General features: G+C 45.1%; 3 protein-coding genes across 7 annotated transcripts; all 3 read left to right on the top strand.

Moving 5' to 3' along the window:
- The first annotated feature begins 24382 nt into the window (after positions 1–24382).
- On the top strand, positions 24383–70457 carry STARD3 (StAR related lipid transfer domain containing 3). 5 transcript variants are annotated; one of them, XM_069751658.1, is made up of 15 exons: positions 24437–24500; positions 28400–28622; positions 51592–51855; positions 57939–58016; positions 60481–60558; positions 61811–61864; positions 62936–63053; positions 63211–63309; positions 63444–63598; positions 64455–64517; positions 64599–64694; positions 64877–64956; positions 65028–65132; positions 67168–67261; positions 68576–70457. In XM_069751658.1, exons 3-15 carry the CDS (start codon positions 51643–51645, stop codon positions 68681–68683), a joined length of 1341 nt encoding a protein of 446 aa, XP_069607759.1. In that variant the 5' UTR covers positions 24437–24500; positions 28400–28622; positions 51592–51642; the 3' UTR covers positions 68684–70457. The 5 variants fall into 5 exon arrangements, with proteins under 5 accessions (XP_069607758.1, XP_069607759.1, XP_069607760.1 ...); XM_069751659.1 differs by lacking the exon at positions 28400–28622 and adding an exon at positions 43398–43434 and having other exon boundaries at positions 24443–24500; XM_069751657.1 differs by lacking the exon at positions 28400–28622 and having other exon boundaries at positions 24383–24500.
- A 5761-nt stretch (positions 70458–76218) lies between these two features.
- LOC138664718 (melanoregulin-like) lies at positions 76219–102709 on the top strand. The gene is made up of 5 exons (XM_069751656.1): positions 76219–76730; positions 98107–98266; positions 99826–99916; positions 100493–100659; positions 102165–102709. Exons 1-5 carry the CDS (start codon positions 76651–76653, stop codon positions 102384–102386), a joined length of 720 nt encoding a protein of 239 aa, XP_069607757.1. The 5' UTR covers positions 76219–76650; the 3' UTR covers positions 102387–102709.
- Positions 102710–112979: 10270 nt separating this feature from the next.
- TCAP (titin-cap) lies at positions 112980–116941 on the top strand. Its single transcript, XM_069751655.1, has 2 exons — positions 112980–113292; positions 115426–116941. The coding sequence occupies exons 1-2, from the start codon at positions 113150–113152 to the stop codon at positions 115841–115843; spliced, it is 561 nt and encodes a 186-aa protein (XP_069607756.1). The 5' UTR covers positions 112980–113149; the 3' UTR covers positions 115844–116941.
- The last annotated feature ends 27238 nt before the right edge of the window (positions 116942–144179 follow it).

The raw sequence follows: 144179 nt of genomic DNA, 5'->3' as shown, positions 1-144179 counted from the left end.
CAAGTTTCAGCAAAGGGAGGCCAGACTTACTAAACAGACTGAGGATAGAAAAGGTATCTTTGCGGTCAGCACAAAAAACTACAAAAAGACCACGCAGAGTATGCAAAAAGACCCCCGCACCGACACACGGTGCGGAGGTGCCACTCTGCATCCCAGAGCTTCCAGTGTTATGAACAGGTAATTCAGAACCACAATGGACCTTGAAGTTCAGAGCACACAAAGTGACCTGACAATTATCAAAAACATAGGACGAGCTCTGAGACGTGGGAACTCTGCTGACCGCAATCCCTAATCCTATCCAGCCACACTAGAGGTAGCCGTGGAGCGCTCCTGACCAGACCTATGCGCCTCGAGCACAGCCTGAGAAACTAGCTAGCCCTAAGAAAGAAAAATAAGCCTAGCTTGCCTCAGAGAAATACCCCAAAGGAAAAGGCAGCCCCCCACATATAATGACTGTGAGTTGAGATGAAAATACAAACGCAGAGATGAAATAGATTTAGCAAAGTGAGGCCCAACTTACTGAACAGACCGAAGATAGGAAAGATTGCTTTGCGGTCAACACAAAACCCTACAAACAACCACGCAGAGGGGGCAAAAAGACCCTCCGCACCGACTAACGGTACGGAGGTGCTCCCTCTGCGTCCCAGAGCTTCCAGCAAGCAAGAAAAACCAATATAGCAAGCTGGACAGAAAAAATAGCAAATAAAAATAACACAAGCAAAACTTAGCTTATGCAGGAAGACAGGCCACAGGAACGATCCAGGAGAAAGCAAGACCAATACTAGAACATTGACTGGAGGCCAGGATCAAAGCACTAGGTGGAGTTAAATAGAGCAGCCCCTAACGACTTAACCTCATCACCTGAGGAAGGAAACTCAGAAGCCGCAGTACCACTCTCATCCACCAAAGGAAGCTCATAGACAGAACCAGCCGAAGTACCACTCACGACCACAGGAGGAAGCTTGGCCACAGAATTCACAACAGTATTCCCCCCTTGAGGAGGGGTCACCGAACCCTCACCAGAGCCCCCAGGCCGACCAGGATGAGCCACATGAAAGGCACGAACCAGATCGGCAGCATGGACATCAGAGGCAAAGACCCAGGAATTATCTTCCTGACCATAACCTTTCCACTTAACCAGATACTGGAGTTTCCGTCTCGAAACACGAGAATCCAAAATCTTCTCCACTATATACTCCAACTCCCCTTCAACCAAAACCGGAGCAGGAGGATCAATAGATGGAACCACAGGTGCCACGTATCTCCGCAACAATGACCTATGGAACACGTTATGGATGGAAAAAGAAGCTGGAAGAGTCAAAGGAAAAGACACAGGATTAAGAACCTCAGAAATCCTATATGGACCAATGAAACGAGGCTTAAACTTAGGAGAGGAAACCTTCATAGGAATATAACGAGATGACAACCAAACCAAATCCCCAACACGAAGTCGGGGACCCACACAACGCCTGAGGTTAGCGAAAGGTTGAGCCTTCTCCTGGGACAAAGTCAAATTGTCCACTACATGAGTCCAAATCTGCTGCAACCTATCCACCACAGTATCCACACCAGGACAGTCCGAAGACTCAACCTGCCCTGAAGAGAAACGAGGGTGGAACCCAGAATTGCAGAAAAACGGCTAAACCAAAGTAGCCGAGCTGGCCCGATTATTAAGGGCGAACTCAGCCAAAGGCAAAAAGGACACCCAATCATCCTGATCAGCAGAAACAAAACATCTCAGATATGTTTCCAAGGTCTGATTGGTTCGTTCAGTCTGGCCATTTGTCTGAGGATGGAAAGCCGAGGAAAAAGACAAATCAATGCCCATCCTAGCACAAAAGGCTCGCCAAAACCTCGAAACAAACTGGGAACCTCTGTCAGAAACGATGTTCTCTGGAATGCCATGTAAACGAACCACATGCTGGAAAAACAATGGCACCAAATCAGAGGAGGAAGGCAATTTAGACAAGGGCACCAAATGGACCATCTTAGAGAAGCGATCACAAACCACCCAAATGACCGACATTCTTTGAGAGACGGGGAGATCCGAAATAAAATCCATAGAGATATGTGTCCATGGCCTCTTCGGGACCGGCAAGGGCAAAAGCAACCCACTGGCACGAGAACAGCAGGGCTTAGCCCGAGCACAAATCCCACAGGACTGCACGAAAGAACGCACATCCCGCGACAGAGACGGCCACCAAAAGGATCTAGCCACCAAATCTCTGGTACCAAAGATTCCAGGATGACCAGCCAACACCGAACAATGAACCTCAGAGATAACTTTATTCGTCCACCTATCAGGGACAAACAGTTTCTCCGCTGGGCAACGGTCAGGTCTATTAGCCTGAAATTTTTGCAGCACCCGCCGCAAATCAGGGGAGATGGCAGACAAAATTACCCCCTCTTTGAGAACACCCGCCGGCTCAGGCAAACCCGGAGAATCGGGCACAAAACTCCTAGACAGGGCATCCGCCTTCACATTTTTAGAGCCCGGAAGGTACGAAACCACAAAGTCAAAACGGGAGAAAAACAGCGACCAACGAGCCTGTCTAGGATTCAACCGTTTGGCAGACTCGAGATAAGTCAAGTTCTTGTGATCAGTCAAGACCACCACGCGATGCTTAGCTCCTTCAAGCCAATGACGCCACTCCTCGAATGCCCACTTCATGGCTAGCAACTCTCGATTGCCAACATCATAATTTCGCTCAGCAGGCGAAAATTTCCTGGAAAAGAAGGCGCATGGTTTCATCACCGAGCAATCAGAACTTCTCTGCGACAAAACAGCCCCTGCTCCAATCTCAGAAGCATCAACCTCGACCTGGAACGGAAGTGAAACATCTGGTTGGCACAACACAGGGGCAGAAGAAAAACGACGCTTCAACTCCTGAAAAGCTTCCACAGCAGCAGAAGACCAATTGACCACATCAGCACCCTTCTTGGTTAAATCAGTCAACGGTTTAGCAATACTAGAAAAATTATTGATGAAGCGACGATAAAAATTAGCAAAGCCCAGGAACTTCTGCAGACTCTTCAGAGATGTTGGCTGAGTCCAATCATAAATGGCCTGAACTTTAACAGGGTCCATCTCGATAGTAGAAGGAGAAAAAATGAACCCCAAAAATGAAACCTTCTGAACACCAAAGAGACACTTTGACCCCTTCACAAACAAAGAATTAGCACGCAGGACCTGGAACACCATTCTGACCTGCTTCACATGAGACTCCCAATCATCCGAGAAGACCAAAATATCATCCAAGTATACAATCAGGAATTTATCCAGGTACTCTCGGAAGATGTCATGCATAAAGGACTGAAACACTGATGGAGCATTAGAAAGCCCGAATGGCATAACCAGGTACTCAAAATGGCCTTCGGGCGTATTAAATGCTGTTTTCCATTCATCGCCCCGTTTAATACGCACAAGATTATATGCACCATGAAGATCTATCTTGGTGAACCAACTAGCCCCCTTAATCCGAGCAAACAAATCAGACAGCAGCGGCAAGGGGTACTGAAATTTGACCGTAATTTTATTTAGAAGGCGGTAATAAATACAAGGTCTCAGCGAACAATCCTTCTTGGCCACAAAAAAGAACCCCGCTCCCAATGGCGACGATGACGGGCGAATATGACCCTTCTCCAAAGACTCCTTCACGTAACTCCGCATAGCGGCGTGCTCAGGTACAGATAAATTAAACAGTCGACCCTTAGGAAACTTACTACCAGGAATCAAATCGATAGCACAATCACAATCCCTATGCGGAGGTAGGGCATTGGACTTGGGCTCATCGAATACATCCCGGTAATCAGACAAGAACTCTGGGACCTCAGAAGGGGTGGATGATGAGATAGACAGAAATGGAACATCACCATGTACCCCCTGACAACCCCAGCTGGACACAGACATTGATTTCCAATCTAATACTGGGTTATGGACTTGTAGCCATGGCAACCCCAACACGACCACATCATGCAGATTATGCAACACCAGAAAGCGAATATCCTCCTGGTGCGCAGGAGCCATGCACATGGTCAGCTGGGTCCAATACTGAGGCTTATTCTTGGCCAAAGGCGTAGCATCAATTCCTCTCAATGGAATAGGACACTGCAAGGGCTCCAAGACAAACCCACAGCGCCTAGCAAACTCCAAGTCCATCAAATTCAGGGCAGCGCCTGAGTCCACAAATGCCATGACAGAATAGGAAGACAAAGAGCAGATCAAAGTAACGGACAAAAGAAATTTCGACTGTACCGTACCAATGGTGGCAGACCTAGCGAACCGCTTAGTGCGCTTAGGACAATCGGAGATAGCATGAGTGGAATCACCACAGTAGAAACACAGCCCATTCTGACGTCTGTGTTCTTGCCTTTCAGCTCTGGTCAAAGTCCTATCGCACTGCATAGGCTCAGGTTTATGCTCAGATAATACCGCCAAATGGTGCACAGATTTACGCTCACGCAAGCGTCGACCGATCTGAATGGCCAAAGACATAGACTCATTCAGACCAGCAGGCATAGGAAATCCCACCATGACATCCTTAAGGGCTTCAGAGAGACCCTTTCTGAAAATAGCTGCCAGCGCACATTCATTCCATTGAGTGAGCACGGACCACTTTCTAAACTTCTGACAATAAATCTCTATCTCATCCTGACCCTGACACAGAGCCAGCAAATTTTTCTCTGCCTGATCCACTGAATTAGGTTCATCGTACAGCAATCCGAGCGCCAGAAAAAACGCATCAATATTACATAATGCAGGATCTCCTGGCGCAAGGGAAAATGCCCAGTCTTGAGGGTCACCACGTAATAAAGAAATAATGATCTTAACTTGTTGAACTGGGTCACCAGAGGAGCGGGGTTTCAAAGCCAGAAATAGTTTACAATTATTTTTAAAATTCAAAAACTTAGCTCTATCTCCAGAAAATAACTCAGGAATAGGAATTTTAGGTTCTAACATAGGATTCTGAACCACCAAATCTTGAATATTCTGTACATTTATAGCGAGATTATCCATCAAAGAGAACAGACCCTGAATGTCCATGTCCACATCTGTGTTCTGAACCACCCTGATGTAAAGGGGAAAAGAAAGACAGAACACAGTGCAAAGAAAAAAAAATGGTCTCAGAACTTCTCTTTTCCCTCTATTGAGAAGCATTAGTACTTTGGGCCTCCAGTACTGTTATGAACAGGTAATTCAGAACCACAATGGACCTTGAAGTTCAGAGCACACAAAGTGACCTGACAATTATCAAAAACATAGGACGAGCTCTGAGAGGTGGGAACTCTGCTGACCGCAATCCCTAATCCTATCCAACCACACTAGAGGTAGCCGTGGAGCGCTCCTGACCAGACCTATGCGCCTTGAGCACAGCCTGAGAAACTAGCTAGCCCTAAGAAAGAAAAATAAGCCTAGCTTGCCTCAGAGAAATACCCCAAAGGAAAAGGCAGCCCCCCACATATAATGACTGTGAGTTGAGATGAAAATACAAACGCAGAGATGAAATAGATTTAGCAAAGTGAGGCCCAACTTACTGAACAGACCGAAGATAGGAAAGATTGCTTTGCGGTCAACACAAAACCCTACAAACAACCACGCAGAGGGGGCAAAAAGACCCTCCGCACCGACTAACGGTACGGAGGTGCTCCCTCTGCGTCCCAGAGCTTCCAGCAAGCAAGAAAAGCCAATATAGCAAGCTGGACAGAAAAAATAGCAAATAAAAATAACACAAGCAAAACTTAGCTTATGCAGGAAGACAGGCCACAGGAACGATCCAGGAAAAAGCAAGACCAATACTAGAACATTGACTGGAGGCCAGGATCAAAGCACTAGGTGGAGTTAAGTAGAGCAGCACCTAACGACTTAACCTCATCACCTGAGGAAGGAAACTCAGAAGCCGCAGTAACACTCTCATCCACTAAAGGAAGCTCATAGACAGAACCAGCCGAAGTACCACTCACGACCACAGGAGGGAGCTTGGCCACAGAATTCACAACATTCCAGCTAGCAAGGCAAAATCATGATAGCAAGCTGGACAAGAAAACAATGAACAACAAATAAACTTAGCAGGGACTTAGCTTCTGCCGGAGTAGACAGGTCACCAGAAAGATCCAAGAGCGAACTGAACCAGTACTAGAACATTGACAGCTGGCATGGAGTAACGATCTGAGTGGAGTTAAATAGAGCAGCCAGCCAAAGAATAAACTAGGTCACCTGTGGAAGGAACCTCAGAACCAGCAGCTCCACTCACAGCCACCAGAGGGAGTCCATGGACAGAACTCGCCGAAGTACCATTCATGACCACAGGAGGGAGTTCGATAACAGAATTCACAACAGTACCCCCCCCCCATGAGGAGGGGTCACCAAACCCTCACCAGAGCCCCCAGGCCGATCAGGATGAGCCAAATGAAAGGCACGAACCAGATCGGCAGCATGAACATCAGAGGCAACAACCCAGGAATTATCTTCCTGACCATAACCTTTCCACTTGACTAGGTACTGGAGTTTCTGTCTCGAAATACGAGAATCCAAAATCTTCTCCACCACATACTCCAACTCCCCCTCGACCAACACCGGGGCAGGAGGGTCAACGGAGGGAACCATAGGCGCCACGTATCTCCGCAATAACGACCTATGGAACACATTATGGATGGCAAAAGAAGCTGGAAGGGCCAAACGAAATGACACAGGATTGAGAACTTCAGAAATTTTATAAGGACCAATGAAACGAGGCTTAAACTTAGGAGAGGAAACCTTCATAGGAACATAACGAGACGACAACCAAAACAAATCCCCAACATGAAGTCGGGGACCAACACAGCGACGGCGGTTAGCGAAACGTTGAGCCTTCTCCTGGGACAATGTCAAATTGTCCACTACGTGAGTCCAAATTTGCTGCAATCTGTCCACCACAGAATCCACACCAGGACAGTCCGAAGGCTCAACCTGCCCTGAAGAAAAACGAGGATGGAAACCAGAATTACAGAAAAAAGGCAAAACCAAAGTAGCCGAGCTGGCCCGATTATTAAGGGTGAACTCAGCCAAAGGCAAGAAGGACACCCAATCATCCTGATCAGCAGAAACAAAGCATCTCAGATATGTTTCCAAAGTCTGATTGGTTTGTTCGGTTTGGCCATTTGTCTGAGGATGGAAAGCCGAAGAAAAAGACAAATCAATGCCCATCATAGCACAAAAGGACCACCAAAACCTCGAAACAAACTGGGAACCTCTGTCCGAGAAGATGTTCTCCGGAATGCCATGCAAACGAACAACATGCTGGAAAAATAATGGCACCAAATCAGAGGAGGAAGGCAATTTAGACAAGGGTACCAAATGGACCATCTTAGAGAAGCGATCACAAACCACCCAGATGACCGACATCCTTTGAGAGACAGGGAGATCTGAAATAAAATCCATGGAAATATGCGTCCAGGGCCTCTTCGGGACCGGCAAGGGCAAAAGCAACCCACTGGCACGAGAACAGCAGGGCTTAGCCCGAGCACAAGTCCCACAGGACTGCACAAAAGAACGCACATCCCGTGACAAGGAAGGCCACCAAAAGGATCTAGCCACCAAATCTCTGGTACCAAAGATTCCAGGATGACCAGCTAACACCGAACAATGAACCTCAGAGATAACTCTACTAGTCCATCTATCAGGGACAAACAGTTTCTCCGCTGGACAACGGTCAGGTCTATCAGCCTGAAACTTCTGCAGCACCCGCCGCAAATCAGGGGAGATGGCAGACAAAATTACCCCCTCTTTGAGAATACCAGCCGGCTCAGGAACACCCGGAGAGTCAGGCACAAAACTCCTTGAAAGGGCATCAGCCTTCACATTCTTAGAGCCCGGAAGGTATGAAACCACAAAATCGAAACGGGAGAAAAACAGCGACCATCGAGCCTGTCTAGGATTCAACCGTTTGGCAGACTCGAGATAAGTCAAATTCTTGTGATCCGTCAAGACCACCACGCGATGCTTGGCTCCTTCAAGCCAATGTCGCCACTCCTCGAATGCCCACTTCATAGCCAACAACTCTCGATTGCCAACATCATAATTGCGCTCAGCAGGCGAGAACTTTCTAGAAAAGAAAGCACATGGTTTCATCACCGAGCCATCAGAACTTCTTTGAGATAAAACAGCCCCTGCTCCAATGTCAGAAGCATCAACCTCGACCTGAAACGGGAGCGAAACATCTGGCTGGCACAACACAGGGGCAGAAGAAAAACGACGCTTCAACTCCTGAAAAGCCTCAACGGCCGCAGAGGACCAATTGACCACATCAGCACCTTTCTTGGTCAAATCAGTCAACGGTTTAACAACACTAGAAAAATTAGCGATGAAGCGACGGTAAAAATTAGCAAAGCCCAGGAACTTCTGCAGGCTCTTCACAGATGTAGGCTGAGTCCAATCATAAATGGCCTGAACTTTAACAGGGTCCATCTCGATAGTAGAAGGGAAAAAAATGAAACCCAAAAATGAAACCTTCTGAACTCCGAAGAGACATTTAGACCCCTTCACAAACAAGGAATTCGCACGAAGGACCTGGAACACCATTCTGACCTGCCTTACATGAGACTCCCAATCATCCGAAAAGACCAAAATATCATCCAAATATACAATCATGAATCTATCCAGGTACTTTCGGAAGATGTCATGCATAAAGGACTGAAACACAGATGGAGCATTAGAAAGCCCAATTGGCATCACCAGGTACTCAAAATGGCCCTCGGGCGTATTAAATGCTGTTTTCCATTCATCGCCCTGTTTAATACGCACAAGATTATACGCCCCTCGAAGATCTATCTTGGTGAACCAACTAGCCCCCTTAATCCGAGCAAACAAATCAGACAGTAGCGGCAAAGGGTACTGAAATTTGACCGTGATCTTATTAAGAAGGCGGTAATCAATACAAGGTCTCAAAGAACCATCCTTCTTGGCCACAAAAAAGAACCCTGCTCCCAACGGTGATGACGACGGGCGAATATGCCCTTTCTCCAAGGACTCCTTTATATAACTCCGCATAGCGGCATGTTCTGGCACAGATAAATTGAACAGTCGGCCCTTAGGAAACTTACTACCAGGAATCAAATTAATAGCAAAATCGCAATCCCTATGAGGAGGTAGGGCACTGGATTTGGGCTCATCAAATACATCCCGGTAATCCGACAAAAACTCAGGGACTTCAGAAGGAGTGGAAGACGAAATTGACAGCAATGGAACATCACCATGTACCCCTTGACAACCCCAGCTGGACACAGACATTGATTTCCAATCCAACACTGGAATATGGACCTGTAGCCAAGGCAACCCCAAAACGACCACATCATGCAGATTATGCAACACCAAAAAGCGAATATCCTCCTGATGTGCAGGAGCCATGCACATGGTCAACTGAGTCCAGTACTGAGGCTTATTCTTGGCCAAAGGCGTAGCATCAATTCCTCTCAATGGAATAGGATACTGCAAGGGTTCCAAGAAAAAACCACAGCGCCTGGCAAACTCTAAGTCCATCAAATTCAGGGCAGCGCCTGAATCCACAAATGCCATAACAGAGTAAGATGACAAAGAGCAAATCAGAGTAACGGACAAAAGAAATTTAGACTGTACGGTACCAATGGTGGCAGACCTAGCGAACCGCTTAGTGCGCTTAGGACAATCGGAGATAGCATGAGTGGAGTCACCACAGTAAAAACACAGCCCATTCTGACGTTTGTGTTCTTGCCGTTTAGCTCTGGTCAAAGTCCTATCACATTGCATAGGCTCAGGCCTCTGGTCAGAGAATACCGCCAAATGGTGCACAGCTTTGCGCTCACGCAAGCGCCGATCGATCTGAATGGCCAAGGACATAGACTCACTCAGACCAGCAGGCGTGGGAAATCCCACCATAACATCCTTAAGGGCTTCAGAAAGACCCTTTCTGAAAATTGCTGCCAGGGCACACTCATTCCACTGAGTAAGCACAGACCACTTTCTAAACTTCTGACAATATACCTCCGCTTCATCCTGACCCTGACACAAAGCCAGCAAGATTTTCTCTGCCTCATCCACTGAATTAGGTTCATCATAAAGCAATCCAAGCACCAGAAAAAACGCATCTACATCACACAATGCAGGATCTCCTGGCGCAAGGGAAAATGCCCAGTCCAAACCAGTGCGACCAATCAGCGACATTGGGGCGGGATTTAAATCCCGCTTCCCTGATTGGTCACGCCCAGCCGACGCGACCAATCAGCGACATTGCCACGGGATTTAAATCACGCTTCCCTTATTGGTCGCGCCAAACCGGCGCGACCAATCAGCTACATTGGCGCGGGATTTAAATCACGAAGCGCGATTGGTCTCGCCGGCTGGGCATGACCAATCAGGGAAGCGGGATTTAAATCCTGCAGCAATGTCGCTGATTGGTCACGCTGGCTGGGCGTGACCAATCAGGGAAGCGGGATATAAATCCCGCGCCAATGTCACTGATTGGTCGCGCCGGTTTGGCGCGACCAATCAGGGAAGCGGGATTTAAATCCCACGGCAATGTCGCTGATTGGTCACGCCGGCTGGGCGCGACCAATCAGGGAAGCGGGATTTAAATCCCGTACCAATGTCTCTGATTGGTCACGCCGGCTGGTCATGACCAATTAGGGAAGCGGGATTTAAATCCTGTGCCAATGTCGCTGATTGGTCACGCCGGCTGGGCGTGACCAATCAGGGAAGTGGGATTTAAATCCCGCGGCAATGTCGCTGATTGGTCGCGCCAGCTGGGCGTGACCAATCAGGGAAGCGGGATTTAAATCCCGCGGCAATGTCGCTGATTGGTCACGCCGGCTGGGCGCGACCAATCAGGGAAGCGGGATTTAAATCCCGCACCAATGTCTCTGATTGGTCACGCCGGCTGGGCGTGACCAATCAGGGAAGCGGGATTTAAATCCCGCGGCAATGTCGCTGATTAGTCATGCCGGCTGGGAGCGACCAATCAGGGAAGCGGGATTTAAATCCCGCAACAATGTCTCTGATTGGTCACGCCGGCTGGGCGTGACCAATTAGGGAAGCAGGATTTAAATCCCGCGCCAATGTCGCTGATTGGTCACACCGGCTGGGCGTGACCAATCAGGGAAGCAGGATTTAAATCCCGCGCCAATGTCGCTGATTGGTCACGCCGGCTGGGCGTGACCAATCAGGGAAGCGGGATTTAAATCCCGCGGCAATGTCGCTGATTGGTTGCGCCGGCTGGGCGTGACCAATCAGGGAAGCGGGATTTAAATCCTGCGCCAATGTCGCTGATTGGTCGCGCTGGTTTGGCGCGACCAATCAGGGAAGCGGGATTTAAATCCCGCACCAATGTCTCTGATTGGTCACGCCGGCTGGGCGTGACCAATCAGGGAAGCGGGATTTAAATCCCGCAGCAATGTCGCTGATTAGTCATGCCGGCTGGGAGCGACCAATCAGGGAAGCGGGATTTAAATCCCGCACCAATGTCTCTGATTGGTCACGCCGGCTGGGCGTGACCAATTAGGGAAGCAGGATTTAAATCCCGCGCCAATGTCGCTGATTGGTCACGCCGGCTGGGCGTGACCAATCAGGGAAGCAGGATTTAAATCCCGCGCCAATGTCGCTGATTGGTCACGCCGGCTGGGCGTGACCAATCAGGGAAGCGGGATTTAAATCCCGCGCCAATGTCGCTGATTGGTTGCGCCGGCTGGGCGTGACCAATCAGGGAAGCGGGATTTAAATCCTGCGCCAATGTCGCTGATTGGTCGCGCTGGTTTGGCGCGACCAATCAGGGAAGAGGGATTTAAATCCCGCGGCAATGTCGCTGATTGGTCGCGCCGGCTGGGCGCGACCAATCAGCGAAGCAGTGGGACCGGAGCATCGCAAGCTGCAGGGCCGGTCACTTCCTGATTGCAAGGGAGTAGGAAGCGGCCGGACTGTGTCGGTCACTCCCAAGAGTGCATTGCGGTCTCGCGAGATGATGACGTAGCGGTCTCACGAGACCGCATGTCATCATCTCGCAAGACCGCAATGCATGGACCCGAGCGTCGCGAATAGCGAGAAAGGCCTGGGCTGCATCCGGGGGCCGACGGACGGTGAGTATATGATTATTTTTTATATTTTTTAATTATTTTTAACATTGGATCTTTTTACTACTGATGCTGCATAGGCAGCATCAATAGTAAAAAAGCTGGTCACACAAGGTTAATAGCAGCGTTAATGGAGTGCGTTACACCGTGGTCCATTAGCGCTGCCATTAACCCTGTGTGAGGGCTGACTGGAGGGGAGTACGGAGCGGGCACTGACTGCGGGAAGGAAGGAGCGGCCATGTTGCCGTAGGACTGCGCCGGTCGCTGATTGGTCGTGGCTGTTTTGCCGCGACCAATCAGCGACTTGGGATTTCCGTGACAGACAGAAGGACAGACAGACGGAAGTGACCCTTAGACAATTATATAGTAGATAATCACAGCTGTATCCAGCATTACAGCTCAGTCCTATTTATTGCTTTTAGTTGCAGACCAAGAAAAGCCGCTACTTTACCTATATAACTGGATCTCGTAGATAATGAAGGGATTGAGACGACCAAAGGCTATGGAACCTCATTCTGATGCTCCATAAACTTTGCCTACAGCCACTTTTGGTTCCGCTGTGCAGTACGAGACCCAGTGACTCTGAAGAGCGGTGACATCAGTAACGTCATCGCTCTTCAGATATTCCAGGTCTTGCGCTGAGCTCGGCGACTGTGAAGAGCGGTACTGTTAGGCCTCTTTCACACTTCAGTCTTTTGGCGTCAGTCACTACCGACATAGTGACGGATTGACGGATCCGTCACAATTTTTGCGAAAACGGTTCTAACGGATCCGTTTTTTTGATGGATCCGTTACTTGGGGGTTGTCTGGGACAAGTATCTACTTTTTGGAGCATGCGCAATTGAAAAAACGGATTGGGGCGACGGATCCGCCGAAAAAACTGTTGCGGCGGATCCGTCGCCCATAGGCGGCCATTCTATGGAATGGCGGACGCGACGGATCCGTCGCGATCCGCCATTTCGGCGGTGACAAAAAACGTTCCAATGTCCGTCTATTTTCAGAAAACGTCCGCCAAATTTCGACGGATCCGTCGCATGGCGGATGGAACGGACAACCATCCGTCACAATCCGTCACTAATGCAAGTCTATGGGAAAATAACGGATCCGTCAAAAAAAAATGACGGATCCGTTATTTGAGGAAAATGGCGGTTTTAGACTGATGCCAAATAACTGAAGTGTGAAAGAGGCCTTACTACCGTCACCACTCTTCATAGTCACTGGGTCTCGCCAGGTCTGGGCTAGTAGTGTGGGTGTCTGCTAGACACCTCTCCATTACTTACACCAGGGATTGATAGCAGCTGACATTACGCAGCTGACATCAACCCTAAAAATCATTACACATACCAGAATTAAATGCTCTGGTCGCTGGGAAAAGCAGTAGAGTTAGCGCTATTGCCAGGCGCCGGGTGCTAACTACAACTGTCATCATCCTTGCCTGGTCTCCCTGCGAAGCATTTCTGCTGTATTTACATGTGCTGATCTCAGGTCACTAAACGAGTGTGATCGACAATACTGAAGTTGTTCGCTTGTTTCCCTGCCTCTTTACACCAACTGAGAAAGAATGATGGGGACAGAACAATCACAGTTAGATCAATCTGTCCCCATACAGTATCATGTTATCAGCAGCACAACTACAGTTTACACCAGCGATGTGCTGCTGAGAACAAGGATTTCTGTTCCCACATAAACAATCCAATCACTCGATGAATAGGCAGCATTTTGCTTGTTTAGTATAATACACCCCATAGTCCTCCATATATTATAATGTGCACCTCAGTCCTCCATATAGTATAATACACTCCTCAGTCCTCCATATAGTATAATACACTCCTCAGTCCTCCATATAGTATAATACACTCCTCAGTCCTCCATATAGTATAATACACTCCTCAGTCCTCCATATAGTATTATACACTCCACATAGTCCTCCATATGGTATAATACACTCCTCAGTCCTCCAAATAGTATAATACATTCCTCAGTACTCCAAATAGTATAATACATTCCTCATAGTGCTCCATATAGTATAATGCCCCGCCATTGACATCCATGTAGTACAATTCACTTCCCATAGTATAATGCACCCCATAGTTCTTCATATAGTATAATGTATTCCCCATAGTCCTCGATACAGAATAATGCAGCCCACATATAGTATAATGATGCCACGCCAGAGTATAATGCAGCCACCCCACATAATATATTGTAGCCCCCTGAGTATAATGTAACCCCCAGAGAATATAATGCAGCCCCCTCATGTATAATATATGGTAGCCCCCTCATAGAGCTTAATGCAGCCCCCCATAGAATATAATGTAGCCCCTCCATAGAATATAATACAGCACCCCATAGAATGTAATACAGCCCTCCCACATAGAATGTAATGCAGCCAGCCCCCATAGAATGTAATGCAGCCAGCCCCCCATAGAATGTAATTCAGCCAGCCCCCCATAGAATGTAATGCAGCCAGCCCCCCATAGAATGTAATGCAGCACAGCCACCGTAGAATGTAATGCAGACAGCCCCCATAGAATGTAATGCAGCACAGCCCCATAGAATGTAATGCAGCACAGCCCCCATAGAATGTAATGCAGCACAGTCCCCATAAAATGTAATGCAGCACAGTCTTCATAGAATGTAAAGCAGCACAGCCCCTATAGAATGTAATGCAGCCAGCCCCCATAGAATGTAATACAGCACAGCCACTATAGAATGTAATACAGCACAGCCCCCATAGAATGCAATGCAGAACCCCAATAGCCCCCATAGAATGTAATGCAGCACAGCCCCCATAGAATGTAATGCAGCACAGTCCCCATAGAATGTAATGCAGCACAGTCTTCATAGAATGTAATGCAGCACAGCCCCTATAGAATGTAATGCAGCCAGCCCCCATAGAATGTAATACAGCACAGCCACTATAGAATGTAATACAGCACAGCCCCCATAGAATGCAATGCAGCCCCCCAATAGCCCCCATAGAATGTAATACAGCACAGCCCCCATAGAATGTAATACAGCCCCCCCAATAGCCCCCATAGAATGTAATACAGCACAGCACCCATAGAATGTAATACAGCCAGCCCCCATATAATGTAATACAGCACAGCCCCCATAGAATGTAATACAGCACAGCCCCCATAGAATGTAATGCAGCCCCCCAATAGCCCCACAATCCAGTTATCACTCAGTGATATATTTAAAAAAAAAAAAAAGACACTCACCTCTCCTCTTGCCCCGCGCTGGTCCTGGCTCCGGTCTCAGCAGCTGCAGTCTACCCGGTCACACAGCAGGCGCGTGATGATATGACGTCATCGCGCACCCGCAGTGTCAGCGCCAGGCAGAGCGGGGAATGATGCGAGAGGGAACGTCAGCAGACGCTCTCTCCTCCATCATTGCATTCAACTGTACCGGCGTCATGGCAGGCGCGGTACTGAATAAGGTGCGCACCTCTGACTGGGGAGCACAAAGAGAGAGCAGCATGAAAATTATGTCAGTGCCCAGTTCCCCCCTAGCATCACTCCCCCTTGGTGATGCACTAATTAGGAGACCCCCAGCCGGCCAGTGGTCACTAGAGGGGAGGGGTCCTACGGCCACTCCTACAGAGGTTAAATCCAGGTGTCCGGCCGGGAACCTCCTCTTTTCCTCCCAGCGGACACCTGGAAGCTTTTGTCCCACCCTCCCTCCCCGTTTAAGGGCTAGTGGCGATACTAACCGGTGTGATAATGTAAATTTGTAAATTCTATTTCAATATTTATAAAAATAAAAAAAAATGTGTATATACGTATGTAGATATAACTAACCATAGGAATCTTTATTAAGTCACAGTGGAAGAAGCGGAGCAGGGCAAAGGTCGTAACCGCTCGTTGGGCCAATTCCCCTGTCGATCACGGACAGGAGCTCGGCGCGAGCCGCCCGTTACAATATGTAATTGCCTTTCTCTGCTTATTTAATTAATAAACTGTGACCGACCTGTTCAACCCACCTAGAACTGTGTGTGTTTCATTACGGGAGTGATGGGAGGGGGGAAGGCACTGGTTACGACACCCAGGTCTCCACAGTCTAGATGCCAGTATAGTTGAATGCGGCGCCGTTGGCGGGGGGGGGGGTGAGTCGTCGGCGGCGGGGGGGGGGGGGGTTGGGTGATTAGGCGCTGACGAGCGGCCCACGACTGCCACCGGCCCTTCTGGCATTTGCAAGAACTGCCCGATGGCCAGTCCGGATCTGCTATACGGTATGATATCCACAACAACCTTGCAATAAATAGTATGATCACCACCACAACCCCTAAATACAGCTCTAACAAAAATTAAGAGACCACCACATCAAAACCCTGTCATGGGCAGCCCAATCTCCAGATCTGAACCCCATTGAAAACCTCTGGAATGTAATCAAGAGGATGATGGATAGTCACAAGCCATCAATCAAAGAAGAACTGCTTACATTTTATGCGCCAGAAGCAGTGTGAAAGACTGGAGGAAAGCTGCCAAGACGCATGAAAGATGTGATTAAAAATCATGGCTATTCCACAAAATATTGATTTCTGAACTCTTCCTGAGTTAAAACATTACTATTGTTGTTCCTAAATTATTATAAACTTGTTTTCTTTGCATTATTTAACCCCTTCATGACCTTGGGATTTTCCGTTTTTCCGTGTTCATTTTTCGCTCCCTTCCTTCCCAGAGCCATAACTTTTTTATTTTTCCGTCAATATGGCCATGTGAGGGCTTATTTTTTGCGGGACGAGTTGTACTTTTGAACGACATAATTGGTTTTACCATGTCGTGCACTAGAAAACAGGAAAAAAATTCCAAATACGGTGAAATTGCAAAAAAAGTGCAATCCCACACTTGTTTTTTGCTTGGCTTTTTTGCTGGGTTCACTAAATACTGACCTGTCATTGTGATTCTCCAGGTCATTACAAGTTCATAGACACCTAACATGACTAGGTTATTTTTTATCTAAGTGGTGAAAAAAAATTCCAAACTTTGCTGAAAAAAAAAGCGTCTCCATTTTTCGTGATCTGGGGTCGGGTGAGGGCTTATTTTTTGCATGCCGAGCTGACGTTTTTAATGATAGCATTTTGGTGCAGATACGTTCTTTTGATCGCCCGTTATTGCATTTTAATTCAATGTCGTGGCGACCAAAAAAAACGTAATTCTGGCGTTTCAAAATTTTTTCTAGCAACGCCGTTTAGTGATCAGGTTAATGCTTTTTTTATTGATAGATCGGGCGATTCTGAACACGGTGATACCAAATATGTGTAGGTTCAATTTTTTTTTTATTGATTTATTTTGAATGGGGTGAAAGGGGGGTGATTTAAACTTTTATATATTTTTTTTTTTTCACTTTTTTACTTTTTTTTTCACTTTTGCCATGCTTCAATAGCCTCCATGGGAGGCTAGAAGCTGGCACAACACGATCGCCTCTGCTACATAGCAGCGATCTGATGTTCGCTGCTATGTAGCAGAATTGCAAGTGTGCTGTGAGCGCCGACCACAGGGTGGCGCTCACAGCTACCGGCGATCAGTAACTATAGAGGTCTCAAGGACCTCTATGGTTACAATGTACAAGCATCGCCGACCTCCGATCATGTGACGGGGGTCGGCGATGCGATCATTTCCGGCCGCCCGGCCGGAAGCAGTAGTTAAATGCCGCTGTCTGTGTTTGACAGCGGCATTTAAGTAGTTAATAGGCGCGGGCAGATCGCGATTCTGCCCGCGCCTATTACGGGCACATGTCAGCTGTTCAAAACAGCTGACATGTCCCGGCTTTGATGCGGGCTCACCGCCGGAGCCCGCATCAAAGCGGGGCTTGTGACCTCGGACGTACTATCCCGTCCAAGGTCAGAAAGGGGTTAAGGTGTGAAAGCACTGGGTTTTTTTTTATTTTGACCATTTTTCTTTGTCAGAAAAAAAATACAAAATGTATTGTTTGGAAATTCGGAAACATGTTGTAAGAAGTTTATAGAATAAAAGAACAATTTACATTTTTACTAAAAAATATACCTATAAAGAGACAAATCAGACAAACAACATTTTGCAGTGGTCTCTTAATTTTTGCCAGAGCTGTATATTATTTTGTGATTTTTTTTTTTAGCCTTTTACAATTTTTTTAAACTTTTTTTTTACTTAGCCCCTCTATGGGATTTTCACCTTCAGCACTCTGATTGCAGTTATAAGTGAGGAGCAGGAGCATTGCTATGTTTCATAACTGACAGTGCTCCACTGCATGACCTAACTAACTTGCTAGTCCTGGTGACCCGGATGTCATCATGACGACACTGGGTCACCATGGCACGGATATAACCCTCAAGATGATATCGCGGGGGGGGGGGGGGCGCCGATCGGAGAGCAGAGGGAGCCCCCTCTCCCTGCCTTCTAGTTCTAATTGCTACGATCAATATCGATTGTGGGATTTAATGCTTAAATTGCTAAGAGTGGTGCGGGCGCCCCTCCACTTAGCAGTAATCGCGTGTGCACAGCTTCTGTGCGCAAAAAATTGCCTGGATGTGCCCATACGTACAAGTTCGGGAAGTATTTCACAACCTGAAGGTATGGATACGTCTAAGGTCGTCAAAGGGTTTTTCAATGTGGGAGAAAAGTGTTGAGAAAGTGCTGAGTGGATTAAAAAAAACAATAACCTCATAAATCCCCCTCTAATTCTGCTCTGTCACCACCTGGATCTCCCAATGGTCTCTACTTACTGGTTCCATCACACAAGACATGTAATGCCAATCAACAACCGCATGGGGACCCCTATCAGATAGGATGAGGCAAGTCTTCCTCCTGGTATTTAGTAGTATTAACTTTGCTTGAGGTGTAAGAAGGTGAAGTGTTTCCCACATTTCCCTTGAAGACGCGTATTGCTATAAAGGCCCCTTCACATTAAGCGACGCTGCAGCGATACCGACAACGATCCGGATCGCTGCAGCGTCGCTGTTTGGTCGCTGGAGAGCTGTCACACAGACCGCTCTCCAGCGACCAACGATGCCGGTAACCAGGGTAAACATCGGGTAACTAAGCGCAGGGACGCGCTTAGTAACCCGATGTTTACCCTGGTTACCATGCTAAAAGTAAAAAAAACAAACACTACATACTTACCTACAGCGGTCTGTCCTCCAGCGCTGCGCTCTGCTTCTCTGCACTCCTCCTGTGCTGTCTGGGAGCCGGAAAGCAGAGCAGTGACGTCACCGCTCTGCTTTCCGGCTCACAGCCAGTACAGGAGGAGTGCAGAGCACAGCGCTGGAGGACAGACAGCGGTAGGTAAGTATGTAGTGTTTGTTTTTTTTTACTTTTAGCATGGTAACCAGGGTAAACATCGGGTTACTAAGCGCGGCCCTGCGCTTAGTTACCCGATGTTTACCCTGGTTACCAGTGAAGACATCGCTGGATCGGTGTCACACACGCCGATCCAGCGATGTCTTCAGGGAGTCCAGCGACGAAATAAAGTTCTGGACTTTATTCAGCGACCAACGATCTCCCAGCAGGGGCCTGATCGTTGGTCGCTGTCACACATAACGATTTCATTAACGATATCGTTGCTACGTCACAAATAGCAACGATATCGTTAACAATATCGTTATGTGTGAAGGTACCTTAAGGTGCTGAACCATGGTTGGAAGCATAGGACTCTTGCTTGCTGGACTGTTTTGGTGCTGCTGTTGGGCGATGAGGAGGCTCCTACGGTAGTGTGCTGGGCTGTGTTGAGACAGAAAAGCTAAGAGAAAGCTAGAGTGACTCCAGGTAAAAAGAAGAAGAATGTGTGATGATGTATCACGTCGTAACTGAAACGACCACGAAGATGAATGCATATTATCTTCTGTATATTGTTCTTCAGAAGTTATTTTTCAATAAAATTATGTTTATTAATGGACCATGGCCTCTCTTGTTGAACTCTGTAACACCTGGTCCTGGTTGGCTGAAAACAACAGCACCATGTGGTTTGCAAGGGTGTCTCACCATCACAGCTAAAGTCCATACACTCAGCCAGGTCCCCAATTTTCATGTAACGTGATGGGGCGTAAATCAAAAGTACCTCGCCCACGGTCACCGAGGGGAAGACTCGGGTTACATGGAAGATCGTAACCAATATGTCATTTAAGATGGCACCAAGCAGGGACTCTAAGATGGCAGTTAGTGATGCAACTTTGGGTGAAGAACTCGCCCATCCTGGGCGTAGAGGACATGAAAGGGTGCGAATGATCGGCAAGCCCTCCCGAGGTTTCGCCTCCAGAAGGGAATGTCAGTCCGCAATAAGAGGTGCTCACCTAAAGAGGGTGAAGTGGAAAAAGAAGAACATCGTTAAAGAAGGGGGGAATTTAAGAAGGTGGAAGTGTTGCACACGCTTTCCCCTGAAGACATGTGTATTGCTATAATGCTTTATGATGTTTGTGTGTTTGACAATGTGCATTGTTATGTGCTGAGGTTGCATTATGCCCAGCAGCAAAGGTAAAGGTACCTTCACACATAACGATATTGTTAACGATATCGTTGCTATTTGTGACGTAGCAACGATATCGTTAATGAAATCGTTATGTGTGACAGCGACCAACGATCAGGCCCCTGCTGGGAGATTGTTGGTCGCTGAATAAAGTCCAGAACTTTATTTCGTCGCTGGATCTCCCGTGGACATCGCTGGATCGGCGTGTGTGACACCGATCCAGCGATGTCTTCACTGGTAACCAGGGTAAACATCGGGTAACTAAGCGCAGGGCCGCGCTTAGTAACCCGATGTTTACCCTGGTTACCATGCTAAAAGTAAAAAAAAACAAACACTAGATACTTACCTACAGCCGTCTGTCCTCCAGCGCTGTGCTCTGCTCTCCTCCTGTACTGTCTGTGCGCCGGAAAGCAGAGCGGTGACGTCACCGCTCTGCTTTCCGGCTCACAGACAGTACAGGAGGAGAGCAGAGAAGCAGAGCGCAGCGCTGGAGGACAGACAGCGGTAGGTAAGTATCTAGTGTTTGTTTTTTTTTACTTTTAGCATGGTAACCAGGGTAAACATCGGGTTACTAAGCGCGGCCCTGCGCTTAGTTACCCGATGTTTACCCTGGTTACCGGCATCGTTGGTCGCTGGAGAGCGGTCTGTGTGACAGCTCTCCAGCGACCAAACAGCGACGCTGCAGCGATCCGGATCGTTGTCGGTATCGCTGCAGCGTCGCTTAATGTGAAGGGGCCTTAACACATTATGATATTTGTGTGTTTAACTACAGTATTTGCATTGTTATGTGATGAGGTTGCGTTATGCCCAGCAGCAGAGATTTAATAGGGAGAGATAAGGATAATTGTTTAAACTGTGATGCGACTGCAGTGCAGTGTAGCGTAACCTCCACCAAGGGGTGCTGGCGAGGGAAGAGAGACCGCACACTCACAGCGCAGCAACACTGAGCAGCTACAAAGGTGTCACAGGTAACGAAAGAGAGGTCAGACGAGCGGAGTCAGAAACTGTCAGGAGCAGAAGTACCAGAAGTAACAACAATGCACAAAGTCAGAGACAAGCCAGAAGTCAGAGCCAAACGGGAGTGCGGTATCCAAAACGTGAGACGTAAGACGAAGTCGGGGTACAAGCCAGAGAGTCAAAGCCGGTCGGGGAACGTGGTATCAGAGACGGAAAACAAGAGGTGGGGTTCAGAGATCAGGCCGAGTCATACACTGTAGGGAAACAACCAGACGAACACTAAATTGGGGATAGGGAACGGGTTTAATACAAATACAGGAAGTCAGAGGCAGAAGGATCACAATGGTATACGGGGCAGCTGCTCTAGCCTAGAGGCATGGACTATCACTGACGCTGACCAGCAGACTGCAGAGGACCTAAAAAGCCCAGCCAGCTCCAAAATTAGGCCGAGGGGATTAACCTCCGCATGACCAGTCCAGAGAGATGATAGCAGAAAACAAACCCCGAACTGGATCATGACAAGAACTAGCCCACATTGGGAAGGGCTAAAGTGAAAATACAAGAGAAAGGTTCCTATCAGGGGTCAGATAGGGATGAGCCTGCAGCAGTAGCAGACCACAGATCTGATTGAGGAGCAGAACCATATGCAGTGGGTGCCCTGTGGTAAAAGAGAGTCGCAGTCTGAAGTAGGGTCAGCGTAAAAGGGAGGAAAAAAGTATCGGTGCCTGGGGCAGGAAGCCTAGCGGGACGGTACAGAGTTGTTTGTCAGCCAGGTAATGGGACGGAGAAGGAAGGACAAGCGACACAAAAAGGAAAAGCCCTGTATTGTGGTCCAGAGGCATCAATAGAGGTAGAAGCTAAGTAGCAGCCATATTGGCATAGAAAACTCTCCTAAGGGGAGTAAGGTGCTGAACCATGGTTGGAAGCATAGGACTCTTGCTTGCTGGACTGTTTTGGTGCTGCTGTTGGGCGATGAGGAGGCTCCTACGGTAGTGTGCTGGGCTGTGTTGAGACAGAAAAGCTAAGAGAAAGCTAGAGTGACTCCAGGTAAAAAGAAGAAGAATGTGTGATGATGTATCACGTCGTAACTGAAACGACCACGAAGATGAATGCATATTATCTTCTGTATATTGTTCTTCAGAAGTTATTTTTCAATAAAATTATGTTTATTAATGGACCATGGCCTCTCTTGTTGAACTCTGTAACACCTGGTCCTGGTTGGCTGAAAACAACAGCACCATGTGGTTTGCAAGGGTGTCTCACCATCACAGCTAAAGTCCATACACTCAGCCAGGTCCCCAATTTTCATGTAACGTGATGGGGCGTAAATCAAAAGTACCTCGCCCACGGTCACCGAGGGGAAGACTCGGGTTACATGGAAGATCGTAACCAATATGTCATTTAAGATGGCACCAAGCAGGGACTCTAAGATGGCAGTTAGTGATGCAACTTTGGGTGAAGAACTCGCCCATCCTGGGCGTAGAGGACATGAAAGGGTGCGAATGATCGGCAAGCCCTCCCGAGGTTTCGCCTCCAGAAGGGAATGTCAGTCCGCAATAAGAGGTGCTCACCTAAAGAGGGTGAAGTGGAAAAAGAAGAACATCGTTAAAGAAGGGGGGAATTTAAGAAGGTGGAAGTGTTGCACACGCTTTCCCCTGAAGACATGTGTATTGCTATAATGCTTTATGATGTTTGTGTGTTTGACAATGTGCATTGTTATGTGCTGAGGTTGCATTATGCCCAGCAGCAAGGAGTTTACAGGGAGACATAGGGTTAATAGTTGGGACCAATCCAGAGTGGGAAAGGCTAAAGTGAAGGGACAGCAGAGAGGTTCCTGTCAGATAGGGATGAGCCTGCAGCAGTAGCAGACCTCAGAGTGGCATCAATAGCGCGAGACGCTAAGTAGCAGCCATATTGGCACAGAAAGGGCGTAAGATGCAAACCGTGGTTGGAAGCATAGGACTCTTGCTTGCTGGATTGTATTGGTGCCGGTATTGGGGGACGTCCTCGTCTCCTGACTCTCAGTAGTGTTTTGAGCTGTGTTGAGACAGACGAGTTAAGAGAAGCGGAAAGCTCCAGGAAGAGAGGAAGAACGTGTGATAATGTGCCACGTCATTCCTCAGACGCCATTTTTCAGAAAATATGTGTGTTTATGGACTATGGCCTCTCTCATTGACCTCGTAACACCCGAAAACATCGGCCCCATCCACACCCAGCCAGGATCCCCATTATATAGTGTGCAGGGGTGTAACACACGAGTACCTCGCCCACGGCTACGGCCACGTCACAGAGGGCCAACAAGACACCAGGAGGGTACATGGGCAACACCGGCCCAGGAGCAGCGGGGGATGGTAAGGTTCTTTATATCAGTGTCAGACCTTCACCACAAATGTTGGGGCACTGAGTGTTCTTCATATAATCTGGGAATAACCCTGAGATTCCAGCCTCGGGGCTGTCGTCTGATTAGTGCGAGGATTATCCGTGGTTTTCAGTGAATCGTTTATAACCATATACACAATTCGCACAGCGATCATAAAGCGCGGACTTCTCTCTGCAGCCTCAGGATTAGGGGGAATCCTATGTACACAGCTGTGGTCAACTGGAGGCAAAACATGGGGCATTTCTAGGGCAATATCATTATGGTGGGATATGTCTGCCAGCTGCCCCCACCAGGCCCTGGCTATACCTCCTGCCACTGACCCCATACACCCCCACTGCTCTGTATAAAGGCCTGATCCACTCTGCTCACAATCCTAATGACTGTACCAACAAGGAGGAACTATATATACATATATAGCACTACCAGCAGTTACCAGCAGGCGGCGCCATTTATAGGTATCAGCATCACCGCTAAAGCCGACGTAGAAGAGAGGAGGGAGGAGCCAGAGAGAGTTCAACCACTAAGCCACACCCACCATGGGCGGGTCTACTGACAAGTCATGTGACATTCCTGGAGTTTCCGCCTCCTCTTACTTCCGGGTTGTTGTTGTACGGCCGGTGGAAGAGACAAAGTAATGGCGCGATAGAACGTACGTATGGAGAAACCTCTGAGCGCGCACTGAGGGGGGTTCTGTGTTTGCTATGTGTTAGGACGGACAACGCGAGTGTCGCTGTGTGCGGGGAATCCTCGGTGTCGTGATATGAATGGTTTGCCCTGCGATAGAGGTTTCTAGTGGTCACCATAGCGGCTGTGTCGGGTCATACAGTGCACAGTCCATATAGGCTGTCTGTAGGCTCTGCTTGCTGTCGGTGAATGCGGGCTGCTGCGGGGTCCTGGTCACGTGATGGTCACCCCAGGGTCAGCACGTCTGTCAGCGCCGTGTGGTCACATGACCAGGCAGGTTCTCACTGACAGCAGGCAGAGCTGCTCAATGTGTCCGTGAGAGGAGGACGCTGTGCTGACAGCTTTCTGGAGATTCCTGGTGATGTGAACATGTATCCACCCGTCGGACCGGACATTACTGGGAGACTTACTATGGGCTTCAGTGACTTTTCATTAGCGATGGTTCAGACTACTGTTTTCTGTAAGTCCAAGAAACGCAGCCTGGTAATCCTGATCAGTCGGCATCAGGTTTCCTACGTGCTGCCAGTTTGGGAAAGTCGGACCGTGCTGTGCCGGCGTCTGAGTGCGCTCCCATAGACTCACATTGCTCTCATGTGCACAGCCCCATATCACAGGTGCCATGTGTGACCACCACAGATAGAGCCCATCCAGGGTAATGGGTCTTGTGGAGACCCATTACCTCTCTTCCTCCTCTATATAGGAGTCATGTTCTGTCCAGATTTGCTATAGGGGGTCCGTCCAGCGCGGCGTCCCATGCCATATTATCCAGTAATAGACAAACGCCACAATGGAGACCTGACGGCACCCTACAACACGACGTGCTGAGAAGTGTCAGTGTAATGTGTGACAATATGGCCCTGATAAGGGGGCACCACTACCAAAAAGACCCTTTTTAATTACCGTGTAGGTGTCTTCCTCTCATGCACTCTGACCCGAGCATGCGGATGGGAATGGCTGCTGTGTATGGAGACCTTATGGTCGCACTCTTCGCACTGCGGATATTGGTGACTGCAAGGCTTCGTTCACACTTCCATTCGGACCTTCTGTTTTGAGGAACAGCCAAACCGAATTTGTCCCAAACATATCCGTTCCATAACTGGTACAGGAGAGCAGCGAGGGGCCACACTGTGGTCATTATTCTGAGGTCAGGATTCTTTTTAATTTTTCAATCTAAAATCTCTGCACAATACTGTTGTTGTTCTGGCCTAAAAGCTGCCGCATATCAGCCCCTCGTCGCCCCATGTCCGTCGGTGTCGCCCCTCTGCTCCCGCTTGTATCAGTTATACAAAGGTTCTGTTTAGGACATGAATTTAGTTTGTTTCTCTAGACGAATGGCAGTGTGAAGAAAGCCGAATTCCACAGATCACCTTTTGCATTGACGGATGAACTACACACTGGCGTACATTGGTGAAACATAATTAGAAATCCTGTTTTTGTTACATTTGTGTTTGCTGTGTCTGTAGGGAGATTTCTTAAATCCTTGTTTGTACCAAAAAACGTACCGATTTGTTTATCTGGAAAATCAGGACAGAGAATCCGCTATGTTTACTATGAAGCCAATTCTGTACAATCACTATAATCTAAGCTATAAACCAGGTGTATGGGAACAGTCAGACTTGTTCACACGCTGCTTTTTTTTTTTTCTGTCGAAGCTTTGCTTTATAGTACCAGCAAAAGCGATGATTACAGAAATCTCATGCCCTTGTTTTTTTGTCTGACTGAATTTGAGAACTACTGCGTTTTTGAGACTTGCAACATGTCACTTTTTTTAGCGTTTTTGCAGTATTATTTCACCCGTGGAATGAGAGAGCAAAAATGCACCAGGTTTCTCTGCTTTTTTCAGTTGTTTTTTTTGTTGCATTTTTATGGAATATAACTAACTTTTTATGAAGCGTGTGCTGTAGACAAATCACACCTAAAATCCACACTGAAAAAGTAGCAAAAAAGCAGCAATGTCTGCATTTGGAACAACGTGAAGGGAGGAGGTGCGGGTGGCCATTTCCCTGAAGCATCTTCGCCGTCGTTTTTGCGCCGCTGGTGTCTTTGCTCTGTACTTTCAGGTGAAGACTGAACGTGTTACTACTTTTTGCCTCTCAAGTTTCCAAACTCTGAAGAGGTTAAAAGAAGTGGCCACGGCTGTGGGGTCCGTAAGCCAAACTTCCGAGCCCACAATTTCCCTGATTCTGACTCCACAGCTCTGGTCACTACTGAGCATGTACATAAAGTGTAACCAGGGCTGTATTTCATGTAGTCCTTGGGACTTTAAGGCCGGCTTCACACTTGCGAGTTTTACGGACGTAAGAGCGCAGAAACTACGTCCGTAAAACTCGCAAAAAATACGGCACAATTATTCTCTATGCCCCTGCTCCTATCTGCCGTATTTTACTGATCAGTATTATACGGCTTTCTACGGCCGTACAAAATCGCAGCATGCTGCGTTTGTCACCGTACTGCGCAAGAAATACGTCAATGAAAGTCTATGGAAGCGTGAAAAATACGGATTACACACGGACAAGCAGTGTGACTTGCGAGAAATACGCATCGCTGTTAGAGAGAAAAGCCGGTAATACAGTGCGGTGTACAGTAAAATCACACTGACAGCTTACAGTAGAATAGGTAGAATAAATGTGTACACATAGAATAGGTATATATATATATATATGTCAGTGAGACACATATATGTATATATATTAATATTTATTCCAGCGCTATACAGCTTGAAAGCCGGTAATTCAATTACCGGCTTTTTCTTTCTCCTTCCTAAACCCGACATGATTTGAGACATGGTTTACATACAGTAAACCATGTCTTCTCTCCATTTTTTTTGCAGATTCCACACTACTAATGTCAGTAGTGTGTATCTGCAAAATTTGGCCGTTCTAGCTCTTAAAATAAAGGGTTAAATGGCAGAAAAAATTGGCGTGGGCTCCCGCGCAATTTTCTCCGCCAGAGTAGTAAAGCCAGTGACTGAGGGCAGATATTAATAGCCTGGAGAGGGTCCATGGTTATTGCCCCCCCTGGCTAAAAATATCTGCCCCCAGCCACCCCAGAAAAGGCACATCTGGAAGATGCGCCTATTCTGGCACTTGGCCACTCTCTTCCCATTCCCGTGTAGCGGTGGGATATGGGGTAATGAAGGGTTAATGCCACCTTGCTATTGTAAGGTGACATTAAGCCTAATTAATAATGGAGAGGTGTCAATTATGACACCTATCCATTATTAATCCAATTGTAGTAAAGGGTTAAATAAAACACAAACACATTATTTAAAATTATTTTAATGAAATAAAAACAATGGTTGTTGGAGTATTTTATTCTACGCCCAATCCAGTCACTGAAGACCCTCGTTCTGTAAGTAAAAAAACATAATAAACCAACAATATCCTTACCCTCCGCAGATCTGTAACGTCCAACGATGTAAATCCTTCTGAAGGGGTTAAAACATTTTGCAGCAAGGAGTTCCGCTAATGCAGGCTGCTCCTTGCTGCAAAACCCCGGAGAATGAAGCTAAATATAGATCAATGATCTATATTTAGCTTCATTTGCGGTGAGGCGCCCTCTGCTGGCTGTTCATAGATTGTGGGAACTTACCTAGAAAGCTCCCAGGGGAAAGAAAAAGCCGGTAATTGAATTACCGGCTTTCAAGCTGTATAGCGTTGGAAAAAATATTAATATATATACATATATGTGTCTACTGATAGATATATATATATATATATATATATATATATATATATATATATATATATATATATATATATATATATATATATATATATATATATATATATATATATATATATATATATTTTTTTTTTTTTTCTTTTTTTTTTTCTTTTTGGGACACATGGATCACTTCTATAGCGGTATGTTGGTTTTGCAAGCCTGCGAGAAAACCACGCAGTACGGATGCCATACGGATTACATACGGAGGATGCCATGCGCAAAAAACGCTGACACACCCTGCCTACGGAGGAGCTACGGACCACTATTTTCGGGACTTTTCAGCGTATTACGGTCGTAATATACGGACCGTATTGTTTTACGCTGTGTGTGACGCCGGCCTAAGGGGTCACGCCCCCTATTGGTAAGTCAGACAAAGGCCCCATGCAGCTGTCGGTGTTACACATATAGATTAAATCCATTTTTTTTTTTTTTCACGGCTACAACAGGTAACCATTATAGTCTATCTATGAGGCCGTGATTTTTTTTTTTAGACATTGTGCCCATGCAAAAGCCACAGAGATTTGTCTGTTTTTTACAGTACAACATATGAACAGTGCAAATATAAGTATGTAGGTCCAGAAAAAACACATATAGCACACGGATAGTATCAGTATACAGTCTGTGCCATCCACGTGCTGTCTGATCAACATTGCAAAGTATAGGAAAAGCCTTGTCATTTAGTTATCTATCTGAAAACCACTGCTGATGACTGATGGTAAAAACGGGCACCATACGGTGGTGGCGTCGGAACAATTTTACACGCATGTGTTTAAACACAGACATGTGATTGACTGCAAGTGATCATTCCCTCTGCTCATTCTTCTCGACCTTTCTGCAACTTTCGACACTGTTGACCACCCTCTTACTCTCTAGGCTCCAGTCACTTGGCATTAAGGACACTGCTCTCTCCTGGTTCTCTTCCTACCTTTCTGACCGTTCCTTCAGTGTTCTGTTCTCTGGCTCCACTTCATCTTCCTCTCACTGTCAGGGTACCTCAGGGCTCAGTCCTTGGCCCCCTTCTCTTCTCCCTCTACACAGCCCCAATTGGACAGACCAGCACTTGGATTCTCAGTCTGGTAAAATCAGGATTGAGGCTGGAGGTCCTAAAATATCGACCAGAGAGGTTTCTCAAAACCTCCCCACGAGCATCCCTCTCGGAACAGAGAGCTCTGGAAATATAAGTACTGAGCCTCTAGGAAAAGAACGTATTGCAGAAAGGAAAAGGGTTTTCTCCTCCCCGGTATCTGGTAAAGAAGACGGATGGCACATACAGGACAATTTTATTCGGACTCCCATGACAGCACACGAGAGAGGGGATCCGCCCTTAAGGAACAGGAAACCTACAGATACAAAAGGGCGGCACCTCTCCCCATGCATCAGTTGGTTTCCTGTTCCTGAAGGGACTGGATGCCTATAGAATCTACAGGAGTCCAGGCCGGCCGGACCGATTCTGGTGGCGAGGGGGTCTCCCACTTCGGCCGGTGCGGGTACCTGATGTAGTCACGGTGGCCCTGGCAGGGCGGCACGGCGGTGACTAGGCAGCGAGGAGCGGTCGCCAGGGGGTGTCCGGTCTCCGGGGCCAGCGTCTGGTAAGTCGCCCTTCCCGTGGGCTGTGGGTCTCTCTGGACAGGGGGGGGCGCGGCGGCATCTAGGGGGCGCCAATCGGATCGTAGCTGGCCGGCCTCGGCGTTCCACAAGGGCTGCAGCGCTGACAGGAAGCGCTGAAAGCTGTGGTGACGTCTTCCGGATCGGTGAGCTCCTGCGCATGCGCGGGGGCTCCAAGATGGCGGCGCCCACCGGAGATCATGCCGCAATCCCTCCGGAGTAACGATTGATTCCCCACAGCTGCGGGAGGGCGGGAAAATTAAACAAGCAAGCTGGGCAGGATGCGCTGACCGAAGGAGGGGCTTTATAAGGCGGCTCCAGCAGCATGTTCCCGGGTTCTGGCTCCAATTTACTGAAAATGGATTCAGATCAGGATCAGCAGGTTGTGCTGCTGGAACAAGCATCCCAGAAACCCAAGGAGAAGGAACATGAAAAGAGGAGCGATGGTTCGGGCCGCAGAAGCTCCTCCAGACAGGGGTCTGGAGGGTCAGCCAAAAAGGATCCCCCTCGTGCTTCGGTATTTCTGGGTGTGAGCAGCCACTGGTAAGTGATCTTCGAGAAAGTTCACTTAGTGACTAGTCTCCCCTCATGTGTTTTTATGTAGGGAAGGAAAAACGTCAGTAAGGCGAAGCATAGGGAATGTGCCATCTGCGGGGTTCCCTTGCCTGACTCACACCCTAAAAAACTATGTGACCCCTGTATCCAGCAGACGGTGAGGTTCTGGAAGGAGGGGAGGGGGTATAGCATGTAGATCTTACACTCTAGTCTACCTTACTTATCCCCGTAGGTAGCCGAAGAATCCTCCTCTATTACGGCCAGTCTCAAGGAGATGATTAGAATGGAGGTTAAAGAGTCCTTTAAAAACCTTTCACAGTCAGGAGGTTCTAGGCAGAGAACTGAATCTGATTCGTCTATGGAAAAGGACAAGTCCGAAGAATCAGACAATTCAGCAGCATCATCCTCCTCTTCGGAAGAAGACGCTGCTCGGTTTTGCCTACCCCTAGAAAGGATAGACAAATTGGTAAAGGCGGTCAGAGGCACAATGGGAATATCGGAACCCAAGCCTCAACTATCCAAAGAACAAATGATGTTCAGTGGATTGGAGCAAAAGAGGCGCAGAGTGTTTCCTTTAAATGAGAAAATACAAGATCTTATTAATAGGGAGTGGAGAAAACCGGAGAGAAAAGGCTCCTTACCACCTGCGCAAAAACGTCGATACCCTTTTGATGACCCAGCAGTAGGTAACTGGGAGAAAGCACCAAAGCTGGATGCAGCAATTGCCAAGGTAGCTAAACGATCTTCTCTCCCATTTGAAGATATGGGAACACTTAAAGACCCCCTGGATAGGAAAGTGGATACCTTCCTGAAGGGAACCTGGGAGATGGCAGCTGGCTCCTTAAGACCTGCGGTAGCTTCAACCTGCACGGCAAGGTCAATGATGGTCTGGCTGGACCAGTTGGAGACCCAATTAAAACAAGGGGCCTCTAGAGATTCCATTCTCTCAGCATTACCTGTAATCCAGGAGGGGGCGGCTTTTTTATCAGACGCCTCAATTGACTCCGTAAAGTTGGCAGCTAGAGCAGCAGGACTTTCTAATGCTGCAAGGAGAGCCCTATGGCTGAAATGCTGGCCGGGGGATATGCAGGCAAAAGCGAAGCTCTGCGCTATCCCTTGTAAAGGCGAGTATTTATTTGGGCCTACCCTGGATGAACTCCTGGAGAAAGCAGGAGATAAGAAAAAGTTTCCCAACCTGTTCAATCCATACCGTCGTCCCTTCAACAAAAGAAGGTTCAACCGGGGAGGAAAGCGAGCCTTTTCACCAGGGAGAGATCGTCCCAGATGGGAGGATAGGCGAAAGCGAGGTACAGGTCTCATGTTTCGCCGTAACCAGACGGAAAATAAAAAACAAGACCAATGACTGGCAATTCCAGTGGGAGGGAGACTATTGCGTTTCTCGGCAGAGTGGTCGAAAATCACAAACAGCGTTTGGATAAAAGACACTGTTTCCCATGGTCTCAAGCTGGAATTTGTTCATATTCCACAGGACAAATTTAGTTTAACACCCTGGCGCTCATCTCCCACTGAACAATTCGCCCTAGAAGAGGAAGTGAGGACTCTTTGTTCCAAAAATGTTTTGGTAGAAGTGCCGTATTCTCAGGCAGGGAAAGGGTTTTACTCTCCCCTGTTCCTAATCCAGAAGCCTGATAAATCTTACAGGACCATTATAAATCTTAAGGGTCTCAATAAGTTTTTGGTGAAACACACTTTCAAAATGGAGTCCATCAATTCGGCAATAAAGATGCTTTTCAACAACTGTTTCATGGTAGTAGTGGATTTGAAAGATGCCTACTATCATGTACCCATTCATGCTGATTTCCAACGGTACCTGAGGGTAGCGATACTAATGGGGGGTAGGATTCAACATTTTCAATTCAGAGCACTCCCCTTTGGGATCACCTCGGCACCTAGGGTGTTTACTAAAATAATTGCGGAAGTCATGGCGCATTTAAGAGAGTCAAATATCCTTATAGTCCCCTACTTAGACGATTTCCTCATTGTAGGTAACTCGGTAGATCATTGTCTGTCACAATGGGAGATTGCTAAAACCAAACTAGAACGGTTGGGTTGGATCATAAACTTTGAAAAATCAAAATTACAGCCCCTAAATGTTCAAAAATTCCTGGGGTTAATGTTGAATTCAGTGACACAGCAGTGTCTCCGCCCTATGGAGAAAATGGACCAAATTCAGAGTTTTGTATTAAGAGCAATCAATACACCTTCCATGACACTTAGACAAGCAATGTCTCTACTTGGGTCACTCACATCTTGCATCCCAGCAGTTAAGTGGGCTCAGTTCCACACCAGGTCCCTACAAAAAGAAGTCCTGTTCCATGACAGAGCCTTAGGACGCGCATTGAATGGGAAATTGACATTGAGGCCGATAACATTGAATTCCCTTAGATGGTGGCTAGATAAACAAAATTTATCAGCAGGGGTTCCCTGGATGGTAGATGTCACCCACGTGATAACCACGGATGCCAGCTCTTCAGGGTGGGGAGCCTATATGGGGAACATGGTGGTCCAGGGACAGTGGGAACCCTTCACAACATTTTCATCAAATCAAAGAGAGTTGTTGGCGGTTGAACTGGCTGTTAAAAAATTCCTCGTATATCTGCAGGGCCAGCACGTCAGAATTCTGTCGGACAACAGAGTGGCGGTCGCTTACATAAACCGGCAAGGGGGAACTCGTTCCGAAACTTTAATGCAGATCACGGATCGGTTGTTCCAGGTGGCAGAGCTCAATTTTCTATCTTTGACAGCTCTTCACATCAAGGGAAAAGAAAATGTGGCAGCAGATTTCCTCAGCCGAAATGTGTTAAAACAGGGAGAGTGGCCTCTCAACGAGGACATTTTCAATCTCGTCGTCCGCAGATGGGGTCAACCAGTGGTGGATCTATTCGCCACCAGAAACAACAGAAAAGTAAAACTTTTTTGCTCCCTAAATCCCAGGGAGAATCTCCTGGCGGTAGACGCGTTTCTCATAAAATGGGATTTTCCACTGGCCTATGCTTTCCCACCACTGAACCTGATACCTCTAGTGGTGAGGAAAATCAGGGAGGATCGAGCGAAAGTCATCCTTATCGCCCCCTTTTGGCCCAGAAGAACCTGGTTTGCCTGGCTCAAGACAATGTCTGTAGCGGTCCCCTGGGTACTGCCAGAGATCCCGGACTTGCTTTCTTAGGGACCGATCTCCCATCCACAAGTGGCGGGGCTCCATTTGACGGCATGGAGTTTGAACGGTCACTATTAGTGGGGAAAGGCTTCTCTCCAAACTTGGTGGAGACGCTCCTAAAGAGTAGAAAGCAAATAACTACGAGAATCTACTCTAGGACTTGGAGAAAGTTCTTGTCTTGTTCAAAGTTTAATGTCCAAGACGGGGTGCCAGTACAACAAATCCTAGAGTTCCTACAGAAGGGGTTCGAGTTAAAACTCTCTCCTAGTACCCTTAGGGTACAGGTCTCAGCTTTAGGTGCCCTATTTTCCTGTAATATAGCAAATAACTACTGGATAGCGAGGTTTATGAAGGCAGTTAGTAGATCTACACCACTGCACAAAGACAGAACAGTTCCATGGGATTTAAATTTAGTTCTGTCCTCTCTAACTAAACCCCCCTTTGAACCTCTGCAGGAGGCCTCGATCAAAATGTTGACACTTAAGACAGCCTTCCTGATCGCCATAACCTCAGCTCGCAGGATAGGGGATATACAGGCACTTTCCAGAGCTCCTCCATACACTGAAATCTTGTCAGACAGAGTAGTCCTTAGACCAGACCCAGCATATCTGCCAAAGGTGGCGACACGGTTCCATAGATCACAGGAGATAGTTTTGCCGTCCTTTATTCCTAATCCCTCTAATCCTAAAGAGCAGGAGCTTCATACGTTAGACGTCAGGAGATCTTTTCTTCAGTATATTTCAGCTACTGATAATTGGAAGAAAGATGGAGCACTGCTTCTTTCCTTCCAAGGTCCAAGGAAAGGGTTTAGAGTATCGAAATATTTACTGGCTAAATGGATTAGGGAAACTATCTCTCTAGCTTATACAGCAGGTGGGGGGCCAGCTCCGCAGAACCTAAAGGCACATTCCACCCGGGCCATGGCGTCATCCTGGGCAGAAAGATCTGGAGTGTCAGTGGAGCAGATATGTAAGGCGGCCACATGGTCATCCCCTTCCACTTTCTTTAAACACTATCGGTTGGATTTGGGGTCCTCCTCTGATCTTTCCTTTGGGTTAAGGGTGCTACAATCTATAGTCCCTCCCTAAGGTAGCTTACATCTCTGTAAATCTCTCGTGTGCTGTCATGGGAGTCCGAATAAAGCATTAAGCTACTTACTGGTAGCGGCATTTTTCGGAGGCCCATGACAGCACCCTTAGTTCCCTCCCTATTCACGTGGGGGTAGCACTTCCTGATATGTATATAGCGTAATATGTAAATCTCACGTATGGTGTCTTATTACAATAATGGGTTATTTTGTTTCAAATGTATATAATGTATATTTGTGTACCACTAACCGCGGCAGTCCTCTCAGGCTCTGAAATACAACTGATGCATGGGGAGAGGTGCCGCCCTTTTGTATCTGTAGGTTTCCTGTTCCTTAAGGGCGGATCCCCTCTCTCGTGTGCTGTCATGGGCCTCCGAAAAATGCCGCTACCAGTAAGTAGCTTAATGCTATCAACCTGGAAGACTTGAACAAGTTCTTGAAAATTCACGAGTTCAAGATGGAGTCAATAAAATCAGCGGTCCAACTGCTATTTCCTGGTTGTTTTATGGACGTCACTTAAGAGTCACACATTGCCACGTGCCAATACACGCAACATTCCAAAAATTTCTCAGGGTGGCAGTAACAATAGGGGGCATCAGAAGGCACTTTCAATACAGAGCCCTCTCCTTTGGCCTGGCAGTAGCTTCTCGTATGTTCACAAAACTATTAGCAGAAGTTACTGTGCACCTCAGGGAAGAAAACAGGCTGGTCATCTCATACTTAGACTATTTCCTAATACTTGGATGCTCATTCAGTCAATGCCAGGTGGGTGAGAGAGCCACCATCTTAAATTTAGGTTGGTGTTTAAACATGAAAAATCAAGGTTAAACCCACGAAGGACACAGATCTTTTTGGGTCTCTTCCTGGACTCAGACCGATGGGAATTTCGCCTACCGGATCAGAAGAAGTTAATCTGTGCTCTCTACATCAATACGGGATCCGGTAATGTCCCTAAGGTAAGCTGTATCGGGCAGTAAAATGGGCCAAAATTCCACTCGAGTAAATTACAGTGGCATGTATTAGGTTCACATTTGCGTTGTGCAGTCCGTCTAGCGCAGGGTTCCCCAACTCCAGTCCTCAAGGCCCACCAACATGTCATGTTTTCAGGATTTCCTTAGTCTTGCCCAGGTAATAATTGCATCACCTGTGCAATGCAAAGGAAATCCTGAAAACATGACCTGTTGGTGGGCCTTGAGGACTGGAGTTGGGGACCTCTGGTCTAGCGCATACGCTAACGGACTGCGTTAACGCAATGTCTAAAAAGGGATCGCGTTTAGCGATCACGCTAGTGCAGATGCCCGATCTGCGCTAGCGAGAACGGACCCAAAAACGCTGCAGACAGTGTTCGAGGTCTGTCAGAAAATAACGGAACATCGCTAACGCATGCCAAAAATGGCATGCGTTAGGGATGCGTTACATACATTGCGGTCAATTGGTGCGCTAACGGATCCGTTACCTTGCGTTAGTGGCGCTATGTAACGGATTCCGTCAGCGGACACCCACTAACGCAATGTGAACCTTAGAAAGCCAAAATTCCTTGTGGGGTTATCTGGAAGATACTGATACTTCCTCAGGAAGTAATACTCATTCCTCAGGCGACTGGACTGCACTTAACAGCCTGGAACTTGAAAGGTCAATGCTGGAAAATAAAGGGTTCTCTCCCAACCTGGTCTCTACATTACTCAGAAGTAGGAAACCAATCACTACGAGGATTTATGGTAGAACTTGGAAAAAGTACACCCTGTGGATCACAGGAACTTTCGGGGGAAGGGTGCCCTTAAAAGAAATCCTGGAGTTCATTTAGAGGGGGCATGGTCAAGACCTTGCAGTTAGCGCCTTCAGGCCGGGATCACACATGCGAGAAACACGTCCGTGTCTCGCATGTGAAATCCAAGCTCTGGCGCCGGCACTCCAGAGCGGAGCGTGCGGCCGCATAGCAACACATGGAGCCGCATGCTCCGCTCTGGAGTGCCGGCGCCAGAGCTTGGATTTCACATGCGAGACACGGACGTGTTTCTCGCATGTGTGATCCCGGCCTAAAAGTCCAAATTTCATCCCTAGGTGCGTTAAATAATTACAACCTCGTAGGTAATCAGTGGGTGGTTAGGTTTGTTAAAGCGTGTGTTAGATCCCAACCGGTCCCAGCAGCTAAAACGCCTCCATGAGATTTAAGTTTTGTTCTAAATGCATGAACAGAAGCCCCATTTGAGTTCAGTGTCCATAAGATTGATCATTCAAAAGACTATACTGTTGGTAGCCCTAACATCAGCCCACATCGTAAGTGATATACAGGCTTTGTCTGCAGACCCTCCCTTTACCCTGGTTATGAATGATAAAATAGTCTTAAGATCTGACCCAGCTTATCTACCTAAAGCAGTATCCAAGTTCCATAGGTCACAGGAGATAGCTCTGCCCTCTTTATGTCCTGACCTCAAGAATAGTAAAGAAGAGAAGTTTCACACTTTAGATGTTAGGAGGTGCCTTCTTCGCTATTTAACAGAGACAAAGCCTTCGAGGAAGGACAGGGTTCTTTTCATCTCCTTTCAGGGCTCTAGGAACGAAATGAGTCTTTTAAAGGGAACCTGTCACCCTGGTTTTTCAGTGCGAGATAAAAATACTGTTAAATAGGGCCTGAGCTGTGCGTTACTATAGTGTATTTTGTGTACCCTGATTCCACCCCTAAGCTTCCGAAATAACTTACCAAAGTCGCCGTTTTCGCCTGTTAATCAGGCTGGTCAGGTCATATGGGCGTGGCGACATCGCTGTATCTTCCCCCAGATCTTGCATATATTTCCGTTTGTGGCGTAGTAGTTTGCGCATGCCCATCTTCTGAATCCACTGGGCAGGAGAAGAAAAAACGAGCGATCGGCGTGATTTCCCTGGTGATCTGTGGGGGCGGCCATCTTCCTGAAGCCGCGCGTGCGCATATGGAGTCCTCTGCTGCCCGGGGCTTCAGGAAAATGGCCGCGGGATGCCGCGCGTGCGCAGACGGAGATCGCTGCGGCCATTTTCCTGAAGTTGAGATGCGAACTCGGCTTCAGGAAAATGGCCGCCGCAATCTCCATCTGCGCACCCGCGGCCATTTTCCTGAAGCCCCGGGCAGCAGAGGACTCCATATGCGCACGCGCGGCTTCAGGAAGATGGCCGCCTCAACAGATCACCAGGGAAATAGCGCCGATCGCGCGTTTTTTCTTCTCCTGCCCAGTGGATTCAGAAGATGGGCATGCGCAAACCACTACGCCACCAACGGAAATATATGCAAGATCTGGGGGAAGATACAGCGATGTCGCCACGTCCATATGACCTGACCAGCCTGATTGAAAACGGCGACTTTGGTAAGTTATTTCGGCAGCTTAGGGGTGGATGCAGGGTACACAAAATACACTATAGTAACGCACAGCTCAGGCCCTATTTAACAGTATTTTTATCTCGTACTGATAAACCGGGGTGACAGGTTCCCTTTAAGGTAATTAATAATAATTTTTATTTATATAGCGCCAACATATTCCGCAGCACTTTACATTATGGAGGGTACTTGTACAGACAATAGACATTACAGCATAACAATAAACAGACCAAAACGGATACCAAGAGGAATGAGAGCCCTGGTCGCAAGCTTACAATCTATGAGGAAAAAGGGGAGACATGAGAGGTGGATGGTAACAGAACATGATGCGAGGAACCTGATTACGGTTTGTTTTTTTGAATGGGCCACACATGGATAGTTAGGTTAAAGGGAATCTGTCACCCCAAAATTGGCCTATAAGCTAAGGGTACCGTCACACTTAGCGACGCTGCAGCGATACCGACAACGATCCGGATCGCTGCAGCGTCGCTGGAGAGCTGTCACACAGACAGCTCTCCAGCGACCAACAATGCCGGTAACCAGGGTAAACATCGGGTAACTAAGCGCAGGGCCGCGCTTAGTAACCCGATGTTTACCCTGGTTACCATCCTAAACGTAAAAAAAAAACAACCACTACATACCTACCGCTGTCTGTCCTCCAGCGCTGTGCTCTGCACTCCTCCTGTACTGTCTGTGAGCACAGCGGCCGGAAAGCAGAGCGGTGACGTCACCGCTCTGCTTTCCGGCTGACCGACGCTCACAGCCAGTACAGGAGGAGTGCAGAGCACAGCGCTGGAGGACAGACAGCGGTAGGTAAGTATGTAGTGGTTGTTTTTTTTTTTTTACTTTTAGGATGGTAACCAGGGTAAACATCGGGTTACTAAGCGCGGCCCTGCGCTTAGTAACCCGATGTTTACCCTGGTTACCAGCGAAGACATCGCTGAATCGGTGTCACACACGCCGATTCAGCGATGTCTACGGGGAGTCCAGCGACCAAATAAAGTTCTGGACTTTCTTCCCCGACCAGCGACAGCACAGCAGGGGCCTGATCGCTGCTGCCTGTCACACTGGACGATATCGCTAGCGAGGACGCTGCAACGTCACGGATCGCTAGCGATATCGTCTAGTGTGACGGTACCTTAAGGCCACCGGCATCAGGGGCTTATCTACAGCATTCTGTAATGCTGTAGATAAACCCCCGATGTAACCTGCAAGATAAGAAAAACAGGTTATATTACTCACCCAGGGGCGGTCCCGGTCCAGTCCAATGGGTGTCGCGATCCGGGTCGGGTGCCTTCCATCTTCATGCGATGACGTCCTCTTCTTTGAATCCTGTTGCGGCTCCTGTGCAGGCGTACTGATTTGCCCTGTTGAGGGCAGAGCAAAGTACTGCAGTACGCAGGCGCCGGGCCTCTGACCTTTCCCGCTGCCTGCGCATTGCAGTACTTTGCTCTGCCCTCAAAGTACGCCTGCGCAGGAGCTGCGGCAGGAAGAAAAGAGGACGTCGTCGTATGAAGATGGGAGGCGCTGGACCCGGACCGCGACGCCCATCGGACCGGACCACCCCTGGGTGAGTATAATCTAACATGTTTTTCTTATCTTTCAGGTTACATTGGAGGCTTATCTGCAGCATTACAGAATGCTGTAGATAAGCCCCTGATGCCGGTGGCCTTAGCTTATAGGCCATTTTGGGGTGACAGGTTTCCTTTAATGCGTTGAGACGGTAGGCTAGTCTGAACAAATGCGTTTTTAGGGCATCCTTAAAACTGGGGATTGGGGATTAATCGTATTAACCTGGCTAGTGCATTCCAAAGAATTGGCATAGCATTTGAAAAGTCTTGGAGACGGGAATGAGAGGTTCTGATTATTGAAGATGCTAACCTCAGGTCGTTAGCAGAACGGAGAACATGGGTAGGGTGGTAGGCAGAGACCAGGGAGGAGATGTAGGGTGGTGCTGAGCCATGGAGCGCTTTGTGGATAAGGGTAATAAGTTTGTACTACTGGATTCTGGAGTGGATGGGTAACCAATGTAATGACTGGCACAAGGTAGAGGCATCGGAATAACGGTACCCTATCCAGGTGGATAAGAGAGGCTATCAAGTTGGCCTAATCAGGCACATTAAGACCAGCCCTTGACCGCATGAATGCCTACTCTACAAGAGTAATGGCAACGTCTTGTGCAGAAAGAGCAGACATGTTAATTGAGCAGATCTGTATAGAGCCTACGTGGTCATCACCTACCTTTTATTGCCACTATAGACTAGATCTATCTGCCTCTTCTGATCTCATATTTGCAAAAAGGGTTCTACAGGCTGTGGTCGCTCCCTAATGAGTATGGTAATTCTCTTGTTGGTGCCGTCATGGGTGACAGAAAAATTAGCTGTAATGTGTTTTCAGAACCCATGACAGCACTTTTATATTCCCTCTCGTTACTAAGTTCATCACCTTCCAGTTGGTGGGTTAGTGCAGGGGTCCCCAACTCCAGTCCTCAAGGCCCACCAACATGTCATGTTTTCAGGATTTCCTTAGTCTTGCCCAGGTAATAATTGCATCACCTGTGCAATGCAAAGGAAATCCTGAAAACATGACCTGTTGGTGGGCCTTGAGGACTGGAGTTGGGGACCCCTGGGTTAGTGCACCACTTGTGGTTGGAAATAGTTTGTATATATAAGTTCATGCTAAAAACATACAACTCTGCCCTTCACCTCTCCAAACAAACCTATTTCAACACCCTCATCACCTCACTCTCAAATAATCCTAAACGTCTCTTTGACACTTTCCAGTCCCTACTCAACCCAAGAGTGCAGGCCCCAACCACGGATCTCCGCGCTGACGATCTGGCCAATTACTTCAAAGAAAAAATTGACCACATTCGACAGGAAATCATCTCCCAATCTCCTCATACCATGCACTGTCCTACCTCCCCCACTGCATCTAGTTCACTCTCTGACTTTGAACCAGTTACAGAAGAAGTAGTAATCGGGCTACTTGCATCTTCTCGCCCAACCACTTGCACCAGTGACCCCATTCCGTCACAACTCCTCCAGTCCCTTTCTCCGGCTGTCACCTCTCGCCTAACAAAAATATTCAACCTTTCTCTCACTTCCGGTATTTTTCCCTCATTTAAGCATGCTATCATACATCCATTACTTAAAAAACCATCCCTCGACCAAAACTGTGCTGCTAACTATAGACCTGTCTCTAATCTTCCCTTCATCTCTAAACTCCTCGAACGCCTGGTCCACTCCCGTCTTACCCGCTATCTATCAGATAACTCTCTGCTAGACCCTCTTCAATCTGGCTTCCGCTCTTTACACTCTACTGAAACTGCCCTCACTAAAGTCTCTAATGACCTACTAACAGCTAAATCTAATGGTCACTACTCCATGCTAATTCTCTTGGATCTCTCCGCAGCATTCGATACTGTGGATCATCAGCTCCTCCTCAATATGCTCCGCTCCATCGGCCTCAAGGACACCGTTCTCTCCTGGTTCTCCTATCTCTGACCGATCCTTCACTGTATCTTTTGCTGGTTCCTCCTCCTCTCACCTTCCCCTTACTGTTGGGGTGTCTCAAGGATCAGTCCTAGGCCCCCTCCTCTTCTATTTGTTTGTCCAATAGGGGCAGTATACAATCAGTAGATTTGATTTCCAGTACTATCTCTATGCTGACGACACACAATTATACACCTCTTCTCCTGTTATCACGCCGACCTTTTTAGAAAACACCAGTGATTGTCTTACCGCTGTCTCTAACATCATGTCCTCCCTCTATCTGAAACTGAACCTGTCAAAAACTGAACTCCTCATGTTTTCTCCCTCTACTAACCTACCTTAGCCTGACATTGCCATCTCTGTGTGCGGTTCCACCATTACTCCAATGCAACATGCCCACTGCCTTGGGGTCATCCTTGATTCCGAGCTTTCATTCACCCCCCATAACCGATCACTGGCACGCTCTTCTTATCTGCACCTCAAAAACATTTCTAGAATTCGCCCTTTTCTTACTTTCGACTCTGCAAAAACTCTTACTGTTTCACTTATTCATTCTCGTCTGGACTATTGTAACTCTCTACTAATCGGCCTCCCTCTTACCAAACTCTCCCCGCTCCAATCTGTGCTGAATGCTGCAGCCAGGATCATATTCCTCGGCTCAGCACCACCCTACATCTCCTCTCTGGTCTCAGTCTACCACCCTACCCGTGCCCTCCGCTCCGCTAATGACCTCAGGTTAGCATCCTCAATAATCAGAACCTCCCACTCCCGTCTCCAAGACTTTACACGTGCTGCGCCGATTCTTTGGAATGCACTACCTAGGTTAATACGGTTAATCCCCAATCCCCACAGTTTTAAGCGTGCCCTAAAAACGCATTTGTTCAGATTGGCCTACCGCCTCAACACATTAACCTAACTATCCCTGTGTGGCCTATCATAAAAAAAAAAAAAAAAAACATAATCAGGTTCCTCATATCATGTTCTCATACACTTTATGCAGTTAATAGCCATCTGTGTCTGTACTGTTACATACTTAGGCAGTTAACTGGTTCATGCAGCTTTACATGAACACCCGAGCCTTACACTATGGCTGGTCCGAATAACTACAGCAATTGTTACCATCCACCTCTCATGTCTCCCCTTTTCTTCATAGTTTGTAAGCTTGCGAGCAGGGCACTCCTCTTGGTATCTATTTTGAACTGTGATTTCTGTTATGCTGTAATGTCTATTGTCTGTACAAGTCCCCTCTATAATTTGTAAAGCGCTGCGGAATATGTTGGCGCTATATAAATAAATAAATAATATATATATATATATATATATATATATATACACACTAAAGCCCTTTTCACACATCAGTTTAATCCGTTGGTTCGACTGATCCGTCGCAGATTGTGAAAAACTGATGCGACAGATTCGTTTTGTCGACTGATCCAACTAGCAGATCTGGCTAAATAAATCAGAGCATGCTCAGTTAAAAAAAAAAAAAACGGAATCCGGCGCCAGACTTTGTCATTTGACGGATCCGGCGCCCATAGGCTTCCATTCGAGCAAGCGACGAATCCTTCGCTGTCCGTGATTTTTGACGTACATAAAAAACGTTACTTTGTCCATAGTCTCCGGCTGCCAGACAAGCAATTTTCGACGGATCCAGCGAACGACAGATAAAACGTGAGGCCATTCATCGCTAATACAAGTCTATGAGAAAAAAACAGATCCGGCTGCATTAGTCGCTGGATTCGTTTTTTCCAAAATTCAACGGATTGCAACTGAAGACAAAAAACTGATGTGTGAAAGGGGCCTAACTCGGAGGTCTTCTCATGCTCTGTAATCCGATGATGCTGAGATAGGTGCCCCTTTTTATCTTGAAGGTTTCCTGTCCTTGGGTTCCGAAAAAACACATTACTGGTAAGTAATATACCGTATGTTTTCACTTGACACCATCCACTACTACTTGTTTCCTAAAAACATCGATGGAGTCAAAATTGTCACTACACCAGTAGATAAATACCCAGAGGGCACCTAGTATATGGAGCCTGTGGTGAAATGTGTGTGTGTGTGTGTGTGTATGTATATATGTGTGTGTGTATATATATGTATATATATATATATATATATATAATTAGTGTAGGGACATATGTCTGGGGTTATATGTGTGACTAGTGATAATGTAACATCTGTCCTGAAGGCAAGTCGCACCTAGGTGTTAATAGGTACTTCCTTGGGACTGGTAGAAATTCTGTCTCCATATTCCACCAGGAGGTCTGGCTAAGGCCAAGAACAAAGGAACACTTGACACATCTGAGGTCTTGAAGGGGAGATGCTAAATTGCGGTCTGAGGTAATCTATCCCTGAGAACCTCTCCACAAGAGAAAATAATATATTCATTGGGGCCGTGGCCCAATCGGGCAGCAGTTATGATATTGGCCTGAGGGGCCGGTCTAGAAACCTGACCTCAGACCAAAGTTATAAATTTAGGCTGCAGACAGAGAATTGTGTTCACATGTGAGGGCAGCCTGAGAAGCTGATGTGTTCCACCAACTCCATCGACCACCCCCCCCCCCCTCAGGGAGCAGAAAGCAAACTACCAGTTAGATGATTTATGTAAGTTTTCTCCTGTTTATTATGACACTGTTTTGCATAAGTTGTATGTCTTTTATTATCCTATTTTTATACCTTTTTCTTATTGTAAGCATTGAACTTTTTATTATTAAAGTATAAAACTTTAACAAGTTGAACCTTGAATGTTCTAAAGAATCCATAGCCTAAAGGTGTGTGAGCCTTATGAGTGATAGACATATGTTTACTAGTAGTATTGTTAGTTCCGGGACTCATCGCCCGTGTATTCGATGAGTGGTAGCAGCGCGTATGAGCAGGTGTGTGGCCTGGGTCGGTGTGTGATTTATGCTCCCATTACAGCATAGGACAGAGGTTGAATGCTGGACTGAGAGTGGGGAGATAGATTAACCCTTGCAGGCACAACCCCAAGTCACGTGTGAGAGCAGGCACGTGAAGAACAAGTGACACCACGGAGAAGGGATTCGTAACAGAGCCCCTGAAGTATTCTAGAAAAATCTGCACTTCAGGGAGCAAATAGTGCTCCGTCCTTCCTGAGTCTCTCCGTGTGGCTAAGCAGTACTGTACAGTCACATATGGGGTAGTTCTACATTCAGTAGAAATGGTGTGACACATTCTGGTGCTGTTTTTACCCATATCCCGGTGTAAAAAATGTAAAATCTGGGGCTGAAACTAAATTTGTGTGGTAAAATTGTATAAAAATGTTTTTCTTCACCTCCCAGTGGTATATAATTCTGTGACATACCTGTGGTGTTAGTATGATCACTGCACCCCTAGACGAATTCATTGAGAGGTGTAGTTTGTAAAATGGCATCACTTATGGGGAGGGGCTCTACCAGTGTGACATAGCACCCTTAAACCATTCCAGCAAAAATTGAACTCCAATATGGCCCTTCTTTTCTTCTGAGCTTTGCACGGTGCCTCAAAAGTAGTTTTCAACAACATATTGGGTAGCGATGTACTCAAGAAATTGCACAACACATTTAGAGGTTTATTTTCTTCTGCTATCCTTGTGAAAATGAAAAGATTTGGGTCTCAAACAACATTTTTGTTAGGAAAATGTGATTTTATTTTTTTTTCCTCCACCCCCGCACAGTTCAACATTATATACCGTACTTCTGTGAAGCACCTTGAGAGGTCTAGTTTACAAAATGGGGTCACTTATGGGGGTGTTTCCACTGTTTAGGCACAGTAGGGGTTTTCCCAACTCAACATGTTGTCCGCTAATGATTCCAGCAAATTTTTCATTTAAAAAGTCAAATGGCTCTTTCCCTTATGAGCCCTGTCGTGCCCTCAATCAGTTTTTTCCCACATATAGGGTATTAGTGTGCTCAAGCGAAATTGCACAGCAATTCTTGGGGTCTATTTTCTCCTGTTACCCTTGCGAAAATAAAAATTGTGTTTAAAGTAAAATTTTTGTGCCCAAGTTAAATGTTCATTTTTTTTCCTTCCTCATTGCTTCATTTCTTGTGAAGCACCTGAAGGGTCAATAAACTTCTTGACTGTGGTTTTGAGCACCTTGAGGGGTGTGGGTTTTAGAATCGTGTCACTTTGGGGTATTTTCTGTCATATAGGCCCCTCATAGTCACTTCAAATATTGTGTAAATGAAAAATCGCTAGTCAACTTTTAACCCTTAAACTTTGTAACAAAAACAATTTCAAAAATTGTGCCCTATGTAAAGTAGACATTTGGCAAATGTTATTAACTGTGTGACATGACTCTTTGTTTTCCTATCGCCACGACAGCACCCACAACGAGAGAGGGGATCCGCCCACCTTCCGGACAGGAACCTACAGGTTAAAAAGGGGCGGTCCCCCTCGCCCTCCAGTTTGGGTTCCTGTCCGGACGGCGGGAGCCTACAGGTTTCGTTAGCTTACCCGGGTCCGCCAAGCCTCTGTGCGGTGTCCAGGTGAGAACGGCAGAGTCGGGGGCCCGGAAGCAGCGTCGGGGGAAGTCCTGTGTCCAGCTTCCCCCCTCGTCTGGCAAGGAGCGGTGGCGTTCCCGGGGGAAGGCACGCCGCCCTGGGTCGTCCACGCGCGTTCGACGCTGCAGGAGCAGGTCGGCGCTTATGACCCGGAAGTGAACCAACGACTTCCGGAGGAGGCCGGGAGGAGGAGCGCGGGACCTTTGAAAAGAAGGCAGCGCTTGGTGAGTGGTGTGCGGCAACATGTCTTCCACAGGAGATGCCGAACACCGACAGCTAGGAGAACAGAGGAGCAGCAGCAGATCTCATAGTGGAGATGTGGCACGCGGGCAGCAGGACCCTGGCAACCCGACGTCACGTCGCACCTCACCCCCTCAGAAACCGGTACTCTAATTTCATCAGCAGTGGTGAGTGTTATATCTGAGCCATTGGCTGATACAACTGTCTTCTATACTATGCTTTGTTGTAGGGGAAGAAGGTCTCAAAATCTAAGCATAAGCAGTGTGCATTATGCACGGAGCCACTACCTGACACCTATTTAAAGAAATTATGTCAAACGTGTATATGCCGTACGTTAGAGGAAGAGGCCCCCCTCCGTGTATCGGATTTGAGGGAAGTAATTAGGGAAGAAATAAAATCGTCCCTTAAATCTAGACGGCATGAGAAGAGCAGTATGGAGATGGTATCCGATTCCAGCCCTTCGTTGCAAGAGGGCGAGTGCTCGGAGAGTTCTTCACCATCCTCCTCAGATGAGGAGGGAAGGCCTTGCTTTTCCGCTGACAATATGGAGACTTTAATTAAGGCAGTCCGTGCAACTATGGGGGTTGCAGAGAGTAAAGAACCGAAAACAACCCAGGAAATCATGTTCGCAGGGCTGAGCCAGAGAAGTCGCAAAGCTTTCCCGGTGGTAGATTCCATTAAAGATCTGGTCAAACGGGAGTGGGACAAGCTGGATAAAGGTTTCTTACCTTCGGCCGCGAAAAGAAGGTACCCCTTTGAGGATGACACCTTATCCCAGTGGATGAAGATCCCAAAAGTAGATGCGGCAGTAGCCTCTACCTCGAAAACAGCCTCGCTACCATTAGAGGATGTAGGACTCCTAAAAGATCCTTCAGACAGGAAGGCTGACATGCTCCTAAAGAAGTTGTGGGAAGCATCATCTGGAGCCTTTAAGCTCGCAATCGCAGGCACCTGTACGGCTAGATCAATTATGGTCTGGGTAACTCAGCTGGAAGAACAGCTAAAAGCTAAAGTACCCAGGGATAAATTGTTAAATTCCCTGTCTCGGGTTAGAGAAGGAGCGGCTTATCTAGCGGATGCCTCAATTGATTCCCTGAAATTGGCTGCAAGATCGGCGGGTCTTTCAAATGCAGCCCGACGGGCACTATGGCTAAAAACCTGGAATGGGGATGCTCAGGCAAAAGCCAAATTGTGCTCCATTCCGTGTAGGGGTGAGTACCTATTCGGCCCGGTGCTGGATGACATCCTTGCAAAGGCAGAAGACAGAAAGAAGGGATTTCCTAAAACATTTAATCCCACTTTTAGGAATGCCTTCCGGAGACGCATGCCCTTCAGAAAATTCCAGTCAGACCAGCAGGGATATAATCGTGACTGGGAGACATCGGATCAAAAGAAGAAAGGTGGATACTATAAGAACCCTTCATCTTTCTCAAGACGTAGACGTAATTACAGATAGAACAGATCTACCAGTAGGGGGAAGACTAAGGTTCTTCTCAGAGGAATGGAAAAATATAACTTCTAGTGCCTGGATAATGGGGGTAGTCGAGTCAGGGTTAAAATTAGAATTTTTGAGAACTCCCCCAATCATTTTGTAATAACATCGCTGGACACTCCGGCCCAACAACAGGCCTTAGAATTAGAGATTCAACAATTGCTTACAAAGAGAGTTATTGAAGAAGTACCAAAACATCAGGAGAAGACGGGCTTTTATTCTCCGCTATTCTTAATCTCTAAACCTGATGGGTCCTTTAGGACTATCATAAATTTACGTAAATTGAATAAATATCTTCAGTACCACGCTTTTAAGATGGAATCCATTAAATCAACAACTAAGCTTTTGTTTCCTAGGTGCTACATGTCGGTCTTGGATCTAAAAGATGCGTACTACCATCTTCCAGTTCACAGAAATCACCAGCAATTCCTCAGGATGGCAGTATGGGTAAACCATCAGATTAAACATTTCCAATTTTTGGCAATGCCCTTTGGCCTGTCCATGGCACCTAGAGTTTTTACAAAGGTTGTTTCGGAAGTAATGGCCCATATCAGGGAAAAGGAAACCCTTGTAGTGCCCTATCTAGACGATTTTTTAATAGTTGGGAATTCAATTGCTCAGTGTACGACTAGGGTAAATGCCATAATATCATCCCTACAGGAACTCGGATGGATAATCAACTGGGAAAAGTCAAAACTGGAACCCACAAGACGTCAAATGTTCCTAGGAGTTCTTCTAGACTCAGAAGATCAGTCATCCTTCCTACCGGAAGAGAAGAAGCAGAAGATCATTCAAAGGATCACGGCCGTAAGAAAAGTTCCAAACTTAAGTCTAAGAGACGCAATGTCTCTACTAGGATCTTTGACTGCGTGTATATTGGCGGTGAGATGGGCTCAGGCTCATACCCGAATGCTTCAATACGAAGTTCTTCAAGCAGAGAAAGATCTTCATGGTGCTCTAAGCAGAAAGTTCAAATTATCACCCGCCACTCTTCACGATTTGAGATGGTGGCTCAATCTAGCACATTTATCAAAAGGAGTTCTCTGGACCATCACTCCGGACAACGTAGTTACAACAGATGCCAGTCCGTTCGGTTGGGGATCCCATATGGGAGACATTCTAACCCAAGGGCGATGGTCGATTCAAGAGTCCCAGAATTCCTCAAATCTAAGAGAGCTTGCTGCAGTCAATCAGGCTCTTCTTTGCTTACTACCATCCCTGAGGAATTCGCATGTACAGATACAAACCGACAATATGACTGTGGTGGCCTACATCAATCATCAGGGGGGGACAAGGTCACGATCCCTAATGACCACTACAGCACAGATATTGTCTCTGGCCGAGAATCATTTACAATCCCTGTCGGCAGTTCATATAAAAGGGGAACTCAATATAGAGGCGGACTATCTCAGTCGCCATTCCCTTCGTCAGGGAGAGTGGTCCCTAAACCAACAGATATTCGATCAAATAGTCAATCTGTGGGGATTGCCGATAATAGATCTATTTGCTACGAGGAAGAACAGGAAGGTCAGGAGGTTCGCATCCTTACACATAGCAGACCAACCATTCATAGTGGATTCCCTTCGTGTCCGTTGGGATTTCCAGCTGGCATATGCCTTTCCCCCAATGTGTCTGATTCCGATAGTTCTCAGAAAAATCAGGGAGGAAAGAGCCAGAGTGATTTTAATCGCCCCCTTCTGGCCCAGGAGGCCTTGGTTCTCTCTCCTCAGGACAATGTCGGTGACCGATCCCTGGGTGTTGCCAGTGGTTCCGGAACTCCTTTCTCAAGGTCCATTTCGTCATCCAAATTTGGAGACTCTTCACTTAACGGCTTGGAACTTGAGAGGGAGCTTCTGAGGGAGAGGGGGTTCTCTAATGCTTTGATAGCCACCTTATTGAAAAGCAGAAAGGAGGTCACTACAAAGATCTATATAAAAATTTGGAAAAAATTCCTTATGTTTTATCAGCAACCATTAGGAGATAAGGCTCCGATTTCAGCTATTTTAGAATTCCTTCAGAAAGGCTGGGAATTGGGTTTAGCAGTCAACACTCTAACAGTTCATATTTCAGCCTTAGGAGCTCTGTATAACAGTGATATAGCTGGTAATAGATGGGTTGCTAGGTTTATTAAGGCATGTCCGCGTTCTAACCCAATCCATATTGTAAGAATACCCCCTTGGCGTTGACTGAACCTCCTTTCGAGCCATTAAACTCTATTTCGATAAAAAATTTAACCTTAAAAACAGCTCTACTTTTAGCATTAACATCTGCCAGGAGGGTCAGTGATATACATGCGTTATCAGTAGATCCTCCCTATTTAATAATTCTCCAGGATAAGATTGTCTTAAAACCTGATCCTGCATACTTGCCAAAAGTAGCAACTAAATTTCATGGAAGTCAGGAGATTTATTTACCATCTTTCTATGAAAATCCAGGTTCAGAAGAGGAGAAAAAATATCATACCCTAGATGTAAAGAGGGCGATATTAGAATACTTGGATAGGACACAAAGCTGGAGACAGAGTAGGGCTCTGTTTGTTTCTTTCCAGAGTCGAAAAAAGGGTTCTGGTGTCACGAAGAACTCTATCGCTAGATGGATTAGAGAAGCGATATGTCTTGCTTACTCTGCCAGGGGAGTAACACCACCAGAAGGCATCAAAGCGCACTCTACTTGGGCTATGGCATCATCCTGGGCGGAGAAGGCAGATGTCCCCATTGAAATGATATGTAAGGCGGCAACTTGGTCATCACCTTCCACCTTTTATAAGCACTATCGCCTTGATCTATCTGCTAATTCCAGCTTACAGTTTGGCTGTTCAGTACTTAGTGCTGTGGTCCCTCCCAGTTAAATAGTCTTTGAAAGTCTCTCGTTGTGGGTGCTGTCGTGGCGATAGGAAAACCGGTTTTTACGTACCGGTAATAGGATTTTACAGAGTCCACGACAGCACCCATACATTCCCCCCCGTATTTAATTACTTATTCTTGCACTCTGTTGGAAGGTGTGCCTTAGAGATCACTCTATAGAGGTGGTGGTATTTAGTAGTGTTTAAGATAATATTGTCATGTACTGATTCATTGGCGGTATCCCTTGTACTCTGGAACATAAACTGGAGGGCGAGGGGGACCGCCCCTTTTTAACCTGTAGGTTCCTGTCCGGAAGGTGGGCGGATCCCCTCTCTCGTTGTGGGTGCTGTCGTGGACTCTGTAAAATCCTATTACCGGTACGTAAAAACCGGTTTTAAGTGTATAAAAATGAAAAGTTAAAAAATTGGTAAATCTTTAAATTTTCAACAAATTTCCGATATTTCCACAAATAGATGCAAGTCATATTGAACACATTCTTACCACTATCATGAAGTACAAAATGTCCCGGGAAAACAGTCTCAGAATCGGTGGGATCCGTTGAAGCGTTCCAGAGTTATAACCTCATAAAGTGACAGTGGTCAGAATCGCAAAAATTGGGCTGGTCATTAAGGTGAAGACGGGCTCGGGGAATGAAGGGGTTAAAGCACCACTCGAGTGGTAAAATATGCTCCAAAAACATTAAAAACGGACATGTTTTACGCTGCGTTTTTGTTGCAGAAAAATCTGCTGCAAATACTCAACATGTGAACACAGCCTGATAGGGATCTGTAGTGCAGTAAGTTCTGGTCATTACCTCCATTTTATGGTGGCTAAACTGCTGCTGTGGTCCAGCCATCTGAATAGGGACCTGAGATGACTGTCAGCAAGATTGTTGACTGTTTCCATTGAAGATGAGCAGTATTTCCGGAAGATGGCAGCTATTTATTTTTTAATCCCTCTGATTTAATCTTTTCTGTGCCCCTGACAGATGGACCGGTGACCACCACTTCTGCTACTGAAGGTCTCTCTCATTGCCGAGATGAGTAAATTCTCAGAAGATTTCCGATCTGACTTGGAGAGGAGTCTACCAGCGATCGCCTCCATCAACTCTTCCTTCAGTCAGAGTTTATCACCGCAGTTCTACCTTCCCCCGGAGCAGCGCCGGGCGATCTCGGATGTGCGCCGGACGTTCTGCCTTTTTGTCACGTTTGATCTGCTCTTCATATCTCTCTTGTGGATCATTGAGCTGAATGTGAGTACTAAATACCTCAGATAGCGCACTCGGGCTTTTGTAGTTCGCTACTGATGTGACCGCTTGATTTGTCATTGAAATTGATTTTAATATAACTCGTAATCTGTTGTTTTGTTTTTTTACATGGGACTGCAGGAAAACTTTCTACGTTATTTTAAAGGAGTTTTCCACTGCTTTATTACTTTAAATGGGCTCACGGTGGGGCTTACATAAAATTAAATAAGAGTGCTCGCTTATCACACCCGGGACACTCCTCTGTACTTCTGTCGGTGTCCCTGACGTCCTCCTGGTATACTCTTCCAGGGAGAACATTGAGTGACTCAATCACAATCTGATAGGGCCTTAAAGACACCATCACCTAACTCATTCAGTATAATCGCTGCAGCTAATCAGTGGCTGCTGGTAGGGAGCAGCGGTTTCTGACACCCCTCCTGAAGAGCAAGGAAAGAGGTCAGCAGGGGACACTGTTAGCAGTTTGGAGGAGCTGTGAGGGTCTTCTGGGCAAGTAGAGAGAAGAGTCTGGGAGTACAAACTTACGACAACCTTTGACACACTCAGTGCAGGAATGAATGTGTCACATGGATTTATGTCTTTCTATATCAGCTACAGAATTTGCTCCTCAAACCTTACGGGGGCATCACAACAGAGACCCAGACCCCATTCAGAGGGCAATAAAACTTTCACACTCCTTATCTATGAACAGTTACAATATTTATGGACATAACTGTTTATCCCTTTCCCATGATGATAGTTCTGCTTCATGTCACTTGTCTTATCTAATGCATTATTTCTGTGCCCTGTTGTGTATAAATAAGTGACTCTCCAGAATTTCTTTTAGTCTTTGCCTGATGAAGAGACCTGTGTAGTCTCGAAAGCTTGCAATTTGTTACCATCTTTTCAGTTAGCCGTTAAAAGGTATCAACCACTGAGGACTCTCAAATCTTAATACTTTTTTATGTTTCTAATGAACGCCAACATTCATCTTGTCTAAGGGTTCATGTTATTTTAATAGAGAGATAATGGGCTGCCAGAACCTACTGGTTTCACTTATCTATTAGGGAACAGAAAAGAGTCAAGAGGTTAATATGAAGTCAGTTTAACCATTGTGTGCCCTGACTGCACATGCCAGAGGAGGTATAGCTGCTGTATCCTCTCACACACACACACAGGTCATTCTGCTGCCATCATCCAGTTTATGTAATGTGTAGAACCAGCTAATGGGATTAGGGCTTGCTCGCAGTGCTGTATACATCGGACAAGTGTTATCCAATTTTTTTCTTTTTAAATTATAAGTGGATAGCACTCGGACCAATCTTACTCAATGAGGCAGTGCTGATGACCAATTTTTTTCACTTTACAGGATCTGTTGGTGAGAAAAATTGCAGCATGCTGCAATTTCACTTTGAAATGAGATCATGCCCACCCATCCGAATCTATGGGTGCTTGGAAAACATCGTCCTGCACTCGGATGATATCTGAGTGCAGTCAAATTTCTACCCACTGACACAATGGAAAAGATAGACGCATTTTGTTCTCCATCTTCTCACGGTTTACTGTGATTATCTTATCTGACAGATTGAAATCACACTATACTGACGGATCAGAGATTGATCAGAGTGTCATTGGCATAATCGACCTGATTCTCTTGTGACCCTGCCCTTAGAAAAAAAAAAACAAGGTTGCTTTCTTCTGGAAACAGCACCAGACTGGTTATAAAGTTGTATCTGGTACTGCAGCACACCTCTGTTGATGTATATGATGCAGAGCTGCAATACCAGACACAACCTGGGAAGAAAGAAGGCAGACATATTTTTCCAGTCCTCTCCATTATCTCCCAATTATACGAACAGTGTTCTAGCATCAATAAATAACCTTGTCGAGTAATTCTGCCCTTAGGAGCTTGCAGTCCACAAAGGCCGTCCAGGTTATTGTTTTACATGTGACTTTGACAAATGAGCTTCTCGTTTCTGCTTCTAGCTTTCCTTTGATAAGGTCATTTATCAGTATGAAATGTGGAAATTGGGATTTTACGTGCAGCAGGCATAGTGCCCATCCATCTATCACTCGCTAATAGGGCAGGTAACACAGTTAGTATTGACTCTGCCTCCTGCTGGGATTTATGGTAACCGCAGATTCACATTTCCGCTAAGAAAATATCTTTGTTCTATCTTCTCCTTGACTTACAAAGCGATTGTATTTAGAACATAAATTGGCACAGAATACCCCATGATTATCTCACACATACAGAAAACCCCTTTCATCAAAACCCAAGTATTTCTTGAAACTCGTTACGAAGTAATCGGTAGGACACCTGTTACACAAAGTATTGACAGGGCATGAGAACCAAAATATAGACGACAATAGATATCATATCCAAAAGCCAAGTGGGTAGGAGTGGTCCGGAGGCTTGTGTACCTATGTACCAGGCAGGCAGTATACATGAGCGCTTACGTCGCCTGCCCTGCCTCGCCTCACCCTGGAGGGTCACATAAAGGAACTCAGCCCTCCTTTTCATGCAGTAGTAAAAGATGATTTATTTGTGAGCAATCCAAAAATAAAGTTACATGTGACTTTTCGGTCCACAATCCAGACTTTCATAACACAGGACACATCACAAAGTCAGTAGTTCTGAAGGCAGTGACATCTGTCACCCTGAGTCAGGTCTAGGAAGACTTCTGGTGGTCCCAAACTTTTTCCTTTAAGGATTATGGAGGCCACTGTGCTCTTAGGAACCTTGAGTACTGCAGAAATTCTTCTGTAACCTTGGCCAGATCTGTGCCTTGCCACAATTCTGTCTCTGAGCTCCTTGGCCAGTTCCTTTGACCTCATTATTCTCATTTGGTCTGACATGCACTGTGAGCTGTGAGGTCTTATATAGACACTAGATGGTGGCCCGATTCTAACGCATCGGGTATTCTAGAATATGCATGTCCACGTAGTATATTGCCCGACCCACGCAGTATATTGCAATGTGGGCATCATATCCCTGTTAAAAAAAAAAAAAAAGAATTAAAATAAAAAATAGTTATATACTCACCTTCCGGAGCCCCCGGATCCAAGCGAAGCGGTTACCGACGCTGAGTCCTCGCGTGCTCCGGTCTGAAGAGTGCATTGCGGGCTCACGAGATGATGACGTAGCGGTCTCGTGAGACCGTTACGTCATCATCTCGCGAGATCGCAGCATGGACCGGTTACCGGAGCATCGCGAGCGGGAAAGGCCTGTTGTGGATCCGAGAGGCCGACGGACGGTGAGTATATAACGATTTTTAATTTTTTAAAATTATTTTTAACATTAGATCTTTGTACTATTGATGCCGCATAGGCAGCATCAATAGTAAAACGTTGGTCACACAGGATTAATAGCAGCGTTAACCGAGTGCGTTACACCGCGGCATAGCATGGTCGGTTAACGCTGCCATTAACCCTGTGTGAGCGGTGACCGGAGGAGAGTATGGAGGGGGCACTGACTGAGGGGAGGAAAGAGCGGCCATGTTTACGCCGGACTGTGCCCGTCGCTGATTGGTCATGGCTGTTTTGCCGCAACCAATCAGCGACTTGGATTTCCATGATAGACAGAGGCCGCGACCAATGAATATCCGTGACAGACAGAAAGACGGAAGTGACCCTTAGACAATTATATAGTAGAGGTGTGTGCCTTTCCAAATCAAGTTCTATGGACTCCAATGATGGAGTAGAACCATCTCAAGGAGGATCACGAGGAAATGGGCAGCATGTGACTTAAATATGAGTGTCTGAGCAAAGGGTCTAAATACTTATGACCATGTGATAGTTCAGTTTTTCTTTTTTATTACGTTTGCAAAAATGTCTACATTTGGTTTTTTTTCAGCCAAGATGGGGTGCAGAGTGTACATTAATGAGAGAAAAAAATGAACTTTTTAGAATTTACCAAATGGCTGCAATGAAACAGCGAAAAATGTAAAGGGGTCTGAATACTTTCCGTACCCACTGTATAACGGGGCCATTATGGCCATACCTTTTACTTTTAACGGGTTAAATTGTGATGACAGGTTCTCTTTAACAGATCTTTGATAAAAGATGACTGTTTAACCCCTTAGTGACCGTCAATACGCCTTTTAACTGACCTGAGATATAAGAGACTTATATCCCCATACAGGTGACAATCCAGTAGCTGTCAGCTGTCCACTATAGCTGACAACTTGCTGCATCAGCCATGATCAGTGTTTGCACCATCCAGATCTATTTAACCCCTTAGATGCTGCTGTCAATAGTGACTACATCATTATAAACGGTTAACAGACTGTGGGGGCTTCCTCTTTATCCCAATTGGTGGTCTCAGATCATGATTGCATGGTCCTGATGTTTGTCATGGAAATTCATGACCAAATAGTGGCCTTAGAGTCTGACGGCTGTAGTAACCTGTTCAGAAGTTAGTGACATTTAGGTGATAAAAATGCACATTTTCATTTTTCTCATGCCACTTTGCATTAATTCCTGAAATTCACCCGAAGGGTTAACAAGCAACCTGACTGCAGTTTTCAATATGTCAGGGGGTGCTGTTTTTAAAATGGTATCACTTCTGGGGATTTCCCTATATATATGACCCCCAAATTCACTTCAAACATGGATAGGTCCCTAAAAATATACATTTTGTAAATTTCCTTGAAAAAAATTTAAATTGTTGCTACAATTTTAATCCTCCTAAAATGCTAACAAAATAAAATAACATTTTGCAAATGATGCTGTTGTAAAGCCGACATGTGGGAAATGTTATTTATTAATGTTTTGCTGTGGTATGACTATCGGGATTAAAGGGATAATCATTCAAAGTTTGAAAATTGCTAATTTTGTAACTTTTTTTCACATTTCTGATATTTTTTATAAATAAACATAAAGCATATCAACCTAAATTTACCATTATCATAAAGTATAATGTGTCACGAAAAAACAATCTCAAAATCACTGGTATTTGTTGAAGCGTTGTAGAGTTATTACCACATAAAATGACACTGGTCAGATTTCAAAAATTTGGCTCCGTCACTAAGGGGTTAAAGGCCTGAATTGCCTTGGATGTCACATGATAGAAAAGGATCTTGTATGCAGTTCCTCTTTCTATCAGCTAAATAGAGGGTTTTTGCAAAGTATGAGGCGATAGAACATGTTTTTATTCCAGAATTAGTGATCCCCACTAGTGATGATTTTCGGCGTGTTTGAATATGATGTTTGAGTCCCCGTGGCTGCATGTCTTGTGACTGTTCGACAACTGTAACACATGCAGGGATTGGCTAACAAACAGACAATCCCTGCATGTGTTGCAGCTATTGAGCAGCCACGAGGACTCAGGGTATGTGCACATGTCAGGATTTCTGGCAGAAATTTTCCTGACAAATACCGGACATTTCTGCCAGAAAGCCGCATGCGTTTTTTTTTCGCGATTTTGATGCGTTTTTTGCGTGTTTTTTGATGCGGTTTTTTTTTTCCCCGTTTTTTCCAAATGCATAGAATAGCGGGAAAAAAGCCACAAAATTAATGAACATGCTGCTTTTTTTTTTTTTACCGCGATGCGTTTTTTTCGTGAAAAAAACGCATCATGTGCATAAAAATTGCAGAATGCATTCTAAATGATAGGATGCATAATGTATGTGTTTTTAATGAGTTTTTATAGCATTTTTATCGCGAAAAAAAAGAATGCCGAAAATACTCTATTAGCACATGAGCGTGCTCGGATAACACCTTGTCCGAGCATGCTCGCTCATCACTAGTCCCTACCTCTTACTAATGATCTCCATTGTTGGGGAAAATTCACAAGAAATAGATCTGAGACGTCCCATCTTCTGCTAGGAATACCAGCAGTGATCTGTGGAGAAATTCGATAACTGGTGTTTTATTTTCCCTTCATTTCTCCCACAGGAGAAATAAAGAATTACACAGTTCTCATTGAAATCAATAGTCTGATTGGCTTCTGCAGATAAGTCTGGTCCTCCAGGCTAGAAGTGTTGTCACTTTTCTCCTCTCTGGCTAATATATGAGGTCCCAACTAATCATTAACACAGATTTTCCTAATTCCATACAACTGACTTGTGTGTTTTCTTTTTGTCTTTTAGACTAATAATGGGATTGAGAAGAACTTGGAAAAAGAGATTTTGGATTACCAGTTTAGTACATCGTTTTTTGACATTTTTGTAAGTGATTGTTCTCTCCTCTGTACTGGACACCATGTTCTTACCTTAGGAGATCCACGTAGATCTAGCTGTGTGTGGTATGCACATGACTGTCCCTATAAATCTATACTGATACCCATAGGTGTGAGACACACAGTATCCAGTTGTTTCCAGATTTTCCCTTTTAAATGATTAATTCTACTATATAAAAGCCCCCATTCACAATAGACTATCAGCCAAACCTGCCGATATCAACTGGTTCGGCACTCTGTGTATGTTGGTCCCGGAGGACCGATTGATTCCTCCCGCGGGACCGATTGATTCCTCCCGGAGGACCGATTTTGATTCCTCCCGGAGGACCGATTTTGATTCCTCCCGGAGGACCGATTTTGATTCCTCCCGGAGGACCGATTTTGATTCCTCCCGCAGGACCGATTTTGATTCCTCCCGGAGGACCGATTTTGATTCCTCCCGGAGGACCGATTTTGATTCCTCCCGGAGGACCGATTTTGATTCCTCCCGGAGGACCGATTTTGATTCCTCCCGGAGGACCGATTTTGATTCCTCCCGGAGGACCGATTTTGATTCCTCCCGGAGGACCGATTTTGATTCCTCCCGGAGGACCGATTTTGATTCCTCCCGGAGGACCGATTTTGATTCCTCCCGGAGGACCGATTTTGATTCCTCCCGGAGGACCGATTTTGATTCCTCCCGGAGGACCGATTTTGATTCCTCCCGGAGGACCAATAGGGCATGTCCAATATCAGATTGCCAATCGCTTTGTTTTCCAGGAGATCAGCCATTGCCAGTCCTGTCTAGCGATGGCGCTCTCATAGAGTACACTGGAGGGCTCGGGCTGAGAGAGCGCTCCTGTGTATGGGAGAGCCAGAACCATCATTCTACTGATAGCCATCTCATGTGTGTGGCGGGCTCGGTCCTGCCAAACCTTCTTGCCCTTTCTCTGATCTTAGTTCTTTATTTTAGTTCCAGTTGCACTCTGAGCTGAAGACCCAAATAATCAACAGCAGTATAGATACTAGTAGATACTAGAGACCCTGCAAGAAATCCATTGAAAACTTTTTTTTTTTTTCTGTTGGACAGGATTTATCCATTCCGCTCGGAGCTGGCAGCAAGTGGTGTCTTTGTGCCGCTAGCTGATAAGTGTCAGCAGTAATAATGTTCTGTCTTCTTCCGTGGTGTTAATTAAATTATTGTGAAAATACGTTTAAGTGGAGAACTTCCCTAAAGGGGCTCTCCAGGCAGAGCTTAAGGAAGTGGTAGATAAAACATGCATTATTTTTACGTTTTATGCAATAGCTGGGTCTTGTATTATACCCTTAGAATCCGGTTTAAAGGGTTTGTCCGAATTCCGTAAAAATTGGTTATGCTAATGCTTTATATTACCAAAGTAAGCGCTACTTACCTGTGTAGTCCCCTGCCACTCCATCGCCGCCTCCTGATCGATGTTTATAGGGCTGCAGCACTGTTGAGACCACTAATTGGTGGCTTCAGTGACGTAATGTAGACATAATGATCTCCGAGCCGTTTTCTGGTGAGATTATTCATCTGTTTAATAGGAGACAGTGGGACAGATTGCAGAATAGGTTTTATCAAGAGCGAGGTTGGGCAATCCCTTTTCCCAAGGAGAAACATGAGACGCTGACTGTTGCGGGGGTCCGAACCAACCTTTCAAATTAATTCTACTCATTATTACTGTTTGTATCATGTTTTAGCACTTAATATTGAGCTGAATTAAGTTGGTGACTAGCTTCTAGTTATGATACATAGTACCAAAGGGTACCACAACCATATAATTTGCTGCTTTTCATAAACTTTATACAAAGCAGTGATTCATATTGTTCCTGTTATTCAGCCCTTTTTACCATGATCAACAGCTCATGACACAGTATGATGTCCTCACACAGCCTGCCTTACACAGTATTATATCTCCACGCAGTCCCCCATGCACAATGACGTCCCCCACGCGGGCCCCTCGGGGCACAGCACCATGTTTCCCACAATATACTGTCAATTAGGGGGAAGTAAACCACAGCTACTCATGTAACCCTGTTCCCCCCCCCCACCCTACTCTGGTTTGCACTGTGTACTGAGATGCAGCTCACGCAATGTAGTGAGGTCATCACTCCTGGATTCTCAATGCACGGGCTTAATGATGAAAGAGGGAGCTGACAGTTCCGTGTTCTGTCATTGTGTTCACCGATATGTTCATCCCGAGGATGGAGATACCAGTGAAAGTGAGACACCACGTGGGGCAGGATTCAAATCCATGAAGCCCTTTGGCTGTCCTGGTCTTTGGGCCACACTTTGCCCAGGTCTGATATATAAGGATCTGCGGCTTGCTCTTGTTTATTTGCTGCAATGCCAACGCAGTATTCATATTGAGTACATTTATTGTCCTCTGTACATGTTATCTTTGTCCTCTATATTGTGGCCCTAACATTGTCCATATGTTTCATATTCTCAGCTCCTGGCAGTCTTCCGGTTCTCTGTTCTGCTGCTAGGCTATGCCATCCTCCGACTTCGACATTGGTGGGCTATTGCTGTAAGTCACTAACTCAGCTGACATCTGAAGTGACAGGGTTGACAGTTGTGTCATTTAAAGAGTAACTAAACTTCCTTCATGTTTTGTTCTTACTGAGCAGGCACTAAAATTGCCTGCAGATTAGTGGGGGTCCGGATCCTGAGATAAGTGGAGTGCAGCTCGTCACACATGCTCAGTTGTTCTCCCCACAGTCCGGTCTCTATAGTGATCGAGATCATCACATAGATATAATAAGCAGGGGCGAAAGCATTCAATATCACAGTATCCTGCTTGGAGTTAAGCTATGTTCACAGTGTTTTTACAGCTCCTTTTTTTTTTTCTGCAGCACAGAAGCTGCGTTTTACAGTAATGGCTTTTTTTCTTACTGAATTTGAGGATTGCATCGTTTTTTAAATCTGCAGCATCTCAGCGGTTTTGCTGTGTTTTTTCACCCAAATAAAGCACTGAGTGCAAAAAAAATCCACACAGGAAAAACGTTTTACAGCGGTTTGTGTGGCATTCTTGGTGAATAAAGCGATCTTATGTACTTATAGTATTGCAAATCACACATGCAATCTGATCCCAGAAAACGCCGCGTGTCAACATAGCCTTTGAGTTCTGAGAGCTACCAGGAAGGCAGCCATTCATTTGAATGCAAAGCATGTAATACCACATCATTTCTTTGATGGGCACATTATCTCTCTCTCACTCTCTATATCTATATATATCTATCTATATATCTATATATCTATATATATATATATATATATATATATATATATATATATATATATATATATATATATATATATATATATATATATATATATATATATATATATATATATATATATCCAACTATGACATTACAGATCCTTGATGTATCACTATACAACCAACAATCTCTCCACAGCAATATATTATGGATCCAGACCAGTTAGCATTAGTGATGAGCAAATAGCATTGTTGCTCGGGTGGTCTCCGAGTATTTGTTAGTGCTCGGAGATTTAGTTTTCGTCGCCTCAGATGCATGATTTACAGCTGCTGGACAGCCTGAATACATGTGGGAATTCCCTAACAGGCAGCCACAAATCGTGCAGCTGAGGAAAGCTAAATGTCCGAGCACTAACAAATACTCGGAGATCACCCGAGCAACAATGCTATATGCTCATCACTAGTTAGCAGGCATTGTACTCTTGTGCCCCCGGCTCACTGTAGTACGCAAGATACAGATTTGTAGGTGAGAATCTAACAATCTTGCTTCTTTTACCAGATCACAACCCTGGTGACCAGCGCCTTTCTGATTGTTAAAGTCATTATGTCACAGGTGTGTAGTCCACATTTCCAGACCTTACATGAGAACTAAAGTCTAATGTTAAACTGGTTGTCTCGTCTTCTTAAATGGGTAAAATTGCAAAGTCCTTGTAAAAACAAACAACTTTTCAATTTACCTCGTATTAAAGATCTCTCCATTCTCAACAACGAGGTCATTTTTAATTCTATAATTTACTGCTCGTTGCCTAGGCTACCGGCCACCTCTGCATTCTGATTTTCCAGAGAAGCATAATAATGCCTGCAAAAATCCACCTTTTGCTATAGAGCTTATAAGGTCTACTCTGAAGCTGGTGCCAGAATACAACAGTTAGTTTTCTTATATTGCATTACTGTATGTCTTAGAAGTTAAATTACCAGACTACGTACAGATATTAATTCAACCCGGAATTCCTAGAGATTTCAGCTCTGAGTTGTTAATGCACCTCTGGACTCTGACCCAGATGGTAATTCATTATCACTAGATAAGTGTTGGAAAATATTTACAAGTAAGGCCTCTTTCACACTTCAGTTATTTGGCGTCAGTCACTACCGACATAGTGACGGATCCGTCACAATTGTTGTAAAAACGGTTCTAACGGATCCGTTTTTTTGACGGATCCGTTACTTGGGGGTTGTCTGGGAAAAGTATCTTCTTTTTGGAGCATGCGCAATTGAAAAAACGGATCCGCCGAAAAAACGGTTGCGGCGGATCCGTCACCCATAGGCGCCCATTCTATGGAACGGCGGACGCGACTGATCCGTCGCGATCCGCCATTTCGGCGTTGACAAAAAACGTTTCAATGTCCGTCTATTTTCAGAAAACGTCCGCCAAATTTCGACGGATCCGTCGCATGGCGGATGGAACGGACGACCATCCGTCACAATCCGTCACTAATGCAAGTCTATGGGAAAATAACGGATCCGTCAAAAAAAATTGACGGATCCGTTATTTGAGGAAAATGGCGGTTTTAGACTGACGCCAAATAACTGAAGTGTGAAAGAGGCCTAACTCAACATTGTGTACCAATTTGTTAATTCTATATATATGAACTTCAAAACTTTTGTTTTTATTTCACATTCTCAGCTTTTATCCAAAGGGGCTTTTGGGTATCTTTTGCCTATTATTTCTTTTGTATTGGCTTGGCTGGAAACATGGTTCCTGGACTTCAAGGTTTTGTCTCAAGAAGCAGAGGAAGAGCGATGTGAGTGACCGCCACTATAAAGGGCTTAATAAGGGACCACATACATAGCCAAAAATGAAATGTGAACCGACCAATAATGGGATTACCACAAATAGTTCTGCTTATAATGGTGTTCCATTTCCCCTCTCATGGTTATCGTCTGTATTGCCTTATTCAGGGTACCTGGCTGCACAAGCTGCCGCTCTTCGGCCTTCACTTTTGTTCCCAGGCGCTCCCTCAGAAGGGCAGTTTTACTCCCCACCAGAGTCCTTCGCAGGTCAGGGTTTCCCTATTGTTCTGCACCTTGCATGTTGTGACATATGTCTTTATTTCCTGCCATTGGCATCCTTAATCTATTGTCCCTGAGGCTTGATCAGTGACCGAATACATTCGCCTCCTCTATCGCCATAGGGTCAGATAATGAGTTTGATGACGACGATGAAGCTGTGGGCCGGAAGGCTGTTACCCTTCAAGAACGAGAGTATGTAAGGAAGGGAAAAGAGGCTATGGAGATCGTAGAGCAGATATTGGCGCAGGAAGTCAGCTGGAATTTTGAAAAGAGCAATGTGAGTATCCCACGGCCTCCTCTTAAAACCACATTCTTGATTGTGGCCTTGCAGTTTGACTTTAAAGGGTCATTCCCACTCGGCAATCCCATAGTCAATAAATAAAGCCAAGGCTGTGTGCGCACACCTCTTCTTCATTCAGGATTGCTGCATAGCCCTGTTCATTGGTTTCTAAAGACCCAGTCTTGGGGTCCTAGTAGTTTGACCCCAGCGATCAGCAAGCTTTCCTCTCTACCATTTATAGGGAGTGTAGAGTCCAATGATTATCACAGGGAATCGGACAGCTGTGATCACCAGCAATCTGCTGCAAAGTGCTATAACCTAGCAGCAAGTGTTCAGTCCTCTGTGGGGGAAATATGGCTTTACATGTAATGCCGGATCCTACAGAGCTAGAGACGCTTTGGCTAAAGAGCTGCTTACATGGACCGGCACGATACAACCGCCGATCAGTACATTTTACCAATCTGCGGTTATTTTAATGCAGGCAGATCGAAGTAAATAATACGCCCTCAGCGATCTATACTGGATCGCTCAGCGTGCATAGGTTACCATACTTATCAGTCAGTCCTCTTTGCACAGGACGATGCGCCACTGAGAGCGATGATCTTTTACAATGCACAAGATCATTTCACCCAATGAATGATTTTCTTGTTCATCTGGTGATCTGCAGCCTGTTTATTCTGCAGGAAACAAGCGTTCTTAATACCCATTCATGATCATCTTGCAATGTAAATTCCTCTTAAGCCGAGGTTTCATACAATGGATCCTTGCTGCAAAGCAGAATTGTTTTATGCTGTGTCTGATAATTGGATTTGTAGATCAGCCCAACCGCTTAACACATCTCTTTGCATTTTAGGATGTTGGAGACGTTGTGTACACATTAGACGTGCCTTTCCATGGAAGATCGTTCATCCTAAAGGTAAGATTCAATGATCCATTCCAACTTTATTACATCTTTATGATGTATGTTAGCATGATCGTGCTCTGGTTTGGTTCTCAGGCTCTGATTCAGTGCCCCGCAGAGGTCGTGTACCAGGAGGTCATCCTACAACCTGAAAAGATGGTCTTATGGAACCGAACAGTGGCTGTTTGTCAGGTCAGTTATTGCCTTTGTAGTGTTGGAGGCTTTCATGAGGTCTTTAGGAGAAATATGATTAAATGGTCACATCTTTCCCCACAGACTATTTTTTGGACTCTTGCTATATCCCATATGAACAAATGGCATAATCTTTCCAATTCGATTCTAGACATGTATTGTCCATGTGTTCTGTTTGTCAGATCTTACAGCGTGTGGATGATAACACCCTTGTATCGTATGACGTCTCTGCGGGAGCCGCCGGTGGAGTAGTGTCACCCAGGTTAGTATCCATTTGTTTCTGTTTCCTAATTATATGATATATCCTCTTACAAATATCCTATTGCATTGTAGAGATTTTGTGAATATCCGAAGAATCGAGAGAAGAAAAGATCGCTACTTGTCAGCTGGCATTGCAGGGACGCACCATACTAGACCTCCATTGACAAAATATGTCCGGTGAGCCGTCTTGCACGTTCATTATAAAGTGCACATGTAAAGAGCAAAATGTATTTATGATGTTAGTGCCAAAACCACAACGCCCAGCATACTGGAGAGCCCATAGATCAAGACAACTGTTCTAAACCAGTGCTATCTGATCCATAGCTTTGTAAATTTCAGATACTTTCATATTTGCCCACTAGAGGCTGCTGCACATCCTGAAAGAATAGGAGAGGGGAGCAAAAGGCTTGTCTGGGGGAATAATGGTCAGATTTTGGAATATAAAGCAAGTAATTTCTCTATAATGTATGAAGTGGTTATACATTATTCCTGCCCCCCACCTAGTAAGTTACAGTGCCTACAAGTAGTATTCAACCCCCTGCAGATTTAGCAGGTTTACACATTTGGAATTAACTTGGCATTGTGACATTTGGACTGTAGATCAGCCTGGAAGTGTGAAATGCACTGCAGCAAAAAGAATGTTATTTCTTTGTTTATTTATTTTTTTTAAATTGTGAAAAGTCTTTTCAGAGGGTCATTTATTATTCAACCCCTCAACCCACCAGAATTCTGTTTGGTTCCCCTAAAGTATTAAGAAGTAGTTCAGGCACAAAGAACAATGAGCTTCACATGTTTGGATTAATTATCTCTTTTTCCAGCCTTTTCTGACTATTTAAGACCCTCCCCAAACTTGTGAACAGCACTCATACATGGTCAACATAAGAAAGACAAAGGAGCATTCCAAGGCCATCAGAGACAAGATCGTGGAGGGTCACAAGGCTGGCAAGGGGTACAAAACCCTTTCCAAGGAGTTGGGCCTACCTGTCTCCACTGTTGGGAGCATCATCCGGAAGTGGAAGGCTTATGGAACTACTGTTAGCCTTCCACGGCCTGGACAGCCTTTGAAAGTTTCCTCCCGTGCCGAGGCCAGGCTTGTCCGAAGAGTCAAGGCTAACCCAAGGACAACAAAGAAGGAGCTCCGGGAAGATCTCATGACAGTGGGGACATTGGTTTCAGTCATTACCATAAGTAACGTACTCCACCGCAATGGTCTTCGTTCCAGACGAGCCCGTAAGGTACCTTTTACTTTCAAAGCGTCATGTCAAGGCTCGTCTACAGTTTGCTCATGATCACTTGGAGGACTCTGAGACTGACTGGTTCAAGGTTCTCTGGTCTGATGAGACCAAGATCGAGATCTTTGGTGCCAACCACACACGTGACGTTTGGAGACTGGATGGCACTGCATACGACCCCAAGAATACCATCCCTACAGTCAAGCATGGTGGTGGCAGCATCATGCTGTGGGGCTGTTTCTCAGCCAAGGGGCCTGGCCATCTGGTCCGCATCCATGGGAAGATAGATAGCACGGCCTACCTGGAGATTTTGGCCAAGAACCTCCGCTCCTCCATCAAGGATCTTAAGATGGGTCGTCATTTCATCTTCCAACAAGACAACGACCCAAAGCACACAGCCAAGAAAACCAAGGCCTGGTTCAAGAGGCAAAAAATCAAGGTGTTGCAGTGGCCTAGTCAGTCTCCTGACCTTAACCCAATTGAAAACTTGTGGAAGGAGCTCAAGATTAAAGTCCACATGAGACACCCAAAGAACCTAGATAACTTGGAGAAGATCTGCATGGAGGAGTGGGCCAAGATAACTCCAGAGACCTGTGCCGGCCTGATCAGGTCTTATAAAAGACGATTATTAGCTGTAATTGCAAACAAAGGTTATTCCACAAAATATTAAACCTAGGGGTTGAATAATAAATGACCCACACTTTTATGTTTAAAATTTATAAAAATTTAACTGAGCAACAAAACTTTTTGGTTTGTAAGATTTATGCATCTGTTAATAAATCCTGCTCTTGTTTGAAGTTTGAGGGCTCTAACTTATTTGCATCTTATTAAACCTGCTAAATCTGCAGGGGGTTGAATACTACTTGTAGGCACTGTATGTCCTATCACAACAATATGCTATAACTTACCGATTGATGTGGGTCTGACTCCTAGAACTCCAATTCGTACACATTTATCTTATAAGTATCAATTTCTTTCAGAGGAGAAAATGGACCAGGAGGTTTTGTGGTACTTAAAAGCTCTCGAAACCCCTCTGTCTGCACTTTTGTATGGATCCTTAACACTGATTTGAAGGTAAACCTGTCCGGCTCCATTGATCTGAAATTCTGTTGGAGATACTATGTATGTAGTGAGTTGCAGAGATGCAAGACTAAAGAAAATGTCTTTCCGAGGGGATGTTCACATGTGTTTGTTTTCTTCAGGGATTCCACACCAAGATCCCTGTTAGAATTGAGAGATCTACATCCTATATATGTGAAATGAGGTTTCCGCAGCCTAGTTTATTTACATTGAAAAATATTTATGTGGATTCATTATGTGGGTCGAAAAATTTTCCGCCATGGAAATAAGTGATATGTCACTTATTTCAGTCATAAAGGAGGATGATTAGTCCCACATTCAGGGCAGAAATGCAAGGGAACAACCTCCTATTTCTGTCTCACAAAAGCTGAACTTACATTGTAACTTCCGTATAGCTGGAGAACCTTCTTTTCGTACAATTACAAGCCATCATTACAGTATAGAAAATCCACATGTCATTGTGTTTGAAACATGGGACTATCCTCCTCTGGGAAGTGTATGGATGATGTGTCATTAAAGAGTAATCCCAGGTTCGATAAGCTCAGCTAGTCCCGACACCACCAGTATTGTGAGAATTGCTGCTTAGGGGTAAATGGAAATCTTAATGGGTATCTGTCAGTAGGATCCGCCCTCCTAAGCATTGTAGGTCGTAGCAAGCTGAAATTCACATTTTTTCATATGTAAATGAGCTGTTCAAGGCTATTGGGAGGGCACTGATTTACATGAGAATTTGCCCCTAGATGTTATTTTAAGTGAAAGGAGAAGTTACCAGTGTGACACATGTAATGAACACCGAGCAGGAGAACTGAACTTTGTCTCCTGTTTGCTGCAGCTCTCACAGCTCTGCTGTATTGTAACACTAGCCATCTGAGATGTCAGGTGTAATCACACAGAGTTCTGCAGTGAATTCAGGAGAGAAGAGAGCGGCCATCACACTGGTAACTCCCCCCTCTTGTAAAATAAGCTCTGGAGGCAGATTATCGGAGAGATTTATGTCCGGCCCGTAGATATTAACAGCTCATTTAATATTAAAATAATTGTGGATTTCTCTGGCGTAAAATCTGATTCCAGATATCGAGGTATCATTAGTCAGCTTCCTATGCCGATATAGATGGCTAAGGTGAGTTCATTCCTACTGACATATTTCCTTTAATGGTGACATTTAAAGTGTTCCTTTCTGTTCATTTTATTGTTAAATTTAGTAGATTCACCAATAGGCCATATCCAGGGTAGTTCTGTCACTTTCCTGACATTGTATACATTATGTGTGTGCATATATGACACCATAATTTGCTTTTCTCTCAAAAGGGTCGCCTACCCCGCTACCTCATCAACCAGAGCCTGGCCGCCACCATGTTTGAATTCTGCAGCTTCCTTCGGAAGAGAGTCAGCGACGTTTACAGTGGATCATCATAGTTATGCTATAGGCTCCCTGACGCTGTTGTATGCACACTATCCCTTCCTTCCTTGCTCTTTTTTTTTATTTTTTTTTGCCTTTTTGGATCGTTCGTGGGGGAAGAACCGTCCCACACAAGACTCTATCCCCTAGGTCTATTGACAAGTCTTGCCAATGCATTTCATGATGAATATCAACATAGATGATGACTTGCGTAGCTGGTCATGACATCATTGATGAAGGTACTGAACGGAGTGGAAGCGTCTGAGCCACTTAGCAAGTTTCCCTTTTTTTAATGCAACTGAATGACTGACAGGGCTTCCTGTTTGGGAGGAGTGACATTTACCCCGTGCTGGGCATGTAGGGTTATCTTCACCCAAATCTCGTGACTTTCATGGATTCCAGAGGTCCAGTTTACAAATGACTGATGTTTAATTTCCCTTGTTCTGTAGCTGTAAAGAGTTATGGGGGGGGATGGGTGGCTGCCCCTGAGAAGGAACTAGGGGGATGCACTGAATCGCACAGAAAGCGGTGTGTGCACTAAATTATTGTTATTATTTGGATGCCTTCTGTACCAGTGGTCAACATTGCGGTAACTTTAACACATCTTCATGTTTTTCTCTCACAATGTAATAATTTTTCACTTGGTTTTATTTCATAATCTTGTTTTATATGAACACCGACCAGTGCCTATCAGCCCTTGCTTATGTTGTATGGTTGAACCTCATGCAGCTTCTATCCTGACTGGGAGGGAGTGGTAGGTCACTGCTGGACAAACGCAGGCCGCCGACAGCTGGCCATAGACATGAGGTCTTTTTCAGAGACCACCCCACCCTCCTCATTGGCTTTTATTGGATTAGACAAGTTGTATTTCAAGTAATGGCGACAACTTATCTCTGCTCCCCCAGTATATACCCATGGCATTCCGTCATGGTCAACAAGTCATGTTTGATGGCGTTGGAGAAGAGGTCTGGCGGCTGGGCAATGTTTGCATGTTTGACCAGCCTAAAGGAATATTCCAATCAACTGGAACACGGTCTTATGTTAAAGGCTTGAGCAAAGGAGGACACAGATTCTCATTTTTGGGTTCTTTGACTCCCTGTATCATTCATTGCCCTCTCCAGTCCTCTGTGAAATACAAGTGTTAATTTTGTTCAGAGTATTCCTTTTGAAAGGCCAGGACTGTTCTCTTGACATGTTATATTATGGGGAATAGCATTTATGTATTAGAACTGTCAATTCTGAAACGTTTTTCCTTGGAACGCTATAATGTGCCGTTCCTGTTACTTCTCCTGGAAATGTAGCACTCGGTTGACATTACCATTCCCTTTACCGCTTGTGTGTGTTGCTTACAGCCAGACACGCTCTACTCAGTGCTGATACTTTGACGCCTCATTTTGACCCAGAGGTCATTAATTGCCTCTTATCAATTTACTCCTACATTTCCAGGAAGAACAACAGGAACAACACAGTGTAGTGCTTTAAGAAATGGTGCTTTTACCTTGTTCTTTCATGGGGCTTCCAGGTATTTGCCATGTTAGGAGAGCTGATAAGCCTGTGTTATATTAACATTTTGTGTCCTGGCGAGTATGCCAAAAGGGTTTTATGCAAATGGTTGGTCCTCCAGTGGTGTTTATTCCTTAATTACAGATTCCTGTAAACTGATCAATGTTTTCTTCATTGAGAACGATTTAAACAAAATGCATATTTGAATTTTTTTTTCTAACGACAACTAATTTTTTTTATTTTTTTCTGACTAAATTTAACAAAAATCGATAAACATGTTAAAATAAATTTGTGTTTATTTTATTTCGTAGGGAGGGAGGAGAGGTATGAGCATGAAGTGACTTAGTATGGATTGCGACCCCTTCCGTGCACGTGCAATCTCATTGTACAGATGATGAAATTGAAATCCACCTTGAAGGGGTTGTCTCCTTTCAGATATAAATGCTCGGCACCCCGGCTGCAGTTATAAATTAAGAACCTGAGCTGTACTTGCCTTCTCCAGGTGCATCGGTGAGCCTCCGCTGCTGCTCCCAGTGTCTGGCATTTACTGATGCGTCAGCGGCCTGTCAACAGCCCATCAGCCGATTGGCTCCGCAGTTCTGAAGCTGGCGTTCCATTTACTGTGGCTGAGCACTGTGATTGGCTGTCAGCATGACATCAGCACTGTAGAGACTCGCTGCTGGACCTTAAGAGGGTGAATAGAGATCGTTTTTGGTTTGTTTTTTTTTTAACAAAACTGCATCCAGTGCCGAACATTAGCTAAAAATGAACAACCCCTATAAATGTCCCCAAACAAGTTTCCGTACAAAAAACTATACTGAATACACTTTTGCGAAACTAGGAATTAACCGAGGCGAATTTTGCACTTTACACAATACAGTACTCTGTAACTGTGAACCTTTTATGTATTACAAGGTTTCAGTAATCGGAATGACTTATTTCAGCATTTTTACTGTATCAAATTGATCACAATTAGAGATGAGCGGATCTTTTGAAATTCAAATTCGCTAAATTGTCCCCAAAAAATTAAATTTGAGTGAATCTCAATAAGGCCGGGATCACACATATGCATGATACGGCCAAGTCTCACAAGTGAAATCCCTCCTCTGGTGCCGGCACTGGGAGCGGAGCGTGCAGCTCCATGTGTTGCTGTGCGGCTGCACGCTCCGCTCTGGAGTGCCCGCACCAGAGGAGGGATTTCACCTGCGAGGCTCTGCCGTATCTCGCGTATGTGTGATCCCGGCCCTATGAAAAGCTCAGAAAATATACGTGGAGAGAGCGAGGACTCTGCTAACCAGAAGAGTTTACGTTCTACAGGAGAGAGTGTGCAGACCCTGCTTGCAAGAAAAACTTACATTCTACAGGAGAGAGCGCATGAGGACCTTGCTCGCCAGAAGAGTTTACATTCTAAAGGAAAGAGAGCATGAGGACCCTGCTCGCCAGAAGAGCTTACATTCTAAAGGAAAGAGAGCATGAGGACCCTGCTCGCCAGAAGAGCTTACATTCTAAAGGAAAGAGAGCATGAGGATCCTGCTCGCCAGAAGAGCTTACATTCTAAAGGAAAGAGAGCATGAGGACCCTGCTTGCCAGAAGAGCTTAGGAGCTGCAGATCAATACTTCCATCCGCCGCTGCTGCTCTCACTGTAATTAGTGGCTGTAGGTGTCAGATAATGGGATCAGTAGTCCCATCAGCTGACACCAGTGATCGGAGATGAAGTTTACACCTCTGATCACAGCTGAGCGCTCCTGCTGTCTTCTGACAGAGTGGAAGCCACGGCTCTCTGACCGGCGGGGGACAATTTCCCCGCCGATCTGAAGCGGTGTTTGACACGCTGTCATGCATATGACAGCGTGTCAAACACTGTATTGTCGGACCCCCCATTCAAGTGAAAGGGGATCAGGTCCGCTCTGCTGGATGACAGGCTGCATGGGCGCATCATGCAACCTGCTATCTAGGTGTGAAGTCCTATCTGACTCTCCTTGACTTTTCTGCAGCAAATACGCTGCAAGAAAAGTCAACCTAGCTTATTTGCATCGTTTTTTCACCATCCATTCAAGTCAATGGGTGAAAAACGCAGAAAGAAGTGACATGCCCTATGTAAAAAAAAAACACTGCAAAGCACAAAATACTGATCACACAAAAAACCTAATGTGTGTGCATGAGATTTCTGAAATCTCATAGGCTTTGCTGGTACTGTAAAAAGCAGCTGAAAATTGGCATAAAAAAGCAGCAAAAAGCCCTGTGTGAACTTACCCTTACCGTAAACTACTCTGAGTTGTTGGCAGTTGCCATATAGCCTTAAGGTACCTTCACACTCAGCGACACCGACAACGATGTCGATGGCTGCAGCGTCGCTGTTTGGTCGCTGGAGAGCTGTCACACAGACAGCTCTCCAGCGACCAACGATGCCGGTAACCAGGGTAAACATCGGGTTACTAAGCGCAGGGCCGCGCTTAGTAACCCGATGTTTACCCTGGTTACGATCGTAAAAGTAAAAAAAAAAAACACTACATACTTACCTTCCGCTGTCTGTTCCCGGCACTGTGCTTTCCTGCACTGACTGTGAGCACAGCGGCCGGAAAGCAGAGCGGTGACGTCACCGCTGTGCTCTGCTTTCCGGCTGGCCGGCGCTCACAGTCAGTGCAGGAAAACACAGCGCCGGGGACAGACAGCGGAAGGTAAGTATGTAGTGTTTGTTTTTTTTACTTTTACGATGGTAACCAGGGTAAACATCGGGTTACTAAGCGCGGCCCTGCGCTTAGTAACCCGATGTTTATCCTGGTTACCAGTGAAGACATCCCTGAATCGGCGTCACACACGCCGATTCAGCGATGTCTGCAGGGACGAAATAAAGCTGGACTTTCTGCAGCGACCGACGATCTCCCAGCAACGTCACGGATCGCTAGCGATATCGTTCAGTGTGACGGTACCTTTAGCATGCTATAGTGTAAGCCCAGTGAGAGGCGGCATACTGTAGGTTTAGGTCACATATCAGTCCTCTGAGCCCGTGGCCAAGTAATCACCCACAAACCATATGGCATTGCCTTTCTGGTAGCTGAGCCCCTTTTCATCATATATCAGAATGTGGTAATGTCTGCTGGGAACTAGTGATGTCATGAAGATACTTGAGACTGGTGGCATTCTCTGGAGTCCATATCCAGCTGACATCATGGTGTCTAGGCTTCTGCTACTCTGTAAATAAATGTTGACCCAGGGTCTTGTCATACGATCTTGTCGCGGATCTGGCTGACTGTGATGTGTTTACATGGCTTGTGAACCAATGGTTACATTATTATACTACAGTAAGGGTATATTCCCATGTACTGATTAGTGTGTAGCACGAAGATGGAAACAAGCAATGTATAGATCTATTTGTTTATGCTTGGAATTCAGGCTGCAAAAAAATGAGTGTGCCCTTACCGACCACCTTACGAGTCCAAACAAGGGCAGGGCAGGGTAGGAAGGTGGACATTTCCTCCTTGTGTGCCCGTCACATGTACAAGTCTGTATAATGAGTGACCACTATATGCCGTAAGTTGTTGCCGCTCATAACAAAAATTGTCTTGAGGTATGGAGGATGTGCTGGGATTGTTGGAAGGGAGCTTTAAAAAAGGGCTCTAAATCCTAATGGTGGAGGTTTTGGACACTTTCATTTAATATCCATTGAATATAGTGCAATTAAACAGTTTTTAGGAGAATAGAAAAAGATGGTATGCACAGGACCTTATTCTAATACTTTAATCTAGCATTCGCTGTTTAGACACAATGCAAGCTGAATGCTGTACAATTATGAGGACCACATTTTCTAGTATTTATGTAGCAAGCTTGGTTCTGTTAAGGTATTTTTTTATATATGCAGTAAGTTTGGTTCTGTGATTGTATCTACGTATAGAGCAAGCTTCTTTTGTCACCAAATCTACAGTATGTTGCAAACATCGTTTTGTCATGGTATATCTGCAAGAGGCATGGTTCTGTTACTGTATCTATGTAATGAGATTTGTAATGTTACTGTATGTCGTGAGTTTGGTTCTCTTACATGATAGAGCTGGTAATAACAGTTCAATGATGCGTTTGGGGTTGCACAGGGACATGCAATTCCAACATAACAATAGCCTCAGCTACATCTTTAGGGCTGGCCAGATTTAACCATGCTTACATCTGCTGTCGTTCATAAGGGAGACTCACGGCTATTCTTGGGTCAATTTACTGACCTTTAGACTAAAGCTGTCCATACACATTGGATAGCCGTCGGCTGAACTATCACTTGGCCGATGGCCATCGCTCCCATCTCTGGCAAACATAGGAATGCTAGGTTTGCCTAAGCGCTCCTGGGTTGTTTTGAGACCTGCTGCAATCTCTGGATCATAAGGATGTGGTTGTCTTTCTAAAATATTGAAGCGTAAACAAGAATGCATGTGTTTTAACAGATGAGACCTAACACAACCCAAAGGCCATAGATTGTGTACCCCTTTTATCAAGCAATCTAATTTCTGCTTGTCCAAGATGACCAACTAATGGGGCATGCCTGTGTTTTATATATTGGCAGATATACCCAGTAAGACCTCTTCACAAGGGGGACCTTACACACTGCTCAAAAAAAATAAAGGGAACACTAAAATATCACATCCTAAATATCACTGACTGAGACATTCCAGTTGAAAATCTGTATTCATTACATAGTGGAATGCATTGAGAACAATAAAACATAAAAATGATCAATGTAAATCAAAATTAATATCCCATGGAGGTCTGTATTTGGAATGATTCTCAAAATAAAACTGGAAAATTAAATTACAGGCTGATCCAACTTCAATGGAAATGCCTCAAGGCAAGGAAATGATGCTCAGTAGTGTGTGTGGCGCCTCCACATGCCTGTATGACCTCCCTACAATGCCTGGGCATGCTCTTGATGAGGCGGCGGGTGTTCTCTTGAGGGATCTCCTCTCAGACCTGGATTAAATAATCAGTCACTTCCTGGACAGTCTGTGGTGCAATGTGGCATTGGTGAATGAAATGAGACATGATGTCCAGATGTGCTTGATTGGTTTCAGGTTTGGGGAACGGGGAGACCAGTCCATAGCTTCAATGCCTTCATCATGCAGGAACTGCTGATACTTCAGCTATATGAGGCCTAGCATTGTGAAGCATCAGAAGGAACCCAGGGCCCAGTGTACCTGCATATGGTCTCACAATGGGTCTAAGGATCTCATCCTGGTACCTAATGGCAGTCAGGGTACCTCTGGCTAGCACATGGAGGGCTGTTCGACTCTACAAAAAATGCCTTTCCACACCATTACTGACCCACTGCCAAACCGGTCATGCTGGAGGATGTTGAAGGCAGAATGTTCTCCATGGCGTCTCCAGACTCTGTTACGTCTGTCACATGTCGAAGCTGCAAATCTTGGCATTCTCTGGCAAATGCCAACCGCCCTTCATGGTATTGGGATGTCGGCACAACACCCATTTGTGGATGTCAGGCCCTCATACCACCCTCATGGAGTCTGTTTCTGACTGTCTGAGCAGACACATGGATGTTAGTGGCCTGCTGAAGATCATTTTGCAGGGCTGTGGCCCTGCTCCTCCTGTTCCCCCTTGCACAAAGGAGGAGGTAATTGTCCTTGTGCTGGGTTGTTGCCCTCCTACTGCCCTCTCCTGGTGTACTGGCCTGTCTCCTGATATCTGCTCCATCCACTGGACACTACGCTGTCAGACACCGTTACCCTACTTGCCATAACTCACATTAGTGTGCCATCCTGGATGAGCTGGACTACCTGAGCAATTTCTGTGGGTTGTAGACACTGCCTCATGCTACTGTACAGTACCTCTAGGGGTGAGAGCAATGACAAAATGCAATAGTGACCAAACAGCCAAAAAAGATGAAAACAGAGAAATGACATGTGGTCATCTGCTGCAGAACCAATCCTTTATAGGGGTTGTCTTTTCTAATTCCCTATCATTTCTACCTGTTGTTTGTCCCATTTGCACAACAGCAGGAGAAATAGATTCACTATTGGTGTTTCTTCATAACTGGACAGGTTGATTTCACAGACATGTGATTGACTTGGAGTTACATTGTGTTGGTTAATTGTTCCTTTTATTTTTTTGAGCAGTGTAGTTAGTGTTATTTATTCTAAGTGGCATTATAGCAGATCTCACCTTTCTGTAGATTTAAGAGATTCCAAAATTAAGATTTTACTCCTATAATGACTCCCTCAACCTCACAGATTAACCCCTCTCAAAAGTCTCCAAAATGAAATATTCCTCTAAGTTTCATCTTCCCACCAGGAAATGATAGGACAAGTCTTCATAGCCAACCCATACTTATCACGCTTCTTAGCTGGAGGCTTACAGTTGTGCTGTTGCCCATGTGACTCTCTTGTTCTTTCATTCCAATTACAGTGAATTTTTTTGTATATTAACACTACCCATGCTAAGACCCCCATCCTACCATTCCTATGCCATGCAGTACTGACCCCCAGTATGGCAGTGCTGACGACCTTTTATCGCTTCCTTTGCTGCTGCTGTCATGATGAGGCTCCAGAGAAGAGCCCTTTAATCAGGTAACTTATGATTAGGCAATATTTGTGATTTTGTATAGTCATATCTATAGTGAGATTTACCTATATATATGCTTCTACTGTGTCTTGTATGATACCATATATATTCTACTAAGGATTATTCTAATATTGCAAGTACCACACATCAAAGTGATAGTGTACTACAGATCACAGAATTTCCTGGCTCTCCGGCTCTTTTCAAGGCATCATTATTCCATCATGTACTGACTGACAGTGCCAGGGTATGACAATGTCAGCTACATTTCTACTAGGGCAGTTGGGTATATCCCTTTTATTCGGACTCCCATGACAGCACACGAGAGAGGGGATCCGCCCTTAAGGAACAGGAAACCTACAGATACAAAAGGGCGGCACCTCTCCCCATGCATCAGTTGGTTTCCTGTTCCTGAAGGGACTGGATGCCTATAGATACTACAGGAGTCCAGGCCGGCCGGACCGATTCTGGTGGCGAGAGGGTCTCCCACTTCGGCCGGTGCGGGTACCTGAAGTAGTCACGGTGGCCCTGGCAGGGCGGCACGGCGGTGACTAGGCAGCGAGGAGCGGTCGCCAGGGGGTGTCCGGTCTCCGGGGCCAGCGTCTGGTAAGTCGCCCTTCCCGTGGGCTGTGGGTCTCTCTGGAGCAGGGGGGAGCGCGGCGGCATCTGGGGGGCGCCGATCGGATCGTAGCTGGCCGGCCTCGGCGTTCCACGAGAGCTGCAGCGCTGACAGGAAGCGCTGTAAGCTGTGGTGACGTCGGGGGGCGGAGCCAGCGACGTCTTCCGGATCGGTAAGCTCCTGCGCATGCGCGGGGGCTCCAAGATGGCGGCGCCCACCGGAGATCATGCCGCAATCCCTCCGGAGTGATGATTGATTCCCCACAGCTGCGGGGGGGCGGGAAAATTAAACGAGCAAGCTGGGCAAGGTGCGCTGACCGAAGGAGGGGCCTTATAAGGCGGCTCCAGCAGCATGTTCCCGGGTTCTGGCTCCAATTTACTGAAAATGGATTCAGATCAGGATCAGCAGGTTGTGCTGCTGGAACAAGCATCCCAGAGACCCAAGGAGAAGGAACATGAAAAAAGGAGCGATGGTTCGGGCCGCAGAAGCTCCTCCAGACAGGGGTCTGGAGGGTCAGTCAAAAAGGATCCCCCTCGTGCTTCGGTATTTCTGGGTGTGAGCAGCCACTGGTAAGTGATCTTCGAGAAAGTTCACTTAGTGACTAGTCTCCCCTCATGTGTTTTATGCAGGGAAGGAAAAACGTCAGTAAGGCGAAGCATAGGGAATGTGCCATCTGCGGGGTTCCCTTGCCTGACTCACACCCTAAAAAACTATGTGACCCCTGTATCCAGCAGACGGTGAGGTTCTGGAAGGAGGGGAGGGGGTATAGCATGTAGATTTTACACTCTAGTCTACCTTACTTATCCCCGTAGGTAGCCGAAGAATCCTCCTCTATTACGGCCAGTCTCAAGGAGATGATTAGAATGGAGGTTAAAGAGTCCTTTAAAAACCTTTCACAGTCAGGAGGTTCTAGGCAGAGAACTGAGTGGGCATCGGATTCGTCTGTGGAAAAGGACAAGTCCGAAGAATCAGACAATTCAGCAGCATCATCCTCCTCTTCGGAAGAAGACGCTGCTCGGTTTTGCCTACCCCTAGAAAGGATAGACAAATTGGTAAAGGCGGTCAGAGGCACAATGGGTATATCGGAACCCAAGCCTCAACTATCCAAAGAACAAATGATGTTCAGTGGATTGGAGCAAAAGAAGCGCAGAGTGTTTCCTTTAAATGAGAAAATACAAGATCTTATTAATAGGGAATGGAGGAAACCTGAGAGAAAAGGCTCCTTACCACCTGCGCAAAAACGCCGATACCCTTTTGATGACCCAGCAGTAGGTAACTGGGAGAAAGCACCCAAGCTGGATGCAGCAATTGCCAAGGTAGCTAAACGATCTTCTCTCCCATTTGAAGATATGGGAACACTTAAAGACCCCCTGGATAGGAAAGTGGATACCTTCCTGAAGGGAACCTGGGAGATGGCAGCTGGCTCCTTAAGACCTGCGGTAGCTTCAACCTGCACGGCAAGGTCAATGATGGTCTGGCTGGACCAGTTGGAGACCCAATTAAAACAAGGGGCCTCTAGAGAGTCCATTCTCTCAGCATTACCTGTAATCCAGGAGGGGGCGGCTTTTTTATCAGACGCCTCAATTGACTCCGTAAAGTTGGCAGCTAGAGCAGCAGGACTTTCTAATGCTGCAAGGAGAGCCCTATGGCTGAAATGCTGGCCGGGGGATATGCAGGCAAAAGCGAAGCTCTGCGCTATCCCTTGTAAAGGCGAATATTTATTTGGGCCTACCCTGGATGAACTCCTGGAGAAAGCAGGAGATGATAAGAAAAAGTTTCCCAACCTGTTCAATCCATACCGTCGTCCCTTCAACAAAAGAAGGTTCAACCGGGGAGGAAAGCGAGCCTTTTCACCAGGGAGAGATCGTCCCAGATGGGAGGATAGGCGAAAGCGAGGTACAGGTCTCATGTTTCGCCGTAACCAGACGGAAAATAAAAAACAAGACCAATGACTGGCAATTCCAGTGGGAGGGAGACTATTGCATTTCTCGGCAGAGTGGTCGAAAATCACAAACAGCGTTTGGATAAAAGACACTGTTTCCCATGGTCTCAAGCTGGAATTTGTTCATATTCCACAGGACAAATTTAGGTTAACACCCTGGCGCTCATCTCCCACTGAACAATTCGCCCTAGAAGAGGAAGTGAGGACTCTTTGTTCCAAAAATGTTTTGGTAGAAGTGCCGTATTCTCAGGCAGGGGAAGGGTTTTACTCTCCCCTGTTCCTAATCCAGAAGCCTGATAAATCTTACAGGACCATTATAAATCTTAAGGGTCTCAATAAGTTTTTGGTGAAACATACTTTCAAAATGGAGTCCATCAATTCGGCAATAAAAATGCTTTTCAACAACTGTTTCATGGTAGTAGTGGATTTGAAAGATGCCTACTATCATGTACCCATTCATGCTGATTTCCAACGATACCTGAGGGTAGCGATACTAATGGGGGGTAGGATTCGACATTTTCAATTCAGAGCGCTCCCCTTTGGGATCACCTCGGCACCTAGGGTGTTTACTAAAATAATTGCGGAAGTTATGGCGCATTTAAGAGAGTCAAATATCCTTATAGTCCCCTACTTAGACGATTTCCTCATTGTAGGTAACTCGGTAGATCATTGTCTGTCACAATGGGAGATTGCTAAAACCAAACTAGAACGGTTGGGTTGGATCATAAACTTTGAAAAATCTAAATTACAGCCCCTAAATGTTCAAAAATTCCTGGGGTTAATGTTGAATTCAGTGACACAGCAGTGTCTCCTCCCTATAGAGAAAATGGACCAAATTCAGAGTTTTGTATTAAGAGCAATCAATACACCTTCCATGACACTTAGGCAAGCAATGTCTCTACTTGGGTCACTCACATCTTGCATCCCAGCAGTTAAGTGGGCTCAGTTCCACACCAGGTCCCTACAAAATGAAGTCCTGTTCCATGACAGAGCCTTAGGAGGCGCATTGAATGGAAAATTGACATTGAGGCCGATAACATTGAATTCCCTTAGATGGTGGCTAGATAAACAAAATTTATCAGCAGGGGTTCCCTGGATGATAGATGTCACCCACGTGATAACCACGGATGCCAGCTCTTCAGGGTGGGGAGCCTATATGGGAGACATGGTGGTCCAGGGACAGTGGGAACCCTTCACAACATTTTCATCAAATCAAAGAGAGTTGTTGGCGGTTGAACTGGCTGTTAAAAAATTCCTCGTATATCTGCAGGGCCAGCACGTCAGAATTCTGTCGGACAACAGAGTGGCGGTCGCTTACATAAACCGGCAAGGGGGAACTCGTTCCGAAACTTTAATGCAGATCACGGATCGGTTGTTCCAGGTGGCAGAGCTCAATTTTCTATCTTTGACAGCTCTTCACATCAAAGGAAAAGAAAATGTGGCAGCAGATTTCCTCAGCCGAAATGTGTTAAAACAGGGAGAGTGGTCTCTCAACGAGGACATTTTCAATCTTGTCGTCCGCAGATGGGGTCAACCAGTGGTGGATCTATTCGCCACCAGAAACAACAGAAAAGTAAAACTTTTTTGCTCCCTAAATCCCAGGGAGAATCCCCTGGCGGTAGACGCGTTTCTCATAAAATGGGATTTTCCACTAGTCTATGCTTTCCCACCACTGAACCTGATACCTCTAGTGGTGAGGAAAATCAGGGAGGATCGAGCGAAAGTCATCCTTATCGCCCCCTTTTGGCCCAGAAGAACCTGGTTTGCCTGGCTCAAGACAATGTCTGTAGCGGTCCCCTGGGTACTGCCAGAGATCCCGAACTTGCTTTCGCAGGGACCGATCTCCCATCCACAAGTGACGGGGCTCCATTTGACGGCATGGTGTTTGAACGGTCACTATTAATGGGAAAAGGCTTCTCTCCAAACTTGGTGGAGACGCTCCTAAAGAGTAGAAAGCAAATAACTACGAAAATCTACTCTAGGACTTGGAGAAAGTTCTTGTCTTGTTCAAAGTTTAATATCCAAGACGGGGTGCCAGTACAACAAATCCTAGAGTTCCTACAAAAGGGGTTCGAGTTGAAACTCTCTCCTAGTACCCTTAGGGTACAGGTCTCAGCTTTAGGTGCCCTGTTTTCCTGTAATATAGCGAATAACTACTGGATAGCGAGGTTTATGAAGGCAGTTAGTAGATCTACACCACTGCATAAAGACAGAACAGTTCCATGGGATTTAAATTTAGTTCTGTCCTCTCTAACTAAACCCCCCTTTGAACCTCTGCAGGAGGCCTCGATCAAAATGTTGACACTTAAGACAGCCTTCCTGATCGCCATAACCTCAGCTCGCAGGATAGGGGATATACAGGCACTTTCCAGAGCTCCTCCATACACTGAAATCTTGTCAGACAGAGTAGTCCTTAGACCAGACCCAGCATATCTGCCAAAGGTGGCGACACGGTTCCATAGATCACAGGAGATAGTTTTGCCGTCCTTTATTCCTAATCCCTCTAATCCTAAAGAGCAGGAGCTTCATACGTTAGACGTCAGGAGATCTCTTCTTCAGTATATTTCAGCTACTGATAATTGGAAGAAGGATGGGGCACTGCTTCTTTCCTTCCAAGGTCCAAAGAAAGGATTTAGAGTATCGAAATATTTACTGGCTAAATGGATTAGGGAAACTATCTCTCTAGCTTATACAGCAGGTGGGGGGCCAGCTCCGCAGAACCTAAAGGCACATTCCACCCGGGCCATGGCGTCATCCTGGGCAGAAAGATCTGGAGTGTCAGTGGAGCAGATATGTAAGGCGGCCACATGGTCATCCCCTTCCACTTTCTTTAAACACTATCGGTTGGATTTGGGGTCCTCCTCTGATCTTTCCTTTGGGTTAAGGGTGCTACAATCTATAGTCCCTCCCTAAGGTAGCTTACATCTCTGTAAATCTCTCGTGTGCTGTCATGGGAGTCCGAATAAAGCATTAAGCTACTTACTGGTAGCGGCATTTTTCGGAGGCCCATGACAGCACCCTTAGTTCCCTCCCTATTCACGTGGGGGTAGCACTTCCTGATATGTATATAGCGTAATATGTAAATCTCACGTATGGTGTCTTATTACAATAATGGGTTATTTTGTTTCAAATGTATATAATGTATATATTGTATATTTGTGTACCACTAACCGCGGCAGTCCTCTCAGGCTCTGAAATACAACTGATGCATGGGGAGAGGTGCCGCCCTTTTGTATCTGTAGGTTTCCTGTTCCTTAAGGGCGGATCCCCTCTCTCGTGTGCTGTCATGGGCCTCCGAAAAATGCCGCTACCAGTAAGTAGCTTAATGCTTTCTTACCCATGTCCAAAATGTATAGAGATTTCCAAGATTATGAAAATTGGGTCTGTTTTTCCTCCAATAAAACAGCAGCATCCTTGTCTAGATATACTGTATGAGTGGGTGTGATCCTGGAAGTTCCATTGTTTGCCTCATCTTGGAATAAAGGCGCTCTTGCAAGGTTGTGCCCACCTGAAATGCAGGTTAATAGTTTTATGATAAGATGGAAGACCAAATACTCAAAGCATATACCAATAACTGCCTCTTGATAGTGCAAATGTCAAAAAAGAGCACCAAATCTTGTGGTTTTGAGCTAAGAAGTACCCTATTCAGAGGTTTCGAGAGCCTCTCATTGGCACTCTGAATCTGTAGATTCTGTTAAGGTACCTTCACACCTAACGATATTGTTAACGATATCGTTGCTATTTGTGACGTAGCAACGATATCGTTAATGAAATCGTTATGTGTGACAGCGACCAACGATCAGGCCCCTGCTGGGAGATCGTTGGTCGCTGAATAAAGTCCAGAACTTTATTTCGTCGCTGGACTCCTCCTGACATCGCTGGATCGGCGTGTGTGACACCGATCCAGCGATGTCTTCACTTGTAACCAGGGTAAACATCGGGTAACTAAGCGCAGGGCCGCGCTTAGTAACCCGATGTTTACCCTGGTTACCATGCTAAAAGTAAAAAAAAAACAAACAGTACATACTTACCTACAGCCGTCTGTCCTCCAGCGCTGTGCTCTGCACTCCTCCTGTACTGGCTGTGAGCCGGAAAGCAGAGCGGTGACGTCACCGCTCTGCTTTCCGGCTCCCAGACAGTACAGGAGGAGAGCAGAGAAGCAGAGCGCAGCGCTGGAGGACAGACGGCTGTAGGTAAGTATGTACTGTTTGTTTTTTTTTACTTTTAGCATGGTAACCAGGGTAAACATCGGGTTACTAAGCGCGGCCCTGCGCTTAGTTACCCGATGTTTACCCTGGTTACCGGCATCGTTGGTCGCTGGAGAGTGGTCTGTGTGACAGCTCTCCAGCGACCAAACAGCGACGCTGCAGCGATCCGGATCGTTGTCGGTATCGCTGCAGCGTCGCTAAATGTGAAGGGGCCTTTAGTGGAGCAGTGCAGCAATTGTTTTTTTCCAGCAGTCAAATAGACAAAGGAGCAGAGATGAGCATGTACAACCATCTCTCCAGCCAACAGGGTACTGTAGAGCCAGTCCATAAGATCACTGGTGGGGTAGGGCGTGCAGCAGTCAGACACCCATCAGTCAGTAACTTATCCACCAGATAGCTGAAACTTGCAATGTTGGGAATAACCTTTTATAAAGGAGAACCCAAATACAAGGAAGCATATACCATAGTCCAAGCTTATCAGGTTAGTTACAGACTGAGGGATTGGGGCCCCAAATCACGTTGATTCTGACCACATTGTAATAAGTGATGGAACCTACGTAATGATGTGGTCACCTAATGTTCTGCTATGTTGACACACAGAAATGGTAGAAGTGAGCTTGATTCATGAAGATGTGATATGAACGAAGAACCTCCTGTGGGTGGTTATGAGAGTAGTGGAGTCAAACCACAGACTCATAGAAGCCTACTTTTTATCTTTGTAATGGATACCCTAGTCCTCCATGTAGGCCACAGCCATAATCCATATGTCAGATAGGTAGGGATATATCCTAGTCTTGGTTTGGGCACAATCTCAAAGAATTGGATGACACCACCAATTGACACTGTTAACATGGTTCATACATGTACTGTAAAGTGTTTATTCTCTGTCCTACAAGTAGTAATATTGCTGCTCCAGGATCTTTGTGCTCCGTGTGAAGTTAGGGTCCCTCTTTTCTTCCTTTCCAGCTCCCAATATTTTTGTATTGTGACAAAACACTCTGGGATCGCCTTTGCTGGGGTCAAAGGTCACGTGGTTTGTGCATTGAATCTGAGGCGTACAGCAGGTTTTCTGAGCCGGCTGACCTCAGGTCAGATTTATTAACGTGAAAGCAACATGAACAAAACAAAACATAAAAATAAATCCTAGCCTGTCCGGCACTAACTAAACAAATACGTTGCTATCTCAACAACTGGGGGGCTTCTCCCACCCAGCTAACATCACACAGATCTTGAGCACAGCTCTCACTCACGTTTGTCACACACAGGCAGGCAATCTGTGTGCCCCAGGCTGACGCTGGAAACCCCCAGCTGGTCATCTTTTATTCCTGCAATCATTAACCCATTAGCACCCTGAAGATACTGAGTGGCCTAATTCACATAGGACAAACACCTGGGCGAGATATACCTGCCTCCAACTACCACACCAGCATGAGTCTTACAGTATATATTTTCTTTCCAGCTTCCACAATAGTGCTGTTTACTGTCAGTATGTAACAGTATGTGACTGTATGGTCAGGCCATCATGATTGTTCGGGTCACACCGATAACTCAATGAGTTAGTATCGGAATATATATTAGCTTAAACAAACCTGATGCTCATGAACAGCTAACTATATAAAGAATGGCTAAAGGTTGCCCACGTATCCTCATTTCATCATGGAATAGTGAAAATTGGCATTGGCTATACTGTGCTACTCACCTTTGCCCCAAACCCTTTATCCTACTTCTTGCTGGAGCAAGAAGATTCGAAAATAGTCATGTATTTCTGTAAATAGGCCTGGATGTACATAGGCCTCTCCACTATTTTTTTTTTATTTAAATAGATTTTTATTAACAATATAAAGAAGAACATCAGAATGCCATTTACATTGCAATATATCACATACACATTTTCTTATTTAATAAACCCCAACATTACCCCAACTACCCCCCTCCCCCTAAGACAGCTCAATCCCAATCTTCACCCCACTGAGGCCTTCTCTGCCTCGTGCAATTTATCCTTATCCAGGTCTTAAGAAACTCGACGTCTATACTCCTCAATCCAATTCAAGCCAAGGAGACCACATCTTATTAAACATTTCTATTTTCCCCCTTTTTTTGTACACCCCCTTTTCCAATTTTAGATCATGTTGAACATATTGGAGAAATTCCCTTCTCGCAGGTGGTTCCGCATTTATCCAATTTCGTGCTATTACTTTCCTGGCCATGTATAGTAGCCTAGCGATTGCAATCTTCCAAGTATTGTCAACTCCAATTTCTTTCACATATCCCAGCACGCATACTATCGGGTCTCTAAGAACTCTACACTTATACGCTACTTCAACCCGGCTCAAAACCACCACCCAAAAAGCAGCCAGCCTAGGACACGTCCACATCATGTGATATATTCCTGCATTCTCACTCGCACACCTCGGGCACTCAGAATTGGCACGCAATCCCGCTTTGTATAGCACTTCCGGAGATTTATATACTCTATGCAGAATATATAGCTGCGAGAGTCTATATGGTTCACTCAAGGATAGTCGCGGAACCCACTCCATCACCGATTCCCAGGTTTCATTCTCCATCGGCCCTACGTCCCTCTCCCACTTAGCTCTCGCCTTTATAGGGAAATCTAGCAAAAACGTGTGCATAAGGTCCTTATACAGAGTGGAAATAACTCCCCTTGTAGTCCCGTCACCACACACATACTCCAACACTATATCATCTTGAACCCTGATATCAACCTTTTTATTCTGAGCTCTAAAGGCATGTCTCATCTGCGCATACTGATATTCCCCTGTGGATCGCAGACCAAATTCTACCTGCAATTGGGAAAAGGACTTCAATGCCTGCTGCTGGATTATCTGGTGAACAAAGCAAATTCCCTTATTCTGCCATTCCATCAGTCCCCCAAAGCCTCAAATTCCTTTAAATTGTTGTTAGACCATATCGGTGTGAATTTAGTCAACCCTGTAACCCCGCGAATCTGCCTTAGTCTATTCCATAATTTGCGAATCAGGAACAGGGTTGGGTATACTCTCTCCAAAGCCCCCAAGGAGCCATCCTCCAAACACCTGACCACCGGTCGTCGGTCCGTCACCTCTTCCATTAGATGTACTGCACTGGATGACGCCCCTCGCGCCCAGCCCTTCAAATGCTGGCTCTGGGCCGCAAGGGGGTATATTTCCGGGTTGGGCAAAGCCAATCCACCATCTTCCTTGGATCGCTGAAGCGTCTCCAGGCTAATACGTGGATATTGTCTTCCCCATATCAAACTTCTAAAGAGGGCATTAATCTGCCTGAACTTCCCCCGAGGGATCCAAATTGGTGCGTTATGTAGAACATATAGAATTTTTGGCATCAGGACCATTTTAATAAGGTTTACCCTACCGACGACCGATAGATGTAGTTTATTCCAGGCATCTACCTTCGCCTTGAGTACCCCCATAACAGGAGTCAAATTCCTTTGCAGGAACTCCGCAATTGGCACCGAAATCCATATTCCAAGGTATTTAAATTGGGAAACCACCTTTAGCCTCTCATCCCCAACATCCTCACTCACATTCTCTCCTACGTCATCCACCCTAAAAAGAACCGACTTATCCCAATTAATTGTTAGTCCCCACACAGTACCAAATCTCTCAACAATTTCAATGGCCCCTCTTAGTGAATCGTCTGGATCCGCCAGGAACAGCAAAACATCATCCGCGTATAACGCTATTTTTTCCTCTACTTTCCCATACCTAAACCCAGGGACCCTATCAGACTGCCGAATCTTAGCAGCAAGAGGTTCTACAGCCAACGCGAACAGGAGGGGTGAGAGCGGCCATCCCTGCCTAGTACCCCTAGCCAGCTCTATAGGTCGAGACAGCTCCCCGTTTACTCTAATTCTAGCCGACGGTAATGTAAGCCCCCCCGCTCAGACAGCAGAAATATAGCGGGGGTCCCATGTCCACATAGGCCTGGCACCTTCATTAATATTATATTCACTGGGGGTCAATTTGAGGTCAGGCTATTTATGGTTAATGTATGTAAAAGCAGTCAGATCTGGTTTTGACTGGCTTTTTGCCCGCCTAAATTTTTGACAGTTGATTGGTTGTCAATCAGTTGCTGGGCAGAATTGGTTGTTATATATGCCTGGGCGCCGGCGTTGGATACTCAGATCGCCGGCGCTTGAAGAAAAGAAGAGACCTCACCGAGTGATGGAGAAGCTCCTTCAGGAACTCCTATCAAGAGCCGGCGGGGAGGACGGAGAGGATTGGCTGAGGAGCTGCTTAGCTATGAAACCTCCACTAGCAGCCTCCGAAGCCGTCTCTCCTCCTCCTGTTCCGGAACCAGCGGTGCCAGCTACGGGGATTGAGTCGGGAACTCCGGCCGCCGTGAGCCCTCCAGTGAGGACCAGAAGACAGAAGGCGGCTTCCTCCCCTGCTCCGTCTCCTGCAGCGTCCAGGCCCGGCCTGTCAGAGGAAAGCAGGAAGTCACGTCGCCGCTGCGCGTCGAAGTCTCGCAGCCCTCTGCGAGATTTCGGCGGCCATCAGCTGGGTGAGCCGTCGTCATCAGGAGCGGCCGGAAGAGCCAGAAAGGGCACCGGCCGTAAAAGCGCTGCGGTGCCCCTCTCCGCTGGCGCTCGGTCGGCTCCTGCGGCTGCTGCACGGGGCTCGAGGTCCGCTCCGCCCCCCCTGTCATCTGACGAAGAGGAGGACCATGATCCGAGAATCGCAAGGCAGCTGCGCTCGCCCCACTCTGCGGGCTGGAGCGCGGGCTGTGAAAAAGGAGGAAGACCAGACGACCGACCTGCGAGGGGTGAGGCTTGTAATATCCCCATGTCTGTCCCTCAGAACCAGTTAAGAGACTTAATTAAGTCCGTAGTAGCTGAAGCGTTAAGCGAGGCTAATAGCTCATCTCGGGCAGCAGCTTCTCCTTCTGCTAATTTTCGCTCAGAAGCTCCTGCCCTTAGCATGCCTCCTATGAACCCGTTCAAGGAGGCTTTAACTTGTGAGCTTTCCCCTCTGGGATTCCATCTGAGCCCGTCTGTGAAGGAGCTCATTTGGAATAATCAATTTGTCGATCTGTTTTCATTGCTACCTAGTAGGGATCACCCCCCTAAGCCTGAGAAAAAAGATGACAAATCTGAGCACGATGACCCTAAACGTAGTATTAGGTCCTTTAATAACTGGGTCCAGGCGTTTGCCATCTATGCTGCCGTGTTGGGAGAGAAATCACCTAACCTTTGTAGTAGTCTCTTTCAACACGTCGACATTATTCTGGAGGCTTATAGGAATTTCGGTGGCTCCGCATGGCTCAGTTATGATGAGGCATTTAGACATAAACTGTCAGTTCACCCGGAGGTAAAATGGGGCTCCAAAGATATTGGGCTATGGATTAATCTAATGCTTCCTATGAGGAATGCTGTTGCTAGGCAGCCTGCTGTTTCTGTCAGCAAAAAAGGTGTTTGTTTTGCTTACAATGATTCTTTCTGTAAGTGGAACAATAATTGCTGTTTTCGGCACGAATGTTCTTTCTGTGGGAATTCCCACTCTATGTCCAAGTGCTTTAAAAAGCAGGCTGCCCAGCAATCCTCTAAGGAATCAATTTCAAAGGGCTCAATCGCCAGTGAGGCTGGGAAAAATGGTCCACTGGCTAAGCAAATACCCAGACAGGGAGATCAGTAATTTACTATATGGCGGTTTCTCGTTAGGTTTTCGTGTTCCTCAATTCAAGGGCTCTGGTTGTGTTTTAGTTAAAAATCTCCCGTCCATTGCCGACTTCCCTGACGTCGCTAGGGAGAAAATTTGTTCTGAGATCGAGTTAGGCAGAGTCGCCGGCCCCTTTTTGTCCCCCCCATTTTTAAATTTTCGTTTATCTCCCCTGGGTATCGTTCCCAAAAAGGAGCCGGGGTCTTTCCGGATGATTCACCACTTATCTTATCCAGTCGGCCAATCACTGAATGATGAGGTGGACAAGACAATGTGTTCTGTCTCCTACTCCTCCTTTGATGGCGCTCTGGATATGCTTAGAAAATTTGGCCCTAATGCCCTTATGTCCAAATCAGACATTAAATCTGCCTTCAGACTTCTCCCAGTGCATCCGGAGGGGTTTAATTCATTGGGTTTTCACTTTGATAACTGCTTATTTTTTGACAAATGCCTCCCTATGGGTTTTTCCCTGTCCTGTTTTTATTTTGAGAATTTTTCCCGTTTTTTGCATTGGGTTTTAGAGTCTAGCGGTTGTGAGGCAGGTATTCTACACTATCTAGATGACTTCCTTTTTGTTGGCCCATCCCATTCTATGTTGTGTGAAAATACTCTTTATAGGTTTCTTGAATTGTGCGCATTTTTCGGAGTCCCAATTGCCCATGAGAAAACAGTAGGCCCTTCTTGTCGCATGGAATTTTTGGGCATCACGATCGATTCGGAAAAAATGGAGACTGTCCTGCCTAAGGAGAAAATTGACAAGCTTCGTAGCTCTCTGGAAACCTTGTTATCAAAAGACAAAATCACCCTTAAGGAGCTTCAGTCCCTGCTAGGGCTGCTGAATTTTTCCTTGAGGGTCATTCCGATTGGCAGGGTTTTTTCCAGGTCGCTTTACGAAGCTACTAAAGGGCATTCTTCCCCTAATTCTCATATCAGATTGCGTTCCGAGGTAAAAGAGGATGCCAGAATCTGGCTATCATTTTTAGCAGGTTTTAATGGCAGATCAATAATCCAATCTCCTTTTATCTCTTCGGATTCTATTCCACTCGTTTTTTCTACAGACGCTACTCTAGGAGTAGCTTGTTTGTTCCAATCTCACTGGGTATCCCTGGACTGGCCTGTCAATTGGGTTGCTAGGAAATTGAACAAAACCCCTTTTATTACTGAGCTTTTGTCAATCCTGCTATGTATTTGCTTATGGGGCCATGAATTGCGAAACTCCAGGGTTCTACTACATTCAATGAATCAGGCAGTAATTTTTTCTATCAATACCCTTTCATCCAAAAATGCATATGCAGCAAAAATTTTGAGAAAATTAGTTTTGGAATGTTTAAATTGCAATATTTGGTTAAAGGCAGTCTCAGGGGGTGGTAAAGTTAGTTATTTAGCTGATCTTATATTGCATCGTCAGTGGCATGATTTTTATCTACAGGTCCCAATGGCAGACAAAGAGGCGTACGATTGCCCCCTTTCAATTCAGGACCTGATTCCGATTTAATCCCCTATTTTATTCAGAATTCGTTATCAAGCAGATCATGGGCTGATTACTCAGCTGCATGGAAGAAATGGGTTGATTTTTCGGTACTTTTCGGTTTTGACGCCTCTGTTTCTGACCCGACTTCGGCTTTGAAATTTGCTGAGTCTCTGGTTAAGCAGGGCTTATCTTACTCCGCAGTAGCCAAATGCCTTGCGGGAGTCTCTTTCTTTTTGAAATTGCATGGCGGTACCGCGTTAACAGAATTTTTCTTAGTTAAGCAATTTTTGAAGGGCCTGAAAAGGGAAAGGTTTTTTCCGGATTCAAGGTGCCCTATTTCCATTTCTTTGTTAATTGACATTTGTTCTGCCCTTGCGCATGTTTGTAAGAATTTTGAGGAAGCGCTTTTGTTTAATTCCATATTTTCTATCTCCTTTTTTGGGGCACTGAGGGTTAGTGAGGTAGTGTCAGCCAAGAAATCTGTCCCGTCTGGGCTCATGCTCTCGGACGTCAGAATTTTTGAATCGTTTCTTCTTTTGTTTATTAGAAAGTCTAAAACGGATCAGCTGGGGAGGGGATCTGAACTAAGATTGAATTTGTTTCCTGTCTCTAAAATTTGCCCTGTGGCTATTCTGTCCAAATGGATTACGTTTAGGCCTCCAGCTGATGGCTCCCTATTTATTCATAGGGATTCATCCCCGGTGACGGTATTTCAATTCAATTTTATTTTAAAGAAATGTTTGGCATTTTTGGGTAAAGGTCATCTCAAAATTACTTCCCATTCTTTCAGAATAGGTGTGCGGCTACAGAAGCCTCAAGAGCCGGCTTGTCTGATGATAGAATTAAAAAAATGGGAAGATGGGAGTTGAAAAGATTCAAAATTTATGTTCGTCCTGATTTATATCCAGATTAATTTTCATTTCTCTTATACCCCGCAGTTATTTGGATCATTGGGCATTCATTTGTCTTCTGGGCTCAGAAGAGGGCCGGCCTTCGATCATATTCTGAAAATCTGTCGTTCCATTCCTCTAAAGTTCAAGCTTGTTGGCATGGCATTCGCGGCCTGAATTGGCCTTCTTTGGTGTACGAGGTAAAGATTTGTTTGGAGAAGTTCCCTTATCCGGATTTAATTGTAGTGCATCTCGCTGGGAATGATTTAGGAAGAATCAACACTTTGAATTTGCTGGCCATTATGCGGTCAGATCTTACTTATTTAAGACAGACTTTTCCGTTGTCTGGTGTCGTTTTTTCAGAAATCATTCCCAGGCGTGCTTGGCACTGTAGTCAATTTTCATTTTTGGATAAGATCCGGAAGAGGGTTAATTTCTCCATGAAGAAGTTTTTACCTCTTATTTCTGGGTTTTCTTTTAGACACACGGATTTAGAAGGTTTTTTACCTGGAATGTTTAGAACTGATTTGGTTCATTTGTCCGATATCGGACTTGATATATTTAATCTTAACATGGGCAACATAATTGAGAAATGGCTGTGCGGTTTGGGGGGGGTGGCCTCGGCTCTTTGAACCTTGGCCTTCTGGGTAAAAATCACTCAACTTTGGGTGGATTTGGTTTCTGGAAGTTTTATGGACATTTGGACTTATGAACTTATGGATATTATTTATTGGTTATTTAATTAATTGGAATTTTGTAACCCAAAATAAAACCTCACGGCCATTTTATTCCAACCAATAAAGGTGTCTTGTGTTTATTATAGTTATAAGTTATAGGCCTTATGGGGACATGTAAGCCCCCCCGCTCAGACAGCAGAAATATAGCGGGGGTCCCATGTCCACATAGGCCTGGCACCTTCATTAATATTATATTCACTGGGGGTCAATTTGAGGTCAGGCTATTTATGGTTAATGTATGTAAAAGCAGTCAGATCTGGTTTTGACTGGCTTTTTGCCCGCCTAAATTTTTGACAGTTGATTGGTTGTCAATCAGTTGCTGGGCAGAATTGGTTGTTATATATGCCTGGGCGCCGGCGTTGGATACTCAGATCGCCGGCGCTTGAAGAAAAGAAGAGCCCGCCCTCCCTCCCTTTATGTTATCATTCACCTGTCGTTTGGTTTTATTTGTGGGTAAAAATCACTCAACTTTGGGTGGATTTGGTTTCTGGAAGTTTTATGGACATTTGGACTTATGAACTTATGGATATTATTTATTGGTTATTTATTTAATTAATTGGAATTTTGTAACCCAAAATAAAACCTCACGGCCATTTTATTCCAACCAATAAAGGTGTCTTGTGTTTATTATAGTTATAAGTTATAGGCCTTATGGGGACATGAATACAACAGCTGTATCCAGGCCACAAACTGCGGACCAAACCCCATACGTTCCAGCACCTGCCAGAGGTATCCCCATTCAACACTGTCAAACGCCTTATGCGCATCTAGCGATGCAATCACTCTTCGACCACAGTTATCAGACTCTACCTGCAAATTTACATATAATCTCCGCAAATTGATCGCCGTTGATCTATCAGGCATAAAGCCAGATTGGTCCGAGTGCACCAGACTCGCAATAACACTAGAGAGGCGGAGAGCCAACACCTTGGCCAGAAGCTTGACATCAATAGTTAGTAAAGAAATTGGGCGGTATGACTCCGGTTTCCCCAAGTCCTTATCCTCCTTTGGAATAACCACTATTATGGCCTCTCTCATAGAGGCTGGCAAGCACCCACAGGACCTAGCTTCCTCCAGTACCATTTTTAATCTAGGAATCAACACTTCTTCCAAACCTTTATAGATCTCAGCGGGTAGCCCATCAACCCCAGGCGCCTTCCCATTAGTCATAGACATCAATGCCCGACTCAATTCCTCCTCAGTGATAGGGGCCTCAAGGCTCTCCCTATCTGCCTCATTCAGTCTCGGCAGATCCAGACCCTCCAAGAAAGTCAATGTGTCCTCGACCGATTCACCAACCCGAGAGGAATACAAATCTGCATAGAAGTCCGCGAAGGCCCTCAAGATTTCAGGCGTTTCCGTTATTCTACCTCCACTTGCAGATTCCAAAGAGTGTATATATGAAGACCCTCTCTGAGCAGCAGCCACTACCGATAGCATATGTCCCACTGTTTCTCCCTCCTGATAAAACAATACCCTTTGGAAATCCCGTTTCCTCTCAGCTTTGCCTAACAGAATTTTTTCCAAATGATTTTGTGCGTTTTTCATCCTTCTCTCTGCCTCAGGGGTTCCCAGTGTGGCCATCCCGTCTTCTGCTTCCTTCAACTCCTCAATTGCCGCTTTTTCTGCCTCCCTCGTCCTCCGCTTACACCTACTAATGTCCCTAAACAGTAGTCCCCTCAGATACGCCTTCATTGCATCCCAGATTGTAAGAGCATCAGTGCTTCCATCATTTAAGAGAAAGAATTCCGCCACCTCCCGTCCTATACTTTCCAACTCAATACTCTGTAACCAATTGGGATGAATCTTCCATTCTCTCCCACTTGTCGAACGTGCCCCCTCCAATCTAACCTCTACTTCAATTGGACTATGGTCTGACAGGGCCCTTGGCAGATATCTCACCTCCCCAACCAACGTGTCCAAAATCCTGTTACCCAGAGCCATATCAATCCTAGAGAGCGTGGCATGCGCTGGTGAATAACACGAGTACCCTCTCTCTCCAATATGTCTAACCCTCCAAAGATCAATCATACCTATCTCCTGTATATAGGTGCCAAATGTTGTTATGTGTCCCTCCGACCTATTCTGAGTATTTTTATTTTTGTCCCAATATTCATCACAGATGTTGTTTAGATCCCCGATAATTATTAACGGTGTCGGTCCCCATCTTTCCACTCGCTCCATTACTTCTCTAATTTTCCTGCTAGAGTAGGGGGGCGGAATATACATCGCTGCAACACACAACATCACTCCATACAGTATACACCGTATTAGTACGTACTGCCCATCCACATCCACACATACCTTTCATCTCCTCATACTGAACTCCCGCTGGAACCAAGATTGAGACTCCTCTTGCATACGTGGAGAAGGTAGAATGATATCCCCTCTGGATCCACCGTCTATTCAGGACATCCACCTTTTCCCTTACCAAATGCGTCTCCAGCAAGCAAATCATTGAGGCCCGTTGGTCTCTTACATGTTGCAAACACGCGGCACGTCTGGATTTCTCCCCTAGGCCTCTCACATTCCAGCACAAAATCTTAAAACGGGTCCCCATCACTTGGCTCATCTTCACTCAAAGTATCATCTTTTTTGAGCACGAGCTGTCTAACTTCCCTCCCCCCCCCCCATCTCCCCCTCCCACCCTTCCCCCCTCACATCTAACCATTCCACCTCTTTTCAAGAGTGGGGCATCATCGCCCATAGCGAACACTCCGTTTGGCATTACCTTCCCAACCCTCCTCCCACCACTGTACATAACAGGATTTCAGACATTTTGAAAAATAACGTGTCTCAAAGTATTTTAACGTAGAATTATTTACACACGCAAGAAACCTGCATACACTTAAAATATGCCGCTTACCCTTCCTCCCTCCTTCCCAGCAGCCATTACACTCTCCCTTTAACTTTAACTGAGTATAATCCAGCTCCCTTCTTCACCACCCATACCCCCTAGTTTGTCAATCACATGACTCTATATGCCCACTGACAAATAGGTAACCAAAATCAGACTCTTCCCACAGTTTCAGTCTCCTTTTCCTTTAAGCTTTTTAGCATTGATATCGATCCACTGGGTAGCTTCCTCCGGCTTCTGAAAAAAATGAATTTTATCAAACGCCACCACCCTCAGTCTTGCTGGAAATATCATGGAGTATTGCACTCCCAGCTCCCTCAGCCGTCTCTTTATACCCGTGAACATCATCCGTTGTCTCTGCACCAAAGTAGAATAGTCTGGGTAGATAGCAATCTTTTGGCCTTCAACTGTCAGATCCGTCATGTCTCTGGCCTTCCTCAGGATAATGTCTCTGTCTCTATAATTTAGAATTTTGGCTAGCATGGTACAGGGATTCGCTCCAGGGACAGGTGGTTTCGGTGGGACCCTATGCGCTCTCTCTACCGCGAACACTTTTGTTAGCGCCATATCTCCAAAAGTCTCTAACAGCCAGTTTTCAATATATTCCGTTGGATTCCTCCCTTCAGCTTTTTCAGGGATGCCCACTATGCGAATATTGTTTCTTCTGGACCTGTTCTCAAGGTCCTCATTTTTCGCCGCCAATTCAGCTATTGCTTGAGTGAACTTTTTCTCTGCTTTTTGCAGCTGCACTATATGGTCTTCTGCAGTGCTCACTCTCTCCTCTACCTCTCCCACACGTTTGTCAATCTTCTGCATGGCTGCGTTTATCTGGGCTGTGTCTCCCTTAACCTCCTGTATCTGTAAGGTCAGAGACTGTTTACATGAAGAAACTAGCGCAAAAACGTTTCCTCGGGTCCCCCTTCTGCCACCGCCATTTTACTCTCCTTTCTCCCCTTTTGTACCTCATGTTCTCCTGCTGGGCTCTCCTCCTCTTCGGTATCAGCTTCGGCTTCCTCCTCTGCGGCCTCCGCTCTCGCAAACTGCTGGAGCTTTGCCGCCACCTCCATACGCTTTCTGCATGCGGCGTTCTCCTTATCCGCCTTCTCCCTTGTGTCGGCGCCATCTTGGATTGCGCCTGCATCCCCGGCTCCTGCGTCCTTCTGCCGTCTCCTTGTCATGTTCGCCGGTTCCAGCGCTACCGCTCAGCACCACCGGGCTCCACAAGTCTCCCCGCAGCCGGTAAGCCCCCTCAGGGACCAAACAGCAGCGGCTCTGCAGGATTTTTAGATATACAGCGGCGGGAGCTCACAGCCGCACGTCCGCTCACATGGACTCTCAGGCCACGCCCCAGGCCTCTCCACTATTACAATAAGGCCTGTTGGGACACAACAATACAGTCTGACTCAAAATGTACCGCTAAATTGGCAGAGAAGGCGAAGGGCAGTGGGCTTTATTCAGTTTTTACACTGCTCTGGTCTAATCAAAGCTAAGCTCTGATTGGATGCTGTCAAAGAAGGTTTTACTCTGATGAATAAGACTTCAAAAACATGATCCTGTTCAATAAACATAAGGGAAACCGAGGTCTTTTTTTTATTATTACCCATCCTGTAATTTGGTATTTCCCATGGTGAGGTCTACCCTGCAATTTCTGCATACCCCTCACCATTGTTGTAGTGCTAGTTAGAGAAATATTTCATCTAAATTGACTGGTTTAATATTCGCACTTGTCAATATTAAGACAACAGCAGGAAAATCAATTTGCCAATTGCACTTCATGGACTTACAAACTGGCGTGCTTACCTAGGGTGACACTGTGCGCTAATTCCTAAAGACAGCCCCTGTTCTTGAATCTTCACTATCAGTACAAAGCGGGCACCAATTCTGATTTTACTCTTCTATTAACACAACAGTAATGTATTTTCGTGAGAGAATCCACTGAACAGACTTGCAGAAAATAGTTCCCCAAAAGGATACATTTTATTAAATATTCATTAAAAGTATAAAACAAACCTAAAAAGGAGAGACACATATAATGATAAACGGAAGACAGTTGTCTCAAGGTTATTAGGCAATAGGAATGATGATAACCAGATACCTACTATGTCCCTATACACAACCCTGCCTAGCAGCGGAGGTTGGCACCCTCAGAATAAATCATGCAAGAATGTCGCCACCACTCAATGTCATCTTTCCCTGATAGACTATTGTGCCCTAAAATGATATGCAGGTACAAAAATAAAGAATGTTATGAAGGAAAAACATACAAACTCCGCTAATCCACCAACAAGATATGTGTGCTAAACATAGCCATGGAATACAAAAGGACAAATAGCTTCAAGGGACAGGACATAGGATACATCCTAGATGGCTATTTATATTTCCTAGGGCTATTGCTGTACCCCAATGTCCACAAAAAAACACACTTAAAACACGGATAAATCCCAAATATTAGTCCTGTAGTGATGATAATCCCAAGCAATGTGTCCCGTCTCTTTAAGCAGATGTACAGTCCCCATTATTACCAATACCATGTCCCAAATGATGGTTCTTGATATAAACATATTGTAATGTGTCCCACTAGTTTAAACATAGGTACATTCCCATTGTTACCAATACCAAGACACTGTCACAGTTATCAACATTGTTTCGCCTCAACGCGTTTCCCCTTATAGATGCTGGTTCATCAGGAGGCTGGAGGGAATTAAGAGCATTCCCTATGATGCCTGGATAACCGCATACACTACTGCCCCTCTTGGGATTTGTAGTTAACAGAGTGACCGCTAACAGTTGTTGCTCTTGACTTAGTGACCGTAGCATGAAGGAGCTGACTATATGATACAGCTGCTAGAAGATGTGCTGACCCGGGGCTATATATAACAACCTGTTCAGGAAAAGCAGATGCTTGTCAGCTGTCACCCTGCATGTACGCATCTTTGTCGTAACTTGGGACAGTTTGGGTTCACGGATCTATTTGTATTGTAGCGATACCCTCTTGTACTTTGATCGGGAGGTGAAACGTCGAAGAGCAGAAGAAGCAAACTTGTGGAATGAGCCCCAAGATGTGTCTCACACTGAAAGAGACGACGATCGAGAGCTGTACAATTTACTGCAGAAGCGATTACGGACCCGGAGGGGCTCAGAGGTCAGTAAGTGACTGGAAATCGTGAATGTCAGAAGCTGATTGAACAGCAGAACAAAGAAAATGGACAAAGACGTTTGGAGAATTTACTTGGACTGGAAGAACAGTAGTTCCATACTTACCAAATTGATATTTGTCAAATAATGATGTTTAAATTCTGGTTTGGGAACAGCAAAATAGGTTGCAAATTTTTGGGATAAGGGCATACGAAAACCACTAAATTTGCCAAGATTGTCTCCAGAAAATTGGGACAGTCCTGGCAAATTTAGATGTAATTTTAGTGGTCAAACATCAACAACCAAATCAACTATGGGGAATACACAAGTCCATACAAAAAGGAAAAAATATAGAGGGTGACCTACAAAAGACCACCCTTTATATTATACATACTGTCCAACATCTTTGAGAAGACCCCACTGTACAACTACTTTTCAGTGCTATTTCTATGCAGGAGATTTGGCCTTTTAAATACAGTAGACCTATTCAGAACAGAATGTTGTATCTGAAAATGATATTATGTCGCGGAAATAGGTAATAATAGGACCTGTTGTCAGGTCAAGGATGACCAGTTTTTTTTTTGTTTTTTTATATCTGCTATACCATTCCTTTTTATTTTGTGCAAACGTTATGGTTTTTACAAGAGGGTGGTGCTCACAATGTAATAATGCAGAGCACTTTAAAGTCATGCCTCCAGAAAGTCTGGCAAGCACCAACCCCTTGTTAAAGACCATAAAAATAAGCATCAAATAGAAATATCTCCTGTAGTAACCAGATTTACAAAGAATAAAAAAATGAAATACTCACTGGAGCAGTGGGTATAAAATCAGAGCAAAAATTGTTCTACTTTTGACCTGGTGAATGGTCCTTTTTACAATAGTGAGCAATAAATACTTTGCTAAAAAGGCAAACAAAACTTTAGTCCCAATTGTGCTGTCAGTTTTTGGGCTGATCATCGAATATAATTGAGAATGTAATATATTCTTCAGATTTTCAATATTAAGATCAAATACAATGAAGGATTAAAGGCTAAGGGTGCGTGTCCACGGTCCATAATGATGGCGCTTTGGACGGAGCGGAAAACCCGCTCCACCCAAAGTGCCGCCCCCTTTTGTATGCGCGATGATTCCGGATGTGTTCATTACACACATCCGGAATCGCCGCACCCTATACATAGAACTGTGTTATTTATCTTGCGGAGATGGAGCGTCGCCACAAGGTAAACAGACATGCTGCGTTCTAAAAAGATGCGCCAGCCGCATGTCCGGAAACACAGGGCCGCCGGGTGCGTGTTCGCACGCATAGTGGAGACGGGATTTCATAAACTCCCCTCCACTATGCTGTAACATCTGGACACTGTGGGCTGAACGCAGCGTTCAATCCGCAGCTAATCCGGATGTAATCCGGCCCGTGGACACATACCCTAAGAGTACAGGCCTAAGATGACAGAAAGACACACATTAGCTTTGAAGTCAGCAATGGCCAGCATGCTCAGGAAGACAGGCGAAGATGACTAGCGTTGTATCTTTGTATGAGATGCTTGTGATTTTCCATCTCTTACTCAGGGTTACTGCCGACTGAGTTTTGATATCAGCGCCCACAGACAGATACGTAAAGATGTGAAGGATCGTTGGAGGTCTCTTCTGGAAAATCTAGGTGAGCCAATGTTTAACAAATATTTTCTCAAGGTTTCTCCTGTAAACCTGACATTGCAAATAAAGCCTTAGCCTATAGAATCCATGGGCTATCTAGATTGTTGCAATTTTTTATTTTTTTTCCAATTTCTGGTGGATTGTTCCCATTGAGTTCAATGTGGAGGTGGGTGGGAATCAAAATCTGCGACAAATCTCAATTTTGGTAGTTTCTGTTGCACTGTTGCAGAATATGTACAGAGGGGTAAAAAATAAAAGTTGTAAATTTCTCCGGATGGTCCTGTGACAAGCCCTCCAATATCTGTACACCCAGCCTGTAGTGATCACTTGTGATCAGCTATCTGTGCTGGAGGCCAAAAAATGTGGGGACCAGAGGAGTGTCAACAACTGCCAGGGAAGGTGAATGTAGTGCTTTTATTGCAGATGCTTTGCTGTTTTCCCAGGAAAATTTGAAAAATAAATCACAACCAAAGTTTGCACAATGTAATACAGCTGCAAATTTTTCTTTAATTTCTATGCATTTGTGTGAATATACCCTTATTTTTCCAGTGTTCCCTCAGATTCTTCCTTTCACACTCAGGTTTTCATAATGAAGCAGATTCTTTGCTCACTGTGACCTCCAACCACTCCTATAATAGTATAGGGGACCCCACAGAGGCTCGTCGTCTGCTCAACCTGTTGGCCCAGGAGACCAGCATATTTGAACAGCACAATCTTCCACCTCCTGAGAGGTACCTATTTGTTCTGGTAAGTCAAGTGGAAGGCTAAAGATTTCTGAATACTCCCTCATATTCTGCGACACTATGTAAGCTGACCATATGTGTTCTACAGCTGGTAAGCCATCTTGGGCACATAAAGGATTGCTCGATCTATGAGAAAGCTACTGACAGACATATCTGCTGGTGGCTTATCTCTGGGAGAACAAGGCGATCGACAGTCCGAAATGGGACATGCCTGATCAACATTTTCCCTGAAGATCAGTTGGCTGGTGGCCTCTTAAACATTAAATTGTTGCTCAAACCCATCAATATCTGCGGGTGCTGCTGACATTGATTTAATGTGTATGGGAGACCTTTAGACTTGTATGTCATCAGTACATTTCATCAAAAAAGTTGTGTAAAATAGGAAAAACCTTGATTTTGTGGTTCCAAAAATAGTGCCACACTTGTCCACAGTTTGTGTGAGATTTTGCAACTCGGCCTCATTTACATAAATGGACCTGAGTTCAGTACAAGACACAATCATTGTGAAGAACAACCATGTTTTTATAATCCTGCACAACCCGTTAAGAGCAGATACAAGACCATCGTGTTATATAGCTCATTTATAATCACACAACATTCAAAGCCAAGAAATAGAGGAAAGTCCACTGACTCTGCCAGTTATTCAGATATCAGGTGAGGGTCACACAACTTCAGAAGATGTTCGGACAGAAGATGTTGCCTTCTTCGTTTTTCAATAGTATTATTCACCTTGATTTAGAACTTCTTCTTTCAAATACTGTAGTTGGTATTTTACCGGTTCATGCCACTATGACCTCTTTGCTCGTCTTCCCGTGTGGCACACTCCTCATATATTACCACCGCACTTAGTTTACTGTAGAAGACTTGTAGAAAGGTGCTGATATTCATTGGCCCTTCTAGGGATTTATCTATTTGAAATGTTATGTATCGGGGCAGTTGAAAATGAGAGAAGATTAATATATGATGTATTTTTTAAGCATACCATTAATATGCCATTTATGAATCATATCCGTTTCTGATAATTAGAACTCATGTAAGATTTGTGTAGCACATCATAAAACATCTCCATATCTATGAAGGGAACAAAATCTGACCCTGGATCTCCTTCCGAAGATTAACCTTTCATTCAAGGCTTTTGAACAGTATGTACAGTAATAGAATACCCATATTTGACATGGTGAATCTCCGCAGTGCAGGAGGAGATGGATTTATGGTCTTCATTGAAAGGTCCCTCCATCGCCCCCCTCCACCACCATCTTCCCTCAGGCTTGTCACACAATGTTCTGGATTGTGTGATTTGCTGTAAGTGGTGACAGAACAGACACTAATTACAAGTGTTAAATGTCAGCTCTGTAGTGTTTCATTCCACAGAGATCTGTTAGCGCTGATGATGAGGATGAGGAAGCCCTTATGGTTTTTGTTATGGAGAGTGTAACACTATAGAGAACAGAGATGAGACCATAAAGGTGAGACTGTTTATTTATAACACAGGAACCTAATGTTTTTCAGGACCGGCTCATCGTTCTCGATATGGGAACAGAATTTGTATCTATTGCAAGACAATTTTACCCCCCTGAGACCTTGGACAGCAACAAGAAGCAGAGTGTTGGGCTTGGCACTGCTGTCCTGGTTAGCCCAGGCCAGCAGAAAGTGGAAAATGGTGAAGACAAGGAGGAAGATGAATGTGTTGAGGTGGACGAAGAAAGTTTTCTGGTCAATCTCATTGAATGATAATTGCCAATACTAGCCTCCATCTTTTACCTATTATCCTCAGCTTTCTGTTCTCCTCCACTCTGTAGCCCACCATGAAACTACACAGCTCTTCCTCAGCCAACCATGCCCATTTCCTCCTATACAATCATGTAATAAATATAGATGTTTTTACCATTCAAATAGAATTGTTCTCCTGCCCCAAGGGTCAGCAACCTGTAGAACAACAGCTTTTGTAAAACTACAGTTCCCAGCATACCCTGTTTATGAGAAGACTGAACCCTGTTTTACATTAAGATCCGAACATACGTTTATTTTAAATACAACTTTTTTAGGCCAACACACTTCCAAAAGAGACTGTTCTTTTTAAAGAGTCTTTGTCTTGTGTCAAGTTATTATATGTTATGCGTGATTGTGTTTTTCACTAATGTCCTTTCTGGAGAAATATTACAATTAATATAGTAGTCTGATCCTAAGGGTTGATTTACCCTGCTTTGGTGCGTGGTATAAAGCCAGGTTCCCAGGAAAGCACAATGGTGACAAACCCTGTGGGATTACTTAGGGTGGCCATAGTGGATGCTACTAAGCTTTATCAGAAATAGATACCTACAAATGTTCAACATGATTTGCTGCGTAAGCAAAAGATAGGCTGTCGATGGAGTTAAAAAAAAAGAAATCTAGGATTCCTGACGATCAGAATCTAGAGCTCCACAGAGTGCTACAGCACATGCTCAGAGTTTTCCTACCCAGTGCCATCCATTTCCAAATATCAGCTACACATTCAGTTCTTCTGTTCAGTGGAATTTCCACATTCATTACCCATCTCCTTCGTCTTTGTCTGCGTATAAATCGGACGAGTGCTATCCGATAAAAAAAAATCGTATTGCACTCTGGCTAATGTTATTCAGTGATTCAGTGCTCACCTGTGAGATTTTTTTTCTCCGTTCAGATTGGACTGAGAAAAAAAAAATCACAGCATGCTGCGAGTGGCTGTTTATATTGCATGAAACTCACCAATGAAAATCAATGGGTGCGAGAAAAAAAATTGCACGGCACACAGACCATGCGTGTGCTGTCTAAGATTTTTACGCATACATCTCAACGGAAACTCGATATTTCATCAACCAGGTATACTAAATTCCCAGCCTTAACTGTCAGAATAGAATAGATATATAGATAGAAAGAATTCAGTGAGATATATAATTAGTGCTTTGCGTGTGTAGTTTCCTGTTCTTGTATTTAGCTAATAATTAAATGAATGAAATAAATGGCTTTGGGTCTCACTTTTTTTTTTTAGAACCAGCAGAGGGAAAGCAGACATCTGGGGTCTGCGTGCTTCCCAGCCTATTATTATCAGCTCACAGCTGTCTACTTAGCCTTTACGGGTTATTAGAAGGGTATACCTCCAAAAAATGATGTGGGGTACCTCCTATTATTAATAACCAGTAAAGGCAAAGCAAACAGCTGCAGGCTGATATTAATAGGCTGGGAAGGGGCCATGTGTATTGGCCCCTTCCTAAACTACTAACACCAGCCCTCAGCTGCCCCAAAATGGCGTATCCATTAGATGCACCAATTATGGCACTTGGTCTCGAGGTCTTGAATCTTTCCGATTGCCCTGGTGCGGTGGTAATGGTTTTGGGATTCATGTCAACTGTGTAATGTCTTCTGGCATCAAGCCCAGGGGTTAGTAATGAAGAGGTGTGTCAGGGACCCCAATACTAACCCTGTAGTCAAAAGAAAGAAACACACATACAAAAGTCCATCAGTGTGTTCCAGCGGCTGTGGTGAACGGTCACGTTACTGATGTCTCCGCTCATCACAACCTCCAGATGTAGCAGAGTAGTGGATCGCCATGGGACATCCATATTATGGATTTACGGTGGACCCTGTGGGGTTTTTTTTGCTAATAAATGTATAAGAGAGGGTAATTGTCAGGGAGTGCTTTTTACAATGAAAAGACTTTTGAATGTGTTTCTTTCTTTTGACTATGGCATTAGTAATGGGCGTGACTGACAGACACCTCCCCATTACTAACTCCTGGGCTTGATGTCAATGGACATTACACATTACCGATTGCAACAGCACCAGGTCAATCGGGACAAGCTGAGGCTAAGTGCCAAAATTGGTGCATCTAATGGATGCGCTATTTCTGGGGTTCGTATTATTAGTCTTGGAAGGGGCCAATATCACGGCCCCTTCCCAGCCTTTTAATATCAGCCTGCAGCTGTCTGGTTAGACTTTGCTGGTTATTAAAAATAGGGGGGATTCCATGTCATTTTTTTGTGTCCCCCTTTCTAATAACCAGTAAAGACAACGCAGACAGCTGTGAGCTTTTATTAATAGGCTGTAAAGGTCCATGGATATTGACTAGTGATGAGCTAATATACTTGTTGCTTGGGTTTTTCCAAGCACGCTCGGGTGGTCTCCGAGTATTTGTGACTGCTCGGAGATTTAGTTTTCTTTGCCTCAGCTGCATGATTTATGGCTGCTAGCCAGCTTGATTACATGTGGGGATTCCCTAGCAACCAAGCAACCCCCACATGCACTCAGGCTGGCTAGCAGCCATAAATCAGGCAGCTGCGTCAACAAAAACTAAATCTCCACGCAGTCACAAATACTCGGAGACCACCTGAGCGTTCTCGGGAAAACCCGAGCAACGAGTATATTCACTCATCCCTAATATTGACCCCGTCTCAAAATAATAACACCAGTTCAAAGCTGTCTGCATTCCCTTAGCTGGTTATTAAAAAAAAAACAAAAAAAATGAAGATCCCATGCCATTTTGTTTATAATTATTTATTTAATAGGGTTAATAAGGCTTAACACTAGTGATGAGCGAGTATACTCGTTGCTTGGGTTTCTCAGAGCATGCTCGGGTGGTCTCAGAGTATTTCGGCGTGCTCGGGGTTTTAGTTTATGTCAACGCAGCTACATGATTTGCAGCAGCTAGACAGCTTGAATACATTTGCTGTCTGGCAGCCGCAAATCATGCAGCTGCATTGACAAAAACTAAATCTCTGAGCATGACGAAATACTCGGAGACCACCCGAGCATGCTCGAAGAAACTCGAGCAACGAGTATACTAGCTCATCACTACTTAACACCCTTTAGTACTACATGAAAGGCACTAAAGTGTGCTAGTTTATTATATACAAGGGGTTTGTGACATTAAATATCTACAGGACATATCCTATTTATTCTATCTATATATCCTATCTGTATAAGATTACTTCATTAGTTTGTAAACTAGCTTTAAATCACAAAATTACAGTATGTAAAAGCTGATGCCAAAAATGGATTGCATATGCACGTCCTATAGATGCTATGTGAGAAAAATCCCATTGTACTCGCATGCCACTCATCCTACTTTTCTGGCTCAACTTTAGGCTGGGGTCACACTAGACCGTAATACGGCCGAGTGCATTGCGATAAAAAAAATTGCATAGCACTCGGCTCAATGTTAATCAATGGGGCAGCTCCTATTATCCGTTGTTTTCTCGGCCGTATTCAGGATCCGAGTGAAATCGCAGCATGTTGCGATTGTCAGCGTATCTTGGCCGAGAATCGCCAATGAAAGTCTATGGGGGCGAGAAAAAAATCAGATTACACACGGACCATCAGTGTGACTTGCGAGAAATATGCAGCGGTGTTCTATAGAAAAGCCAGCAATTCAGCGCGGTGTACAGAAAAATCACACTGACAGAATAGAATAGAATAGGTAGAATAAATGTGTACACATAGAATAGGTATATGCAATATACTACGTGGCTGGCCAATATACTACGTCGCTGGGCAATATACTACGTGGCTGGGCAATATACTACGTGGACATGCATATACTAGAATACCCGATGCGTTAGAATCAGGCCACCATCTAGTAGGTAAAATAAATGTGTACACATAGAATAGGTGTGTATATATACTCAGTGAGACACACATATATATATTTATATTTAATTCAGCGCTAGATAGCTTAAAAGCCGGTAATTCAATAGCCTAGAGAGGGACCATGGTTATTGGCCCCCCTGGCTTAAAACATCTGCCCCCAGCCACCCCAGAAAAGGCACATCTGTAAGATGTGCCAATTCTGGCACTTAGCCTCTCCCTGCTCCCATGTAGCAGTGGGATATGGGGTAATGAAGGGTTAATGTCAATTAATGTCACCTTGCTATTGTAAGGTGACATTAAGCCAGGTTAATAATGGAGAGGCGTCAATTATGACACCTATCCATTATTAATCCAATAGTACGAAATGGTTAATAAAACACACACACATTATTAAAAAAAAAGTATTTTAATGAAATAAAAACACATGGTGTTTTAATATTTTATTATACTCTTAATCCACCTGAAGACCGTTGTCACCTGAATCAAAGTTAAAAAAAAAAAAACAACAGTATCTCATACCTTCCGTCGCTACAGTCTTGTCCCACACTGTAAATCCATCTGAAGGGTTTAAATAATTTTACACCCAGGAGCTCTGCTAATGCAGCTGTGCTCCTGACTGTAAAACTTGGTGAATGAATGGAATGCAGGGGAATGTACTGTAGTAACCTCGAGTCGCGGTGATGCGCCCTCTGCTGGATGAATTCATATGAACTCGAGCGTGGGAAAATATTCTGAAAAGTTCCCATGTGTCTTTATTTCATTAAAATACTTTTTAATAATAAAGCAGAAGAAGAGAAATATATGCGGCACTCACCCTTCTGTTGCTGTGTATTCGTGCTCTTAATTGGAAGAAATATATTCATACATCCATTAGGTGTACAGGAGGGTGCGGGAATGGAGTAAGGACTTATTGTAAATCAAGCTATTTGCTACTAATGCAGAGCACCAGACACCCAGAGCTTTCGTGACACCTGCTAACCGGTTGTTTATAAAAAGTCCTAGTCCAGAAGTGCCGTCCTTCACATTATTTATTTTTATTGTCGGAACTTTTTAATAATGTGTGTGTGTTTTATTAACCATTTCGTACTATTGGATTAATAATGGATAGGTGTCATAATTGACGCCTCTCCATTATTAACCTGGCTTAATGTCACTTTACAATAGCAAGGTGACATTAACCCTTCATTACCCCATATCCCACCGCTACAGGGGAGTGGGAAGAGAGAGGCTAAGTGCCAGAATAGGTGCATCTTCCAGATGTGCCTTTTCTGGGGTGGCTGGGGGCAAATGTTTTTAGCCAGAGGGGGCCAATAACCATGGACCCTCTCTAGGCTATTAATATCTGCCCTCAGTCACTGGCTTTCCCACTCTGGCGGAGAAAATTGCGCGGGAGCCCACAACAATTTTTTCCAGGATTTAACCCTTTAATTTAATAGCTAGAGCCCCCAAATTTGACACAAAGACACTTCTTACATTACTAAAGAGGAATCTGTAATGAAAGAAGGGATATGAGATGGTTTACTGTATGTAAACCATGTCTCATATCCTGTCGGATTTGGGAAGGAGATAGGAAAAGCCGGCAATTGAATTACCGGCTTTTCTTCTATCTAGCGCTGTATGAAATATAAATATATGTATGTGTCTCACTGACATATATATATATATATATATATATTTAGACTGTATATATGTTTTTAATAATTTTTGAGGCCATGGATCCATTCTATGTCCGTTTTGCAAGCTGGCGAGAAAATCTCGCCGTACGGATGCCATACGGATGTCACACGGATAATTTGATGCGAAGAAATCGCATCCTCGCACTGCACACGGATCACTGTTTTTTAAACATTTGTGTGATTCTCATCCGTGTAAAACGGACCATATTTTTATACGTTGTGTGTGTTCCCGCCCTTAGAGTGATTTTTTTTAAGCAGATTAGGGCGAGCCTTTAGTCAATAGCTGCAGAGCACGAGGTGATTGTGTGAAGGTGACATTGTTTTGGCAACTACTTCAGCACAGGCTTGTAACATTCAGCAATAATGATTATGGGCTGTGGTACTAAAGGGGTGGTGATGTTGGATCACCCCTTTAACAGTCCTGTTATAATACATCAACTTAGTAGCTTAATTTTGTTTATACAGAAAGATCAGGGGCTACATTTGCTTGGACATAGCAAAGATGTAAGATCAGGTTCTTGTAATACTTTATGCAGCGGCGCCAGCTGTCAATGATGACCATCTGCCAAAATGCTTTTCCAACATGTTTGGGATTAATTTGCACAGACATCTGCTAATCTGATTGGTTATCACCTATGAAATAATTATTGAATGGTAACATACATGTCAGTCTTAAAGCAGGTAACAATGGGCACCTGGCTATATGGTCTCTCCAAATTAGTATCCATACCCAAACTAACATGCATTTGCTAGAAAACAAGTCTGATTTTTAATTTCGATCCACTTTCATAAGAAAGCAACACACAGGCTCCTAACAAAAATAATTAGTAGTGGATTAAGTAGCTTTTTATCCCTCCAACAGAAGCAAAGTATGTGCGGGTGCCAGCAAAGTGGGTACAGGCTTTAAAATAACTTTCTCAGATTGCATATTGGCATGAAATCAGACATGGAGATTAATGGTGCTGAGCTTGTTGATTTCATAGAGGAGAATTGTGAAGGTCACATTGACATTGAACAGCAGCCAGTTGATACTACCCGAATAAAGTGAGACAGCTGCGCTAATAACGGAAGGAATGTTTTTTAATCTTTAGATTAATTAAAAAAAAATGAAGAGATTAAGGATGCACCTCAATGACCTGAGAATGACAAAGCTGCGGAGGCCGAGCCTATCACACCGGGCGGAGGCAATGGATCCTTCTTATTTACTTGCAGTTTGCTACATGGACAGTTACTGACCCAGACTACGCGTCAGTCTTTAACCTCAGCATATGGATGACAAAACTGGAGAAATGTCCAGGCAACATCATCAATTCTATCACTGGAGGTCCAAAAAGTCACTAAACTGTAAATTAACGACCAGAGTTCTATGAACAATCTATTTCAATCCTCCCTCTCAGCTGCATGGAAAACACGTTGGAAACCACCTGTCTTCCTTTCGCTGTGAGTAACAGGTTACTAGCTCTTTTCCCTTTCTAAAATCAACAGGTTATCACCTGCCCTCCCACACCTGCCCAAGGGCACAATTTTGCCAGCCACCCATCCTTTTCAACATGGCTACCAGGTTACCTACATCTCCCTGGCTGAAAAGAGAAAACAATTACTTGTATATGAATGGTAGTATATCGTGCGTTGCCTACCCAGCGGTCCTTGCTGGTCTGGTCTGGACACACTGGAAATGGTCAACTGGAATGGTCAGAAAAACACACTCAATTATAAGCCGCAGCTGTTTCATCCTGCCCAGCCAGTAATGTGTGATACTACTACACATGGAGATCACCGTATGTTATTTATAAATATATACCCACCACTCTGATCCTGTCCTATTAATCTACACTCAGGAGATAACTGTACATTATAGAGAATTCCACCACTGTGTGATCCTGTCCTGGTAATCTACAGTCAGATCACTGTACATTATATAGAGATCCAGCTCTGTTTGATCCTGTCCTGACAATCTACAGTCAGGAGATCACTGTACATTACTGTATATAAAGATCCAGCACTATGTGATCCCGTTCTGATAATCTACAGTCAGGAGATCACTGTACATTATATAGAGATCCACCACTGTGTGATCCTTTCCTGATAATCTACAGTCAGAAGATCACTGTATATTATATAGAGATCCAGCCCTGTGTGATCCTGTCCTGATAATCTACAGTCAGGAGATCACTGTACATTACTGTATATAGAGATCCAGCACTATGTGATCCTGTCCTGATAATCTAGTCAGGAGATCACTGTACATTACTGTATATAGAGATCCAGCACTGTGTGATCCCAATCTGATAATCTACAGTCAGGAGATCACTGTACATTATATAGAGATCCAGCACTGCGTGATTCTGTCCAGATAATCTATAGTCAGGAGATCACTAATAGAAAACCAGTCCACTGGTACATAAAGAGATATCTCCAGAGGGCAAATTGCCACATTGATAGACCCATATATATCCCTAGGCACTCCAAAAAACCATAAATCCTACACAGAACCAAAGGAATATATGTTCAAAACAATTTTAACAAAATAAATATTTTATGAATAAATACATAGTCATAACCAGTATAAAACGGACATGAAAAGCACAGACATCAACTCATGTGGGGGGAAGCGCCACAACTGCAATAACAGAATGAGTCAGTGAGCGGGCCAGCAAGGGTATAGTCCATATCCACTGTTACCTATACAACATATAAAGCCCATTTAGTAGGACTGGATATAAGTGGATGTACCTAAATCTCCGTATAAATAATAAGCATAAAATGCTCCATCTCCTCTATCCAATTCAACAAGGTACAAAATGTAAGGGACCCCTTTAAAGGACGCTCAACTTACCCATGGTAATAACTGTCAGTGTGCGCTCCACAGCAGCCCCAACGCGCGTTTCGCGTGGGCTTCTTCCGGGGGCTGTGTATGTGTGTCATTCCCGAATGCTTATATGCCAATGGCACAGCTGTTCCCACTGCTAATTAACCTGCGCGGCGCCTGCGCATATTAGTATATCAAACGCCATACATGTCGTCACAGCCGTAAGTCACCACCCGCGCATGCGCACTAGAACGCGGATACCCGACAGTGTATCATAGCAACGACAGGCATAGCCTCTACGCGCCACCAATAGCAAACTCCCCGGCATACTATGGCGCATGTGCACCATGTAGCAGGCCCCACAAGACACATCCTCGCAGACCGCACACATGTCAAAGCGGGCAAAGGGAAATACCCATGATGTCATATCGCCCGCTAGACATTACGGAGGCCCGCAAGTATGTATCAGGATACAGCCACAGTGAGCATGCGCACATGCCGGGAAGGTAAAAACAGATAAACGGAGATGAAAAAGTCCCTGTATGCTACAGAGGAGTTATAAAAACTATGTATACATATATACATATCAAATGAGATAAAGGCATCCCATATCTTTCAACCTAACTAAAGTGATAAGTGCAGAAAGGTACAAATGCAGAGAACAGGTAATATACAAAGAACAATATAAATCCGATCATAATAGTACAGGATATACGTATACCAACCCCAAACTATGTGGGCCATAGACCAGTGAAAAATAACAAAAAGTGACATTAGTTCATCATATTCTTTAGTGCTTATTTTCTTTTTTCTTTTCTTTCCCTTTTGAGTCTCCTTTTGTTCTTTTTGCTTCTTCCAAATACCATTAGTGAAAATCCCACACCCCAATATGGGAAAACTCTAAATTCTCCATGGACCCTCTTTCCAGGACTCCTCTCCAAAGCAGGAAAACTGCTCCCAAGGACTACTGCATACAGAAAATCGACCAGTAGATGGCATAACATAATGAGATGAGTAACTATATAGAAAGACAATAAAGACACACACAAATAAAAACCAAAACCTAAAAAAGGAACCGACCTAAAAAGACCAAAGATATGTATATCTTCAGAGGAATGCCGAGATGCTCAACTGCTCATTGAGACCCATTGGGACCATAGTACCCAATGTTGTAATCCAACGGCATTCTAATTGGGCCAGGGTACGCTTCAAATCACCCCTAATACCACACCTTACTCAGTCAATCCCAATTAACTGAAGATCTTTTGGATTGCATCCGTGATATAGCTTGAAGTGGCGGGGAATAGTCTTCAAAAGAGCAGAATCCTCTATCTCCACAGCTGCCCGAATATCTCTAACATGCTCACGGGTACGAACTCGAATTTCACGTGAGGTTAATCCAACATAACACAGATTACAAGTACATCTGGCCAAATATATCACGAACGTGGTACTGCATGATATATAGTCTGCTGTGGAGCGCACACACAGATATTACCATGGGTAAGTTGAGCGTCCTTTAAAGGGGTCCCTTACATTTTGTACCTTGTTGAATTGGATAGAGGAGATGGAGCTTTTTATGCTTATTATTTATACGGAGATTTAGGTACATCCACTTATATCCAATCCTACTAAATGGGCTTTATATGTTGTATAGGTAACAGTGGATATGGACTATACCCTTACTGGCCCGCTCACTGACTCATTCTGTTATTGCAGTTGTGGTGCTTCCGCCCACATGAGTTGATGTCTGTGCTTCTCATGTCTGTTTTATACTGGTTATGACTATGTATTTATTAATAAAATATTGATTTTGTTAAAATTGTTTTGGACATATACTCCTTTGGTTCTGTGTAGGAGTCAGGAGATCACTGTACATTATATAGAGATCCAGCACTGTGTGATCCTGTCCTGATAATTTACAGTCAGGAGATCACTGCACATTACATATATACCCAGCTCAGTGTGATCCAGTCCTGATAGTCTAGTAATGAGATCATTGCAAAAATCTTGTTGACAGATTCTGAGTTGGGAACCCCAGTAATAGTTGATAACAGATAACATAATAAGCACAACCTGTGCCGGGAACTGTGTAACTTTGATCTGATGACAAAATGAATAGCAATGATCGCATCTTGCTGTAGTGAGCATGTTCCCATAAACAGTGGCATCTGGGCACAGTTCCATATCTGTCCTGTGTGTCAGTCAGTGGTCACTGTGTGGGTGTGAGGGGTTAGAAGCGGGTGAGGATGACTCTGTGGATAGATATAGATTGTTACAAAGCAGAATGAAAATAGATGCAGCCAAGTGTATATAAACCCAGGACACAACACTGTAGGGGAGAACAAGCCTCAGAGGAAACGCACAGCAAAAACTACTGTAACCTGTTAACACACACTTAACCCAAGATGGTGGGGAAGTCAGAGACACATGAAGAGGGCAGCACTATGGCTGAGCTGAGCTGTCAATTGAAGGAAGACAACATGGCCCGACATGAGCACTATTCCGCAGAATGGCTGGATACATCAGTCTTCAGTAGACCAGAGGAAAGGTGAGACAATTTATCCAATTATATTATAACTAGATGGTGGCCCGATTCTAACGCATCGGGTATTCTAGAATATGCATGTCCTCGTAGTATATTGCCCAGCCACGTAGTATATTGCCCAGTCACGTAGTATATTGCCCAGTCACGTAGTATATTGCCCAGCTACATAGTATATTGCCCAGCCACGTAGCATATTGCCCAGCCACGTAGTATATTACCCAGTCACGTAGTATATTGCCCAGCCACGTAGTATATTGCCCAGTCACGTAGTATATTGCCCAGCCACGTAGTATATTGCCCAGCTACATAGTATATTGCCCAGCCACGTAGCATATTGCCCAGTCACGTAGTATATTGCCCAGTCACGTAGTATATTGCCCAGTCACGTAGTATATTGCCCAGCCCACGTAGTATATTGCACAGCCCACGTAGTATATTGCCCAGCCACGTAGCATATTGACCAGTCACGTAGTATATTGCCCAGCCGCGTAGTATATTGCCTAGCCACGTAGTATATTGCCTAGCCACGTAGTATATTGCCCAGCTACGTAGTATATTGCCCAGCCACGTAGTATATTGCCCAGCTACGTCGTGTATTGCCCAGCTACGTAGTGTATTGCCCAGCCACGTAGTATATTGCCCAGCCACGTAGTATATTGCCCAGTCACGTAGTATATTGCCCAGTCACGTAATATATTGCCCAGTCACGTAGTATATTGCCCAGCCACGTAGTATATTGCCCAGCTACATAGTATATTGCCCAGCCACGTAGCATATTGCCCAGTCACGTAGTATATTGCCCAGCCACGTAGTATATTGGCCAGCCACGTAGTATATTGCCCAGCTACGTAGTGTATTGCCCAGCCACGTAGTATATTGCCCAGCCACGTAGTATATTGCCCAGCCACGTAGTATATTGCCCAGTCACGTAGTATATAGCCCAGCCACGTAGTATATTGCCCAGTCACGAAGTATATTGCCTAGTCACGTAGTATACTGCCCAGCCACGTAGTATATTGCACAGCGACAGGGTATACAGCACAGAGCCATGTAGTATACAGACTTAAAATAAAAAATAAACATATACTCACCCTCCGTTGAAGTCCTGGCCCGATGTGCGGTGCACCCGGCAGCTTCCGGTCCCAGGGTTGGTATGGGCGCAGGACCTGTGATGACGTCACGGTCACATGACCGTGACGTCATGGCAGGTCTTTCTCGCAGGACCTGTGATGACGTCGCGGTCACATGACCGTGACGTCATGGCAGGTCCTTGTCGCATACCATCTCCCACCGGAACCTGACGCTTGCATGGACTGGTCACCGGAGCGTCGCGAGGAGAGGGAAAGGCGCCGGAATGTGAGTATATGATGATTTTTTATTTTTTATATTATTTTTAACATTAGATCTTTTTACTATTGAGGCTGCATAGGCAGCATCAATAGTAAAAAAGTTGGTCACACAGGGTTAATAGCAGCGTTAATGGAGTGCGTTACACCGCGGCATAACACGGTCCATTAGCGCTGCCATTAACCCTGTGTGAGTGCTGAATGGAGGGGAGTACGGAGTGGGCACTGACTGCGGAGAGGATGGAGCGCCCATGTTGCCGCCGGACTGCGCCCGTCGCTGATTGGTCGTGGCAATGGTCGTGGGCGTTTTGCCACGACCAATCAGCGACTTGGATTCCATGACAGACAGAGGCCGCGACCAATGAATATCCGTGACAGACAGAAGGACAGACAGAAAGACGGAAGTGACCCTTAGACAATTATATAGTAGACTAGTAGACATATAGATGACGTGTGATGCCTCGCAGCCCATGACTTTGGCACTATGTTGGAAAGATACATTTTATTAAAGACTAGGGATGAGCAGACCAGTGGAAGTTCTGGTTTTGGTAGCCAGCAGAATTTTAATCCAAAGAACTTAACTCGAATTTGAACTAAAAAAAAAATCTCTCTTTCGGGTTGGGCTCATCGCTCACTCTCAGTTAAATTCAGGTTTGCTCATCTCAATTGAAGACCGATATATGGCACTGAAGTCTAGAGTACAAACAAGGATAAGACAAAAGTACAATTTAATCTCAACATGTAATATTACATAGAATATGTGACTGACTCCCTTTTTTCTGTCATTCAGCTGCAATGCTCGTGATGCCAATGTTTGGAGAAGAGAAAGCTTCAGACAGCAGGGCAAGACACATTTCCTGGTCCAACGTTCTCCAGCTCAGGTTATGAAAATGGGTCGGCTTGGTCACCGCCTTACTCAATATCAGTTGCCCTACATGAGGACACTGCCACTGCCTATCTTCAAGCCAGCAGACCTCTCCTCCAAAATGGATCGCATGGCAACACCTCCACAGCTTCGTAGCATGATTGAGTTTGAGAGAGCCCTCAGCAATCCCGGCACTGATGGGTTATGCCAAGACAAGATACCCGTCTCTCAAATCACCAAAGAGTTGCCTCCAGTCATGCAGCCAGCACGTATGGAACTCTCTAAACCTGGCCTGGCATCTTCCTTCACCAGATCTATGTCTCAGGAGGTTCAGAGAGGCTAAAGGACTATGATGGACAGTGGCATGGGGTGTGTACCATCTGAAAATTGTATTAGTCATAAGAAGGCCAGGTTTGAATGCAGTTTGTGTCTGCATTGTGTTTGCACTAGAATCTCAGTTACTGAGTTCATGCCTAGAAGCAGAATGTCCATTAGCAAATTCATTTATAGACAAATTGCTCAGATTGTGGTAGGAATATTGCAGAAGAAAGTACAGTAATTTTTGTGTCTGGAAACTACTGTATTACATTAATGTACCAGATCATCATTTTACTGTTCTGAACTTCAGCTCCTTTGTTATCCTCTACAAGTGTTAGAAGTCAATAATCCCAAAGTCTTGTTTGTTAGAACATCAGCTTTGCAGTGAGAGGTGGAACGTTCACCCATCTTTTCATTGTTTTTGAGAAGGTTCAAGATGTCATGTATAGAAATTAGTGGTTCAGAGGAAGATAGGTTTGTGGTACTTGCATTTTCTCATGTCCGTGAACAATAAGTCATTGGACATTGGATACAGGTATAGTTGAAGTGCAAAATGAATTGGCATTAGAAAGTATGAGATATGGAGCGGTCATGGAAGAGGAAGCTGAAGGATAGGAAGTTATAACTGATCCTAAAGGATAAAATGTTATAACCAGAGGATAGGATGTTACAACTTGTTCCTGAAGGATAGGACCCTATTGCTGAAAGGTTTTTTCATTGTCTGTTTTTGGTAGATTGCCTGTGAATTTATGAGCTGCATCCCATTTGTATTTTTAATTTCAGTAACTAAGCTACATGCAGCAGATTTAGGAAGTTCAAATGTGCGAAAGAAAGATCTGAAGACTTTGGGGTCATTGGATGGGTGTTTAGTCAATTCTATGTACAGCTGGGGCTTATCTGTAAAAATTAATTATAAGCTACCGAATGTGAATTCTCCTGTCCTTTAATGGGGTCAATCCTGTGTAGTAATGAACACAGATTATATGTTGCTTTGGATTACAAATATTTTGCACAGTTGTATATGTAGATATGTAATAACGTCTTTTTTTTCAGTATTATATGTTTATGTGTTACTTACTAATGATTGTAATATTTATGATATAATAAAATGGTTATATAGTTACCTCTTGTCAGTCTTCATTCATAACAGATTAATTACATTAATTGCACATGTTACAAATGCCCAACAATTATTTTGCATCCCCTGTCTAACCCCTGAATAGTTAGCACTCCCTGAATCCCTTCCACCAACCCAGTACTGAACTCGTTGTATGGCAAGCACATATTGGATTTTGTAATTTGAAGCAAATATTCATATAATTAGGTTTGCACTTTGACCTTCTAGTTTCTTTTCCTGCTTTTTCCAAAAATCAGAGCTAGAATTTTATAAATGAAAAGTTGTATGTTTTTTTTATTACATTTTTTTTTCATGTAACAATTTAAGTACCAAGAAAAGAAAGGAATGTCCAGCTTCACCGAGTCCATAAAAAAGCGTTTTCTTTATTAACAAACTTTTAACATGGAGGATACAGACTTCAGCACAACCATATGGGTAAGAATCTCAACGCGTTTCTGGAGACTAGGCTCCCTTAATCATGAAACGCGTTGAGATTCTTACCCATATGGTTGTGCTGAAGTCTGTATCCTCCATGTTAAAAGTTTGTTAATAAAGAAAACGCTTTTTTATGGACTCGGTGAAGCTGGACATTCCTTTCTTTTCTTGGATCTTGCACGCCTGGACACAGCGGGTCCGTGCTCCCGAGGTTTGGTTGCAGTATCACGGGTGAGCTGGTTTATGTTCCTTCTTACAAACAATTTAAGTACCCTAGCTCTAACCCAATCCACAACCCTATCCCTAATTCTATCCTTAGTCCTAAGTATAACACTAAACCAATCACTAACTGTAATAATAGTTATGGTTACAGAAGTGTAAAACTGTAAAAGCAGCTCTTAGTAATTAACGAAGACAGTATTGAAATGTCCTGCACCTTCATTCATTAGATGCTCATCTTCTGTCATCTTGGTCACTGCTTATGCAGAGTCAAGATGAGTCTCAAGATGAGTTTGTAAGGGCAGAGAATAAGAAGACAAAGCTTATGTCTTTAAGGCCGGTTTCACATGTCAGTGGCTCCGGTACGTGAGGTGACAGTTTCCTCACGTACCGGAGACACTGACTCACGTAGACACATTGAAATCAATGTGTCTCTGCACATGTCAGCGTGTTTTCACGGACCGTGTGTCCGTGTGCAAAACACGGAGACATGTCAGTGTTCGTGGGAGCGCACGGATTACACGGACCCATTAAAGTCAATGGGTCCGTGTAAAACACGTACCGCACACGGACGCTGTCCGTGTGCAGTCCGTGTACCGTGCAGGAGTCAGCGCTACTGTAAGCGCTGTCCCCCCCACGTGGTGCTGAAGCCGCCATTCATATCTTCTCTCCAGCAGCGTTCGCTGGAAAGAAGATATGAAAAATCCTTTTTTTTGTTTTTTCTTGATTTAAATAAAGATCCATGTTCCCGCCCCCCTCTCACCCCCTGTGCGCCCGCACGCTGGTAATAAAATACTCACCCGGCTCCCTCGCAGCGTCCTGTCCTCCCGCAGCTTCTCCTGTATGAGCGGTCACGTGGTGCCGCCGATTACAGTGATGAATATGCGGCTCCACCTCCCATAGGGGTGGAGCCGCATATTCATCACTGTAATGAGCGGCATTATCTGGACGTGTGAGACTGGCCTAAGTCTCATTCAGTATTTTCCACCAGCGAGAAAAACAAACTAATTATTTTGATCAGAGTGCGGTCCGAGTGTCATCAGTTTACTTCCTACAAGTTCCTGCCTATGCACAGTGGAGCAGAAAAAGACAAATTCATCTTGCCTGCTGTGCTCTGATTAAAGTGAACCTGACAGCTGATCAACACAGTTCAACATATGGCCAGTATGTATGGCTGTATGATCTCAGCCAGGTATGTTTGACTCTGCAGGCTGCAGCATTTCACAGAAAAACATACTTTAAGAGCCACCAGGGACCAAGCCACGCTGGAGACTAGTCGGAGAGGCAGGTCTCCAGCAGCTTCTCCCTGACCACTACCCTGCAGTGTCTCCCTGTAAGTGCACGCACGTGCACCCAGCTTTTAAGGTGTGTTCTCCTGCAAAACACCTTTGTAAAACATGTAATCCCTATAAAACTAATATTATATTAAATATATTAAAAACACCAACAACAAAAAACGTGCCACATTGGACAAAAAAAATAGACAACACAAGATATTCAGTCTGGTGGACCTAAAATACAGTGTTGTAATTCAATAGATAATGGATATTGATAGATCCACCTGCAAAAGTATAAGTATATACCTGGCAACAAAAAGGAACCTGTGAACCCCCGCTCTGATCACTTAAACTGGTACTGCCTAGCTGAGGAAGTTGGCACCTGATATAGGACGAGATGTGGCTCCTCTGCTCAACGGTGGCTCTCCCTAACCATCCCTGTTGAAGCAGAATAATAAAACATATGATAAAAGATAGTTACAGCAGTGATGCAGGACATGTGCTGATTACTGAGAGCCTAAGAATGATTATAGATGTTATCGTTCATTGCTTGTGCCTCAACACTTTTCCCCATCCTTTAGGATCATCAGGAGGCTTGATGTATTTAAGAGTAGAAAATGAAGGTCACAGGCTCATTCTGGTGTTCCTGATTTTACTAGGCCTTAAATATGTCTCCATAGTCAGGGCTTTGTTGGTTTCGGGCCACATGGTAAACTCTTTATTCAATATTGCAGATCTCCCCTGTCCCCAAAAACGAAAGTGGGCATGCACAAAAAGGAGTAGACATTATGCTAAACTGTAGAGGTCACATTGTTCATCTCCCATCACATGCATGGTGACATAATCAGGGGCAGTGATGATCAACGCATATATATAGGGTGCCAACTTCCTCAGCTAGGCAGTAACAGTTAAACCGATCAGAGCAGGGATTCACGGGTCCTTTGCTGTTGCCTGGTATATACTTATACTTTTCCAGGTGGATCTATCTATATCCATTACCTACTGACCTACAAAACTGTATGTTAGGTCCACCAGACTGAATACTTTGTGTTGTCTATCTTTTTGTCTAATGTTGCATGATTCTTAGGTGGTTTTAATATATTTAATAAGATATTAGTTTCATGGGGATTACATCATTATTTGCCAATAGCGCTCTGTCCCTCCGAAGTCTCACCATATGTCTAAGCAGTACTGTACAGCCACAAATGGGGTATTTCTACATTCAGCAAAAATTGTGGGAAAAATTTTGGTGCCATTTTTACCAATTTCCCAGTGTGAAAATCTAAAGTTTGGGGCTAAAACAAAAACGTAATTATTTTTTTCTTCATTGCCCAATGGTATAAAATTCTGGGACCCACCTGTGGTGTCAATATGATCAAGGCACCCCTATGTGAATTAATTGAGAGGTGTAGTTTGTAAAATGGTGTCTCTTGTGTTAGGTTCTGCTGTGCCTCAAAAGTAGTTTTCGACCACATATTGAGTATTGACATTCATAGAAATTGCACATTTTGGGGTCTATTTTCTCCTGCTATCCTTGGGAAAATAAAAAATTTGGGGCTACAATAACATTTTTGTGGGAAAAACTTTGATTTGTTTATTTTCATGGCTCTACTTTATAAACTTGTGTGAAGTAGCTGGGGTTCAAGGTGCTCACCACACATCTAGATAGATTCATTGACGGATCTAGCTTCCAAAATGGTGTCACTTGTGTTTTTTTTCACTGATTAGGCATATCAGGGGCACTCCAAACAAGACATGAGACTGGCAGACCATTACATCAAAGTTGGCGTTCCAAAATGTCACTCCTTTTCTGAGCCCCGCCGTGTGCCCAAACAGTAGTTTACCCCCCATATGGGATATCTGCAAACTCAGAAGAAATTACACAACAAATTGGTCCATTTTCTCCTGTTACCTTTGCAAAAAGGAAAGATTTGGAGCCAAAGCAACTCTTTTGTGGGGACATTTTTTTTTTTCATTTTCATGGCTCAACGATATAAAATTCTGTGACGCCCTTGTGGGTTCAAGGTGCTCACAACAATTCTAGATACATTCATTGAGGGGTGTAGTTTCCAGAATGGATTTACTTGTGGGGGTTTTCCACTGTTTAGGCACATCAGGGCTCTCCAAAACCGACATGGCATCCGCTAATTATTCCAGCAAATTTTGCATTCAAAAAGTCAATTGGTGCTCCTTCCCTTCTAAGCCCTGCAGTGTGGTCAAACAGTAGTTTTCCACCACATATGAGGTATTAGCATACTCAGGGGAAATTGCACAACAAATTATATGGTGCAATTTTTCCTGTTACCCTTGTAAAAATTGAAAATTTGGGGCTAAAACCATTTTTGTGGGGAAAATGCGATTTTTTAAATTTTCACGGCTCAATGTTATAAACTTCTGTGAAGCACCTTGGAGTTTAAGGTGTTCACCATACATCTAGATAAGTTTCTTGAGGGGTCTAGTTTCCAAAATGGATTCACTTGTGGGGGGGTTTCCACAGTTCAGGCACATCAGGGGCTCTCGGGTTGCAACATAGCATCTGCCAATTAGTCCAGAAATTTTACATTCAAATAATCAAATGGGGCTCCTTTCCTTCCAAGCCCTGTCGTGTGCTCAAACAGTGGTTTTCCCCCACATATGGGTTATTGGCAGGGGCAGATTATAATAAGGTCAATCTGGGCGGTAGCCCAGGGCCCAGTGGTGTGGGCGGGAGGGGGGGGGGGGCCCTGGGCTACCGCTCAGATTGCCCGCCGCCATCAGGGCATTACTGCCCTGACTGGCGTATGGGCCCGGTGGGACACACTGGGGGCAATATGCTGGACACATTGGGGGCAGATTGCTGGACACACTGAGGGCAATATGCAGGACACACTGGGGCAGAGATGCTGGACACACTGGGGGCAATATGCTGGACACACTGGGGGCAATATGCTGTACACACACGGGGGTAATATGCTGGACACATTGGGGCAGATTCGTGGACACACTGGGGGTAATAGGCTGGACACACTGGGGGGCAATATGCTGGACACACTGGGGGGCAATATGCTGGACACACTGGGGGGCAATATGCCGGACACACTGGGGGGCAATGTGCCGGACACACTGGGGGGCAATATACTGGACACACTCGGGGCAGGATGCTGGACACACTGGGGCAGATTGCTGGATACACTGGGGCAGAGATGCTGGACACACTGTGGGCAGATTGCTGGACACACTGGGGGCAATATGCTGGACACACTGGGAGAAATATGCTGGACACACTGGGGCAGATTTCTGGATACACTGGGGGCAATATGCTGGGCACACTGGGGGGCAATATGCTGGACACACTGGGGGCAATGTGTGGACACACTGGGGGCAATATGCTGGACACACTTGGGGCAGAATGCTGGACACACTGGGGCAGATTGCTGGACACACGGGGCAATATGCTGGAGACACTGGGTCAGATTGCTGGACACACTGGGCGCAATATGCTGGACACACTGGGGGTAATATGCGGGACACACTGGGGGCAATATGCTGGACACACTGGGGCAGGATGCTGGACACACTGGGGGCAATACGCTGGAGACACTGGGGCAGATTGCTGGACACACTGGGGGTAATACACTGGAGACACTGGGGCAGATTGCTGGACACGCTGGGGGCAATATGCTGGAGACACTGGGGCAGATTGCTGGACACACTGGGGGCAATATGATGGACACACTGGGGACAGGATGCTGGACATTGGGGGTAGAGATGCTGGACACTGGGGGCAGAGATGCTGGACACTGGGGGCAGAGATGCTGGACACTGGGGGCAGAGATGCTGGACACTGGGGGCAGAGATGCTGGACACTGGGGGCAGAGATGCTGGACACTGGGGGCAGAGATGCTGGACACATTGGGGGCAGAGATGCTGGACACATTGGGGGCAGAGATGCTGGACACATTGGGGGCAGAGATGCTGAACACATTGGGGCAGAGATGCTGGAGACATTGGGGGCAGAGATGCTGGACAAATTGGGGGCAGAGATGCTGGACACATTGGGGGCAGGATGCTGGACACATTGGGGGCAGGATGCTGGACACTGGGGGCAGAGATGCTGGACACATTGGGGGCAGAGATGCTGGACACTGGGGGCAGAGATGCTGGACACATTGGGGCAGAGATGCTGGACAAATTGGGGGCAGAGATGCTGGACACATTGGGGGCAGAGATGCAGGACACATTGGGGGCAGAGATGCTGGACACATTGGGGGCAGAGATGCTGGACACTGGGGGCAGAGATACTGGACACTGGGGGTAGAGATGCTGGACACACTGGGGGCAGGACTGGAGACAGATGGGGCAGGATTGGAGACATGGGCAGAATGTAGATACGGGGCATGATTGGAGACACAGGGGAGAATGAAAGACATGGGGCAGGATTGGAGACAGATCGTGCAGGATCATGGGGCAGGATGGATACTATGGAGACTGATGGGGCAGGATGGGGAGATCATATGGGGCAGAATGGATACTCATATGGGCAGGATGCGAGAACATATGGCTGGAGCCAGGAATGAGATACACGGGGCCAGGATGGGGGATATTATTATTACCATAGGGCCTAATTAAGGGATATTATTACTGCAGTGATGTAGTTATTTTATTTTTTGAGGACACTATTTTAAATGGGGGGAGGTCCTGTTACTGTGTAGAGTGATACTATGTCGCCTCTTTTTCTTCATGTGGTGTAATGTAGAAGTTAGGAAAAATTAAGTAATGTGTTCTGCAAGCGGAGCTCGAGATAACTATGTTATCTCCTGCAGAGACGAGTCCTGGCTGGATGAAGTGATGGCGGTCTGTGCTGGACGAAAGATGAAGGACTTCACCTAGAGACGTCACTGGTGAGTCAGTGTTACCTATACACTGACACTATACACTGTATACTATATATATGTATATATATATATATATATATATATATACATATACACACATGTATATATATATATATATATATATGTATATATATATATATATATATATATTCCTAGTGTATCCTCACCCATCCCCTGTAGATTGTGAGCCCTCGCGGGCAGGGTCCTCTCTCCTTCTGTACTTGTGTGTGCCTTGTAGTGTTCATGCTTATTGTACTTGCTTATGTATGCCCCTTTTTTCACATGTAAAGCGCCATGGAATAAATGGCGCTATAAAAATGAATAATAATAATATACAGTGGTCCTGTGTACAATGTCACCGGTGATCACTGTATTACCTCTACACATACACTGCATACTAAGTACAGATTTCCTGTGAATACTGGCACTTATGGTGATAGTATTGTGTTTTTTTTTCTTCCTAACTGAAGGGTAAGTTGACTAGATCAATGGATGTTTGACAGGTTATAGTTTCACACAGCAACTATTTTTCTGAAATAATCTGGTTCAGGTATATCATGACCCCGTCGCATGACCCCATCACATGACCCCGTCACATGACCGGGGGGCCCACAGTGTCTGAACAGCCTGGGGCCCTGGCTACCTTTAATCCACCCCTGGGTATTGGTATGTTCAGGATAAATTGCACAAGTTTTGGGGTCCATTTTTTCCTGTTAGCCTTGCGAACATAGAAAAAAAATCGGGTGTAAAGTTAAATTTTTGTGACAAAAAGTTAAATGTTCATTTTTTCCTTCCACATTCCAAAAATTTCTATGAAGCACCTGAATGGTTAATAAACTTTTTGAATGTGGTCTTGAGCACCTTCAGGGGTGCAGTTTTTAGAATGGTGTCACTTTTAGGTATTTTCTGTCATAAAAAACCCTCAAAGTCACTTCAAATGTGATGTGGTCTCTAAAAAAAATATAGTTGTGTAAATTTTATACAGGTCCTTCTCAAAAAATTAGCATATAGTGTTAAATTTCATTATTTACCATAATGTAATGATTACAATTAAACTTTCATATATTATAGATTCATTATCCACCAACTGAAATTTGTCACGTCTTTTATTGTTTTAATACTGATGATTTTGGCATACAACTCCTGATAACCCAAAAAACCTGTCTCAATAAATTAGCATATCAAGAAAAGGTTCTCTAAACGACCTATTACCCTAATCTTCTGAATCAACTAATTAACTCTAAACACATGCAAAAGATACCTGAGGCTTTTAAAAACTCCCTGCCTGGTTCATTACTCAAAACCCCCATCATGGGTAAGACTAGCGACCTGACAGATGTCAAGAAGGCCATCATTGACACCCTCAAGCAAGAGGGTAAGACCCAGAAAGAAATTTCTCAACAAATAGGCTGTTCCCAGAGTGCTGTATCAAGGCACCTCAATGGTAAGTCTGTTGGAAGGAAACAATGTGGCAGAAAACGCTGTACAACGAGAAGAGGAGACCGGACCCTGAGGAAGATTGTGGAGAAGGACCGATTCCAGACCTTGGGGAACCTGAGGAAGCAGTGGACTGAGTCTGGTGTGGAAACATCCAGAGCCACCGTGCACAGGCGTGTGCAGGAAATGGGCTACAGGTGCCGAAATGGGCTACAGAGAAGCAGCACTGGACTGTTGCTAAGTGGTCCCAAGTACTTTTTTCTGATGAAAGCAAATTTTGCATGTCATTCGGAAATCAAGGTGCCAGAGTCTGGAGGAAGACTGGGGAGAAGGAAATGCCAAAATGCCTGAAGTCCAGTGTCAAGTACCCACAGTCAGTGATGGTGTGGGGTGCCATGTCAGCTGCTGGTGTTGGTCCACTGTGTTTCATCAAGGGCAGGGTCAATGCAGCTAGCTATCAGGAGATTTTGGAGCACTTCATGCTTCCATCGGCTAAAATGCTTTATGGAGATGAAGATTTCATTTTTCAGCACGACCTGGCACCTGCTCACAGTGCCAAAACCACTGGTAAATGGTTTACTGACCATGGTATTACTGTGCTCAATTGGCCTGCCAACTCTCCTGACCTGAACCCCATAGAGAATCTGTGGGATATTGTGAAGAGAAAGTTGAGAGACGCAAGACCCAACACTCTGGATGAGCTTAAGGCCGCTATTGAAGCATCCTGGGCCTCCATAACATCTCAGCAGTGTCACAGGCTGATTGCCTCCATGCCACGCCGCATTGAAGCAGTCATTTCTGCCAAAGGATTCCCGACCAAGTATTGAGTGCATAACTGAACATTATTATTTGATGGTTTTTTTGTTTGTTATTAAAAAACACTTTTATTTGATTGGATGGGTGAAATATGCTAATTTATTGAGACAGGTTTTTTGGGTTATCAGGAGTTGTATGCCAAAATCATCAGTATTAAAACAATAAAAGACGTGACAAATTTCAGTTGGTGGATAATGAATCTATAATATATGAAAGTTTAATTGTAATCATTACATTATGGTAAATAATGAAATTTAACACTATATGCTAATTTTTTGAGAAGGACCTGTAGTTGTGTAAATTTTATAGTTGTGTAAATTAGAAATTACTGCTCAACTTTTAACCCTTATAACTTCCTAACAAAACAAATCAAATGATGTTTAAAAAATTGGTCTGATGTAAAGTAGACATGTGGGAAATGTTATTTATTATTTTGTGTGATATAACTCTCTTTTTTAAGGACATAAAAAATAAGTTTGAAAATTGCAAAATTTTTGCCAAATTGAATTTTTTTTTACAAATAAATGCAACTCGTATAGAAGAAAATTTACCACTGCCATGAAGTGCAATATGTTACGAAAAAAACAGTCTGAGAATAACTAGGATCTGTTGAAGCGTTCCAGAGTTATTACCTCATAAAGTGACATTAGTCAGAACTGTAAAAATAATTCAATCATCTGTACAATACTAAGGAAATCTTGGAAACATGACTTATTCGGGGCCATGAGGACTGGAGTTTTGGAAACACTGGTCTCAGGGCCATATTTGCAGAGGCGTAGCTAGAGCTTTTGCCGCCCGGGGCTGATCCCGAGTTTGGCGCCCCCCCCCCCATTCCCCCCCCTTCCCGGGTCAATACACACAAAGGTTACCAAAAATGGTTTTCCTGTTTTGTAGAACTTAAACTGGGCCTAATGGTGTCACCCCCACATGCCACACCTGTGACTTAATACCACCACACCATGACCAGGCCACATAGTGACCGAATAATACTACATACAAGGGACAAATACCACCGCACCATTTCCAGACCACATATTACCACCACATAGTGACTGAATACTACAATACTGATCAGTAATAAAAAAAAAAACACAATACTATCACCATAAGTGCCAGTATTCACAGGAGATCTGTACTTAGTATGCAGTGTCTGTGTAGAGGTAATACAGAGATCACTGGTGACATTATACACAGGACCTCTATATAGTATACAGTGTATAGTGTCAGTGTATAGGTAACACTGACTCACCAGTGACGTCTCTAGGTGAAGTCCTTCATCTTTCATCCAGCACAGACCGCCATCATTCCTTCCAGCCAGGACTCGTTTCTGCAGGAAATAACACAGTTATCTCGAGCTCCGCTTGCAGAACACATTACTTAATTTTTCACAACTTCTACATTACACCACATGAAGAAAAAAAGGTGATATAGTGTCACTCTGCACAGTAACAGGACCGCCCCCCCATTTAAAACAGTATACTCAAAAAATAAAATAAATACATCACTGCAGTAATAATATCCCTTAATTATCCCCTATGGTAATAATATTCCCCACCCTGGCCCCGTTTATCTCATTCCTGGCTCCAGCCATATGTTGTCGTATCCTGCCCTCATGAGTATCCATTCTACCCCATATGATCTCCCCATCCTGCCCCACCAGCCTCCATCGTATCCGTCCTGCCCCATGATCCAATCCTGCCCCGTGTCTCCAATCATGCCCCGTATCTACATTCTGCCTATGCCTCAAGTCCTGCCCCCAGTGTGTCCAGCATATTACCCCCATGTTGTCCAGCAATCTGCCCCAGTGTGTCCAGCATATTACCCCCATGTTGTCCAGCAATCTGCCCCAGTGTGTCCAGCATATTACCCCCAGTGTGTCCAGCAATCTGCCCCAGTATGTCCAGCATATTACCCCCAGTGTGTCCAGCAATCTGCCCTCAGTGTGTCCAGCAATCTGCCCCAGTGTCCAGCCTTTCCCCAGTGTGTCCAGCAGTCTGCCCCAGTGTGTCCAGCATATTACCCCCAGTGTCCAGCATTGCCCCAGTGTGTCCAGTATATTACCCCCAGTGTGTCCAGCAATCTGCCCCAGTGTCCAGCATTGCCCCAGTGTGTCCAGCAATCTGCCCTCAGTGTGTCCAGCAATCTGCCCCAGTGTCCAGCCTTTCCCCAGTGTGTCCAGCAGTCTGCCCCAGTGTGTCCAGCATATTACCCCCAGTGTCCAGCATTGCCCCAGTGTGTCCAGTATATTACCCCCAGTGTGTCCAGCAATCTGCCCCAGTGTCCAGCATTGCCCCAGTGTGTCCAGCAATCTGCCCCATGGTCTCCTGTATTGCCCCAGTGTGTCCAGCATTCTGCCCCATGGTCTCCAGTATTGCCCCGGTGTGTCAAGCAATCTGCCCCATGGTCTCCAGTATTGCCCCAGTATGTCCAGAAATCTGCCCCAGGGTCTCCAGTATTGCCCCAGTGTGTCCAGCAATCTGCCCCAGGGTCTCCAGTATTGCCCCAGTGTGTCCAGCAATCTGCCCCATGGTCTCCTGTATTGCCCCAGTGTGTCCAGCATTCTGCCCCATGGTCTCCAGTATTGCCCCGGTGTGTCCAGCAATCTGCCCCATGGTCTCCAGTATTGCCCCAGTATGTCCAGAAGTCTGCCCCAGGGTCTCCAGCATTGCCTCAATGTGTCCTGAAATCTGCCCCATGGTCTCCAGTATTCAGTGTGTCCAGCATTCTGCCCCATAGTCTCCTGTACTGCCCCAGTGTGTCCAGCATTCTGCCCCATGGTCTCCAGTATTGCCCCAGTGTGTCCAGCATTCTGCCCCATGGTCTCCAGTATTGCCCCAGTGTGTCCAGCATTCTGCCCCAGGGTCTCCAGTATTGCCCCAGTGTGTCCAGCAATCTGCCCCATGGTCTCCAGTATTGCCCCAGTGTGTCCAGCATTCTGCCCCATGGTCTCCAGTATTGCCCCAGTGTGACCAGCAATCTGCCCCATAGTCTCCTGTATTGCCCCAGTGTGTCCAGCAATCTGCCCCATGGTCTCCTGTATTGCCCCAGTGTGTCCAGCAATCTGCCCCATGGTCTCCTGTATTGCCCCAGTGTGTCCAGCAATCTGCCCCATAGTCTCCTGTATTGCCCTAGTGTGTCCAGCAATCTGCCCCATGGTCTCCTGTATTGCCCCAGTGTGTCCAGCATTCTGCCCCATGGTTTCCAGTACTGCCCCAGTGTGTCCAGCAATCTGCCCCATGGTCTCCAGTATTGCCCCAGTGTGTCCAGCAATCTGCCCCATGGTCTCCTGTATTGCCCCAGTGTGTCCAGCAATCTGCCCCATGGTCTCCAGCATTGCCCCAGCCCCAGACAGTCAGACATAAAGAAAAAAAAAAAAAAAAAGTAAAATCCTCACCTCTCCCGTTCCCAGCGCAGGTCCGGTGCAGTCAGCGTCTCTCCGGCTCTGCGACGCTCAGGACAGAGAGGCAGAGCGGCGCGCACAGTAGTGACGTCATCGCGCCCTCTGCTCTGAGACGTCACAGAGTCAGAGGACGCTGCAGCTGCCGGCGCCGCAGGAACCAGGAGAGGTGAGTATAGAGCGGGGGGCGGGGGCGGGGGCGGGACCCGGGGGTGGGGGGAGCTGGCCCTGGTCGTGGCGGCAGACGGCGCCGCCCGAAGATTTAAAGGGGCGTCTTTTTTTTTTTTTTTTTTCATCTTCTTCTCCTGCAGCGCCGGCCGCCCCCAGCATTGTGCCGCCCGGGGCGGACCGCCCCCCCCGCACCCCCCTTCCTACGCCACTGCATATTTGCCACTAGGCACTTGAGGGCATGTGCCTAGGGTGCCAGGATGTGGGTGGGGGGTACACCTGAGCAAGTTGTTTTTTTTTCCTGTTTTTTTTTTTCAAGTTCGGGGTCAGAAGCCCGTCCACCCACCCACCTCCGCACGTTCTTGATCACATCATACTCACCCTCTTCCAGCGGTGCCTGCAACTCCGATGGTCTCAGCGCCAGCAGCTTCTTCCTGTGTGAACAGTCATGTGGTACCGCTCATTAAAGTAATAACTATGCACGCGTCTCCAATCCCATTGATGTGGAGCACATATTCATTACATTACTGAGTGGTACCACGTGACCGTTCACACAGGAAGAAGATGCCGACGCTTGGACAACAGAGAGAGGGGGGATGAGCCCAGCCATGCATACAAGGAGGGATGAGCCCAGCCTCCATGCATACAATGAGGGATGAGCCCAGTCGCCATGCATACAAGGGGGATGAGCTCAGCCATGCATACAAGGAGGGGAGGGGGGATGAGCCCAGCCATGCATACAAGGAGGGAAGGGAGGGGATGAGCCCAGCCATGCATACAAGGAGGGGGGATGAGCCCAGCCATGCATACAAGGTGGGGATGAGCCCAGCCATGCATACAAGGATGGGGGGAGTGAGCCTAGCCATGCATACAAGTATAGGGGGGTGAGCCCAGCCATGCATACAATGAGGGGACCGGGGGAGCCATGCATACAACGGGGGAGCCACACATAGCAGGACAGGATGAGGAGCCACGCATAGCAGGACAGGGATGAGGGGACAATACATACCGGCGTATACTTGAGTCAATAAGTTTACCCAGTTTTCCATGGCAAAATTAGGTGCCTCAGCTTATACTCGGGTCGGCTTATACTTGAGTATATACAGTAAGTATATGGTCTCAGCGCCAGCAGCTTCTTCCTGTGTGAACGGTCACGTGGTACCGCTCATTAAAGTAATAACTATGCACGCGTCTCCACTCCCATAGATGTGGAGCACATATTCATTACATTAATGAGTGGTACCACGTGACCGCTCACACAGGATGAAGATGCCGGCGCTTGGACAACAGAGAAAGATGCAGGGACCGCACGAGGACTCAGAGGGCGAGCCCAGCCATGCATACAAGGAGAATGAGCCCAGCCATGCATACAAGGGAGGATGAGCCCAGCCATGCATACAAGGAGGGATGAGCCAAGCCTCCATGCATACAAGGGGGGATGAGCCCAGTTCCCATGCATACAAGGGGGATGAGCCCAGCCATGCATACAAGGAGGGGATGAGCCCAGCCATGCATACAAGGAGGGGAGGGGGGATGAGCCCAGCCATGCATACAAGGAGGGGAGGGGGGGATGAGCCCAGCCATGCATACAAGGAGGGGAGGGGGATGAACCCAGCCATGCATACAAGGTGGGGATGAGCCCAGCCATGCATACAAGGTGGGGATGAGCCCAGCCATGCATACAAGGATGGGGGGAGTGAGCCCAGCCATGCATACAAGGATAGGGGGGTGAGCCCAGCCATGCATACAATGAGGGGACCGGGGGAGCCATGCATATATCAGGGGAGCCACACATAGCAGGACAGGATGAGGAGCCACGCATAGCAGGACAGGGATGAGGGGAGAATACATACCGGCTTATACTTGAGTCAATAAGTTTACCCAGTTTTCCGTGGCAAAATTAGGTGCCTCAGCTTATACTCGGGTCGGCTTATATGTGAATATATACAGTAAGTATGTAAAACTTTTTTTTTCTTTATAAAATGAATTAAATAGATGATGGTGGGGGGCTGCAAATGATGATGATGGAGTGGGGCTGCAATTTGCAAATGATGGAGACTGGCTGCAATTTGCAAATGATGGATGGGTGCTGCAAATGATGAGGGGGCTGCAAATGATGATGGAGGGGGCTGCAATGTGCAAATGATGGAGGGGGGCTGCACATGAACAGAAGGGGACTGCACATGATGAAGTGAAGGGAGAATGGGGTACTGCAAATGAAGGAAGAGGGGGACCGCAAATGATGAAGTGAGGAGGACTGCAAATGAAGTGAAGAACGGGGGACAGCAATTGAATTGAAGGTGGGGGATGGGGAGAGCAAATGAGGACCTGGGGAGAGCAAATAATGATGAATTTTGAGGGTGGTGGGAGTAAATGATGTATTGAATGTGGGGGTAGAGCTGTTGAAAATAAATAAATAGAGGGTGGGGGTGGGAGAGAGAGAAGAAATGACAAGAAATTGGGGCAGAAGGGGCATGTAAATATAATGAATCGGGGGACCAGGAGGCACATAGTAGGGGGTGTTGAAGATGCAGTGACTGATTATAATTAATTGCGGGAAGAGTACAGGGGCTAATTAATGTATATATTAAGTGGGAGAAAATGGCTATTTATAGTTGGTGGGGGCACAATGGTGGATTAATAATAGCTAATTATATATTAATGGTGGGTGTACGTCTGTATTCAGATGTGTAGTGTAGAAGTCAGAAATTACTGCTGGCAGATTACTGCTATTTATTCTGTAAAATTGTGAATGCAGCTGTTGGCTATTAACTGCTTGTAATCGATGATGAGTATAAGATAGAGTAAATAAATATTAGATCATTTTCACTCATCCAATATTCTCATAGTGTTCTATTCATTATAAACAAGTACTCATTATAGTCTTTGGGCATGCTCACATGTCCAGCTTTTTATAGATAAATTGACGCTATCCGTGTGGCATCATAATGCTGTCAACTTTTCACTGTCAAATAGGAGGTAGAAGTTGGAAAATGTTGATCTCTTTCAATCCTTTCAAACAAAAACCACACTTATGGTAAAAATGTACATCGTTACCAAAAAAATGACAAAAATCGTTTAAAAATCATTGACCAAAATGTATCCATATAAGGGGATAGATATGATTTCTCATTTCAGTTCTTGAAGAGAAACACATCTTATGAGCCCAGTTTCCTACATGAACCAGACAACTAAATAAACTCTAGAAGAAAAGCTATAATATCTGACAGCATCACAAAATGTGTCAACTGAAGGAAACTAAATTTTAACATGCACCCCTCTTAATATATGGCAATCATCATTATTATAGAGCACTGTGTACTTACAATTGCTCATTTTTCCCTTCAGCCCTTCATTTTTCCCTTCTTCCCAGTTAATTATTTTCTTTACTATTAGGTCTATGACATCACATGAGTAAAAACAGACTAGCTGAATCCTTCTAAGCTCTATGTAGAAACAGGAAGCCTCTCTTCCCTGCACGAGTCATCATTAGAACTACTATTCTACATCACGTGATATAGAGCTAATGGAAAAGAGAAGAATTAGCTGGGTAGAAAAGCAAAATGAGCAATTGTAAGTACACAGTGATATACAATATCATGATTGCAATACACTGTATTAAGAGGAAAAAAACTTTCGAAAAAGTTTCCTGAATAAATGAGATCCCATGCTGTCATGACGTCACCGCTGTGCTCTGCTTTACGGCCGGCCGGCGCTGACACAGTCAGTGCGGAAGCTGACGCCGGGGGACGTGACAGACATCGGAATGTGAGTATGTTCTGTTTTTTTTTTTTTTTACTTTTACAATGGTAACCAGGGTAAATATCGGGTTACTAAGCGCGGCCCTGCACTTAGTAACCCGATATTTACTCTGGTTACCAGTGAACACATCGCTGGATCGGCGTCACACACGCAGATTCAGCGATGACAGCGGGTGATCAGCGACCAAAAAAAGGTCCTGATCATTCCCAGCGACCAACGATCTCCCAGCAGGGGCCTGATCGTTGGTCGCTGTCACGCATAACGATTTAGTTAACGATATCGTTGCTACGTCACAAAAAGCAACGATATTGTTAACGAAATAGTTATGTGTGAAAGTACCTTAAGACAGGAGGATTTCCTGGTTTTGGGTCAGTCAGGCTAAGGAGTCCGGGCAGGTCAGCTGAGCCTGGGGGGCCCCAGCTAAGCAGTGAGCCACGTAATGTTAAGTGTGAAGCCCAGTCATCCAGGACCGCAGAAGTGAGAGCAGCAGGACAGCAGAAGGGAGAGCAGCAGGACAGCAGAAGGGAGAGCAGCAGGACAGCAGAAGGGAGAGCAGAGGTGATAGCAGAAGTCACCACAGAACTGAAGCGCAGGTCGCTCCATAATGTTGCAGCTTTCTACTTAGGTAGATGCCCTTATGTGTGGTGCGAAACAGACAAGGGAATCCTGAACATTGCGAAGCTGAACAGGGAGTACGCTTCAGTACCGGTCGAGGCGGGACAAACCGGGTACGACCTAAAGGACATAGGGAAGAGCACAGGGAAAGTGAAGGATGTGAACTGTGCAGAACTCTGTGTTGATGCTGTAACTGATATGGATGTGCTGCGATTGGAAACAAAGTTCTACATTTTAAGTTGGAATTGGACTCTGTCTATTTATGTGAAGAAGTGTCCCTGAGTCTAAGTGAGGCCTCTGAGAACCAGGCAAGTGAGACAGTGGGACTGTATATATGTGATGCGGGTGGTTAGGGCACGCTAAAGCAGACACCTATGTAGGCCATGACTACGGCCCTGGCTGCTGCTCACAATACAGCTCTTATTCATATCCTTGGATTGTCAGTTACTGCAGGGTATAACAGCCGTCAGGAGGCAAGAGCAAGACATGTTCTCTGTAACCACACTGACCACGAGGAACACGGACAAAGGACACCCCTATATTTCTTAGGCTAGGTTCACATTGCGTCAAGTACATGGCGTTAAACGGATGCGTTAAACGCATGTACAGAAACGGAGCAAAAATATGTGAAATTCGTCGTCACGGTAACGCTAGCGTTAACGCATGTGATCGCGTTTTTTCATTTTTTTAAAAATTCAACATGTGTGCTATGTACCTTTGTTGTTTTTGCGTGTTTTTTGGGGGGAGGTCTAGCAGCCTCGGGCTCAGAAGACTCCTATTCACAATAAAACAATAAACAGGATTGCTATGCCTAGCTCAATACAATGGAGTTTCACACAACATGGTTTTTTAAAGTGCAAGCCTACCGACTCAGAAGAAAAAAATCGCAGACACGCTGCTGCTGCTGACATCTGTATCCGACATCTGTGTGCAACAAAGCAATACATGTTTAGTACACACACATCCGACGGACATTACAGACTCCCATGATGTATACAGAGATATATAATATATAGAAATGTACTTACATTTTATAAGAGCTACGGCAAAACACTCTGTCACGTGCAGGAGACTTTGTGTGAGTGGGATATTCCTCCTTTAATGGCCGAAATCACATTTCCTGTCACATGACCACATGTGACCACCCTCAAACGCTATTAAAACGTGTGGTCCTATTTGGAAATTTTTCATGATTTGCGTCTGACTGCGTTTGCCATAGCCTTCTATGGTAGAATGAACGCTTCCGTTAGTAGTGCCTTAGCTTGGCCGGACCCGAAAACGCTGCAAGCCGCGTTGAAGGTCCGTCAGAAAAAAAACGTTATGTGACAAACGCATACCAATTTAGGGATGCGTCACGATGCGTCAGACAATGCAAGCCTATGGGCGCGTTAGTATGTGCGTTACATTGCGTTTTTACTACTTAAAAACGAGTCCGTTAGACGGACACACCTAGCGCAATGTGAACCCAGCCTTAGTATTCTTCAAGATACCATATCAAAATGTTTTGTTTTGGGGGGTTTTGTGCACTTTTTTCTTAGCTGGACAATTTCATAATTTAGATCACAAATTCTCTTCCATTGGCAGCAGACTTGTCTCTCATCTCACGCAAGTCCCAGAGGGAATGAATGAATTAATTGCCGTAAGTGATCCGTTACGCGGCAGATGCGGAAAAACTGCCTGATCGGCTGCAAAAGGCTGCTTTCACATCAGCGATTTTTGCCAAAGTCACTGCCGATAGTGCCATACTCACCAATGGGGGAGGCAGCACTAAAAGTGCCCAGGGCAGCAGAAACTCTAAATACGGCCCTGACTGGTCTGAATGATGGCAACAGATGGTTTTCCACAAAAAAAGTGTGAAGAAACCTGTTGCCATCTGATGCATTTTTGCAGCATTTTTGGCATCACTTGGGAGTCGGGACACAAAATTTTAGCATTATGTTAACCTAGCCTTAAATAAGCCTTTCAACCATCTAAGGTGGCTGATAACAGGGAACAATTTGGCTTAGTTATTACTGTAATACCTAGATACATCACACTTGTCCTTCCAAAATATAAGCCCAGGACTACAGACTGGCTCTGTGCTATAGCAATAACACATGTAGAGGTTGCAAATTACCAGACGCCTCTGTCTCTGCAGTCCGCAGATCCCAGTACATAAAAGAGCAGCGGTGATATCACATATCATACTAATTGCAGTATGGGAATAAATGATCTGTATGAAAAGATAACAGTGGGGGAGGGGAGTGTTATATTTAATACCACTGTTTATGTTTTCTCCCAGTGGTTGCCGGAAAGTTGGCTGCTGTTAGGAATTCACATCTAGTGGAATGTCCTCTGCTGAGAGAGGGATTTAACAGGCTCTTTATTAGGAACCACATGTTGGAGGAAAATAGATGTTTAAAGGGATATTAACTCCTTAAGTACGACGGGAACATTGTTGTTTATATAAAGAGGTGCTATACCTTTTATTTTATTGGTATTTTAGGAGTGGTATGATGTAGTAAATGGGTGGTCTTCATCCTATGCAATAGCTACGAATGCACTGACAGCAGCCACTTATTTTTGCATGCCTACAATTATAGTTGGAGCTCCACAGTTTACAGACCACCAGCTAGCTATAACTGTATCACGAAGGTGGCCATACATCTTAACATGCCCAGATTAGCTCATTCAGCTGGCAGGTGTCTCTTCTGACTCCCAATTCCTGTGCTCTGTATGGGAAGAGCAAACTAAGGACCCACTTAGGATGATAAACATGAAGGAGCCTTCCTTGAAACTCTCAATTATTGATTATTGGCCCGTCTAAGCAGGACAGTAATCACATGACAAATGAGTAGAATGCTTGTTCGGTGTGTGAGATGACTGTAAGCAAACGTAAAAATCATTGTTTTTGGAAGCATGTCACCACATGCGAGCAAGTTAACAAACATACAATGCACATGGAAGTGCTGTCGGCCCATCTTTACAGGTTTTAAGCATTTGCCAAGTAGCTTGCATATAGGGATCATTTAGCGGCCAAGGTAGGCCTTTATAAATGGGTCCTAAGCCCCAACAAATCTTATTAGCTTATCTGCTTGCAGAACAAAAGCATTAAATTCAAATCGCAGGTAATTATCACCACTAGTGATGAGTGAATATACTCGTTACTCGAGATTTCTCGAGCACGCTCGGGGGTCCTCCAAGTATTTTTTAGTGCTTGGAGATTTAGTTTTTCTTGCCGCAGCTGAATGATTTACCCCAGTGATCCACTCCACGCTCCATTGCTGGTGCCCAGATAAATTTCACTGGACCATTAGTGATGATGCCCCAACCACCAATCTCCCGACCCTACACTGATCAGTGGCGTCAGGTGACTGGTGTGTATGATGTCATTACTACCGGTCTGGTAAAAAGAGACAACACAGAAGAGGACTCCAAGGTTAAACTGAACTTCTCTTCTTATTTTATCCCAATGATTTTCACCTCTCATTTTTAAGAAAAAAACTGGGAAAACCCATTAAATAGAAACGTGCATTATTGAACATAACAACCTATTTACTGCATGTAAAAGCAACACATAGCTCCATACCCACACATGTAGAACAAACCTCAAACAGTCAGGCCCATGATAGCTAGGATATCTCTTAGTTAAGACAAATCCCATCTGAGGCATATGAAATGTGCCAGACAAGGTAGTCAGAAACCACACAGCTACTCATGTATCCATTGCGATCGCAAATAAAGTAACTTTCAGCAAAAGACCCGACAACTGAGAATGTCAGAAATAAAAATGCCAGAAGTCTCACATGAGTTAATCCTTGAGATGAGATTACTCTGCAATCTACACAGGTTACAGCACGTATGTCTGAAACACTACATCCATGGAACAATATGCGTATAAACATACTGCTCTTGAAAAGGTTCCGCATCATATCAACCTGGAGTCAGTCCAAGACACCACAGCAAATGACAACTGGGAATGTAAAGAGCGTGTCAAGTAGATGTGCCGGACCCCAACTCTGACCTTCAGTTTCAGGAAAATCCCTGAACATAGAAATGCATTATTCTACTGGCCTTGGACGCAAGGTTGTCAACCATCCAGAAACTCCAGAACAGTCTGTAAAAGTAGGCCACTTTTTTGCCCAGTCCATAAAAAAGATGTAAAGCAGCGGTGATTTTTTTTGAAGCTGAAGAAACTAATACAGATTATTTTGACTGTAATTATCATCATTTTTACAGTTTACAGTGAATGCAACTGATGGCTTCAGATCAGAATTATGGTCTGTAGACATGCATCATTTATAACCATGATGATTTATTATAGTTTTCCAATGTGTCTCTAAAATATTGTCATCCCATGATTTATTAATAAGCTGCCCAAAAAAGTGTAAAAGTCAAAGTTGGCAACCCTGCTTGGATGATACTATAAAGCGTAATGTGAGCCTTTATACATTGATGCTACCTTGTAAATACATGGGATTTTGTCTTGATTTTCAGAATGTGTGCCATCACATTCTGAGATAATAGTATTCCTTTACAGTATATTAAACTTAATATATTGGATTAATAAAAGAGGATCCTGATTTGAGAGGTCCCTGCTGATAATGTAAAGTGTATGAGGATATTCTGATTTTACTTTGATTGACTTGAAATTTCTAGGCTCCACTGGTGACATGATGCTCCATCATATACTATGACATTACCCTGTAGAGACTGCATACACAATAAAACTAATGTGTCTCTTAGTCTTTAGAGCGAGCTCTGCGGGCACAAGTCCATCATTCGGCAATTTACATGATGTGTTTTGCCATCATCTGTTTGTAGTGCAGAAGGCCCTACAAAGCCTCACAGGTATAAATCTCAAATGAGATTTCAACTTAAACATTGACCTGTCATTTGCCATAAATATGTAATTTTTTCTAACTTGCTGTAAATTCTCCTCTTGCTTTGAGTCTGGCGTTTTTGTTTTTTCTTCCTGCGCTTCTTTGTTCCTGAGACATAGGGTCCTCTTCCCTTTTTTGGAAATCTGGTCTTCTTACCCAACTGTTCTCTGGGTACCTTCCTGATGATCATGCCCTCTTGTTAGCGAGATTGTTCAGTCTTTGAAGTACTGTAATGATCTATTCTTGAACATTTAACATTCTAAGGTCTTTAGAGTCTGAGCTGTAGCTCTTTGGGTTTTGCTCTCTCTGAGCAATCCATGCTCTGATCTTCGGATGAATTTAGTGGAACTTCTACTCCTGCAAAGATTATCAAATCTCTTGAATGTTTTCTAATAATCTTTCTCAAATTAGAATAATGGACTCCAAATTGTTTGTAAATTACCTTATAACTCTTCTCAGATTGATGAGCCGCAATAATTGCTTCTCGAAGATCATTGCAGTTATCTTTCTTCCTTGGCATTGTGTAGACACATTTCAGAATGCTTCAGGCGAGCAAACTTTCTGCTTTTATATCCATTGCCACACTTGGTGATTATCAATTAATCAGGGGTATTTGATGAGAAGCACATGGCTGCGACTTACCTTACTAAATCCTATAGAAGCATTAAGGGCGAACTTAATTTCTCACACACTACTTCTGCGTTTAAGCCTAGTTCTTGCTAAATAGTGATACTGTGTAATTTGTCATGTGTTGTTGTTCATCTGAGGTTGCATTTACCTAATTTTCAAACTTTATAACGACAAGATTTTTTTTTTATTATGTTCTGATGTACTGTATAAAACCTTAGGATTCAAAAAGGATGTCCTTAGATTTTCTCAAGACTGTAGTTCAGTGTTACAGAGTCTAAACATATAGAGCTTGCTCCAAACAAATCCTCCCTAAAGTTACGTGCTGTACCCAGGAATATGCCTGGAGCAGACAGTACAGCCCGTCCCATCACACATGCAGCTGTCAGACTGGGATTCAAGGATTAACACAACATGTAATATTAGATCACGCGATTCATCCAGGGAGAAGAAATGGGGGAGTCTGGGGATGGAAAAGAACTGAGTAATGTCCAAAACCATGCCATTAGCTCTAAGGCTATAAAATGGACAATGGCATTTTAAACGGAATGTCAGAATTGTTTTTTTCTTACACGACCTAACAATATAATTCTCAAAAAATAAAAAAGTAAAAAAAACTCTTAACTTGAGTTGTGTGAGGATTTGTGTTTTTGTGTGCCCCGAGCTTCCCTTTTAACTAACATCATTTCGGGGTAGATACGATGTTCTGATAGCTTTTTTAATGCATCATTTGCAGTATTTCGGCAGTTGAAAAACTGCAATTCTGGCTTTTTTTTTCTCTTTATGGCGTTTACCGATCAGGTAGATTCATTTTATATTCTGATAGCTTGGACTCTTTGCTGCATTTGTTAGTCCCCATAGGAGACATAAACCTGTGATTGGCCAATCGCTTCTACTATATACAGTAATAACACAGTGTTGCTGAATAAAGCAAATAGTTTCGTTCTCCTATAAAGCCCAGCCACAGGCTGGTTTTCAAAGTTAATATAAAATGAACTGAACTTTAATTATCTTTCTTTGTAAATTATAGCACTGTTATTCTGCACTGTCGTCATCAAAGACCTTACTAAAACTGACACTCTGTAAGCAGTCCGGCTGTCTTACTTAATACCCCGGCGTAGACAATGAGCTGTTATTAGCAAGCCAGCCATTAGATACGCCAGTAAGGCTGACACAGGAGTCGGTACTATTTAGGGATATTATATAAAAGTACAAGATATAACTGCACTGTGCTAATTATAAGATCGGTTTCTGTACATGTATAAAGGGATAATATTTGTGATGGTTGTGTGCTGGGACCTCCACATAGAGACTGGACCCCCCCCAAAGCAAATTGTCTGTTCTCAAGTGCAGAATAGGAACATTTGGCCCTTCTGGATAAAATTCTCTGAACCCCTTATAGTTTTATCACAGCCCCTTATGATTGGAACAGTCCAAAAAAGGCATCTGAAAAACAGTAAATGTCATTTTCTTCTAATAAATGAATAAGGAAATGAGTGAGACGCCGTATGCTTTGAAACATGTAAACCGGTATGTTTTCCTGAGGAACTTTTTATTTTTGGATTTTTTACATATCATCCTTGTATTACCATTTTGTTGGAAGAAAATAAAGTTTACAGTTTTGCAGATGTGCTGGATCTGCCTTTTTTTGGACTGTTCTAATTTACTGTAGATTTAACATGCTTTGCACTCATCAAGAGAGATGAGTCGGTTACTCTTTGAGTCTCGACAGAGGCATGGTGCTCAATAAGGTCCTCAGTTTTCCAGCCAAGCATTAGGTAATACAACCCTGACGTTCAGGGTCGGTCTGGCTTGGCGGGGTACCAGGGAAATACCTGGTGGGCCCTTGGCTGTAGGAAGTAGAGGAGGAGATGGGGGAAAAAAAAGTCTGCGGTTTTTAGGGGCACGGGCCTTTTAAAAGCGCAGGCCACGTATGTAGGGGGCGCGCACATTACCTGAACCACTGCCCCAATGGATACTGGCAAGTCTGCGCCCATCGTCACCGGCGTATGACGTCAGTGTCATGCGCCGCATGCGACAGGCGCACACATTCACTGCCGGCCTCTGCTATGTCGGCGGCTATTTTACTATGAGCGCGCCAACCTGCAAAGGAGGAGGACACCACCAAGAGTGCAGACAGGTAAGAGGAATGTTTTTATTTTCTCTCTCTCATACGGAGGGAAGGGGGCCAGGATGCATATACATACGGGGGGGGGGCCAGGATGGATACACATACTGGGGGAAGGGGGCCAGGATCGATACACATACTGGGGGAAGGGTGCCAGGATGGGTACACCTATGGGGGAAAGGGGGCCAGGATGGATACACATACTGGGGGAAGGGTGCCAGGATGGGTACACATATGGGAGAAAGGGGGCCAGGATGGATAAACATACAGGGGGAAGGGTGCCAGGATGGGTACACATATGGGGGAAGCGGGCCAGGATGGATATACATATGGGGGGAAGGGGGCAGGATGGATATACATACTGGGGGAAGGGGGCCAGGATGGATACCCATACTGGGGGAAGGGGGCCAGGATGGATACCCATACTGGGGGAAGGGGGCCAGGATGGATACACATACGGGGAAAGGGGGCCAGGATGGATACACATACTGGGGGAAGGGGGCCAGGATGGATATACATATGGAGGAAAGGGGGCCAGGATGAATATACATACGAGGGGAAGGGGGCCAGGATGGATATACATACTGGGGGAAGGGGGCCAGGATGGATACACATATAGGGTAAGGAGGCCAGAATGGATACACACATTCGGGGGAAGGGAGCCAGGATGGATATATATATGGGGGAAGGAGACCAGGATGGATACACATACGGGGGGGGGGGGAGGGGATCAGGATGGAAATATGGAGGGTGGCAGGATGTATATGAGGGGGCCAGAATGCATATATGGGGGGCCAGGATGGATATATGAGGGAGGGGCAGGACAAGGGACCAAGCTGGATATATGGAGAGCCAGGATGCATATATATGGTACAGCCAAGATGCATATATATATGGGGGGCCCAAGAAGGATTTATGGGGGAAAAGGCAGGGCAAGACACCAGGATGCATATATATGGGGAGGGCAGGATGGATATATATGGGGAGGGGGCAGGTTGCATATATGTGGGGCCAGGATGGATATATGGGGGCAGTACAAGAGACCAGGAAGCATATACAGTGGGGCAAAAAAGTATTTGGTCAGTCAGCAATAGTGCAAGTTCCATCACTTAAAAAGATGAGAGGCGTCTGTAATTTACATCATAGGTAGACCTCAACTATGGGAGACAAACTGAGAAAAAAAAATCCAGAAAATCACATTGTCTGTTTTTTTAACATTTTATTTGCATATTATGGTGGAAAATAAGTATTTGGTCAGAAACAAAATTTCATCTCAATACTTTGTAATATATCCTTTGTTGGCAATGACAGAGGTCAAACGTTTTCTGTAAGTCTTCACAAGGTTGCCACACACTGTTGTTGGTATGTTGGTCCATTCCTCCATGCAGATCTCTTCTAGAGCAGTGATGTTTTTGGCTTTTCGCTTGGCAACACGGACTTTCAACTCCCTCCAAAGGTTTTCTATAGGGTTGAGATCTGGAGACTGGCTAGGCCACTCCAGGATCTTGAAATGCTTCTTACGAAGCCACTCCTTCGTTGCCCTGGCGGTGTGCTTTGGATCATTGTCATGTTGAAAGACCCAGCCACGTTTCATCTTCAATGCCCTTGCTGATGGAAGGAGGTTTCCACTCAAAATTTCACGATACATGGCCCCATTCATTCTTTCATGTACACGGATCAGTCGTCCTGGCCCCTTTGCAGAGAAACAGCCCCAAAGCATGATGTTTCCACCACCATGCTTTACAGTAGGTATGGTGTTTGATGGATGCAACTCAGTATTCTTTTTCCTCCAAACACGACAAGTTGTGTTTCTACCAAACAGTTCCAGTTTGGTTTCATCAGACCATAGGACATTCTCCCAAAACTCCTCTGGATCATCCAAATGCTCTCTAGCAAACTTAAGACGGGCCCGGACATGTACTGGCTTAAGCAGTGGGACACGTCTGGCACTGCAGGATCTGAGTCCATGGTGGCGTAGTGTGTTACTTATGGTAGGCCTTGTTACATTGGTCCCAGCTCTCTGCAGTTCATTCACTAGGTCCCCCCGCATGGTTCTGGGATTTTTGCTCACCGTTCTTGTGATCATTCTGACCCCACGGGGTGGGATTTTGCGTGGAGCCCCAGATCGAGGGAGATTATCAGTGGTCTTGTATGTCTTCCATTTTCTAATTATTGCTCCCACTGTTGATTTCTTCACTCCAAGCTGGTTGGCTACTGCAGATTCAGTCTTCCCAGCCTGGTGCAGGGCTACAATTTTGTTTCTGGTGTCCTTTGACAGCTCTTTGGTCTTCACCATAGTGGAGTTTGGAGTCAGACTGTTTGAGGGTGTGCACAGGTGTCTTTTTATACTGATAACAAGTTTAAACAGGTGCCATTACTACAGGTAATGAGTGGAGGAAAGAGGAGACTCTTAAAGAAGAAGTTACAGGTCTGTGAGAGCCAGAAATCTTGATTGTTTGTTTCTGACCAAATACTTATTTTCCACCATAATATGCAAATTAAATGTTAAAAAAACAGACAATGTGATTTTCTGGATTTTTTTTTCTCAGTTTGTCTCCCATAGTTGAGGTCTACCTATGATGTAAATTACAGACGCCTCTCATCTTTTTAAGTGGTGGAACTTGCAC

The sequence above is a fragment of the Ranitomeya imitator genome, chromosome 2 (assembly GCF_032444005.1).
Source record: "Ranitomeya imitator isolate aRanImi1 chromosome 2, aRanImi1.pri, whole genome shotgun sequence".
NCBI classification, from domain to species: Eukaryota; Metazoa; Chordata; class Amphibia; order Anura; family Dendrobatidae; genus Ranitomeya; species Ranitomeya imitator.
This window is presented reverse-complemented; position numbering and strand designations above follow the sequence as displayed.

Excerpts from the sequence above, each read along its gene's own strand:
- STARD3 (XM_069751657.1), top strand. The coding sequence starts at position 51,643 with ATGAGTAAATTCTCAGAAGATTTCCGATCTGACTTGGAGAGGAGTCTA. Across the intron at positions 51,856-57,938 it reads TGTGGATCATTGAGCTGAAT|ACTAATAATGGGATTGAGAA; the intron begins GTGAGTACTAAA and ends TTTGTCTTTTAG. Across the intron at positions 61,865-62,935 it reads TTAAAGTCATTATGTCACAG|CTTTTATCCAAAGGGGCTTT; the intron begins GTGTGTAGTCCA and ends TCACATTCTCAG.
- LOC138664718 (XM_069751656.1), top strand. The coding sequence starts at position 76,651 with ATGGCAGTGCTGACGACCTTTTATCGCTTCCTTTGCTGCTGCTGTCAT. Across the intron at positions 98,267-99,825 it reads GGACCCGGAGGGGCTCAGAG|GGTTACTGCCGACTGAGTTT; the intron begins GTCAGTAAGTGA and ends TCTCTTACTCAG. Across the intron at positions 100,660-102,164 it reads AGAGGTACCTATTTGTTCTG|GACCGGCTCATCGTTCTCGA; the intron begins GTAAGTCAAGTG and ends AATGTTTTTCAG.
- TCAP (XM_069751655.1), top strand. The coding sequence starts at position 113,150 with ATGGTGGGGAAGTCAGAGACACATGAAGAGGGCAGCACTATGGCTGAG. Across the intron at positions 113,293-115,425 it reads TTCAGTAGACCAGAGGAAAG|CTGCAATGCTCGTGATGCCA; the intron begins GTGAGACAATTT and ends TCTGTCATTCAG.